Here is a 144,179-nt window from a genome sequence, read left to right on the forward strand (position 1 = left end):
TGTGGAGGGGGGAAAACTGAAGTGAAGGGTATATCCCACTGCTATCATGCTTAGCACCCAGTGGTCTGTTGTAATTTGGGCCCACGCCTGATAGAAATGGGATACACAGTCTGCAAATATTGGGGAAGTTAGATCCAGTTTCCATCCTTGTACATTGTCCCCAAGTGTCTCATCAAAAGGCCTGCTTGGACATACCAGGGTGTCTGTGGGAAGCAGGCATGGACATGGATGAAGGTTAGGAAGGAGGTCTTCTCCTAAATCCCCTGCTTCTCTTCCTGTGATTGTCCTGCCAGGCAGGTGATGGAAAGAATTGAGAGGCCAGTTTAGGCTTATAACGTTTCCTTGTAGGTGCTGGTGTATAAAGTCCTACGGACTTCAAGGTAGCCCTGGAATCCTTTAGACCAATAGTTCTCAACCAGAGGTACGGGACACTCTGGGGTGGGTGGGCCTCAAGCAGGTTTCAGGGGGGCTGCCAAGCAGGGCTGGCATTAGACTTGCTGGGATCCAGGGCAGAAAGCCGAAACCACACCGCATAGGGTTGAAGCGCAGGGCCCCGAACCCCACTACCCAGGGCTGAAGCCGAAGCCTGAGCAATTTAACTTCGTGGGGCCCCCCGTGATGTGGTCTTAATGCTGCCTCCATTAGGATAAATTTCAGTCTGGTGTCTATCTTTTTGGTGCAGGCCTCAAGTCCTTACAGATCTTATAGCACTCCTGCAGGTGAGCTTCTCCCAGGCACTTCAGGTGTTGCTCACAGGCTTGTAGCATGAGACACAAGGTTTAAAACCTGGAGACACAGGCATGCCCTGGCAACGGGCAGAGAATAACGCTGCTAAACAGAGTTCCGCTAACCTATCGTAGAATCATAGAATATCAGGGTTGGAAGGGACCTCAGGAGATCATCTAGTCCAACCCCCTGCTCAAAGCAGGACCAATCCCCAATTAAATCATCCCAGCCAGGGCTTTGTCAAGCCTGACCTTAAAAACTTCTAAGGAAGGAGATTCTACCATCTCCCTAGGTAACGCATTCCAGTGTTTCACCACCCTCCTAGTGAAAATTTTTTTCCTAATATCCAACCTAAACCTCCCCCACTGCAACTTGAGACCATTACTCCTTGTCCTGTCATCTTCTACCACTGAGAATAGTCTAGAACCATCCTCTTTGGAACCACCTCTCAGATAGTTGAAAGCAGCTATCAAATCCCCCCTCGTTCTTCTCTTACCTATCTATCTATTAACAATAACTTTACTACTATGAACAAGAGGTAACTATATATAATAAAGAGAAAAGTCCACTGAGAGTGTATTTGCAGATTGCAAGGACAAAGTAGTTCCAGTAGGTGTCAGCGACCGTCACGGGCAGTAAGAAGGAACTGAGGTGGCTGTGGGTCAGCAAGGCCCTTTATATTGGCACTATGATCACGTGACTCTAGGGAGTACAGAGCCTACCCGATGGATACCATTGAGGGACAATTTTCCAGTGGCTGTATTCCTCTATATGGTGACTGGCAGGAGTCAGGATTGCAAATTGACATTTCTGTTGACTCTGAATAGCCTCGGTTTTCCATAAAGCTTCCCATTTTATCACTTGGATAGCGGGGAACTGATCTGTCTGAGTGTCTGATCCCAAGGACCAAAGCCCCATACACCAGCATGAAATAGATTTGAATCTTATTTTCTTTTCTCCTCTCTTTCCATGGAGAATCCCTTAGAATCGATTTTTAAGTTGAGAGGGACCATACTTGAAATACTGTTCACCCATGTTAGCGTTGCTTGTGAAAGCACACGTGGCACGTGGGGTGCCAGATGACAGTTTGTATTTATTTTTGTTGGCCTGATACCATCTGAGAGTTTTCATGCCCAAAGGAGGGGGCTGAGACTACACCTGCTGAGTGCTGGCTGCTTCTGAAGGCCTGTCCAGGACATCACTCTTTACAGATGAAAATCTCCCTCGGTTAAAAACACCAAGGCCCTGACCACTGAGGAAAATAGACTCAATCTTCTGTGTGTACCACTCAATATTTAAATCTGGTATCAGTACAAGGGACACTTCTAGCCTTATAAAATGGAAACCAAAAAAGAAAGAAAGGAAGAAATATTGTGTTGAGGCCCTTGATTATAGGCTGATTCTTCCCATATCTGGGCTGCTGTCCCTCTCACAACTCCATAGCTATCTGCTGAGGGTAGGAAGCGGTGAGGCATGGCACCATGCCACAAAAGGTAGAAACAACAATCTGGACCTTAGGGCAGGGTATGGTGACTTTCAGCAGCAGCTGGGAACATCAGCCCAGTATTGTCTCTGAAGTATAAAAATATCATTAGGAAGGCCAAAAAAGAATTTGAAGAACAGCTAGACAAAGACTCAAAAAGTAATAGCGATTTTTTTTAAAAAGTACATTAGAACCAGGAAGCCTGTTATAGATAGAAGTGGCACCTGAGGGTGCACGTTAGGCCTGAATACCCTTCCTGCATTGGCAGCATCCATACGGTGTCATCCATGATCCACAGCGAAATGGAGGAGGGAGGCAGTTGAGTTCCAGTCAGAAAAGTAGCTGCTGGAGTAAGTTATAGGGAACCCAGGTGCAATCCTCTACATGGTGCATTGCCCTTCTGGCTTCACTCCCTTCATGAAGATGGGAAAGGACAAGTGACTTGCCCTGGAGCCTATTCTTGTCCAATCCCGACTGCCTCCTCTCCTGATTGGGGAGTGTGTTTGTGTGTGTGTGTGGGATGGGGGCAGCAAGGCAACCCCAGTCAGTCTGAACTGTGAGGGAAACTGCACTCTGCCCAGCAGAGCTCCCCCATGGGACAGTAGGGGAAGGAAAGAGAGGACAGGACAAAGAGATCCATCCTTTTGTCTCTCCACATCGCTCTCTCCCTGAAGCCAACAGGGGCTCCAGCCACTGCAAAGGCCTCAAAAGGGGAAGCAGAGTTGAGAGGACAAATTCCCACAAATTTAAATTCAGCCTGGGACTGCTAGGAAGCAGACATTACTAAACTGAATTGTTAGTCTAAAACTTTGGAATTTCCCTCGGAAAAAGCTCTGCAGCAGGGAGGTCTGGGCGAGCTGCCAGCTGCTGTGGGGCAGAAAAAACCGAGGGAACTTCAGGAAGTGTGGCACGCTGCCAGGACCAACCAGCCTGGTTCCAGCTCCAAAGTGCAAGCAGGTTGAAGTACCCATTGTAATGGAGCTGTGAATCTTAGCATTCAGAGTCCTCTCCTGCACCCACCTGACTTGAAAAATGAACAAAGGGCCATCAGAAGAAACCAAGTACCACCACACACAAACCTCTGGGTTTTGGCTGAGAGAGGGGATTCTCCACCACTGAGCTTAGGAAACAGGAAATGAGAAGGGTCTCAAAGGCATTTGAGGGGAGATTTAGAATAGAGCAGGCCTGAACCAGGAATTTCCAGTTCACAGGAAATGTAAAAACAAAACCAATTTCTTTTAAAGTGTCTGTGAATTGGAAATTCCAGAAAGTGTTTGTTTTGGAAACTCTGACTCATTACATGGAGCTGGGCTCCTACATTTAGTGCCCTGGCTGGAGCTGGGGCTGCCAGGCTGCGGGCTCAGCAGGAGGGCAGTTCGCATGAGTAGGCTGCCCTGTTCCAGGATTCCCAGCAACTTTAGGAAACTAGGCAAGTTTCTGTTGGAACCCTGCTTGTGATTTGATGAGTTTGCTGAACCTGAGGTGTTTCTGTGAACATTTTTGGCATTTTCTGGAGTTTATGTTCATTGACACTCCAATCAAGGTGGATAAAAATGGATATTTAAAAAAAAAATTGGACTTTTAAAGATTAAATACATTTAAAAAGCTTTAATATTAAATTTGAAATTGACAACCTGTTAAAGCCTAAAGTTACTGTAATCTACTAAATATCATTTAAATAAAAAAAAGTGCTACCTCAAGGAGCTATCCTCAAATTATGAGTTAAAGGGTGCTGCTTTTTAAATTATATACAGAATCAGGGTGTAAACATCTTTATCTTTTGAGATAAACTCAAGCTTTATCAATGGGACACAAAGCTTGTGTCCCCTCTTCCAGTGTATGAATAAGAACCAGGTGGGAAAGGATAGGATCTATATCTAAAAACTTGAAGAATGGGAGGCCTGATTCTCAAACATTTAAGTGCCTAAACATGCAGATAGATGCCCAGTGGGATTTTCAAAAGTACCCAAACAGGTTAGGTGCCTAACTTCCATTTCAATGTACACGCGTTGGGGTTTTTTGTATTTATTTATTTGGTGAGGGAGGAGTCTGAAATTGCTTTTGATTCATTAAAAAAACCAACCCTTTCCTTCACCACTCTCACCTATCGTAGTGTGCAGCAATAATCCGTCAAAGACAACAAAACACAGTTTTATTTGGATCTCAGCAACGCTGCTCTTTCAGAGAGGCTTGTTAATGAGTAATGTGCTAACTCTCCAAAAGGCAGAACGCACTGAACTCACAGTGCTTCAATTTCTGCTTCAGTGGGTTGCCACCTGGCTGGTCTTTGACAAGCCTGGCTGGTTTTAATACTACCTTGCTGGTTGCCTGTCAGAAGTAAGGTGCTGGTTATTTTGCTGAGTGGACAGCCAGCCAACCGTGCCTGGCACACTCTTAACTACCAGCTATGCTTGTGACAGCTGGGAGTGGGCTGAGGCCACCAAGTACCCATGTCCTGTTCCGTGTGGGCAGCTTGCCTGGGGCAGATACCAGCCAATGGGAGAATTGGCACCCTAGTCCTACCCCCAAATATTAATTAGCTTTCCACGAACTCAATCCCTCCCCATGATTTCCCCCAGGCCCAGGACCTAGCCCCACCCACAGAGCAGCTGGTTTTTCTATGCCTCAGAGTTGGCAACCCTAGGTTCACACTAACATTAGGACTACCACACGATCAACAAAAATTAATTGTGATTAAGCATGCAATAAAAACATTCATTGCGATTAATTGTGCTGTTAATCGCACTGTTAAAAGAATATTTAAATAAGTGTCATTTTTGGATGTTTTCTACATTTTCAAATATATTGATTTCAATTACAACAAAATACGAAGTGTCAAGTGCTCACTTTATATTTATTTTTGATGACATATTTGCACTGTAAAAAACAGAATAGTATTTTTCAGTTCACCTAATACAAGTACTGCAGTGCAATCTCTATCATGAAAGTTGAACTTACAAATGTTGAATTATGTACAAAAAAACCCTTGCATTCAAAAATAAAACAATATAAAACTGGACAAACAAGTTTGTTTACATTTGCAGAACATAATGCTGCCTGCTTCTTATTTACAATGTCACCTGAAAATGAGAACAAGTGTTTGCTTGGCACTGGTGTAGCCGGCATCGCAAAATATTTACATGCCAGATGCGCTAAAGATTTGTATGTCCCTTCATGCTTCAACCACCATTCCAGAGGACATGCGTCCATGCTGGTGACGGGTTCTGATCAATAACAATCCAAAGCAGTGCAGACCATGCCTGTTCATTTTCATCATGTGAGTCAGATGCCACCAGCAGAAGGCTGATTTTCTTTTTTGGTGGTTTGGGTTCTGTAGTTTCTGCATCAGAGTGCTGCTCTTTTAAGACTTCTGAAAGCATGCTCCACACCTCGTCCCTCTCAGATTTTGGAAGGCACTTCAGATTCTTAAATCTTGGGTCAAGTGCTATAGCTATCTTTAGAAATCTCACATTGGTATCTTCTTTGCATTTTGTCAAATTTGCAGTGAAAGAGTTCTTAAAATGAACATGTGCTGGGTCATCATCTGAGACTGCTATAACACGAAATATATGGCAGAATGCAGGTAAAACAGAGCAGGAGATATACAATTCTCCCTGCAAGGAAGTTCAGTCACAAATTTAATTAACGCATTATTATTTTAACAAGTGTCATCAGCTTGGAAGCATGTCCTCTGGAATGGTGGCCGAAGCATGAAGTGGCATAAGTCTCTTCAGCACATCTGGCATATAAATATCTTGCAACGCCAGCTACAACATTGTCATCTGAACACCTTTTCTCACTTTCTGGTGACACTAATTAAGGAGTGGGCAGCATTATCTCCTGTAAATGTAAAAAACCTTGGTTCTCTTAGCGATTGACTGAACAAGAAGTAGGACTGAGTGGACTTGTAGGCTCTAAAGTTTTACATAAGTTTTACATTGTTTTTGAGTGCAGTTATGTCACAAAAAAAAAAAAATCTACATTTGTAAGTTGCCCTTTCATGATAAAGAGATTGCACTACAGTACTTGTATGAAGTGAATTGAAAAATACTATTTCATCAATTTTATAGTGCAAATATTTGTAATAAAAATATAAAGTGATCACTGTACACTTTGTATTCTGTGTTGTAACTGAAATAGATATATTTGAAAATGTAGAAAAACTTCCAAAAATATTTAATAAATTTCAATTAGTATTCCATTGTTTAACAATGCAATTAATAGGGATTAATTTTTTTGAGTTAATCGTGTGAGTTAACTGCGATTAATTAACAGTCCTAACATATATTGATACTTATATGTATTTACGAATTACCCATGCAGCACCTTTGTCCATTTCCCTCTGCCTCCGACAGGAGTGCATCTCTCTGCTACTTCCAGAAACACTTCCTCAGCAGACACCGGGTGAAACTAAAGATATTTCCAACAAGAGGGCAAGAAAATAGGATTCGCTGCCAAATTTACACCTATTTACACCTATGTGATACAATAATTGCAATTACAATTATGTGCATCAATAGTGTGTGTGTTTAAACACTCCATTCTCAGCACCTCTCTCAAGGTTCCCGCTGTATCTACCCCCTTCCACAGACTGGCTGCCACATACAGGATTAGAATCCGTAACTGTGAAACATTGCAGATGCCACACAACTGCATTTTCTTGGAAGGAAGTGCTGTTCAGAAATGCTTAAGGAACTATTGTGTTGATATATCCTCCAAAAGCAGTTTAACAGACCACCAGAATATCAGACAATCCTGAGGAAATGCTGGATGGTGTTTGGATAAGGCTGTGAATTATAGCACTTTTTTAAAAATCATATACAGAGTGACAATTTTAAACTAATCATGGTGATCTTTTCAGGTTGCTCAGTTTTAAAAGCTTGAGGAAAATTGTTATGACTAAAGATTCTCCTTAATTTTTTTCCACAAGATGACTGCTAAAGAAGGGGAACTTCCATTTTCAGAGATGTCCTTATAAAATGGGAAAGAAACTTGTTTGCATTATAAATACAAAGCAGCTTTATAATTTTGTATCATTAAGAAATGGAAAACAATTTTTATTAACAGGTTTTACATGTACAGTCTTTTATTAGCTAATCAACATCAACATGCAAAAATAAGCGCTAAATACAAACCTCTACAATATGGTTTTGTTTAAACTACAATGGTTTATTCTCTTGAAAAGTCATAAGGGTGTGTTCTGTAGTAATTAAAACTGAACTATTAGTTTCAGTAATGAATACTATTTAGACCCTAAAATTATGTAATCATCCTGCAAGGCATCTTCCAAAACTTTGCCCAACACTTAAGGATACCAGCTGATTTTCATGTGAGTACATTCTCAAAGCAAGAAATAAGGCAGTAGCACTAATGATTTGATATTGAACCCTATGCACATAACTAATAACTTTAGAAGGACTTTAACACTATGGTAAACTGGAAAAAGAACATCCAAACAAGCAGTGTATTTTGCCTGAAATGTTCTCAGTTCCTCTTGATATTTATGCAACCTCCTTAAAAAATTTGGTTTTGGGGGAAAAAAAAAGATTTCATACTCCTTCAAACCAGTCTCTCATTGATCCTCCAGTGAAGCCAGTCTTGTGTCAATGACATCAGTATCTTCCCATGGAACTAATTATAACGACCCATTTCAGGATTATTACTTCACAAGAGGATCAGAAAAGAAGGCAAAGAGCAGCTTAAAGGAGAACACACTCGTATTAACTGAAATCTTCGATAATTAACAAAAGGGCCTTGGACAATTGTGAAAAACGGAGGGAAGGAAAATGGATTTAGTTTCAAATCTATTGTAATGTTTCCCCCAGTGCAAATGTCCATCTTTAAAGAAAATTCTCCTTTGAAAGATGAAAGTATTTTTGAGATGAGTCCAATTTTTGACCTTATGTTACAAAACGCTAACAATCAAAATTTGTTTTATTTTCAAGTACAAACTTAAGTCATGTTTCCTCTCTTTTTAAGAGTGTGTACTGTTGCTCATTGATCTTTGGTCGCAAGAAACAATAATGCCACCGACAGGACTGATCCCCAAGGTGGCAGATTTTGCTTCTTTGCCACACATAAGGCCCCCCTTCTCCAGGGCATGCCAATAAATCCTGTGTCAAAATTCCAGCGGCATTTCATCATGTATTTTATGGACCTACATGATATAGACTTTCTCAGCTTGTGAGAAGTTGAAGACTTCTTTGGTTCTTGGGCAAATTACTTTGTCATCTTGACGAATAGAAAGCAGGGACTGAAAAAAGAGCCATGAAAAGTGATCAGATTTTGAACAATAAACATAACTGGTCAATACATTAACTTTCAACAGTTAATGAACAAAATGTATGCTGTTTGTAGTAGCTACTTTATAATGTAAAGATCTTTCACAAAAACCTTGCTCAGTAACTTTTCGTGTTTAAGAGTTAAAGATTCATCCCAACCCCATTTGGTTTCAGATTTAAATTCATATTTAATAATTTCCTGATCAAATAATAAAAATAAAGTCTCTTAAAACAATGTTGTGGAACCAATAGTTCACCCCATCCTTTAAACATACAAGATGCCTCAGGTTTGCCTTCCGACAAATTCAAGAGCTCTCATATGCTACAGGATGTACACCCACCAGCCGCTCAGACTTCCAGGAGTCCCTACACAAAACACTTACATTGTATCCATAGACATATCCATTTGGCAACATCATGGGAGGATTATTTTCATTCATTACATCCCCTGAAATCTTGCAGACTAGTCGGGAGTTGGCACAATGTGCCATAGGCAGAGGCTGAGCCAGCTTGTTCAGAGATTTGCTACACACAGGGCAGTCTGGGTTTTTTGAACTGCCATCCTCTTTATAACACTGTCTGTATAACAGCACGTCAAAGAACAATAGTCATCGAATGAGTCAAGAGTTAATTTGTTAGGGCACTGAGTGAAAATGGCTGATAAGTTATTTGCTGTGTACACGACGTATGTATTCTTATGCAATTTACAGAACTTCAGTGACCCATGAGTTTCTTTGTTTCAACTTCACAATCATATAAAGGGTAACTGATTTTGTACATTTCAGAACAAAAACAAAACAAAAAAACAAGAGTAAGCAGCAAAGGGGTGAAGCTTCTGATGTGGGAGAGGGATCTGCAAGAATCTTGTCTATTGCAAGTATGAAGGCCATGGTCAGAATTCCTATTTTAAATGTTCTGAGGGAGGGACTGGTTAAGAAATTCAAAGATTTAGCACACTTCCTTGTATATTCACATACTCTTTACCCTAGCGCATTGTATTTTATGATAATAAAAGGAATTCTTTTTAAATTCTGATTCTAATCAACATCTACTGCAAATGTATTATTCCTAGGTCAAACTAGACCGCCAGCCAACTATAACGTGTATACACTGTATGTAGCATCTGTTGTATTTTGGGGATTTTTTTTGCATTTTGTTTTTAATTGCCTCCATCTGTTTTTACTAAAGTTTTTGTTTTAGCAGAGATATGCCCATTTGTACTCATATTTTACAAATGAAAAGTGAAAGTATTCAAATTTCACATATATTCCTCAAAAAGTTTGTCTACAAGGGATTTTTTTTAATGCTTTTCACATTGGTATTCTGCATTAAAGGATACGGTGTTTTTATAGCTGAAAGGCCTGCCTGGAGTGTTATAGTAAAAACAGAATTGTTCCCCAGCTGATGTAGTCTGTAATTATCATATCTAAACTGCTGAATCAGCATTCTCCATCGTGCAGGGTCCAAGAGATCCTGTTCGAAAAAGCACAGCTGTAAGTATTTTCAATATAGTTCTTGCAGAAAACTGTTTTAAAGTAGCAAATTACATACCACTCCCCCATGACTGAAATTAACATAAAATAAAGAGATAGCACCTTATAGCACTGGTGTATTAGGAAAAAATAAAAAATGTTCTTACAAAAAAAGTCTCAGCTTTAAAACACGCTTTCCACTTTATACATGTAAATGCAATTGTATAAATATAACACCTTGGCTCAAAGAAAATGCTATAGTTTATATGGGACACACAACAGAATCAATTTATAGAACAGGTTTGAGAAAATGATTGTTCTCAAAGATGCTTTGTATATGTGCAACAGTACATACACTCATCCTTGCCCCCACCAAAAACAATGATCTGTGGGTGGTTCTAGATATGTTTGACTCCTTTTCTATTAAAGGAGATTATACAAACTCTTTAATGCCCGCTACCATTGTTAGTATTTAATTTTCTGGAATGTTGGCCCATTTATTAAACAAAATTAATGCTCTGGAATGTCTATTTTAAAGCCAGAAAACAAATGTCTGTTGAAAAGGCATGAACTTTTCCATGTCAAGTCAGGCTAACCCTGCTGATGCTTGTTTGCAAGACAGGACTACATGGATGGTAACAAACAGTCTAATGCAGGCCATACAGCTCAATCTTTTTTTAAGCATTAAAATTCAACAGGAAGGTTGTTTAGTTTCAGAGAAAAGCCTTTGTTAATTTGAAAGCTTAGCATAACTTTGGTTTAGAGAAAACGTATGGTATGAGTTTGTTTCTGTTTAAGAATTCCCCTCCTCCCCCCGCATCCTTACAAGTACATTGTAACCCTGTGGAGTGCATATATAAAAAAAACCCAGTAATTACAAAGCAGTTCATTTTCATGAAAATAAGACAGGGACGTTACACTTCATAACGGGAGTTCTTTGAGAAGCGTGGTCCCTATCTGTATTCCACATGTGCTCCATGTGCCTGAGACCAGAGAATTCTAGCAAAGAGTGTCTGTTGGCGTGACCCTTGCTCTCCTCATGCTCCATTCTGAGGGTATATAAAGGAGCAGTGCGGACCGATGCCTCTCCATTTCTTCCTTACCACAAATCAGAGACTATCTGAAGCAGAGGGGAAGGAGGGCAGGTAGTGGAATACAGATAAGGCCCACGCATCCTGAAGAACTCCAGTTACAAAGGTAAGTAACTTCATTTTCTTCTTTGAATGCTGGTCCTTGTGTGTGTTCCACTGTGAGTGAATGACAAGCATTACCCAGTGGGGGAGGTGTGAGGCTACAGGTGGTACAGAATCCTAGAAATACAGGGCTGGAAGGAACCTCAAGAGGTCAAGTCCAGCCCCCTGTGCTGAGACATGACCGAGTAAACCTAGACCATCCCTTTCAGGTGTTTGTCCAACTTCTTCTTTAAAAAACTCCAATGAGGGGATTCCACACTTGGAAGTCTGTTCCAGAGTTTAACTTCCTTTGTAGTTAGAGATTTATGCGCATCCCAGTTTCCTCGGTCATGCAAGTGCTCTGCGCAGTGTGACTGTCCATGTGAGCCCCCCACCCTATCACACAGGCATCTGAGACACCCTGTTGGATATGGGCAGGTGGGAAAGGAACGCCCACGCACAATTTTGCTAGATCCTTCCACGGGGTCAAAGGGGCCCTTACCATGGTGGGGATTGTCACTACAGTGTTCACGCTGTGTATGCTCGGTAAAAATACTGTTAGAAGCCAATCCTACTTGCAGCAGAGGTGCAATCTGACGAAGGGTGTTATATAAGTACATCATGCCATGTAATCCAGGAGAGAGAGAGAAATCTGGTCTGATGTTTGAAAATTGTGCATGATCTCATCCATCAGTCTGCCCATGTCTTGGAATCGGTCGATGAGATAAGCCCTTGCTTTTACTGTGTCTAAGGTAGTTCCTAAGAAATGCAGAGACTGGGCTGGAGTCAGGGTAGACTTGTCCATGTTCATTGAGATTCTCAGAGACGTTAGGAGATGGAGCAGTGATGATAGTGAAGCTACAGCTTCTGGACGTGTTCTGCCTGTAAGCAGCCAGTCATCTAGATATGGGAAGATGGTGGAGCTGCCCTGTATGAGTTGTGCTGCTACTACAGAAAACACTTTGTGAAGTGGATGCAGTTGCTAAACAGGAAGGGAATACCCTATATTGATAGCGGTTGAGACCCATCACAAATCTAAGGAATCTTCTGTCAGCAGGGTGAATATTGACATTCAGGGAAGGGTGGGAAGATAAGAACTCTGCTCCCTTAGCTGGGACAAAGTACTGCTTTTCTACCCTCTTTGGGTAGGGACGCAGGTAGCTGGTATTTGCCATATAGTTCTTACCAGTTCCTGTATGGCCTCATTGACTGGGAGTGCCGTTCAGGCAGATTTCATGGCTATAGGATGTCCAGGAGCTTGTGTTGTGAGCCCTGGACCACCTCTAAAGGAATATGGAGCTCTTGTGCCACACTCTGAAGTGGTGCTTGGAACTGTTTGTGGCTGTCCTGAGGAGATGGCTGCATCTCATTGTCTGTTGCCGCTGGAGTCAGTGTAAAGGGACTCTTAATAATCAGTAGTTCTTTATGGGGCTCTGATGGTATTGCTGGTGAAGGAGCTTCTGACCACGTGGTCAGCATCGGACAATTCAGTCCTTCAGTGCCCAGTACTGTGTCTTAGTTGGTGCCATGGTCGGTGTTTGATGACGATGCAGCAAATGGTATTGAAGGAGCTTTCATTCTATATGCCTTCGATCACAGCCAGACGGCTTAGGAGGACTTAACTCCTTGTGTCCCATGTGCGAGGACTTGCCCGACCTGGATGAGGTTGGGAAGTGATCCCTTCTCTTAGTAAATCTAGGAGGGGGATCTGTTTTTATGATTAGGAGAGTGCCCCATACTCACATGACAAGTGACCCAGACAAAGGGTCCTTCACTCTAGTCATTCCCACTCCTCAGTCAGACACCAAGCTAAGAGGCGCACTTCTCTGTCACAGACTGACGTACAGGGAGGTCTATCCAGCCTGGAGCCTCATGGCACGTTCCATTAGGTGCTTCTGAAGCCAGAGTTCTCCTGCCTGCCATGTTTGACTGGGAAAGAAGTGTCAGATACTGCACTTAGCAGAGATATAAGTTTCTCTGAGGCAGCAGAGGCAGTACTGGTGATCACCGCTGACTGAAAATATGCAGGGGCAGGAGACACAAAGATTATGCCCAGGCTTTAAGAAAAGTCCCATGCTGGATTTCCCAAAGCAGGAATTCTAACTAATTACTAACCAAACTTACAAAAAACTATAAAAACCTTGATAATTTTTTTATGCAAATATTTCAAAGTGTCAGTTCTGAACACTGGAGTTTCCAAGCCAGGCCATACAGCGGAAAGAAGGAACTAGAGAGGTATTGGTCCACAGCGCCCCTTGTACCCTTGGCACAGAGCACAAGGAAAGCAAGAGTACAGGTGCAAACCAAGGGACACTACTTACTAGAATTCTCCATTCTCAGGTGCATGAAGTGCATATGTAACCATAGTAGAATACACAGAATGACCAGCATTTGCAGAACTGTACATTACTCACAAAAATAAAGTTTATTTTGTACTCGAAGATTCTGCCTAGAAATGTTCTGCAGCAAAATGAAAACATATTGCTTATTAGTTTCTCTCAACGAGTTTATTTATGTCACACAAAGCTAAGGAATTCATCTTTTTTTAAACATGCCTTCTCTCTCTTTGTATGTATAACCTACAGTTGCTGCCACATGAAGTCTCTTCTACAGTAGTCACATTTTAGAAATAAACTAAGCACATAGTGTATACAGGTGCGATATTCTACACATCATTTAGAAATGAAGAAATTTGGTATCAATGGAAATGGAATGAAGAAATAAACCACTATAAGGTAAGGATGACATCACCAGCTAGAAGACACTGCCACTAGTTTAAGTTTATTGCTTAAGAAATAGATTGTGACTACCTCACCATTTTAATAGTTATACAAAAAACTTCTCATTAAAGATTTTTAGCTCCATTACTGGGAGAAAAGGCAAAAAATGATCTGTCCCCAACTTTAGAAAATGGTCTCTGAACATGTTTTGCTATATGCAACTTTAAGGATATGTGATCATAACTGCTGGGCAATAATGCTTATATATCAAAAACTGCTTCCTTTGTCTTATAGCCAGCTGTATATTATATGTACAGTTCTATAGTTTTTCTGCCAAGAACAGAGACTCAGGAGGATACTGGAAGCAGATGAAATACACAGTACTCTGCCAAATAATTTAGCAGACTTTTGATAATCTAGTTTGGGCATCAACTTGTAGATCTCCCTTGAAATTGGGAAAGCTGTGGAAGGCTACAGTTTGCTGCCAAAGTAAGGACAAGGAAGGATTGCAGGTAGAGGCTTGCCCTTTACTTATGTTGTACCCAGATATCCTTTTGTATTGCCTGAATACAGAATTCCACAGCTAAACTAGAAGATGCTCTTGGGAGCTCTTTAGCCTAGTGATAAAATTCTGTCATCTTATTGCAGGAATGGTTGGGCTGAGTTCTCTACTTCTGATAACTTTATCCCCTCTGGAAATTCCTAAAATCATCTCTCCAAGAGATTACTTGTTTCTGGGGCTCACAAATATACCTCTGAAGAGTTAAAAAAAAAAAATTGTTTTTCGAAGGTACATGAGATTGTGTTGGGCATTTAGTATTTTAAAAAAATCCTAATTTCTGTACCAAATTGATGACTGTGCTACAAAGCAACAGAGGGGGATTTTCAAAGTTAGTGGGAGCCTAACTTCTCTTTGTGCCTATGAAAATCTCCCCTACATATATTTAGGCAGTAAGGTCAAACATTTCCAGCAAACTGCATGCCCAGTGATTTTGTCCTCTTCCTGGGTTATTGCTATGAGAAATCATTTTTGTTTAAATAGCTTTCCCCAGCTCCTCCTTCTCTGAGAGTACATGAACCCTGGCACATGGCTTATTACTGGTTAAAAAGGAAGAAATAGTTCTCTGTACCCCTTGTTAACATAGTCAACAAATCACTGGAGAAGACTTGAGGCTTCTGATACGTTGTTACTAGGAAGCTGTGAAGCTTTTCTGTGGTTGGCACTGTCACCTCTAAACAATGTTTGAAACCATTTCCAAAGCAATCTGCTACTTATGGAAAACAAGTAATATATAAAAATGGTCTCCTACCCCCTCTCCCAATTTGATGTCCCTTGCCCCACTTTATATTTAATGATTGATATACATTTTGATAGTGGATTCAGTAAGGGTGCACAGATTTTCTAGTGTCTTTAAATATCCTTTATAGTCTGCATCAATGTGACTATAATCTAGAAAAGTATTTTAAGATGTCAAAGAGGCTAAAGAAAAAAAAATCCTACTGAGTTAAAAGATGATCTGAATATTATTTCTTGGATACAAGTCAAATTCCAAAGATGTCTAATTAGGATTAATTCTAGGCACTTATAAAGTCAACAACAATGAAAAACCATCAAAATAGGCCCCAGAGTTGGGAGCAGGCACTGACATCTATACCAAAAGCAAAAAACACCACCCGCCCCCAAACATTCTTGTCAACATCCTTGTGGTGTGGTGGCTGCCCCACACAGATTGATGGAGGGTTAAAGCAGCCCTCAGGGAGGCTGTGCAAAACCCAACCAATAAGAGGAGGGCTTGTAGAGAGCCAATCAGGAGAAGGTTTGTTGGAACAGCCAATCAGGGCTAGGGAGGGCCATATAAGAAGGGTTGCTCAACAGAGCAGAGGCGGTCTCTCCCTGAAGTGGAAGGGAGAAGGACTGGCTGTCTTAGAGAAGTACCCTGGACAGGGCAGTGCTGGGCAGGGTCAGGGGACCAATAGGGAACTCGAGTCTGAGGACTGCTATACTGAGTCCCCTGATACAAATGGCCGGGAAGGGGCTAGGGCTACGCAGAAGTAGCCCAGGGAAATAGGTAGTGGGAACTGGAGGACCAGCTATGGGGTCTCTGGGTTGGGGCCCGGAGTAGTGGGCGGTCCTGGACCCCTCTGCCTTTTTCCCCCCTCACTTGCCAAGGGGGAGTGGCCAGTATTCAGACTGAAGTTTACACCTTGAGGTGCAGGGCTAGATCGAAGGCTGCAGTAGGCCACAGTGGCAAGCTGATGGATTACAGACAGCTGGTTCCCCCAGAAGGGAGGGGAAAGCAGAGTGGAGCACAGCTGCAGGGCCGTGCCCAGAAGAGGACACCGCAGTCTGGGGAGTGACGTAGGTTTTAGAGGTGGAACAGAAGTGATGGCAGTGAGACACAACTAGAGGAAGGTGCACTGGCAACCAAGAGTTAATTCCCAGCACAGCCAGCAGGAGGTGCCGAGGTGGTGAGTCCCGCGCCATCACAATCTTTATGTAGATTTTTATATAAAAATAATCCTTGAAGTAGTATTTGTTCAGTACAACAATCTGGCTGAACAAACACTAGAGCATCTCTTACATAAATCAGGAATGTAACCACTGGTTAGAGTCAGTGTGGACAAAAGCAGATTTAAATTTTTTTGGATTTTTATTTTTCGCTTTTTAAAAATAAATCTATTTAAAATTAAATTTGAAATAATGACAACCTATGTTAAGCCCGAAACATATTATAATTATTAATTATTTAAATTCAATACAAATAATATTAAGCACTATATGGTTGCTGTCAAGTTTCAAAGAAAGTCAAACAACTGAAGTGGTAGATTCACTGGCTAAGCACCTAGAACCACAGTTTGTTAAAGTGCTAAACCAACTTTTGACAGCAGTAGCCTCTTCTGCAGAGTATTTTCACCAGGTCAGTTTATTCAACCAGTTCAAGTCAGTCACTAATTCACTTGAAGTTGAGAAACTAGGAGTTGATTTTCAGTTTCCGTCCAAATGCAGCTCAACTCAGATTACAAGTAAAAAGTGAATTTAGTACATAAGAAATGTCATTCACCATTTTCTAATTAAAAATGTAAAACTTAAGCATGTATGTTAATCTATATAATTGCTTGAATATGTATTGATATTGCCTATCCTCATGGTTAGCAAAAAGCAGCACCAAATTTAGTGTAAAGGTTATATTTAGTTGCAAATCAAATGTGTTTTAATGATCACCAACCAATGAGTACCAACTTTTCTTTAGAAAAATGAAGTATAAAAGCCAAACAAGATTAAAATCCATGATTGAAAACTAGGTTTCTGACTTAATGATTAAAATTGGTGAGTTAAATCATGTAAATCACTTTGAGTTAAAAACAATCCACTCTGGGATTAGAGTATTTCTATAATGCCCGCAAGATATTAGAAAGCAAGTTGAGATTTGGCTAATAAGTGCACGTCTGCTCTTCCTGACTCTCAATTTATGAAAATGATCATTAACGAATTAGCACATAAAACCCTTTTTTTAAAAACTAATTTCCAGAAAAAAGCCTGCATCATAACATTTGCAGTGTCCTTTGTTCTGAGATATTTATTTATAGGGTCATAGTATAATATCATAGGAGTTTCTTTTCTTGTACCATCACATTCAAATTCTGCATTTCTCCAAACTGAGATTTGCAGCAAAAACACAGGCTCCACGAAGGTCTAAACTCTCTGCTTGTTCAGCTAAGCAGAGTTTCATGAAGATGCACATGCATTCTCCTTCTGGTAAATAAAAATGTCATCTTAAAAAATAAGTGCTTTACACTTTCTACCCAGTGGTATGGTTCAAGAGAGACTTCTGGAAGATGATCCAATCTGTTTTCTCTCAGGCCTTTGAAATTAACAAGGTTTTTTTTAAAATACTGTTACCAACACAGTAAGTTTTATTACTTATTTAAAGCATTTATTTACTAACTAAAATATTACTGAGTGTTTTGCTTTGTCTGTTCAGCTAAGATTTATACAAATGGCCAACAGCACAGCTATGTTCACTTATGTAAAATGAATTGTTTTATCATTTTCTATTTTCTTGTCTCGAATGTTGAGAAATACTATTTAGCAGGTTTTCCTTTTTGGCATGCAAAGGAGATAATCAAAACTTCTTTATAAATAGGAATGTAATGTAAAAGGTAATTAGGATTTGCAGGAAGTTTGTTGGTCATTGTTAACTCAAGTCTGGGTGTGGTTACTACCAGTAATTACTATATCTGTACACCTAGTTTTAATACTAGACAAATATTGTGTGTTTAGACACTTCCTGTTATCTCTCCACTCACAAAGTAATAGATTTAAAAATGCAATTAATAAAATGAACCTAGTTGGATTAATTTTTATCAGCAAAAATTATTAAAATTTAGGACTATAGTGGATATTTAATGGATATTTTACGATGGAGACTAAGCAGTGAAAATTAAACACAAGAATATTTCACATACAATTTATCAATATATTGTCCCAATGCTTACCTTGCAATTTTCAACCTGTTATAGATAGAAAAATTACCTTATAGGGGGAAATATGAGTGTCTGAAGGAAAGGCCAACATTCCCATCACTTGTCGGACCTCATCCAGCTGACTTCCTTCAGCCTGACTGAAATGCTTTCTTGCATGTCTGAAATATTGAATTTAGAACACTTGAATAAATATAAACTCATTTGAATGGATTTCTTATTGAAAGATAAATGCATTTACGTAATCTGTACAATGGATCTCCACAAAAAACAAAGAGGGTTTAACTGTAGATTATGCACTCTGTACACAAAATCCAAAGATGACAATGTGTTTAAAGTGCTTGAAAATACATCCCGCAGATTTGAATGCAAGAATGATTTTAATCTCAAAGAATTTATCCCATAACTTTCTAGGCTCCCCATGAATATTTCTCATCACAGCATGTATTCTATTACGGTAATACTTATGACACTCTATAAATATCAGTTACACAAACTCAGGAATTCCTTATATTCCTCTTGATTCTATCAGAGAGTCTAGATGTGTAATACTTTGTACACACAGTATGCATGAGAGGAATGAGGGGAGAAAAGAAGTATGAACCAAGCATTTCAAGTTATAATGTGTTTTCAAAAAAACAAATTTGTAATATCAGCATGTGGCTTGCTGGGACAAGACCATTACAAAAGCCATCCAGAAAACAAATCACCCATAACATGAGAGCATTTATTTAGTTTTGAACTACAGTGTCTTCAGAAAAAAAATCACTTCCAATGAGGACTATTACAAATCACATGTTAATATATAATAGTGTAAAATTAGTAAACCTTCAATAGGAACAGTTGTTCCATGCAGACATATGCAAGTAAACATTTAAAATATAGAACTTCATACAGGAAATTAATTACACACACGCACCCTGCTAAGTGTTTGAGTATTTAGAGGAGCAAGACAAAGTCTGAGCTACTGTATGCCTAAACAAAATTATGTTTGCAGTGTTGCTGTAGCCATGCTGGTCTCAGAATAAGACAGAGTGAAGCAGTATCTTTTATGAGACCAACCTCTCCTGGTGAAAAAGTTTTCGAGCTACACAGAATCTTCTTTCAGTTTGGGAAAGGTAATCAGAACATTATCAATTCGGACAAACATTAAGTGATGCCCTGCGTGACCAAATTTGTCTTTGGATTACACAATGACCAGATTGGGAAAAAGTTACTGATTGTATCAGTGTTTACATTCAAGAAGGCTGTTGAAGTAGCTATTATCATGGAAACCACATGGAAGAATCCTCTAATAATTTAGTGTGAACCGCAAAGACTACCACCTGAATAGGAAAGACTGAATAAAGTAAGGAATTTCTGTGTGGTCACTGTGCACAAACTATGCATTCGAGAAGGATTGCTGGGCACACTAGGTCATTTGCAGGAAGTGCAAGGAAGAAATGACACATTGCCATGACCTGTTGCACAGTTCAATGATCACCTAGCAACTGTCCATCCAAGAAGACACCTATGATGACTGAACCTAAGAATGAACGAAAGTTGGAGATTCATAATATGGAAAAAGGCAAAAGCCCTAGTGAAACTGACTAAGACCTAGCACTGCATGTGTTATCAGAAGTTGGCATAAGGATCACACCCTCGATTGAGGGAGTTCCTACAAGGATGGAGCTTGATATGGAAGCTACTGTTTCATTGACTTCTGCATCTACCTATCACCAGACTTTGTCACAAGTTCCTTTGGAAGAAACCTCCACTTATACCGTAGAAAAGTTAGTCCCAAAATGGATACTCCAGGTGAAAGTTCAACTAGATCAGTTGTTTTACCTTGGTATGTGGTTGAAAAGTATCCACCATTATTTAGCAGAGCTTGGCCTGAGAAGCACAAGGTGAACTGGACCAAGATCAAGGTGATCACAAAAACACCTCAAAACCTTCAAGAAACACTGGACAGACATGCCAAAAATTTTCAAAAAGAACTTGGACAGATGTGCAATGTGGCCATGAAGATCATTATGTCACGTCTGAGAGCCAGCCAAAGTATTTGCAAATTACTGCAATATTGCTGAATCCATTGGACATGTAACTGATGCCATGGGCTTAAGGAAATCGCCAGAGAAAGAAGGGATTCTTCAAGTTCTCTGGTGGTAGTGCATGTCACAGTTATATTCATTCTTAGGACTGATTAACTAACTACTCCAGTAAACTTCTGACTAATTCGGCGACAGTATTGGCACTTTTACATGAATTGTTACATGCCAAAAAAAAGGGAAAAGGGATTAAAGAACGTGAATGTGCATTTAAGAAAGCAAAGGAACTGACATCAGCCAATGTTCTTATGCACTTTGATGCCTCGCTACCATTGCAATTAGCTTGTGATGCTTCACCATATGATATGGGTGCAGTTTTTTCTAACATTTTTCCTAATGGCAAAGAGAAAGTAATTGCCTTCCTTTCACAAAGACTCACCGCACTTGAAGAACTATACACAAATGCAGCAAGAACTGTCCATCCATAATGCTCTCGGCATTATCTTCAAAATTTGGAAGTTCCATACCTATCTGTATGGCAGACATTTGACCTTGCTGACAGATCACAGCTCATTAACTTCAACATGGAATTCTGTCATTAGCTGCTACTTGTATGCAATGCTGGGCATTGCTATTTTTAGCTCATTCCTAGACTATTCAATTCCATAAAAAGAAAAGGAGTACTTGTGGCACCTTAGAGACTAACCTTTTCTTTTTGCAAATACAGACTAACATGGCTGTTACTTCAATTCCATAAAGGGATTCAACACAGCAATGCTGATGGGCTGTTGCACCTACTACGTCCAAGCTTCTGTCAACCCAAAGAAACCTCAGATAAACTGTTTTATCTCAGTGTGATTTCTTCTATGAAAGAAATGGTACGACAGGGTACACTGTCGATCATAAAAATCCCCAGTTTACACAATTCACAGCGTCATGTGAATTATCTGTGATTCATGGTTGCATTTACAGGGCCTGAGAGTGATCATTCCAAAATCACTTATGTATGGATGAAAGCCAAAGCCCGGAATCATGTGGCCAGAGATTGACAGAGACATTGAGAAGAAGGCAAAGTGCTGTATTATGTGTCAACAAATTCAGCATGATCCTGGCTCAGCTTGTCTACACCTTTGGTTGTGGCCTGAGACTCCTTGATCACATATTCAGGTGGACTTTGCTGGACCATTCGAAGCTTGTATGTTCATAGTGGATACCTATTTACTGCAGCTACCAAGATCACTGCACATCTTTGTATCTTGTTTAGCCTATCTGGTCTACTGTTACAGTTGGTGACTTCAATTCTGTTCAGAAGAATTTCATTCAAATGGAATTCAGCACATTGTACTGCTCCAAACCATTCTGCTATACAAAGACTAGTGGAACACTTTGTCTAGACACTTAAGCATGCCTTAAAAACCGAGTCTATTTTGAATCATCAGCAGAGATTGACAATGTCCTGCTGGTCTACAGGAACACACCACATGTTCTACACGGGAATCTGCAACTCTTTTTTGAAGCAATCTTTGTGTACCTGTTTGGACTTGAAAATCCTGATGTTACCTTTACATGTTGCCAGATACCAAGCTATGCAAACTGATTGATGATATGAGACTTGCCATTGTTCTTTTCAAGTTGGAGACTTAATGTGGACTCACAACTATGGTTGTGGAGTGAAATGGATACCTGCAGAATAGGTACAGGACAGGTAAAGGACATTTGTTGTCTGTGGTAAAACTATCCAATGGTACTTCAAAGAAAACTACATATGGGCTAGTTGCAGCCTTGACAAGTATCAGAGTCCAGGGGTGTTCCAGCAGGATTTTCTGTTCCTGAAATTGAATCTTCTCCTGTTACAACTTCTAATGTCAATGACTTGTTGGAAGAAACTCTGGTACCAGAGCCAGTTGATTCCTTACCACCGACTGTTCCTTTTGTACAGAACAATACCATACCACCACCACATCATCAAGAGAGTGTGAAAATCAGTGATGTGCCTGAATTTATAACCTGTTTAGCAAGTGAACTGCAAGCCCAGGGCAGATTAATCCCTTACAACTTGAAAGTTTGTGGTAGTCCACCCACAACTTTTAGTTAGGTTATACAGTGTTTTATGTTAGCCACATAAATGACAATGTATATATAGTTGGGAAGTATTTTTTAAAAATAGGGTGGAGGAATGTCATGCCCTGCCCTTTTAAATGCTTAGGCACTCTGTACTCAGAGCAGAGCTTCACTTTTGTTTCTTGCCAGACAATAGTCACCGCAGCAGATAGCAGTGTTTAAATCCGCTTCCCCCGTGTCTGTCTTCTTCACTGCTGGGTCCAAATATAACAATTGCGTCACCCGCCTTGTGTCTCAAATAAATTTTGTCTATAAAGACTAGAAAGCGAACCAAAATAACTTATTCAAAGCAAAACTAAAAGTGATTTTAAAAAAAATTTGAATGGATTAACATTTAAAAACTCCTTGAGAAACATGAAGTTACTAGGGCTTGAAGATACTTTAGGATCGCTCTCAGGAGCCTCTATACAGCACACTTAAAGTAGTCCTCTTACGAATGCCCAGTTTTTTCAAGAGCTGACATTTTAAAAACAATCAATTAAGAAACAAAGCAGTATATTTGTGAGTGAGTTTACAATAGTATCTGCTAACCTTTAACAGAGCTAGTTCAACGCTTCCACTATAAACCCCCTATTTTCAGTAGGGTGCTGATTGGTCTAGTGGACTGATGACCATGTGACAGAGTCAGGAGATCTGTGGTTAAGGGGCGACCTGATTACAGTCTATAAGTACCTATGTGAGGAATAAATATTTAATAATGGGCTCCTGAATCTTGGAGAGAAAGGCATAACATGATCCAATGGCTACAAGCTGAATCTAAACAAATTCAGACTGGAAATAAGGTGTAAATTTTTAACAGTGAGGGTAATTAATTATTGGAACAATTTACCATGTGTCATAGTGGATTCTCCATTGCAGACAATTTTTAAATAGAGACTGGATGTTTTTTCAAAAGATATGCTCTAGAAATTATTTCGGGTAAGTTTAATGGTCTGTGTTCTATAGGAGGTGAAACTAGATGATCACAATGGCTCTTTCTGGCCTTGGAATCTATTCCTGTCATCTCACTTTGACTATGGGCAAGCCACTTCTGTGCCTTGGTTTCCCCATCTGTAACATGGAGAGGATAATTAAACATCTTTGTAAACTGTTTTGAGGCCTTTTGCTCAGAAATGTTATGTTATGTTAGTGCAAGGTATTATGTTTGCTCTAGGCTGTAATAATTCTGTCCATTTTATACTTCTGGGGAAATTCTGCACCACTGCGGCACAGCAGAAAAATCGGAAAGCAAAGAGAAGCTGCACCAGTGCTCGCTCACCCCTCCCTGGCAGCTGGGGGACAGGTAAATCACTGGAGGGATGCGGGTCTGGGATGTTAGTCCCAGATGGGTGGGCAGAGAAGGAGGACGGAGATTGAGTTCCCCCTCCCGTGCACAGAGCAGCCGGGGCCAGGTCAGATCAACCCCCAGAAACTTCCCCTGGCTACAGGAAGCTCTGCACCATGGGATGGGGCTTGGTGGTGGGGGTGGGGTCTGGGTGTGTGGGGGAGTGAGACTCGGGGTTAGGGTTCTCTGTGTGTGTGTGGGGGGGGTGAGGCTCAGCAGGAATGGGGGTAGAGGGGGTTCGGCTGTATAGGGGTTGGATGGACAGGGGAAGCAGCTCCCTATGCAGTGACCCCTTCCCCCACCCATGCGCCTGGAACCCCCCTCACATCAGGAGCTCCCCCCCACCCACCGAGTCCCCCAATCCTCCACCTTGCCAAGTCTCACTCCCTGCCACACCCAGACCTCCATCCCACTGAGCCCCAACCAGCTGTACCCTGACCCCCCACCCCACCAAGCCCCACTCCTCCAGCCCCTACCCCCTGAGCTCTAATCACCTTCATCTGGACTCCCCTGCAGAGTCCCATTCCTCCTGCACCGAGCCCCTGTGCCTTCCAATTCCCCCCTGCACCCAGACCTGCGACCGAGCTGCCTGCAACCAGAACCCTGGTACTCGAGGGAATTCTGTGCCAAAAAATTTTAATTCTGCAAATTAAATTTAAATTCTGCAAAGTTATGAATATTTTAATTGTCAAAATAACACAATATAATCACACCATTTTCAGTTATTTTGGTAATTTATTTCAAAATACTTGTCAGGAAATAATTGAAAATGGTGTAATTATATTGTGTTATTTTGACTAATAAAATATGCAGAATTTTGCAGAAGTGTAAAATATTGTATACAGAATTTTTAATTTTTGGCGCAGAATTCCCTCAGGAGTACATTTTTAAAAATGCAAAAAGGAAAAAGCTAACCAGTTTCAAAATACTATTATAAATTCACAGCATTCTGCCGCTGCCCATCTTTTGGCTGAATTCAAACTGAGATTTGGAAAGTTATGTTCAAAAAGAATTTTATAAGACTCTACATTACCCTAGTTTTGGCCAGGTCATCAATACCATGAGAACACTCGTTAGTGATATTTCAGTGTACCCACTTCCTCTTCTGGCCCAAACCACATCATCATAGAAATCATATAGGACAGACTGTTTCTACACAGTTCCCTATTTTGGGTAAGTAATTTCAAGACGGCAAAAATTGTTCTCCGAGTCCTGACTGTATTATAGTAGCAGCAGTCTTACTTTGATAACTTGGAAAAGGGGACCAGCCTCAATGTATTAAAAGAAAACTAGGAGGCCAAGACCCTCATCTGTATTCCACAGTGGGTACACATGCACTCCATGTGGCTGAGCACAGAAGATTCTTGCCACTATTGTTCACTGGTCCACCCCTCTGCTCTCATTCTCCTCATGCTCTGATCAGAGAATATAACAGATGGTGCAGACTGATAGTTGGCTATATAGAATTGGAGACTGGTAGACATGAATGCTTTCCTCCCTAGGAGGTCCAAGCATTTGGCTTCCTGGTCTATAGGGACAGATGGTTTTCTACTTTTCTCTGTATCAGCCTGAATCACCAGGGAGTTTTGGTCAGGATGAGTCAAGAGAAATTCTGGTCCCATGGGAGAAAAAGTATCTCTCCTCTGCCCTATTAAAAGTGGGTGCACATATTGCTGGGGTGTCCCATGGCTCTTTGGCTGGGTCTAGGATAGCCTTGTTGATTGGGAGTGCAAACCTAGTACATTCTATAATTTGCAAAATGTCCATGAATTTGTGGGATGACTGACTTCTTCCAAGGAGATCTGGAGGACATCACCAATCCTTCCTTGTGATTGTCTGGTGAAGACAGTGATGCTGGAGTAAGGAGGAAAAGGATGCTGTCAGGAGAGGAAGACTATATAGCTGACTATAACACTGAGTCCGGTTCTTCTTCCTCCTCCATGGGTTCTGGGGATAGTTCAAGCTGGTTACTCAGAGGAGAGGGATGTGATGTTCTTTGTGGGACCAGACGGATTCAGAATAATGCATCTACAGGTTCCGCAGTCCCTAGTAGGGCCAGGGAGAGGGATCTATCATGGGTGGGAGTGGACCCAAAGGCATTAGGTACCACAAGTCCCGGGGGGTGGGGGGCAATCCCATCTTATGTGATCATGACGGGCCCCCAGAGATTTTGGAGCCTCCATTCAGGCTCACGTCCCTTGGAGGTGGTGTTGAGAGTTTCTCTCATATGCCAGATTCACCCAATGAAGAAATTGTGGGCTCCATCTCCAAGGCCATTGCTGTCAGAACTGTTTGAGGAATGATACCAGCTGGTAGAGGAAATAGAAGACCAGTCTCTTCCATAATATTTTGTGGCTAGATGGTGTCAGAATCTCCCTTGGAAGGATCAGTTCAGATAAGAGGGGAGGATTCCAGATCTGGCAGAATGGTGACGTCCTGCGAAGTGATGCATTTGTCAACATGATAAATTGTGTCTCTGTGAACCTTTAGAATTGGCACCAATGATGTATGGGGTAAACATTTGTCCACCAGTACCAAAGACTGTACTGACTGATGCTCATACCTCTCTTTACTCTGTACCAACGGTCCTGAGTCCTGTTCCTACTGGTGCCGCTGAAGAGAGAAGTTTAATCACTGAAGCCTGTCATTTGGAACACCTCAGCCCGCTACACAGATGAGTCTGCACAGCTCAGATATGACTAAGGCCTGATAGCCTGCTCCATAAGTTGCTTCCTGAATTCCCACACTTGATGGGTTTGGGAAGGAGTGGTGGACACTACACTTAGTGGAGATATGAGCTTCTCTAATACAGCAGAGGCACCTCAGGTGGTCATCACTGACTGGGAAAGATCAGGGGCAGGAGACATGAATCCCGGGCCTAATCAGTGTATCATGCCAGGAAGGAGGAGGGGGTGTACTCCCCCAAAATCTAACTAAGAAGAGTTTACAATATTTACAGTTTAATATTTACAGGAATGACGCTGAAGGGTTAGACCATAGGACACTGGAGTGTTCTGTCTCAGACCATGTGGTGGTAAGAAGGAAATGAAGAGGTGGAATCAGTCCATACCATGTCTTATACCCTTGGATCAGAGAACAAGGTTTTCTGGTCTCAGGCACATGGAGTGCATATACGCCCAGTGGTATGCACATGGGGACCAACACTCAAAGAAGAGCTGAGAATTATTGTTATTAGTTATGGAGCCAAAGGGCAAATGTCACCTCAGTTCAGCAGCAGTCTATAAAACTAGCCATTATGACTTTTTCTTCTTGACCATTCACTTTTAGTGGGAGCATTCCAATCAAATATCACTCACTATTACACGTGCCAGGCAAACTGATAGGGATATCAAGTCCGGTCCCAAGTTCACTGCACATGCAAAACCAAGCCAGAATTAATGCTGAGCATGCAGGGTCTTTTTCAGGGAATCATGAACCAAGCAGTGTTCCCATTTCAGTTCATTTGAAAGCTTATATGTTTCTATTTATCTACTTAAATGTGACTACTCCATATTGCAGAAGACTGGAGCAAATAAACAGAAGCCAACACAAAAATCTCAAACATTTCCCCACAGTAGGTTAAGATGAAGGTTGTCCTGTTTCTGTTGTTGCCAGCTGGTAAGTTTCTTCTCCAATTCCCCACTCCCACCTTTTTAATCTTTCCTCTCCTAGAGCCTCCTCTCCTAGAGCCCCCCCCCACCTCCAATTAAAGGCTGAATTCATTACTCAGGCAGGCAAAAGGGAGGCTAGAAATAGATGCAAAGTAACACTTGAGAAAAGGGAGGTGAGTTTGCTGCCCAAAGCCCCTTCTGTGAAGTAAGGGACAGTTCTCCCACACAAGGATATAAGACCATTAGATGGCCTGCGGGCTGTTTATCTCCTCCATCCCTCTGTGTCAACTTTGTCTATCCTCTTCCATTGGTGTCTTACTTTGTCTCGTATGCTCCCATACATACCATGCCGTGAAACGATAAAGCATGAGATTTGATTGACTGAATTTCAGCAACTGTTATTGGAGCAGATGACAGAGTCTCATACAGAGATAATTTAATAGTGTGGATGGTGGAAGGGTTTTGTACAATACTTGAACTTCTATCCAAAAGAAAGTAATTTTAGTTAGTCAGGTCTATTCTCAGCAGCCTGACCAAGTACCATCAATAATTACCACTCAAGGAAAGGCCGTATCCTATCACACCATACCGACAACAATTCTTTCAGCTACAGGAGACAACTAAAGTCAGCAAGTGAAATTCTGGCCTTACTGAAGTCAGTGGGAGTTTTGCCACTGATTTCAATGAGACCAGAGCTTCACCCAGCATCTATATGATTAAAATAAAACCCCCAAAGATTATATACCGGCTATTCCTTTAAATTCTTAATTGACACTGCAGGCAGATAAGAAGAATACTGAACTAACTGATCACATGAAAGCTCAGATTCCTAACTGAACCTCGCCAAGTGAAACTCCCCTTCCCAAGAACTCAGTGAAGACATCATCTTGAAATGTTTAGAGTATCTCTTAGGGCTATCCTGTTGAGTTCAAATTTTTAAAAGGGCTTCTACAGTCAAGAAAGTAACTGTAAAAATGGCACATCAGTGTGGCTTGAACACCACATTCGCTTACTCTTCTGATGGACCAAGTTTTTACTATCATTAACACAGGTGAATCAATACAACTATGACAGAATGCGCTATAAATGTATTCTGCCCAATACATCACCAAAATTGGTAGCTAAATTCTCACTGCAGATCATGGTGTAATAGGCAGAAAGAGCAGTTTGCTCAAATCCTGGGATGAGTTTGTCAACTTTGGGGCAAGGACCTAGGTTTTTTGTTAGATTTGTTTGTGAAGTTGACATACCTATCATGGGAGAGAAGTGATTATATAAAATAACTTCAATGCCATCATTGTGTGTGTGCGTGCGCAATTTGACACAAAACCAGAAACCAGAGCAAATCTGACTGAGAAAATCAAAGAGAAAATGAAAACACTCACGTTTCACTCACTACTCCAACTACAGCTGCAGTACACTCAGTTACAAGATATACAAGGCACATGGATCTCTACGCACGATATGACTGAATATATATATTAATCAGGCAGTGGCAATAACTGAACACAGAATGTAAACCGTTATGAGGGAGGACATGTTCTTTATTCTGCTCAATGGACCACGTTAGAACAGCTTTCTTATCTCGAACCCCTTTACTTGCAGTCAAATAAGTTTGTACTGAAAAAGCACCATGAAGTTATTCCACTTATCCACCTGTTCAGAAAACAAAAATAGAATGAGGAAAACCAAGACTCTGGCCAACCCTAGACTTATTGCAAAAATGGATCTGAAATGAGTTGAGTATTTCCCTTTTCTCCTTGTGTACACAACACTATTTCCCCCTGCCCCCAGCTAAGATCTAGTTGAGTACAAAATCAGCATCTGAATAAAGCCTCTCATGATTACCGACCACTAGTGACTACATTATATATCTTTTGCATCCCAACAGTGCTGAAAATCCCTGGAATGTAATAAAATATACAAAATTTCAGCATAGGTGTAAAAGTCTGACAACAGCCAGAAAGAATGAAGTTAGCATCAATATATCCCTAACATTTTTTGTAAAAGGTGTTGCCTTTGGTTTTTTTTGTTTTTTTTTTTTTTAAAAGGCTGCATGAATTAAGCACAGAGTATTAACCTGAACTTTGAATTTTCTACCATCATGTCATAGCCTTAGCATTAAACAGTTTTTGTATATTCTTGAAACTTGCTCTTTCAAGAGCACTCTGATGAACAACCTTAGAGCAACTCAGTGTGCACACATTATATTCTAAAAAGCTTCAGAAATTCAAACATTGTTATTAAATAAGATATATATTTTTAAAGCTCACATCAATTGTACCCTAAAAGCAATGTGTCACTTTAGAGGTTCTCAGCAGGCAGTAAGCAAAGCTTTCAAACTTATTTAAACATCAGCTGCTTTCAACAAAATGTCAGCTCTCTGAGTTCCACTCATACAGGAAACTACTTGGTAAACAGCCTCTTTCTCTGCTTTCTAATGGATGCCTGACCTATTTATTGCATCATGGACACAATACTGAAAGAATCCTACTGCAGGCACTTAACAGAAGCAAGCTAATAAAAACAGAAGTGGTAGTGGTTTGCTAAAAGCAATCAGAATTTTTATACTACACCTTCCAAAATAAGTTAGTTTTCAAATTCTTTGTTATTCATGAAAATATGTGTTTTAAAGTTAACAAACCAGATGGATATTTTGAACATTTTCTGCTAGTTAACAGTATTTTCTAAAGCAAGTTTCTTTAGAACTTGCAGTGAGATGTTGAACACAGAATGCACAGTGCTAGGAGCGAATTAGTGCTATCAAAAGCATTGAATTAGACAAAGACATTCTGCAGTTCCCCTTTTTTTTATGTCGGAATAAAAAAAACGAAATAATTCAGACAGAAGTATTACAACTGGAAAAGTTTTAATTGCCAGCTGCATCTGTTGCGGTTCAGAACCAACTAAATATCTTTATACAGAATACATATATTCTTTGCCCTTAAAAATCGAATATAATGATTTAAATATGCACTTGCAGTACAAGTTAAGGTGATAACTCGATTTATGGACTTACTATACAACTAGGAAATATTAATTCAAATGCAAACCTCAAATAAAGGGACAGAACCTCTTCCCACCCCACACAAGTAGTATTTCAAATAAGTGACAATTCATATACTGATTTTGTAGTGTAGGTGTGGGCAACTGTTGGCCAATTCGGAAAAAAAAAGGAACAATTTCCTTTACCATACTGGACATTTCCTTTTACAATATAGGACATTGTTCTGAAAATCTAGTGAAAATATTATGTAATCATTGTAAGGCAGGTAGACATCTAAATAGCTCTCTGATATGTAAATGAAGTTGTTTTAATTATTAGATACTATTCATGCTGGTGTGGTGCCCACAGTATGCGGTGTGCTGTGCGCACACACACAGTTTGTATCCTTTCTTTTCTTGATTGCAAGCTCTTTGTGGCAGGGCACAAAATGAGGAAAAAGGGAAAAAGGACACAATAGACAAGCAAAAGCTCTGATCCTTTAAATTATTCCATGTCTGCTCGGAATCTGAATGAAGAACGGAGCACATTGCAGATCAGGGCCCAGAATGATAACAACTGGCAAGTGTCTTATTAGTTCTATGGAAGAAGGAAGGTTTGTTATACAATTCCTTGCCATTACCAATTTGCCACTATACACCGTTATTGTTTCGAGCCTTAGCAGTTTAGTTGTACACTCATGGTCATTTGCCTTTGACAGCTTGCTTTCTGTAACCTTTAGCTTTTATTTTCTTTTACTTATTTTATCTAATTTCCCCCACCCTAACACTCTCTTCTCTTATTTTCCATATGTTTAGAATTTTTTTGGGGGGGGGAGGGGCTATTTTTAAGGTTTTCCATGTATGTTCTAATCATTTAGATTTATTTTATAGGAGTTTTACAAAAGGGCACTGTTACAAATGCTTTAGGCTCCCTCAATATAGCTTAATAATACAACTACAGAAATTTCAAGATAACTCACCCCAAATATTTTTTGCGCACTTACAGTATGTACTCCTATATAGTCTTAGGGTATTGTATTTTTATTGAATTGTTTCATTATAATCAGTTCCTGTTTCACTTCATTTTCCCCTGACCAATTACTACCACCCTCCCCACCGTCACAAACAATCAAGACCCCTTTAGCAAGAGAGGCCCAAAGAACAGTTTGTGATGTCAATGTGGTTCCCTGCTGTCACTCTTCTCCTTCCAGAGAGACGCAACACGGGCCTTTCATAGGTCACTACCTAAAGATGTATGGGTGGGCGATTTTGCACACCCTTGTGGCTAGGTTGACCCAGCACACCTAAACTTTCTCTCTGCTGGGAAGTGTGGGAAGGGACTCACCAGCAAGTTACACAGAATTTTAGCCTTTGGTACTAACATTTATTTTCTTTGTTCTACACAACAGTATGCACAAACAGTGAGTTTTTAGAACAGGTCTAGCCCTAACCTCCATGAAATATTCTGCTGAAATTGCAACCAAATCAAAGCCAACTTAATGCAAATCATGAATTACGGGCTTGTGTACACTTAAAATGCTACAGCAGCACAGCTGGACGGCTGTAGCGCTTCAGTGTAGACACTACCTACACCAACAGAAGGGATTCTCCCATCAGTGCCAGTAATCCACCACCTCCAGAAGCAGTAACTAGGTTAGAGGAACAATTTGTCTGTCAACCTAGCGCTGTCTACATGGGGACTTCGGTCAGCTTAATACCGCTCACGGGTGTGGATTTTTTTTTTTCCCCACTCTCCTAGCCAATGTAGTTAAACCAACCTAATTTTCTAGTGCACACCGGGCCTAGGTTATTTAGTGTTGACAATATACTGTGCTGTCACGCAAGAGATCAGCTTATGTTCCAAGCTTGCACCTTTGCTCTGATAATGACAGAGAATATATCTGGTCTCTCAAGCAACCTCCTTCCACCAACCCTGGAGTAACCTTAAGAAGATTTTCTAAGGGCTGGTCTACACTAAAGCTGTAAGTAGACCCAAGTTACATAACTGAAGTTGATGTAACTTAGGTCAACTTTCATCAGTGTTTACACAACGCTGTGTCAGCGGGAGACACTCTCCCTCCGACTTACCTTCCATCTTTCGGGGAGATGGAGTACAGATGTTGATGGGAGAGCACTCTGCCATCGACTTAGTTTATCCTCACCAGATCCTCTATATTGACACCACTACATCGATCGCAGCAGTGCCAATTTAGCCGTGAATACAAGTCCTAATGCCGTGCCAGGAAGAAGAAATTTTCACAGACCCACAATAAAAACACTGAGCCACCTTCTCCACTTTGCCCCCGTTCTGGGCCCATCATCACTTCATCTATGCTTACACCATTGCCATGTCTGGTTTCTGACTAACATAAAGAAGCTGCACTCCCAACAATGAAAATAGTGCTTTTAGAGCATGACTACCCGTTGTCAGGATGCAGGACAGCCAGCTTGGCATAGAAGCAATTCAGAAGTAGGCAATAAAGCCATACAGCACCACTGTACTCAACAGATCTGGAGGGCATGTGCTTCAGAAAAAAAGATCAAGACTATCTGAGAGGCTTTCACGCTTCCCCACAAAGGTTGTACATTATATTTTTTACATTTGAGAGATATATCAAAGCACCTTGTAGGAGCCTAAATGACAGCCCATGGAGTATTCATGCTTGTAAAGACTGGCATCATTTTCTAAAAAAACCAAAAACCAAAACAAAAAAACTACAACTGTTTAAAAAGAAAAACATTTTGCAAATTACATAAAGCTGCTTCTTAGGAAGCTGAGCAGTGATATTGGGTTGGGTTGCGCGGAAACAAGAGAGATGAAGATTTGGGCAGAGATAGGACTGAGCACGAAAGAAATGATGTGGAAGTTTAAAGTAAGCAGCATATTTGAATGGAGTTGAAACTAGGCCTGGGAAACATAAGAACAGAGCTTTAATACTGAAGTTTACCTCAAAGAGATTTTCATTGAGAAGAGACCTCCCAATACTGCAGTAATTTTTACATACCCATACAGTGCTATTTTCTTTCATAGGCTCCCCTTCATTATGTCCAACTGTAACTTACAAAGTCTGTCTAAACTGCTGCAGGCCTTTGATTTCTGCACAGCTTTGTTATACTCATGTAGCAGATAGAATGACTTCGGTCCCGTTGAAAACAACCTGAAACTAGATTAGCTTCACACATCTCTAAAAGAATTAAACCAATCTCTCTCACCCACACTGTATGACATATGGGTGGGTGAAGGGGAGCTTCTACCTGCCTTCCATCACAAGATCTTGCATTGGACACCTGGAACGAAGCAGGTATCTACTTGCAATCTCAAGTCCACATTGCTTCTTTACCCAAGATCTCTTCCTTCATCTTTGCCGCACTCTAGGGCTCTTCAAGTCCCAGTACAGACCAACTTTCCTCTCCCCAATGGGCCCTTCCTACTTGTTGCCCAATTCCTTATAAGGCTTCTTTTGCAGTCCTTTGGTGGAGCAGCTCTTTCTCCCTCCAGGTCTCAGCTTTATAAAAGGGATGACACCGTCTATATACTCCTAATTCTCTGCGATAAAGTTTGCAGCTCTCATACACCCTGGCAACTAGCCACCTACTGTGCCTGGCTAAAAACAGAAGGTAGACAGGACTTAAAGAGGCCAACACAAACTTACTAAGGGCTACTTTAACTTTTTCTTGCATTCTTCACATGTAAGTTACAACAGCAGACACACTTACTTGTCAGTAGAGTGGTTGTGAGTAGATCTATGGAAAGTCTAAGTCACACTACATCACACACAACTTTTGAATTTGAAACCCTATCTCCAGAGCTCCATAAAAGTCTCTAAGAAAATGTAATTCTAGTCAGGTCCTAATTAAGTCACAAACACCTTAGGCTCATCATCCCTAGAGCTCCAGCTCCTAGAGTCATGTGCTTATATTAGAACCTCAGCTTTTATTATATAGAGGGAGAGAGCACGCGCGCACGCTAGCTAGGCACTCTTTGGAAATCCCAATCTAAGGGAATTAAGTGCTCACCCCATTCAGTCATTTTTGAAAGATCTACACCCCTAGCCCTGAAAGATGTAAAAGTGACTCAAACATAAGTGATGGCTTGTCTACACAGAGAAATTTAGGGGCGTAATTATACTGGTAAATTTCCCTACATAGACAAGCCCTGAAGCAGTGATGTCTGATTGAGAGTGCAGATAGCTTGAAACAAGAACTCAAAGATGTCAAGTGCCTCACGCATCTCAACGGGGTATTGACTCACCAATTGCTGCAGGGGCCCTACCAACACCATCACAGAGTGATGAGTGTGTGGCAGGAGAAAAATGTAGCAGCTATGGCTTATCTACAAAAGTAGATACCCCAAATGCTGAAGACAACACTGGACCCCTGAACTCCCATCCCTCCCGGGTGGTGAAGGAGAGGGAAAGGAGACCCATGACCTTCCCCCTTCACGCAGGGGTCCACTCTAACCATAACTCCAGTGACAGGCCATTGTTGGAGAGCCCCAGATTGTCTCAATAGGCCCCCCAATTCTTGTAAAAGTCTCAAAGCTGCCATCTCAAAGAGATGGTGACCAGCAGCGTTGCCAACTGTCACTAGTTTATCACGAGTCTGATTTTATTTGGTATGTTTCATTTTGGTTTGTTTGTTTTTTAAGGCCCACATCCTGGAATCCAGTGATTTTTTTGGAGAATTTTAGTTTTCATGAAAAGAAAAAAAATGTTTAGCCACAAAGCTGTGGAGAAATACTTGAAAGCATGACCCAATTATAACCAAAGGCTTAAACACCAAAACAATGTTTATTTTTTAAAAATATGCATGATTTTTGAACATTTGGGGTTTGCAATACTAAACAAGTGAAAGCACAGCAAGAACTAGAGGACAAGGCATGCTGAGAAATACTCTGAGCTCAGTGCACATATGCTGTTCTCTCCAGTACACACAGCTGTAGATGAACAGCTATGATGATATTCATATGGTATATTTCACTGGAATACTGCTATGGTATTCTTAATAAAACACATTCCAAAATCCTTTTGTTTACTCTCTTCCAGTGCTTGCTGCACACTGATACAGGAAGCTGGCAGTTATGCAAAAAGCAAATTGACTATGCAACAACTAGCTAATGCAGAAAGCATAATTTGTCACATTTCAGACATGTGAACACGAGACAATAGCAATAACAGCGTCACAATATTACAGTAGGGCATCAGTCTAGAATATCACAGTGAGACACAGGTAGCCCAGAATTAAGAATCCACCTTTCTTTTTCCTCCCTTCTGAAGATAATTCAGTATTCCATTTGAATCTAATAAAAAAAAGTGTTCTGTACCTAAAAATTGAGGTCCTGATTAAAAACGCTGAGAATTTTTATTTGTTTCTGTGATGCACCATGTGTATGGTATGACGGTGCACTATCCCTGCCATAAAAAGCTTCATGACAGTAAATGATGCAAGTATCCTACAAATATCCTGTTAGTTTCAACAAGATTTTATAAAGCAACACTAGGTAACAAAATGTAGTAGAAGCGGTCATGTAATTATAACTATACCACTCTAAACTCATCAGAATCACCTTCTCTTATTGTGCAGTAACTTGGTAATAGAATACTACAAAATATTATCACATATTATCTGCATACCACGAGGTCCCAGCACAGGCATCCCATTGATTTTAACCGAATCAGTTTCCTGTTCTGAAACATTATTCGAACACCTTAGATTGAGACCACTGACTCAGAAGCTTATTCATTTTAAATTACTTCTTGACTCAATAAAATAAGAAGTATTTACCCAGAGACAAGAAAGTTGTCTTGTGGTTAGAATAGAGGACAATGAGTCATGAATTCTTGGTTTTATTTCCAGCTCGGTCACTGACTCTAAGACCTTGGGCAAGCATGAACTGTCTTTTCCTACAGAAAATAGGTATAACATTTATATATCTCACAGAAGAGAGGAGTGTCTTATTTTTTGTAACATAATAGAGACCCTCAGATAATAGGTACTGTAGAGCTGCAAAGTATTAATATAATCCATTTAATAAGGAACTAAAATACTTCAAATAAATCCTAAAGTTTAATGGGGTTTAATAAAGATTGCATAATGAAAAACGCTTCAGAGCTGAAACAGTCTATATCTAGTTTTAGACATTTATGGTCAAAATGTTCAAGTTAAATCAGATTCCGACCAGTCCACATAAAAAGAGAAACTTCTTTTCTTGAGACACAGGAAGTTTGGCTGTGCGAGCCAATCCCATCTACCCTCTTTTAGTTTGTACTCGAGATTACTATAGTAATTGCAAACTGAACTGTGTATTAAAAGAAGCATTTGTCTACACCAAGAGACCAACAATGTAAAAAGTATATTTTTGATGACTATTTCTGAATTTTGAAGTTTTGCAAAGCCAGAAAGTTTTATTTTCAGTAACCACTTTAAAGTTTTTAATTATGTATCTCGAATGATAGCCTGTGCTTAAAATTCCAAATAATTCAATATGAACCTTAGTCTATTAAATCCCAAGAGAGTGTTTGATAATAACAATGCTGAGAAGACCATTTGTTGCAGTGGAGCTTCTGGGTGTGCAATAATAGTCACATGTTTCTTATGAAGTATAATATGTTCTTATTAAGAAAACGGTTTGGTAAGCATCCTAATTTCATACCTCACAGCATCCAGTCTCTTGTTCTGTCGAATGAGTTCAATGAACTCCTGAATCCTTAGGCTGAACTCCAGACAGCTCTGAGATTAAAGACAAGACAAGGTCTTAGATGGGGCCAAAGCAGCATTGCACAATGTGTCTTATGTGCTCAAAGTACTCAGTATGCCACAAAATAGTGTTAATGACATGCAACTTTGCTTGCTTTTAGGTATTTATGCAGATAAAATAGTTTAATGCTGGCATAAAATTCCCTAAAAGCAAACAAAAAGCCTCCTACTCCTCACCCTCCTCCAAAAGGAATTGTCGTAACAGGGACCAATTGTGTCCTGATGACTAAAGGATGCCATAATTCTCATGGGTGTCAATGGACCAGCAGTGTTGCTTTGTACTACATTCCAACTGTAAGACAGCAGATACTGTTGAAATTTCTGAGACAAAGCAATAATTAAGGCAGAGGAACCCTCTTAGTTATGAGACACAATGGAATTGTGCAGGATTGTTGGGGCAAAAGGTCTCTAAATGCTTACCTGAATGTTCATGTTAGCAAGAAAGTAGCACATTATTTTAGTTCACTGAGGGCCCTTTTTCCCCTGCCGCCAAAGAACCCAGAACAGTTATAAACGCCATACTAAAGACAATCTCATTCACACAAAAACCAAGTTGCATTTACCTGCTTTTGGAAAAGGTAAGTAAACTGACAGCGTCCCTTTAAATCAAATTTAGCACTGGTTCACAAAGATCTATAGGAAAACTTTGAACATGTAGAATTTAAAAAAGTTTTTCTCTCTGAAAAAAGAGCAATTCACCATGCTTTGTTATAGGGACAGAGTCAACTACTTTATTATCTTTAAAAAAACCCCCACACATACACCCTCTGAAGATTGAAAATAAATATGTATTCCTCAAATTTGTCTGCTCCATTCAGCGAACATTTTCCTCCCCCATGTTTCTAGTGAATGGCTGCCTTTTGTTTATTGTTTATCTGCACAGTAATATCGAAATTCCTCAATGACATCAGCAGGAATTTGAACGGCTCCAAATTTGGGTCAGTTAACTGTTTGTGGTGCAGCACACATTTATGACAGCCATTTTTTTTTTTTTTTTTTTTAACAATTAGAAACTTGTAAAGAATTTAAACTCAAACATCGTATTGATGGAATATACAGTTTTAAAGTGTAACTGTTTGAAAATAGGTTCTTTTTAACTCCCAAGCCTGACTGTCCAGAGAGAAGCAAGGATTCCACAAGATTTGAAGAGCTACATTGTCCTGTACTCTTAACTTTTGCTAAAGACAAAACTCTTGAAATTTGAATCGGCAGACAAAACAGAGGAACTGACTTTCAGATGTTTTGTTTTAAAATACCCAGTTACTTAACTCTGCACATCATCACTCATTTGGGATTTTAGATTAGTTTATTTTTTGTATCTTTTAAAAAAGATCCACTCTTTAGTAATCATCCCCCTACAGATAATATATTCTAGACATATACTTTCTCCCTTTAAGATACATGGAAAAAAAAAAGGTCTTCAGAAGTGTAGATGTCCTCCAGTGAACTGCAAGCCAATAGCTAAATTGGATTTTATAGACTGTCAGAACTTAAAAAACCTTGTGTAGTCAGTAAATTTCAGATTCATTACAATATAGCACAAATTTTGGTACAGTCTTACAGCCCTACTCACAAGAGTGGTAACTCAATGGGACTGCAGGACTTCTTCCCCGCCCCAACCCTTTCTTCTCCAGTTTAGCTTTTGGTTAGACTTGCAGGAAGGTGGGCAAGGAGTTAACACTAATAAGCAGCTAAGCTGCCTTACACTGAACAGAAATTTATTCCTGTGTGTTTCAAAAAGCAGCATAGTGATTTCCTCCAACTCTGATCTCTCACAGCCTTAGCTTTTATGTAAAGTAGGGCTTGCAGAAATAGATTTTTGGGGGGATGTGGAAGTTGTTTTATTCCCAGTTTTTATTTTTACATTGAATATTGCTGATGAAAAAAATTGAGGGTACTTCGGATTTAATTTCTTAAGTTACTTAACATATTAACATCACACAAGGTTTTCTTGAGCAGTATAATTATGCAACAGTGTTTACATACCAATTCTGGTTTTCCTTTAATGGTTTCCATAACAAGATCATCATTTTCTTTAGAGTAATCACAGGCCGATTTACTTTTGCGTCCCATCTTCGGTTCGTTCTCATTTTGGCGCCCCTGAGTGACAGAGAATGTCACTCTTTGCTTGTCATTAAGTGCACTCAGACATTTTTGGTTAAAGAAAGCGCTTAGTTTAAAAAAAAAAACAAAGAAGACACAAAACACCTTTCTGAGGGAGGCAGGGGTTTTGGTTAATATCAGTTAAAACAGATTTCTGCAAGCCCTATAAAAGATTACAGCATACTTTAAAAAGCAACTTTAAAGACAAGGGAATTTAAACTAACTATATATGGATAAACACAGAGTGACTCCTTATCTTCTGTTCATGGTGTACAAGGGCTGGAAAGAAATGTACTTTGCTTGTTACTAGATTACATGCAGCTTTTTTGAGAAAACTACATTCTAACTTAACATTATTGCATCTTATATTTCAAGTTAGCTCTCTTTTCTTTAAGTCATCATAGCTGGATAAAACTTTTTTAAGAAGGTAAATTTCTCCCACTGTGTTAAGCATGAGACTATATGTTTAGCATTTCAATTGCTCTCCACACTTGTTAAAGACAACTTCATATGCACCCTGTGAAGTATGTTCTCAGCAGGATGCAAAGGAGTTATGCACATAAGTCCTCATGCATCGAGACGAGACTATACCCCTTTGCATTTAAGTGTCTGTAAATCACATTAAAAAGCAAGGTCATATTGTTATGTTATTTCACTGTAATTTGTCAAGGAAAAATCGTGCATCTAAAGGACCTAGGTTCAGGGTCAAGTTTAACCTTGGTGTAAGTGGGTACAACTGCTCCGATTTAGGCATATTAAAGGGATTTATTTTGTACTTAGGATTTTTAGTTTAGTACATGCTAAGTCATCATTCAGACCCAACATTTAAATTCAACTGGCTAAATCAAATATTCAAGGAGTTCATACAACCATGACAAAGTACATTAAGTTAAAGCTTTGTGCATTATAACTTCCATACCTTCATTTTCCTGAGCCTGGATTTGTTATCATGACACCAAGCCAAGCAAGTCATAGTTTCTTGCCTTTCCAAAGATTCTTCCACTTCTTTAGCCGTCAAGAACATCTCGATATTTACCAAGTCCTTAAGGAAAAAGAGAGAGCAAGACCGTTTGAGCTTTGTTTACAAAACGAGGTTTCTCCACAAAATCTCATTCTTCATACCTAAAGCTAGGAGCTAATTTGTGAGATGCATGTTAAAATGTACATAATTTTAAAAACATCTTGCCCTTTAAAGCTTTTTCCTCTACAAATAAAGTAGTTACAGTGTCTTCTCAAAAACTGTGATTCCCTATTTATTGATGTTGTCAAAGTAGAGAGCAAATTTTAAAACTGACTTAAGTTTGTTTGATGCCTTCCTGCTCTGTAAACAGTGTTAATACTTCTTATAGATTAACACGTTTGCCAACAATCCTTCTCTCCCGCCATTTCTTTTCATATACCTTCATATACTCTACCTGCATCCTTTTCTACACCGACTCCTGAGAGCATCCAGCAAACACTCCTTTTTCCTTCTGACCTTCATCCTTCTCCATTAACTCTCCTTTTGCCTCAGTCTCAGAGTTCTCCCTTCTTTTATGACCAGTCTCTTTTGTCTGATTCAGAGAAAGTAAAAGCCACCCCAAGCAGATCTACTAGGCCTAACAGAAAGAATGGAAAAATACGATGGGCCTAAACTCATCTGGTGGAGGGAAGAGAGGGAGTTCAGTTTCAGAATTTAAGCCAGTGTTGAATTTTATAGCAAACCCCTCATAACTCTGGGGCTAAGGCCTGTCTCTGGAACTAACAAGGTTAGAGCCACATTGCACACCTCCTTAAGGAGGAGGCATGTACGTACGTACGCACTTACATGCACAAAACCACCACAGAAAGCTAGGAGGCAAAAGGTCTCTGACACTCTTTAGGTATAAGAAAGAAACAGGTGAGAATAGAATAGCAGCAAAATGTAACCCTTTAAAATTATTTTCTACACAATCCTCAACAAATCTATAGCAGACAGAAGCTTTCAGCCTTTACACTTAAGTCAGCCTTATTTTCCAGTTAGCTATTTTTTAAACTTAAGCTTTACTTAAGCTGAGAACTGTCAGGAAAAGCTTCCTTAAAACCCATGGTGGGGAAGGCAGGGGGGTGCAGAGGGGAAGAGAAAAGGGAAAAGATGGTCTCAAATTCATATTTCAACCAATGTTTAGCAGTATGTGTGATACAAGTTTGGTGGATACAGACTATTTTCCACTGATGCCCATATCTGAAGAACTAGCATCACAACTGGCTCCCATTTTGGCAGCCTCAGTGAAGCTGTCAGTGGGGCAGTGTGAGATGGGATGTTTGTAATGAAGTTTCAGTATTTGTACCTGTTTTGCGGACAGAGGTCTGCAGATTTCAGTGTTATTAAACCATCACTTTTTGTAAGCATTAAATTCACTTTTTTTTTTTAAGTCATTCCAACCTTCCACGGATATACACTTGGTAATTCTAGTTTAAGGATTCGCTTTCTATAAACCATCCATGTACTTACAAAGAGCAGGGAGTTTTCAGGTTGCAGACATAGCAAATGCACAAAAATCTAGAACAGAACATGCTGCAGGAAGTGACACTACAGTTTTGCTGAATAAAAGACCCTGCTGATAAGAAATAGAGTTAATCCATAGTACAGTGTTAGGACTTCTAGGAGTATTCCTCTTCCTTCAGTTAATTTTTCAAAATATTAAGTTGCTCAGTTGTATACAATCACATTTAATGTGATTCAGCTTTGCAATGTGTCATTAAAGTGATCTGTGAACAATTATAACAGATGCTTGTATTAATATTCTCTCGTCTGATTTCCACTCTTTAATGAGCAGAATTACATATAAGGAAGAAACTCTGGGCCTTTCTAGTTCCTACCAGCTACTTGCAACTAGTGGCATTTCCATCAGTAGCATGTAAAGTTCTGACACTTCCATATGCCTCCTTTTAGTTCCATAACATTTAGAAACTTTGCCTTCCAATTGCATTGGCACTATAATTATTCAGGCTGCAACATCCTATTGATCCCAGTGACTAAACAAGAAGTACGAGTTACAGTATTAAAATTCCGTTTTGTTGAGTGACAGACACTTCACAGGAAGTGGGAAGAAAGAAAAAAAAAAAACTGCTTGTGGTAAGTACAACCTATTAACAACCTGCATAGGGCAGACATTTAACTGTTCCTGTACAGCTTCATAGTTCACTAGCAGCTTTATACATTCAAACAGACCTAATCAAATGCAACTGAATGTGTGTATTTTTTTAAAGACATATGCTATTAAAGGATTCCTTCATGCATCTGTGGTGAAAGGGTTTAGGAAGTTGTTTTCAAACTAGGATGAACTGGGTACATTTTGAATTGGCATTCTCGGAGATTATTCAGAGATGCATAAATATGTCATGCTGTGACAGCTCACACTTAGAGGAAGACAACACTCTGCAGGGAACTGTACAATTCTGTGTATTACTAACACAATAATTCAGTGCTAAGAATGTCTGTATTAACATAAAAATGAACTTGTTCCACCAAATTTAAGTATATGTACTTTCCAAAGCAATGTGCTGTAAACCATACAATTGAAATATGCTGAATATGACAGATATTCAGAATAGCTCAAGTGAATAAAGACACTGTTAGACTAGACGATGGTATTTTCACCTGTTAAAACACCACAGATGAGAAAGTATGTGGGCTAGTTTGTTCCTGCTCGGAACATTCTGAGATTTTATACAAACGACACAGCTACCTGGCTTGTGTTTACATCCTGTATTTCATTTATCATGTAGGTTTTTTCCTTGTAAAATTATGATCCCTTAAATACAGACACTACCTAAGAAAAAAAGAACCAGAACTGCAGTGGAGGTTGTCATGGCCACAGGCCTGTTTACACAGTTGCATATAATTTGCTTAGAAATAGTAAGTATAGCCTTTTTCTAAAATTTTCCCCACTCCTGCAAAATGTCTATAAATTAAGCCAAGACTTGGTAAAATGTCCACAGAGAAAGTTTTCAATACAACTACATAATTTAAAATTTCAACCATCATTTATCAAATTAATTACAGTATAATGGAATAAATTAAATGTCCCAATTCTTCTCCCACACTAGTTCACCCCCATGTGATGTCCGTGGACATATAGGAGTTATTCGTGATTTAAACCAGGGTGAAATCAGAATCAGGTGTAGCATAGGAGACTTTTATGGACCACTCCCCCCATATAAAACAAAATTATCCCCTTTGCCACTACACTGATGAAAGCTGAAGTGATGCCAAGTTAGGGTGTCACTGAAGACGACTACTACTATTCATGAGATGAAGTTTTGTAGGTGTGATCAGCATCCCTGCCGGTAATTCAACGTGACCTTGACAGAGGCCTCAAAAAGAACTGCATGTACGATACTCCTCTGAATGGAAGTAAGGTGACCTAATGGCAGACCCTTATGTTACCCCAGTACTCTGTTAAGATTGGGAAAAACTGACTGGCCCATAATAACAGCAGACTCATGATCTTATGTTCAAAGTATTTTTCCATATAAATCAACAATGAGTTCCATCAAGGGAAATCTATTCACTTCATAATGTTGTAACCAAGACCACCCCCTGTATTCAAACTCTACACATTATTGTAATAATCTCTGTGAAACAGACGCCTTGTGAGGCAGCTGCGTAGCCAGGCGGAGGGAACAGGGGGAGCGATCCAAAACAAAGGTGCCACGCACTGCGGCGCTTTTACTCACCCTGCGGCACTCCGGCGGCCGGCCCTCGCTTGCTCCGGGTGTCTTCGGTGGCACGGAAGGTCCCGCCGCCGAGGTGCCGCCGAAGACCCGGAGCACCGCCGGGTGAGTAAAAGCGCCACAGCGGGTGGTGCCTTTTTTTTGGGATCACTCCCCGTTCCCTCAACAGGGGAAAATTTGAAAGGCGCCAAGACATTCACAAAGCGCCACTTGTGCTCAGTGGGGGAGCGGCCACTGCCCCGCTTTTCCCCCCCCCCCAGCTACACGACTGTTGTGAGGTATCATTAAAAAACTAACGCAACACAAATCAATATTCTTGTGTAATGTCTGTATGAAATGTGTATTAAAGTTATGAACATAAGCTGAAATTATTACTATAATGTGTATACCAGACAAGTCTGGAAAATGAATAAACCAGTTTCTCAAAGACAAAGGACAAGCTGATATCTCTAGACAGATGTCATCAAAGTTGACTGCCAATCACCCCTCAAGTGGCCATTCTTTGGTAATGAAGGGGGACAGGAACAGATTGATCTACATTTTAACAAACAAAAACAGGGAACCTCTTTCACCATGAGACTCCATGTCTCTGTCCTTACAGCTGGAATGAACATTATCTAGGAGTAACCCTCAGGCAAATGCATTTCAAAGGGTGACTGGACTATAAAAGTGAGGGGCAAAAAATTCCTAAGCTCTGTCTCCAGATCTCTCTCTTTCAGCTGAGACAACAAAGGAACCAGCCCTTGGATCTTGGAGGGAATCCTGTCCTGAGAATTTGGGCTGCAATGTCGCTAGGAACATGTGGTAAGGATTTTACCTTGAACCAAATCTAACTTAAGTTTTCACTACTAGAAAGCATTTTCTCATAACCATTTCTGATTTTAATACCTTGTACTTGTACTCACTTAAAATCTCTCTTTGTAGTTAAATACACTTGTTTTATTTTTTACTATAAACTGAACTGCTTGGTAACTCCATTTAAAGTAGCAAACTGTTGAATATTGACCCCTTATGGGGCAATGGATCTCTATTATCTGAACTGCCCAGGAAAGGGCTGGACAATGAAGAACACACTTTTGGGGAAAATTTTGGACTGGGAGTGTGTTGGGGGTCACTCTGCAAGTAGTAACCAAGGCTGCTGGAAGGCAGAGTGTGACTGAAGCGTTGCTGACAGGCTGCTGGGGTCAAAACAGTAGCTACACACATAAATTCAGGGAGTGACCTGCATACTTCTGGCTGTTTGTGAGCAGCTCAGGTTGGGAGTTACAACAGCAAAGCATTGTGAGGACCCAAGATTGCAGGGCAGGTGGTGACAACCTCTTACTGGTCTGGATTGCACCCCGGAATGTGACAGTTGCCATCAGCATTCAGCAATAAATGTAATGTGTGCGCATAACTGGATTATAAATTAATCGGGTGACAAATTTTCCTTTTGATTTCTGTTATGATTGTATCTGTACTTTTACTAATGCTCAGTAAACATGTCAGATTGAAAATGTATGATGATTCATTACAGGACACTATACATATTTGTACTGATTATGTTTATTCCATACATATTATAAAAGCAATAAATATTCAACAGCCAAAGAGATCCTAGTCAACAATTACTGAATTGTAGTTTCAGTGTTATCCAGTGTTACCATTATAACCACCCCCTGCAACTTAGATACCATAACTGTCCTTTTCTCTTAGCCAATAACTAGCAAAGTGGAACCAATGATGTTTGGACACAGATCACCGTTAAGCAAGAAATAGCCAATGAATGTAGAAATAAAACTGGCTTATTGTGCTATGAGGTTTTGCCATCGGTCATCATATTACAAAACAGCTAAAAAAATGGCAGACATGGTAGGTCTTAAAATATGTAATGATGACATTGTAATGATGACATGGTTCAAACATGCTTGCTATTTTCTTAATGTTCACCATTTGCTCTCTGTACAGTACAAACAGTAGCTTCTTTCTCTGTACGTTTAAAGAGCTCTGTGGTATGCTAAGCAGAAAAGAAAAGACTTTTTGTTTTATCTTGTCCTTCAACTTGTTATAGTCAATAATTAAGCCTCAGCATAAAATTAAGTTAGGCTTCCTTAAAGTAGCATAAGATTAGTGTTCGAGATTTAAATTGCTTTGCTGATGAAAGAATATTTTGTATTATATGTATTTATCAGAAAGAAAAGGAGTACTTGTGGCACCTTAGAGATTAACCAATTTATTTGAGCATAAGCTTTCGTGAGCTACAGCTCACTTCATCGGATGCATACTGTGGAAAGTGTAGAAGATCTTTTTATACACACAAAGCATGAAAAAATACCTCCCCCCACCCCACTCTCCCGCTGGTAATAGCTTATCTAAAGTGATCACTCTCCTTACAATGTGTATGATAATCAAGGTGGGCCATTTCCAGCACAAATCCAGGGTTTAACGAGAACGTCGGGGGGGGGGGGAGGGGTAGGAAAAAACAAGGGGAAATAGGTTACCTTGCATAATGACTTAGCCACTCCCAGTCTCTATTCAAGCCTAAGTTAATTGTATCCAATTTGCAAATGAATTCCAATTCAGCAGTCTCTCGCTGGAGTCTGGATTTGAAGTTTTTTTGTTGTAATATCGCAACTTTCATGTCTGTAATCACGTGACCAGAGAGATTGAAGTATTCTCTGCTATTACCAGCAGGAGAGTGGGGGGGGGGGGGGAAAGGTATTTTTTCATGCTTTGTGTGTATAAAAAGATCTTCTACACTTTTCACAGTGTGCATCCGATGAAGTGAGCTGTAGCTCACGAAAGCTTATGCTCAAATAAATTGGTTAGTCTCTAAGGTGCCACAAGTACTCTTTTTCTTTTTGCGAATACAGACTAACACGGCTGTTACTCTGAAACCTGTATTTATCAGGAAAGCAGTAGTTTAGCAGACTTCTTCAACTGCTATCGAACATGATTATAGCTGCCTTTTATTAAGCCTTTTTTACTTATTTTACACAGAAAATGGCACAACCAGTGTTGAAAGTTACCTGCAGGCACCACAAGCAGAAAAGATATTGTTCATGTTAGTTCTGCAACTGTTCCCTGTTATTACTGTCCTAGAGTTTTCTTCCAAAGAAATGGTCTCTTCTCAAGTTAAGAGTGGTGACCATTGTCCATGGAAGAATTTGCAGATAAGGCTCTTTGTTTACCCAGGTGGAATACATATATATCCCCCATATGTAAAACTAAAATAAAGTAGTGTCAGGCCAAAGTATCTCAATTTTAAAATTTCTAAAAGAAGCTAATAGGCTGGCTTTTGGTGACATGACAGCAAAGCTTCACTATAGCTTATCCACCCAGTTAGAATGAAGTATATGTGCATTTATAAATTGCATTAGATTGTATACTTAAATACTAAAAAAAATTAACAAATGCTTACTTGAATTACTGTTAAGAATGCAGAAGCCAATCTTCAATTTCAAAGCATTGAATTCTTTTTCCTCTCTTTAAAAAATGTGAAAAATGAGTTTCATGCCTGCAGCTGCTCTACCTGATTGGGTAGTTTGGTTCACTGCTTTTCCAGACAAAAGGGCCCTCACAAAATCAGAAGCTGTTCCAACACTTACAACAGATCTTACCACAGTTTGGGGCCTGCTTGATCTCCACACCCACATTCCCCCATCTGTATGAAATACAGAGTATTTATGTCAGTTTTGAAACACATCTCAAACCTGTAGCACTCTCCAATTTATACACCACCATGGATGAATTTCAAGTTGAGATGGCATTACAAAAAAAGATTCAGTTTCCCAAACATTTTATTCCTAATTGTAACAAGTCGTTGATTTTCAAAAAGTGGTCATTCACTATCATCAATGTGGCTTAAAGTTCCATGGGCATGGACCATAGTAAATTGTGTCTATTCTCTTTTAAAAAAAAAAATACAACCAAAAAAACCCCCCACACCCTAAAAAATGTCAGGGCGTAAAAGGAGTTGCAGACACAGAATGTGTAAGGTTTCATTTTTCAAAAGCTCATTTAACCAAAAATAAATTTAAAGTTAGACTCAGCAACAACCTCTGTGTTTACACTTCAGTTTACATGAATCAAAGTATTACATACAAACACTATGGTCTTGTCGAAAAGTACATTTCCAGAAAGAGGCTCATAATAAGCACATAATTTTAAAACATTTTCCAATGTATTTATTTTGCCATTTTAGAAATTAAGTGTTTCTCATATTGAACATGGTCTTTTAAAGGAAAAAAGATTTCATAAATTTTTGCCTTCTTTTTGCACAAGTATCAGCAACCTCCATGAGAGGAAACACATCCAGGACTGAACTGGCATCTAATTAAACAGGATTTCTTTCAGAACATGCAATTTAAATGTTATTTAATTTTATCAATAAATATAAGTCTGGCTTGCTCAATGACTGGGTAAAATGCTATGGAACAAGATATTACAGCAGTAAAAGGTCAATTTCCAAAGGAAAGAACTGTACAATTACTGCACTAGATGTCATGCAAATTAAATTACTAGGTAAAACTTCTAAATTATAGGAGAACAATAAGAAGACAAATAATTAAGTAGTAAACCATAAGAAAATATGCATTTCTGAATCTCTGGTGGACATCTTGGGCATATGCTAAGGATAAAACCTACAACAGATTATTTACTTTGATCACCCTATGTCAATAGATAGAAAATAATACCAGCTATCTTTAATATATTTCTGCTTACAATATAGTAGGGAAGCAGTATCCCCATTTTACAGATGGGGAACTGAAGCAGAGAGAGATTAAATGATTTACCCACAGTCACGGTGTTGTGGCGGGGATTTGAACACAGCTCTCCCAAGTCCTAGACTAGTGCCCAACCCATTGGCTACCCTTCCTCAGCACAAGCGGATATTGCTTCATGTCAGATACACTGCAAAATTTTTAAGGGAGGAGGGCAGGAACAGGAGGAGTTCAGAGGATCAAAGAGAATGATTAGTTTATGTACCACTATGGAATAAAGAAATTTGTGTTTATTTGTATTCCGTTTTTATATAGTGAAGAAATCATCCCAGAATACCTGAAGTTGCTAGAAACTCCATGAAAAAAAAAAAAATCAAACGAGAACATTCACATTAAGGCACTGGTCCTGCAAGTGTATGCATGTATTTAATTTATGCATAGAAGTAGACCTGTTGGTTGGGGAAGATGTGCAAACATTGTTTTGGGTAAGTAGTGCCCAAATCCACATAAAACTGATGCTCCTCCTAGGGTGACCAGATGTCCTGATTTTATAGGGACAGCCCCAATTTTTGGTTCTTTTTCTTATATAGGCTCCTATTACCCTTCACCCCCGTCCTGATTTCTCACACTTGCTGTCTGGTCACGCTAGCTACTCCTGGGGGAATTTTGCACCACTGGGCATGCACGCAAAATTCATGTCAAGCGCAGGTTTCTTTGCTTCCTTGCAGAAAAATGACTTTCCGATGGGGAAGCAAAGGGAAGCTCTAAGAGTGGTCATGAGCCCCCTCCACAGCAGCAGGGGCGCATTGTTGCTGGCGCCCAGAGCAGCCAACAGAGGGATAAATCAGACCCACCCCAAGTCTGCCCAACCCCTGTGCATCTGGACCCCTCCCATACCCACACTCTCCAGACAAGCCTCACCCCCTGCACACAGAACACCCCAATAAGCCCCCTGCACCCAAACCCTCACCTGATCCAGCCTCACTGCCTGCCTCCAGAGGGCCCTGCCCCTCAGTCATCCCCACCAAGCCCCACCTCCTGCCCACCCTAGTAGTGGCTCCTACCCCGGCGCCGGGCTCACTACTAGTCCCGGCTGGGCCTGCATTTCCCCTGACCAAGACCATCCCCCGCTGACCCCTCTGCATTCCAATCCTCACTCTGATGAGCCCCACCCCCTATGCAACTGGACCATCCCATGAGCCCCTGCACCTGGACCCCCACCCCACCAAGCCACACCCCCCAGCAGCCAGCCCATCCCACTGAGCCACTCAGACTCCCCTACCGAGCCCCAACCCCCTCTCCCCCCAGATCACCCCTACTGAGTCCCATCCACCTTCAGAGTCCCATTACCCCTGCAACTGGAACCCCCCCCCAATCCCTGTGCATCCAGATCCCACCCCACACCAGGACCCCCCCCTCATTGCCCCACACAGAGTCCTCTCACCCCACACCTAGATTCCCCCAACACTAAGTCCCTCCACACTTGGATCCTGCTGGGCTGAGCCGGCTTGCCCACACCTGGTGCATATGGGGCGGGGCTGGTAACCCTGGTGAGTTGCTTCACCTGCTACTCCTGAGGGAATTCTGAACCAAAAAAAAAATTCTGCACACACAATTTAAAGTTCTGCAAATCTTATTGGTCAGTAAATAAATGTGGTGGCTCCAGCATGGCAGCGGTAAGCACAGGCCACTGGCTGCAGGGAGGTAGGAGATCACCCTGCAGCCCTCCCTCCCCGGGACATGGACTCTGGGCCCGGCCTGCCCCTTGCACTGTGTCAGGGTTGAGTGCATCCTCTCCTCTGAGTCCTGGTGCGTGTGGGGGTGTGCATGTGCAAGGTCATCACCCACTTCCACGCAGCAAGTCGCCTGTGCTTGCCCACCGCCATGTTGGAGCTTCATCATTTATTTTATTGGCTGATTTAGAAGACTATTTTTTATTACCAATTCCACAGAAGCTGAAAAGCAAAGTTACTTGGCAAGGTAAAGTGGTCTTTTCTCCAAATATGCAACATTTTGTTTCTATCTGATATGACATTGGGTGCAAATATTTTCTGGTTTACATGCTCTATAATGGTGGTATGCTCCAGGCGCTATACTGTGAACCTAAATCCCCTCATTCCACTCTTGAAAGTGCAATTATGGTTAGAAAAGAGGCTATATAATCATGACCAATCTGCTCTCATTGTTTATGAATCATACTCTAATCATGAAAAATAATTTACTACCTTTTACTCCAATTCAGATGACAGAACTAAGATCAACTGCAGAACTATTCCTGATGACACAACAACAAAACTGTTAAATCCCAATGGTGGGTCAAATCTGTTTTCGGATACACTCATGGAACCTCACTGAAAACTGCTCCAGCAGGTCCAAGTGGAGGTGGAGGGCAGAATCTGGCCAGTAAAAGTATTACTGGCAAGGTGCTCACAAACTGAAAAAGGAACACAGCTTGACTTTCAGCTTCCAGGCTGAATTTGCAGGTCTGGCAGTTTGAAATGCTGTCTTTTTACATGCAAGCCAAACGAACTTGATCTGAGAATTTGTAACACACAGCCATGGAACCCCATGATCACATTTTAAAGTCACCTTTTGGAGTGGAGCTTCATTTTAAAAAGACCTAATGAAATACAGCTGAACTGATCGTGTTTTGAGGCTATTTTCACATCTCAAGTACAGTGTGTGTCAAATGTAATATGCATTAACATACAATGTAATGATCAGACTTAACCCATTTACAAATTTCCTTTCATTTCTCCATCCTTGTGTTTTTATTAAAAAACAGATACCCTACCAAACTATTCAAGAGAGGCTGGACATCCAGGCCTGAAACTCCTTGTTTCTCCAAACACACAATCATCATAACGTGCAGACATATTATTAAAAAGTGTTTGTAGTTTGCATTGTATTTTTTATTTTAGGGCTAAGAACAAGAAGAGAGAGAAGGCATCTTCCCTAGTACCATTCTACAACTCCATGAAGTAGATGACTGTGTCCCTAACAACAGGATTGCATTTTATAAACCAAAGGAGCTACTGGCCAACTATGCTATGAAATTAACAGGACCTCTAGATGAGTCCCCACATGAGGAAAAGGTGCATGCTTACCACAGTTGTCTTCACTAGAATTTTATCGCATCTGAATTACTATATTAACTAACTCATAGAAAGAATACTAGGATAAAAAGGTATAAAGACCAGGCCAATGTTTCTGTCTTGAGGGGCAAAAATTGTGTAGTTTTCCAATTGCGTTTAAGCTAACCCAACTGAAAGACAACTCTCCTCGCCGCCTTTTGCCTGGAAGTAATCTGCCTTCAACCAGATCTGAGAGCTCCCAGTTAATCCTGCCCCTTACCTCCCCTATCATGAATATTCATTTACCAGCTGTTAAAACCCTACCTCACACACACACTTCCATGATATTTTTCAAAACCATCCCATATTATTCTTCCTCATATCTCATTCAGAGCTGTCCCGACTGCTCCATTTTCAGGAATTTTTGTTTGTTTTGGTTTTTTTAGTCCCTAAAGTGAACAGATTTTCAAACAAACTGATAGGATTAAAAGGACAACATTTTACCTAATCAAGAATATAAATTAAAAAGACACTGAAAACATTTACAAGTTCATTTGTCCATCACATTAACTTTATATTTTACGTAGAAAACAAATGCAAGCTTACACACTGGGGCCAGCTCCACATTAGAAACTTTTGCCTGTATAGGTTTTCTTTTTTTTTTAAACAACATTTCTAAGCTAAGACTCCTTCAAAATCTGTGTGTCATTTGCAAACCTTATCAGTAATGCTTTTATATTTTCTTCCGAGTCATTGATTAAAAAAACCAGTAAAACACATGTTAAATAGGGCAGGGCCACAAACCAATCCCCAGGGGACACCACTACAAACTTACCCAATTGATGATGATTCCCTATTTCCAAATGCATTTTGCAACCTGCCAGCTCATTTTTAATCCATTTAGTGTTTGCCACTTTAATTTTGTATTGTTCTAATTTATCTAGTTTTTTAAAATCAAAATATTGCAAGGTAACAAGCCATATACCTTAAAGAAGTACATTACACCAATACTATTACCTTTATCACCCAGACTAATTATAAAAAAAAATTAAATTAGTTTGGCAAGAGCTATTTTCCATAAAATTGTGTTGATTGGTATTAATTATATCACCTCCTTTAATTCTTTACTAATTAAGTCCCTATATCAGCTGTTCCATAATTTGGATCAACGTCAGGCTGTAAGCCTATAGTTACCCAAGTAGTCCCATTTAGCCTTTTCAAATATTAGCACAACATTAGCTTTCTTCCAGAACTTCCCCCGTGTTCCAAGAGTTATGGAAGATCAACATGAATGCCCAGCAAGCTTCTCAGCCAGCTTTTTAAAAATTTCTGGATGCAATTTATCCAAACCTGTTGATTTAAGAATGTCTAACTTTAGTAACTGCTGTTTAACATACTCTTGAGTTACAATTAGAATGGAAAGTGATTCATCACCATATAAAAGATTACCATATATGTTTTTCCCCAAACAAAGAATAGAAATATTTATTGACTACTTCTGCCTTGTCTACGCTATTATTGACAGTTTTATCATTTCCATCTACTAATGGTCTAATATAGTTAGGATTCTTTTTGTTCCCAATATATTTTTAAAACTTTCTTATCCTTAACTCTGATGGCCATAAATTTTCCCTTTTGCTTTCCTTGTCACTCTCTCTTTTCTTAAAGAATTCCTAGCTTATATTTTATATTCCCCAATTTCCCCTTTCATTAATTAAGCAGAACTAAATGGGGAATCTGCTCAAGATCTTAGATGTCTATACACAAATGCAAGGAGTTTGGGGAATAAATAGGAAGAACTAGAAGTACTATTACTTAAGCAAAATTATGACTTAATTGGCATCACAGAGACTTGGATGGATAAGAATCATGACTGGAATATTGGTATAAAGGGGTATTGCTTGTTTAGGAAGGAAAGCCAAGGTAAAAGGGAGGTGTTGCATTATACATCAAGAATATATACACTTGTTCTGAGGCCCACAAGGAGGTAAGAGGCAGACCAATTGAGAGTCTCTGGGTAAAGATAAAAAGGGTAAAAATAGGGATGATGTCAGGATAGGGGTCTGCTATACACCACCAAATCAGGAAGAAGAGATGGATGAGGCATTTTTAAAACAAACAGAAAAATCCAAACACAAGCCCTGGTACTAATGGGAGACTAACTATACAGACATCCGTTAGAAAAGTAATGGGGCAAAACACAAAATCTCCATTAAGTTCCTGGAATTTACTGGAGACTTTTTGTTCCAGAAAGTGGAGGAAGTAACCAAGGAGACAGCCTTTTTGGACTTGATTTTGACTAGCAGGGAGGAATTGGTAGCGAATCTGAAGACTGAAGGCAATTTGGGTGAAAGCGATAGTGAAAACGATAGATTTAATTATATGAAGGAGTTAGAGCAGCAGAATAAGGACAATGGACTTCAAAAAAAGCAGACTTTAATAGACTCAGAAAAATGGTAAGTAAAGTCCCATGCGAAGAAAATCTAAGGGAAAAAGGAGTTCAGGAAAGCTGGCGGTTTCTCAAGAAGACAATACTAAAGGCACAACCACAAACATTCCTGATGCAAAGGAAAGATAGGAAGAGGCCACCATAGTTCCATCAGAAGCTCTTTAGTGACCTGAAAAATCAAAAAGGAATCCTACAAAAAGGGGAAACATGGATCAATTGCTAAGGGGGAGTACAAGAGATATCAGAGGCATGTAGGGACAAAAATCAGAAAGGAAAGGCACAAAATGAGTTACATCTAGCAAGGGACATAAAAGGCAATAAGATGTTCTATAAACTATATTAGGAACCAGAGAAAGATGCAGAGAAGTCTAGGTCCCCTCTTAATGGGGAAGGAGAGTGAATAAATTGATAATATTAAGAAGGCTGAGGTGTCACATGCCTATTTTGCTTCAGACTTTACTGAAAAGATTAATGGCCAGCAGCTACTTGACACAATTAACATTAAATAACAAGGGGAAAGAACGTAAGCCAAAATAGGGAAAGAACAGGTTAAAGCAGGAGTTCTCAAGGTGGTTACACGGGGTCGCGAGCGGTCAGCTCTGTGGGGCTGACAGCCCCGAGTTCCCATTAAATTAAATTGCCTCCCCCCCATTTTTAATTTATAAGGGGGGGGGTGTCAGACTCAGAGGCTCGCTTTGTGAAAAACTGCTTTGTGAAAGGGGTCATCATTACAAAAAGTTTGAAAACCACTGGGTTAAAGAATATTTAGATAAATTAGCTGTATTCAAATCTGCAGGGCCTGATGAAATTCATCCTAAAGTACATAAGGAACTAACTGAAGCAATCTCAGAACCATTAGCAATTATCTTTGAGAACTCATGGAGGATGGGTGAGGCCCCAGAGGGCTGGAGAAGGATAATCATAGTACCTATCTTTAAACAATCAGTTTGTAAGCACCTGTAGGATAATAGGGTTATATGGAATAGCCAGCATAGATTTGTCAAGAACAAATAATGTCAAACAAACCTAATTTCCTTTTTTGACAGGGTTATTGGCCTAGTGGAGGGGGAAGCAGTAGATATGCTATATTTTGATTTAATAAGGGTTTTTGGACATTGTATTACATGACATACGCAAACTACAGAAATCTGGTCTATATGAAATTACTGTAAGGCATATGCACATCTGGTTGAAAAACCATACTCAGAGTAGCTTTCAATTGTGTGCTGTTAAACTGGGTGGGGGGACATATCTAATGGGGTCCTGCAGGAGTCAGTCCTGGGTCTGGTGTGATTCAGTATTTTCATTAGTAGTTTGGATAATGGAGTGGAGAGTATGCTTATAAAATCTGCAGATGACACCAAGCTGGGAGGGGTAGCAAGCACTTTGGGGGACAGGATTAGAATTCAAAAGGAGCTTGACAAATTTGAGAATGAGAGTGTTGATATCAACAAAATGAAGTTCAATAAAGACAAGTGCAAAGTACTTCACTTAGGAAAGAAAAAAAATCAAATGCACAACTACAAAATGGGGAACTACTGCTTAAGTGACAGTACTGCTGAAACGGGTCTGGGCATTATAGTAGATCACCATATTGAATATGAGTCAACAATGTGATGCAGCTGCAAAAAAGGCTAATGTCATTCTGGGGTGTATTAACATGATCATCATATGCAGTGGCTCTCAACCTATTTATCATTGTGGGCTGCATGTGCAGCTTTCTGTGTGTTATGTGGGCTGCATCCAAACAAAATTAATTATATATATATATATATTATATATATATATACATACACACACACACACACACATATACACACACATGCCACCTGTATGGCCCTGAGGATGTCACATGGACCGCAGCTGTGTCCTGACTGCACCGCAAGCGGCCTGCAGGTTGTGGGTTGAGAACCACTGATCATATGTAAGACACGGGAGGTAATTGTCCAGCTCTAGTTGGCACTGGCAAGGCGTCAGCTGGAGTATTATGTCCAATTCTGGGTGTCACACATTAGCAAAGTACTGCTTATTGTATTTTTCACTCCTTACATCTAATGAAGTGGGTTTTAGCCCACGAAAGCTTATGCCCAAATAAATTGGTTAGTCTCTAAGGTGCCACAAGGACTCCTCGTTGTTTTTGCTGATACAGATGAACATGACTACCATTCTGAAACTAAAGGTGAAATGCTTTTCCGCATTATTATAGAAATGTAGGGCTGGAAGGGACCTTGAAAAATCATGTCCAGCTCCCTGCACTGAGGCAGGACCAAGTGAACCTAGACCATTCCTGACCAGTGTTTGTCCAACCAGTTTTCAAAAATTTCCAATAATGCACACAATCAGCGGTCATATATCCAACCAAAAGTACTTTTATTTATAGGTGTCTTTTGCCCTGAAGTTTCTTAAATGTGCTTTACACTATATTTCACGAGATATGAAGTATTTCCACTTCACCTGCTAATGAGATGCAGCCTCTTTGTAGGGTAAGACAGCAGTTTAACATAACTCAATAACATTACGCAAGAGATCTCAGTTTTAGGTTCCTATGGTTTTTGCCCTTAAATAATTTGTATTTAAAAAGCTGTCTTTTTAGTATGACAGTATCATCAATACGACTGTGATTCACTCTAGGGGTTCTCACTCTGGTATTTATTGATAGAAATTTAACATGAGTGTATCTTGTACTTTTCATTTTATTTTGGAATTTCAGCTAGTTTGTCATAAAAAAAAAAAAAAGATTGTCTCTAGTGTGAAACTACCTGTCAAGCAAGTTGGTCGAGCAAATTAATGCTTTCAGCATTAACTGTGAACTGCAATATAATTACAATAATAAGGTAGCACACAAAATATGCCAACATATACAGGAAGATTCTGCCCTTGTCCTGAAGCACTTACAATCCTTAAAAAGCCGCCACCACTAAGAAACCCCAATATTGACTAAATGGCTCACTCTTAAATCAAGTAACTTTAAAACAAAAATGTTCTTCTGGCTCTACGGTGTCATTGTCTGCAACAAGTAGTCATGTTTTGGTGACTAAAGAGGATTACTGTGATCCTGAGTTATTAATATAAAAATTATTTTGTAATTTTAGGCCTAGTAAAAGCCCTTTGAATTGGCCAGTAAATTAGGCATTTCTGATTAAAGATGAACACTGTCAGCCAATCTTTTAAATACTAAATGCCTTTTTATGGCAAGATCCTATATGTGATTAATTATGCCTAAAATAGGACACACACTACTTGGATAAAACAGGGACAGTGTGTTCAGAATGACCCAAAATGGTTTTAGACTACTCTAACAAGTGGAAGATGTATTTCCTCCATAAGAGAAAGCAAGAATAGACATTTGATTTTTGGTTTTTGTAGGGCCCACGTGGATTAAGAGTTTTTAGTTTAAAACTAAAGGAAATAGAGAGATTTAATCTGAGATGTATTTTAAGAGTTGGAGTGATAGGGTCAAATATCTCCCCAAAATACTCTGCTTCAACCAGACTACATTTCCTTCATACAAAGTTTTGAAAAAGCCAGGAAAAACCCTTATGCTGAAAAATCCTAAAATGATTTGCCTAAGTATTTACATGGAAGAGACAAGACTCAGTATATATTTTGTATTTCAAGTACTAATCTTTATGGAGGATCTTATAACCAAATTCAATTTTATTGAACACATGTTTATTTTACAGGCAACATTTACTTTGATATGTTCTGTTTAATTGGTGGTTTGTATGATTACTTGTAACAGTGCAGCTCCTGTGCCATGGCCTTTCATAAAACAAGATGCTTCATCTCAAAAGATCGTGCAAAATTGAAAAGTTTTTCACAGCAAAACAAAGCTGTAATATGCAGTTCAAATAGAAAGAGATAACAGATTTTGTAAACAGATAACCAAGAGACTACTGACCAGTTTATAAAATAACTTTTTACAGAAGAGACCCGCTAATTTGTTGTGAAACACCTCATTTGTGACATTTTAGCATATTCAGAAAGGATTAAGAGTTCCATTTATCAAAATTCTACTTACATAGCAATTTATGTTATTGTGACTCTTTAATATATTAAGCATGTAGCACAGTAAGCATGGATTGCTGGCACTACAAAAGTGCTGAAAATATACCAGTAAACACTGAGTTGCATGCAGTAAATCACCAGGAGTGTGAATTTCAAGTCTGATTATATTTAACATGCATACAAGTTATATATGTAAATGTACCATGGTACCATATGTACTGTCGGTTTAAAAAAAACAAAAACTAAAAACCAATCCCAAAAAACCCAAAACTCAAGAAGAGTAGAAATGCTTTTCCGGTGCTCTTCAAATAAGGACCAAAAATCAAGTGTTCACCTATCCCTAGCTAATATACACAGTATGTATACAATATAGGAGTCTAATACCATGTTGTGATATCATAACAGTTTAAATCAAAGATAAAGGACTTCTTACTACACATATTTTAGAGCTTATTTTTAAGCTTTAAGTCACCAGCCACATTCTATACAACTGCTTTTTAATTAGCAACCCAGCAGCATGAGGTGCAATTTGGGGGATGAGGCAGCAAACTACAAAGTTAGGCTAAGTTTGTCATTGACCTCTGCTTGTAAAATGTTTGCTATTATTACTCTTCTACACTTAAACATATCACAAATTAAGTTTATGGTGTACTTTTCACATGGGAACTTCAAGGACTATCTAGCATACCCTGACTAATGTTACACTACTACAAGTTGCTACATGTTGTAGGAGGGAAATGGATGAAAGGAGCCAGAAGACAGACAGGCGAGTCATATACATTCCCACATGGAGGGAAACAATAAAATGGAATTGGCCAGCAGAGGCAGGAAAAAAAAAACATGTGCCAAAGAAGTATTGCCCAGGGGGATAGGGCTGGAAGAAAGAAGAGGGGTAGAGAAAGAAGAATGTCATCACAGAGGGGAAGGCAGACATTTCAACGGGAGCGCCTATGCCTACTGACCCAACTGAGAGGAGTGGATAGAATCCTGCTGGTAAAAAAGAATCACTCCGTTGAGTTAGTTTCATAGTGTTCATAAAGAACAACGAGCATAATTCATCTCAACATAGTTTGAGTGTAGGGGAAGTACAAGGTACCAAGAGAACTGTGGCAAAAGAAGAGGTCACAGTAGAAGCCGAAATGGTTGGGGAACATCAAGGTAAGATTGGGCCACACAGAGAAGGATAGTCAAAACAAAGCACAAATTAAACAACAGATGGCCTCCCTTCTCTCTCAATCATTCACTTTATGCTCATGAAACAATGGTGTTCAGAAAGCTATTACACTGCATATTAAAAGGACTATAGAGAAAAATATAAACTCAATGAATGTCCTGCTGCAAAGCCATTTGCACAGTAAGTTATTGAAAACTAACATATAGAATAGCCAAACCACAGACTGATGATCAAAGAGATCAGAACAGCTTTTGTTTAAAATTCTGCAGTACTACGGAGTGTATACATCGGCACTTTTGTACATAGAAGGTATAGATTTGCCTGTCAGCAAATAATCTTGCTGAAAAATTAAAACGTTTGCTTGATGCCCTAATAATTTACAAGTGAGTAATCATTTAAATTTTTTGCCTCTGTTTAAATTGCAAATACACACAGAAAATTCATATTTTTAGGATAAAATAATTTTCAAATAGATTATGCATACTATTAGTTTTGGCCTGTGCAATTATTTGTTCATTAGCAAATTATTAATACATGAGATTCATACATTTTTAAAGCCAGAATTATCTTGTCTGACCTCTAGCAGGACACAGGCCATTAAATGTCACTCAGTTACCACTGTATTGAGCCTAATAACTTGAGTCTGACTAAAGCAAGTCTTCCAGAGAAGAATGTAGTCTTTATTTGAAGACATCCAGAGATGGAGAATCCACCACTTCCCCTGGTAGTTTGTTCCAATGGTTAAACTCACTCTCACTGTAGAAAATGTGTGACTTATTTCTCACTTGAATTTGTCTGGTGACAGCTTCCAGGCATTGGATCTTGTTATGCATTTTTCCCACTAGACTGAAGAACCCTTCATAGTACATAGTACTTTCACAGGGAGAAAATACCAACAGTAATCAAGTCACATCTTAATCTTCTTTTTGCTGAACTAAGAGATTGAGGTATTTAAGTCCCACTGGAAGGCATTTTTCTCCAGACCTTGAATTATTTTCTGGCTCTTTTCTGCATCCTCTCCAATTTTGCAATATTCTTTATAAAATGCAGATACCAGAATTGCATCCAGTATTCATCTCATCAATGCCATATACGCTACTCTTACTTCTATTTATATGTTCAAAGATTGCATTAGCCTTTTTTTTTTTTTTTGCCAGCCTTGCTCACGGAACTCGTGGTGAACCTAGACATTAGCACGTTGTCTTATCAAAATTGCCCTCCTCCTGATTCAGCCACTTCTACAGATCAGTAACTGGCCACACCCCACACAGTAGTATGTAACATGTAGACACACAAAAGCAAACAGCTAACTGTCAAGCAAGCACAATGTGATGAAGCCTCCAGGGCTCATAAGAGGGCTTCAGGAGGTGGAAATAAGCTTATTCCTATTTTCCAGTTTTCAGCTTCCCCCTCTCACCTCTGCATTGGATGCTTTCTTTAGTGGTCTTCTCCCTGCTACCACAGGAAGATATGCCCCGGCTGGCTGGGCAGGAGCTCAGCAACCAGGACCACCTTCTTTCACCACCTTCGCCAGCTGCTTGCTAAGGTTGTGCTAACGAAAACTACTCCCTGACAGTAGAATGACTAACCAGGCTAGGGCGAAAAGTTGGAAAAAACGGCTGATAGAGAAGACATTAATATATTTAGACTTTAAGGTCTTTGGGGCCTGGGGCATCTTGTTATCATTAATTAACTAACTTATTTTACAGTGCTTAGAACAACAGGGCCTCTAGTAACAACAAATTTAACTGCCAGACCATTTATTGCAGCCAATCAAGTCCAACTCATCTACCCCACTGTGAGGCAAGTCTGATGAGGACAAGAGGGAAAAACAGCAAGATTCTTATGAAGTGGTGTGTGGATAAAGACAAAAACCTCACAGAAGCATAACTGAAAACTTCTCAGTCAAACTTGTAGGCCAGGTGTTTTACTATACAGATACCTTTATCATTATTTGCAATGCTCTTGTTTCCCCACTTCCAGAATTGCATTCAAACCACACATCCTGTTCAATATCTGGATATTTCCTCATTTTAAAAACAACAAACATCCAAATGACAAGATCTACCAAAAATACAATATTTCTAGCAAGTGTTCCTGACCTACTCCTCTAGCTCTCATTTTAACACTGACAGTATTACTTACGGCCCCTTTCCCTCTTATTATTCCTGAAGAAAAAGACAAATTCTAAGCCAAGCTGATTCACTAGGGCTTGATTGGAAGCAGAGAGAATATGTTCAGTCAGGAACTGCTGCAATCAAAATTATTAACTAGTTTGAAAGTTTTGTGCACCCTCTGCTATTGTATACCACTCACAGTCAGGTGACCCATTTTGTCTCCCCAAGTTATTTAATAAATAAGAATGAAGCTAACCGGTCCAGTGCCAAAATATGGCTTTACATTCTGCTAATAGCTACACAAAATGGATAGTTTGGTAAAACTGAGTTCTGTATAAATCTTGACTATTTCACTTATCTACTGTACAGCTTCTAGTCAGTCATTGCACAAGAAGCTGCAACACAGATTCATAGATATTTAGGTCACAAGGGACCATTATGATCATCTAGTCTGACCTCCTGCACAACGCAGGCCACAGAATTTCACCCACCACTCCTGCAAAAAACCTCACACCTATATCTGTATTATTGAAGTCCTCAAATTGTAGTTTAAAGACTTCAAGGAGCAGAGAATCCTCCAGCAAGTGCCCCATGCTACAGAGCAAGGCGAAAAACCTCCAGGGCCTCTTCCAATCTGCCCTGGAGGAAAATTCCTTCCCGACCCCAAATATGGCGATCAGCTAAACCCTGAGATGCTGGTAAGGACAGCAAAACACAAGATCAACAATCATTTTTCTTTCAGTTAATCAAAAAGTCCGGCTTTCTTGCCCCCACAAAAGACATTTTTCAGAGAAGCTGTTACTGTAATGTCAGACACAGAAAGAGAGCAAAATAAAGAAAATCAATCTCAATAAATTGACACCACTTGGCTTGTGTAGCGTCCTAACCTATTTCCACATTTTGCCTCTTAGAACTTTTCCCCTTTTTACAAAAATTAGAATGATTCCCTCATGCTAGGCAGTCATCTCTCATGACAGTTTATCTGAAGACAGACAAAATCAGCCTGCCCACCCCTTATCACTGGATGAGGGAAGAAGCTTACTGACTAAAATGGGACGTTCATAAAAAATAAAAATACTGAATTAGTAGACTACACGTAACTACTACTGATGCCAGACTGGTCCTCTCTTGTACATCAGCCTTTGTGAAAGGACATCCCATTTCAAGGTTTCTGCTTAGCCTCTCTCTTGGTTTCTATTTAATATGTTGGCAAAAGTGTACTTTTGAGTCTTGTGACACTTAAATTATCTTCTATATTCAGTAGACATTATTGCTCACATCCCACAGAGCTATTCAGCAAGAGATCAGTGGTGGTTTCCTACAGAGAACAGAATTGTGGGTGGAGTCTTCATTAAGTTAAGAATAATACACATAATACTGTAATTTTGTAAAGGGGTTCTAAAGACAAAAAACCTCACAAAGGCAATGCTAAAATCTTAATTTCTGCATGTTATTGGAAAGAATGCAATACAGTTCTGCAGAATATATATAAAATAGGCTTCATGAAAAGTGTCAGCACTGAATATCTGAACTTCTCACCTGTCTTCATGTACATTTAATACATTACCTTTTGTTTAATAAATTATACCTGTGTGTTTACAAGTTATTCTGTGTGAAAGAGACATTAAGAGTTGGTACACCTTCATATCTAAGTTTGTGTATGTATATATCCACACAAAATATTTACACATATATATTTCTGAATGTTACATGTTTGTAACACTTTTTTCCCCCCACCATTGAAATGTGAGGTATTTTTCTGAGTTTTTACTTAGGTAACTTTGCTTCAGTCAGATATAAGTATAGAATAATTAGGAAATAATTTAATATGAGTTTTACATCTAGCCATGTATTACAGTACCTTCCTTCTTCACAGGATACTATTCCTGATTCCCCAGAGGGGCCCCGCCCCCACATCCTGTTGTGTGACTGCAGATTATTTTAAAATTCATTCAACTCAAAGATTAAAATACCTGATTCACTTTAGGCATGCAGAGTAAGCATGAATTGCCAGTTTTGCCTTTGTGCGAGGAGATTTAGCAGACCTAATAGTGCTCAAACTTGGGGCACATGTATGTTTCTGGGACATGCCGATACTGCTACCGATCTGTTACGGATGAGCAGAGTGCCACTATAATGTCGTATACCATTTAGCAGAGAAAGATGCCAAAATAGAAGACGACAGCCTTTAGAAAACAGAAGTGACCCCTTATCTGGAAGATCCTCCTGCTGGCAAACAATAGCAAATTAAGGTCACATGGTTCATTACAAGAGATCACATCTGCTGGCAACTATAAGCATTAAGCCATCAGCGAATGCCTTTATCCTGAATATAGTTTCTAATGTGCCTCAATACTGTGAACTATGTATTTACAGAGAAAATTTACCTTCAGCTCAGCCAGTGGGGAAACCCAGAAGAATCCATTAGGTTCATTAAATGCTGAGCTGTTCTTAAAAGAAACCAGAGATCAATTTTATGAATGATACAAACCTGGGAAGTTTCATCAATACCATACTTTGAAGGACAGGATAAATACTGTTCAGTCTTGATTAACTCAAGAAATCAGCTGGGCATTCAGGAGTGGCTTTACTGTCTCAACTGGGAAGGAAAAGTCAACTTCAAGACCTGTCTCGAGTCTCCAGTTTGGGAGGAAATCCACAAGAAGATTGGGGCAAGGCAACTCAGGCAAAGGCGAACTTTCAAAAGTGGTGAACACAATAAGGGTCTTACATGTGATTCCTGCAAAGTGACTATTTTCTATGACTATGACTATCTTCTCCCTTTTGTCTTCAATTGAAAGCCTGCCTTCAGTTTTGGGGAACCATATTTAATAAGAAAGAATAAAGGAGCTTAGAACAAGGAAACAAGTAGGGTAATGTATGGAAAAAATAAAATATGACAAGTTGATCACAAGAACGTTCCCTCTAAAGAAAGAAAGTGGTCTAGGAAAGACCTGACAATTGACCAAAAGTAGGTAAAATTAAGTTAAGACAAATCAACAGCAAGTAAAGAGTTAAAATAGTTGAATGAAAATTTAATTAAAATTAGACAATGGGATACACTGTCACAAGAGTTTCCAGAAGGTATCTTTTGAGATATTCAAGGCTAGGCCACTGTATACTTTTCCATTAGGAATGGTTTCTGAATAATGGAATCAATACTGTCATGATGCAACAGGGAAGGGGGACAAGATGGACTAGATGGGCGACTTCAAACCTTTTCATGCAACAACTCCCATTTTCAACCACTTACTACTTCAGCTTCTCATATTAGTTCCCATGGTGCTTCGAAAGGTATCCATTCTGAAAGTATTTCAACCGGAGACACAATCTTGTGCAATGGTTTAAGAAGGGGGAAGGCAAGGCAAGGAGGAGTAGAATCAGTAAGGTGCACCGAAATGGATTTGAGTAGAGCCCTGTGCGGATACAAAATTTGCATCCACATCTGATCCACAGATATAGAGTGGATATCCGCGGATTTGCAGGGCTCTAGATTTGAGCCTAACTTTAGGTTCCTATTTTTGGCGAACAAATCCCACCTATTGTACATTTTACATAGTAAGGGCATTAGGGGAAAAACATTTATTCTCACTTCACAGGAGATGAAACCAGAATAAAAAGTATGATCAGCAGAATAGGATGAAAAATTTGAGTGCCTCTAGAATCTTAACACATAATGAAAGATGAAACACCAACAGAAATATGGTCAACACCCACAGAAATCTCATTGTTGAATAGGGACCGTACGTTACATATTGCACATTTGTACTCACTAGTCTCGTAAATCCAAAAATAAGGGACCATTTAAAAATTCGTGACATGTTGTACAAATATTTTATTTAAAACAAAAGATGAAGGATCAAATTTCTCTGAAAATGACTGCTACTGATTGTTCTACAGATTACTTACTAGAAGACTTTCACTAAAATTGGATTTTACTGTTGATGAATGACAAAAATGTAATTATAATATGTAATGTTGCAGAACATGGAAATACAATGCCTAAATTAACAGATCACCTCTGCCAGCAAGTTGAATCTGTATATGAATTTGCAAATAAAACTATGCATTTCTGATGTTGGCTTTGCAGTTCAAGGTCATAACAGAATCACAATAAGATTATTTATTACTCAGTCCAACAAACTAATACTGATGAGCTTCATTTATATGCCATTATATAAAAAAAGTTTTTAACAATCTAGCTTTTATTCCTCCACCCGATTTATCAGCTCATTAAGGAGTCAGAAAAAAAATAAAAAAAAACCAACTATCTATATAAAATGAACAAATGTGAGCAGCCCAGATTTTTCCATAAGCATTATTTGGAGAGACAGACATTTTTAGTCCTCGATTATATTTTGGTATCACTTGGGAAAGTCAAATAATGGTTTTTATTTTTTTTAAAAAGGGAAAGGAATCTAGTTACTACACATTAAATGTTCAGTGTTATTTTATTTCCCATTTTCAAGATAACCTGTATTTAAAGATTTTGCATGCCATAAGAATTTTATTATTTTTATTTTTTCCCCTTAATTTGAGCTTCTGCATAGCTCTGAAGCCTTTAAGGTTTTCTAGGTTCTTTACATCCAGCACCCTTCTCCACACAACAGTTAGGGTTGCCAACTTTCTGACTGCAGAAAACTGAACACCCTTGTCCTGTCTCTTCCCCGAGGCCCTGCCCTTTCTGAGGCCCCACCCCTGCTCACTCTTTCCCCTCTCCCTCCATCACTCACTCTCCCCCACCCTCGCTCATTTTCACCGAGCTGGAGCAAGAGGTTGGAGTGTGGGAGGGGGTGAGGGCTCTGGGCTGGGGCCAAAAAATGAGGGATTCAGGGTGTGGGAGGGGGTTCCAGGAGCAGAGGATTGGGGCATGCGGGGGGGATGCAGGCTCCAGCTTGGGGTGCTGACTGTGGTGTGGGGCTAGGGATGAGGGGTTTGGGGTGCAGGAGGTGGCTCCGGGCTGGGGCCAAGGGGTTCAGAGTGTGGGAGGGGGTGCAGGCTCTGGGAGTGAGTTTGTGTGCAGGAGGGGGCTCAGGGCTGGGGTGCAGGAGGGTGTGCATGCTCTGGGAGGGAGTTTAGGTGTAGAAGAGGGCTCAGGGGGCTGGGGTGCAGGATGGGGTTCAGGATGTGGGATCCTGGCAGTGCTTACCTCAGGTGGCTCTTGGAAGCATCTGGCATTTCCTTCTGGTTCCTAGGTGGAGCCGTGGCCAGGCAGCTCTATGCGCTGTCCCCGGCTGCAGGCACCGCCCCCGCAGCTCCTGTGGCCATGCCACCGCATAGGAGCCAGAGGAAAATGCCGGCCGCTTCCAAGAGCCACGCAGAGCCAGAGTAGGCAGGGAGTCTGCCTTAGCCCCGCTGACTGGACTTTTTAAAGTAGAGAGCAGGAATTGTTTGCTCAAGACTGGTCTAACTCCTTCTAAAAGATGCATAAACATGGAATTCACAAACTGCGTCCTAATACAGAGTCAGGCATCCAGAGAAGTTAAGAGAGATAGGGAATAGGCAAAAGGGATATGGGACTCTCACATTTCTGACAGGTAGCTTACAGGAGAAAGCTACCTTTGCAAGACTCCCCCAGACACTAGAGTCTGGGGGAAAAAAAAAGACCTGAATGTGTCCTCTCCCATCTGGATTCATCACAGAGGTAGAGTTAAGAAAGCAGATTAAGGAGAGGTTGAGTTGGAGAAAAATACAGTTCTTATTTGCCAAAGTTTTGTAAACCCTTCTCCAGGTCTTTGCTTTAGCCCAGGGGACTCCTACAGTGGTCAAACTGCCTGCTCAGTGAGTGTGCCTCTTGTATTGAGGCTGTGGACATGTGGACAAGCCTAGGAGGAAAAAAACCTGTGAATAATCCTGGTGGGAGGCAAGCTAGTTGTAGCCTACTACAGAATTAACCATGCCTATCCCACAGCAGCTGCCTCTTGAAGATTACAGCAATGTGGTAGTGGCTAAGACACTTAACGTAGCCTAGGAGATAGAATAGGGCTGCTTTGGAGAGAAGAGAGACAAGGTAGGTGAGGTAATATCTTTTATTGGACCAACTTCTATTGGTGAGAGAGACAAGCTTTCGAGCCACAGAGCTCTTCTTCAGATCTGGGAAAGGTACTTCCAGCATCACAGCTAAATGGAAGGTGGAACAGAGTATTTAGCACTAGTAGTTAGTACATACTGAAAGGGACCATTCAAGGTAGAGTCTGCAGTCATAGGACAAAAAAAGAGGGGGTCACTGGAAAGAAGGAATTCACAAAATCTAGCAACTATTTTCTACTTGTTACTGTAACTAGACAATGGGGGATATGTCCACATTAGTGGGCTCTCTAGCAGAAAGGAAAACACCATGAGGTGGAAACACGTTTAGCTTCCAAAGGTTTGTTAGGGAAAGTAGGCCAAAGCAGCAGGCAGCACAAGTCAAATACATTATATTCATGCCTTACAATTAAAGACATGCTTAAGTATTGTTTCTAGGAAAGGGCTGGGGCTGTGGGGGGTGTGTGGGGAAAGGGGGTTACTAAGTCCTGTATCAACTGTATCTACAAAATTCCAAATAAAGTGTTGATTCCCACCCCCCACATCCAATGCTTTAGGTATGTCATCAGGATTTCCCCAAGATTTTAAGAAGGGTAAGAGCAAGCTATCAAAAGTAGTCCATGTGTAGGAAGCTTGGAAAGTTAATGTACGAGTTTATCTAGCCTTTCAGCTTATTTTAAAAGCGTAAAGGGAAACTTTTAGAGAAAAGAATACGTGGTAGGGTCTGCCATTAAATAAGGCTTTATTGAAAACCCTGCTACTGTTGAATCTAGCTTTGAAATCTTATTCTTCACAAGTTCACTACTATAGTCTAGTGATCACTGGAGTTATTCGAATACATTTCATTTGTGAAGGGTTTAATAATCTATCCATTAAAATCTACTCCACTGATTTTTGGTATGATTGCGGGGGGTAGAGGGGGAGAGAGAGAAATGTATCTATCTATCTCTGCAGGGTCAAGGAAGTCCATCTGCCTGCTCTTTGGCAGGTGAATACTACTTATTTAAATTTACAGTTCAGGGGAATTTTACTGAAAGTAGTTAACCTATTTGGTTCAAACTAGCTCAGTCTTCTCTTGCCTTTGTACTATTTCCCCCTCCCCCCAAAATCTTCAGCTAGAATCCCAGGAGGATCACTTCTATGGAACCATGCATCACCTCGTTCTGTGAGCCAGTAGCCTCTATTCTGCTAGAGAAAATAAAAACTATCTGCTTGGTAAATCAGGAAATTCTGAGCAACAACTGAATATTAACATTCCCTAAGTCTGCACCACAACATGAAAGATCTCAATAAATGGTTTCAGAGTGTTTCTGCTGAGCAACAGTTTGCTTTGATTATAATTAAATTCTAATTCACTTAAAGAAGTCCGTTTGTTCAAAACTCTTAAAATTATAAACAGTAGTAGATCTACTTCAAAAGAGTCAGATGTGACAGACACTCTTTGCATTAGTGTTTTCACTTTCCTCTAATGAGAGGTTGTCTACATTGGAAACTTGGCCCCATTTTGTCAAAATTTAGATTCCATGCAATTCAGTCTTAACTTTTAACATATAAAGTCTGGCCAGACAAAAACCAATAAAAAGGTCTGTGCAATGCTTCTTGAAGGTATTCAGGACCGAATCTCCTTGTTAGTCACCGGACTCCTAGAAAGAGACTTGCTGGTGCTAAACTGAACGTCAGCTCCCTGTCACGGCATCTGTTAGCCACCCAAACAATCTCCTCAGAAGCTCTGCCGGCCTTTACTGGGGATTACAGGTAAACTAAGTGCACGCAATCCTTGAGCCTCCTTGAAGAACATTCCCCTATAATATCCAGCCCATCATAGGACACTCACAGACATTAACAACTTCACTATCTCCAAAAGGGACAATGTACACAACAACCTGTTTGGTGGAGCTGAGGATTCATATTTAATATTACAGCACTGAGATGAATTTATAATAAAACCACGAATAAATGTATTAATAAAGAACAGAGGATTTACGTGCTACTGAGAAAGGACAGTAGAAAGAGAATTGGTTACAAATAAAACAAAAGTATAACATGCTTCTAAGACTAAACATAAGAAACAGTTACCTACTGTAAATTTAGTTATTTGAGATGTGACAGAGATATGTATTCACTCGGTGTGCGTGCACCCAGCTCATTGGAGCCAGAGAAATTTGCCTAGCAGTACCCTTAGAGGGGCAGTACTCATGCCTTGTGACAGTAGCCCTTCCCCTGGCTACAGGAGGCGGCGCTGCCCCAACCCTCCCCAAGTGCCTTTGGACTGAATGCCTGGAAATCGGACTCTAATGCAGAGAGGACAGAGGGTGGGTCATGGACTACAGGTCTGCATCACATCTCAGAGAACTACCATTACAGAAAGTAACCATTTCTTCTTCAGTCATGCATTCCACTTAAATGACTCACAAGCAGTACCTCCTCCCACCAAGAAGACAGGGCTTGGAATCCACCTAAACGAGGACTGCAGGACCGCTCTACCAAAGCTTGCATCTGCTCTGGAAGATGCTGTTAAGGTGTAATGGTTTGTGAGCATATGTACTGATGTCCACATAAGCAGCTCTACAAATGTCCAATATGGAAATTGGAATGAGAAATGCTATGGACATTGCTTGCGCTCATATAGAATGAACATGCTCACACTGAGGGGGCATAGCCAAGGCTATTTTGTATGCAGCCTTGATGCAGGATGTTACCCATTTGGAGATTGTCTGTGAAGAGCCCGCCTGACCCTTCATGTAGGCTGCATGTACCTGCACAACCAAACAAGACAATGCACGAAACGGTTTAGTCCTGTCCAAATAAAAGGCTAGACATCCTCTGACTTCTAAGGTATGGAGAGGCTGATCCTACAGAGGAGGATGCGGCTCAGGAAAAAGCACAAGTAAATATACCACCTGGTTCAAATGAAACAGAGACCACTTCAGACACAAATTTTGGGTGGATCATAGAGTTACCTTGTCTTTGGAGAACTGTGTATAAGGATGCTCTCCCATCAGAACCTGCACTCTAACACTTTCCTTGCAGATGTTATCACTACCAGGAAAGCAGTTTTCTGACAAGAGCGGAAAGGGACAAGATGCTAGACTCTCGAACAAAGAATCTTGTTACCATAGGCTAGAATGATCTTCTTTGAAGAGGGGGAATGAAATGCCAATAGTGCTGCACTTTCAATTAACTAAGTGCAAGCCTTAACAACTGAAGGTGTAGCAGGTACTCCAAAATGTGCTGGCTTCTATCCAGGATTGGTTGGATTCTGAAGGCTAATGACAACACAGAAAACCACTTCCATTTCACTGAATAGGCTATTCTGGTACAGGACTTTCTAATGTTGAGCAGGACTTGTTGAACACTGCTCTTCCTCCTCATTCAACCATGCAGCAGCCACGTCGTAAAATGCAGGGAGCTGAGCCTGGGATGCAAGATGTGGCCGTGATTCTGAGTGAGTAGGTTGGAATGGAGAGGAAACAGGATGGGAACCTAAACTGACAGCGCAAGAAGGTCGAAGAACCAACACTGTCTCAGCCATGAGAATGAACTTGGCTTGATCTGCCTTGATCTTTAGAATGACCGGGAACGGAGGAAAGGCATACAGGAAAGCGGACTGCCAGCTGAGGTAGAAAGCATCAAACAAGAAGCCAGCACTGAGGCCCCACTGAGAACAGGACAGACAACACTTCTTGTTGGCTGTTGTAATGGGGTTGCCCCAAGAAGTGAAGATGACCCAGAGGACACTTGTCTTCAGGGACCATTTGTGACTTGTGGAAAATAACTGCTGAAATGGTCTGCAAGATGATTCTGAACCCCGGGCAAGTGAATGGCTACTGGAGCAATGTTCTCCTCAATGCAGAACTACCACACCCTGATCTCCTCTAAACAGAGCAACGTGGTGTGGGCTTCCCCTTGTTTGTTCACATAATACATCGCAGTGGTATTGTCGGTAAGTACGTGAACCACTGAGTCACTGATATGGTGTTGAAAAGCATGATGTGCATTGTAGATGGCCTAAAGCTCCAGCAAGTCGATATGGTGTGAAGACTCCCACTCTGAGCACAGTCCCAGTACTTTCAGCAACCCCAGGCATGACCCCCAACCCATCTGTGAGGCATCAGTAACAAATGCCTTGGTTGGCGAGGGCCGGACAAAAGGGAACGCACTGGCAAATGTTCTCTGGATGCATCCACCACTGTGAGTAGTTCAGGACCAGTGGAGGGAGATGAACAAATCTAGAGAATGACAAGCAGGACAGTAGACCATCCTGAGCCACATCTGAAGTGGGCAAAGGCGCAACCTTGAAAATTGGATTACCTGCATGCAAGTGGACATGTGACGCAAGAGCCTCAGATGCCTGAACAGTCGTGGAATGCTGAGACTGCAGAGAGAGGCAAAAGCGGCGAATTGTCTAAAACAGTCATCGGCAGAAATGTTCTCAATATTGTGGAATCTAACAAAGCCCCAATGAACTCGATTTTTTGAGTGGGAGCCAAGGTTGACTTTGCGATGTTTAGGATGAGACCCAGATGGTCAAGCAAGCACAGCGTTGCCCTGACATGAGCAAGAACTTCCTTTCTGGATCTGTCCTTCAGTAACCAGTTATCCAGATACAGGAAAATATGAATTCCCTCCTTTCTGAGATGCATGGTCATTGTTCTGGTGTACTTGATAAAAACCTAGAGGGCAGAGGAGAGGCCAAAGGGAAGCACTGTGTATTGAAAGTGGCGTTCTGCCATGTTGAACCAAAGGAACTTTCAGGTGGCGATTTTGCCAAGCCACAGAAAGTAAGCATCCTGAAGGCCCAAAGCAGCAAACCAGTCTTCTGAGACAGAGTGACCATTCAGAACCTCACGTTCCTGATATATTTGTAGAGTCCGCTAAGGTTAAGGATGGCTCTTACCCCTCCCTTGGATTTGGGTACCAAGACGTATCGGAGTAGAAGCTGTGACCCTGGTGTTCCTGCGGAATCTCCACCACTGCTTTCAAAGCAGAAAATATACCAGCTTGAGTAGCAATATCTCATTAGAGGGGCAGGGAGGGAATATGGGGAGTTGGTGTGGAGAGGAACATAACTGGACTTGATGGCGCTTAGGACCCAGCCATTGGTGGTGATTGACCCCAAGCACTGTGAAAGCGGGCCAACCTGTCCCAGGGGGGAGGGAAGAAGAGACTATGAGGAGGGAGGAGCAATGATAGAACAGTGCTCTGGACCAAGGAGTCAAAATGGGCACTTGGAGGACACTGGGACAGGAAGTGTGGAATGATCAAACCCTGAGCCCATCTACTTTCTCTCTCTGGGATGCTGCTTCCGGTGAAGGTTCTAAGCTACTTGAGTCTGTTTCTTAAATGATCTGCAGTTTGCACAATGCTCCTTGATGTGGGCCTCACCAAGACAGAGCAAGCACTGTAAGTGGGGATTGCTGTTGGGGATCACTCCCCCACACGGACAACGTTTAAACCTTGGTGAGGGCACCACCAAGGGAAACACATTACTACAACTGACACTACTCTAACACCAAGGTTACTAACAACTATATACAAGAGAAAAACTAAACTAGTTGAGAGGTTGAGAACACACAGAGCTCCCACTCCAGTTATGGGTGGTGGGAGGGTCAGGGTGCACTCTTATGTAGTCAGGGAAGAACAGCAGAAGGGGAGGGAGGGGGGAGGGAGGGAGACTATAGGTAGGGGAGGGGCTATAGCCATGATACACAAGAGCTGCCTTTCTACGGGTACTGCTAGGCAAATTTCTCTGGCTCTGATCTGCTGGGTGCGCACACCCAAAAATGGAATGCATGGCTGCATCTACTTGAGGAAGAACTTTAGCAGTCTACACTCCTTTGCCTAAAATGGTTTCTCATCCTCAAAGACTTTCTGCAAAGCCTGCAGATTTTCAGTCAAAGCATGATCCAGATTTTTCCATGAGTCATCCCCATCTGCCAAGGGTGTTCCTCCGTGAAGCAGATAACAAAAAGTCCTTTTGCTTTTACTTATATTTTCTCCAAACTCATTGTTTTGATCCTAGACACAAGACAACTCACCCTGTGGTTTTAGTCTCCAGTGTCTTCCCAGGCTGATTTCACATCACTGTCAACCAGGCTTTTCCTGTTGACTTACATGAAAATGCAGCTCCCATTGTGTTTTAGATTTTTCAAAGCTCAATTTACATCAGAGACCTAGACAGACAGGTAAATCAACATTCCTTTGTCTAGGACAAAACTTGTTTATCAACCCTGCCTTGTTATAGGATTTAAAACATATTTTTAGTATATGCATACAACTTAATTATCACCCACACACATATCAAAGAACATTTACAATAACCAGTGAAATATATGCTATCTTTTGACACCTCACATGACCTTCTTTACAGACAAATACTACAACAGCAATATGTTAGGTGTATGTTAGGTCTGACAGGAGTTGCTGTTGAAGGCAGTAACCCTTTGCCAGTTGGCATTGGGAGAGTCTTAAGGTCAGACTTTCTTTGTTCACTCTACTCCAACTACTAAGTTTTTCTTCAATAGTTAAATGATTCAGACGTTAGGCAATTAAAAGTGTTTAGAACTGAAGGCAGCAGTCAGGTGCTGATGAACTCAAACATTTTAATCCAAAAATAGTTTTCACGTTTGCTAATAGTTATCTATGCAGCAGATGGAAGTGGAAAGTCATGAGGCGTCACAAAAAAGTATTCTGCTCACTCCTGCAATGCATTAGACAACAGTCCCACTCTAGCCATGCTCACGTCAAAACCAATGTTATGCCTTTTCAGTTTAATTAATGCTCAACAGGAGCTGCTACATAGGGGAGATAATCTCCTTAACCTCTTTATTGCTGTGTAGCTATAGCTGATACATACAGAGGCATGATGATTCAGCAGAAGATTTACAGCTCCTGTTCCAGTGGAGGAAAACCTCCTTTCTGTCAGCAGAGGACCAACAGGATTTCAGATCATGCAGTTCCAGCTACATGATACAAGAACAATAGTACTTTATTTTTTAGGATTCTTCTTGTTACATGGCCCTTCTTTACCAAGGACAATGACCTCATGAGCAAAGAGATGCCTATGAACATGATTTGATGTTCTCCTCTTAGATAAGATTATTCTACTCATTTTTCACTTCCTTATTTCCCTTCCTCCCCCGTTTCATTTTCACATTTATTGAAGACATTGCTGGCCAAACAAGATCAGATTGGTTGAAACAGCCATGGAACTAAGAAATAGGTTGGAGTTAGAAGCAAACAAACAATTACATTAATGCTGTAGCTTTTGGTATGGCTAGCAACTAAGTTCCCCCTTTCTGAACTGTGTCCAATTTAAAAATATTCCCTCCCCTCAAAAATTAAAACAAAACCAGAAAACCATACATGCTGATAAAACTACCACCACCACCTTCTTCCTCCTCAAAAATATGTTTTTAACAGTAACAGTCATGGTCTTTCTAGTGTCAGAAGTGCTAAGACAGCTTACAGTACTGAGCCGGGGCACTTCTGAGTCCCAATGACACTTACCCCCACAGCTCAGCAAGACAAAAATAAGCCAGTTTCCAAGGAGAAAGACTCCAAATTCTCATAGGAACCAGCTTCTTCCTAAAACATTAATTTCATTTTCCTCTGAGTTGCAGTTGCTGGTGGAGCACAAAAGCCTTTCAGGATCCAGTATGGGTCAGCATCTTGCATACATAATCCATGCAAAGGAACATGAAGCGTATAAGCCCTGAAGTGTTGTTCGGCAACATGATTCAGCAACTTTACGGAAACTTGTAAGTAGGAGGAAGGCAACACATAAAATAAAGTGAAAGATGACCAGAGGATGTAAATAAAATGCACAAAATTGCTGCTTTGGAGCAAAACCATAAATGGAAGGGGAAGGAAGACACTCTGGCTACAAAACCTTGACAACTATTAAATGAATTACTCCAAAGTATTTTATAATTCAAAGTGCCCCTAAAGATGTTTAATAGTAGTATAATAATACAACAGAACTCTAGATAGCTTATATGTTACTGTGATCGGCCTGATTACCTCAAGAATTGTGAAAGTATGGCTGGACAGATGGGAAGCTCCACTAACTGCTTAATCAACAGTCTGACATTCTTTAATAAAAATGTAACAGTACATTTGAGGAACCGGGGGGTGGGCTGGGGGGAGGGAGTGTTGGTCTAGGAATTAATTTAACTTTATAACTTCAACACTACGATTCCAATTCTAATTTCTATTTAACACACAAACATGCAAACCTATACTGAGAGAACAGACTCTAGAGAATTGGTTTAGAGACTAATTTAAATGAAATATTAAGAATTCAGGCATACTCTAGTACACAAAATAGCTAGCATATTACTGATCAACAGCTGTGTTTCCACTAATCTCTCTTTAATACAAACTGACGCTCAGATACCATAATGATTAGCACAGTATAAGAATCTATATAGAACAGAAGTCGGTACCAACCTCAATACCACTCTGCCTGGCTAGTTTTACAGCTGTATTGTAGTAGCCACAGCGCAAGAGATGTTCCACCATCATGCGATCCATACGTTTTTTCTTCCACATGTTGGCAGCAGCTGGCTGGTCACTGCTATGTTCTTTAAGGTGCTCAATCCTGCGTTTACAAAGTTTTGCGCTCTCATCTTCAGCCTGGATTGATTCAACTGCCTAAATTTAAGAAAGAATTATCCAATTAATAAATAAAGCAATTTCAGCTGCAGGGAATAATGACTTTTAAAGCAATATATAACCTTTATTGTACAATATGTAGAATGTGTACCAATCCAACAAACAAGATTACACATTGCCCAGAACAAAACAAAACAAAATCCATATAGTAGCCTATGAGTTACAAAAGGTTATTTCACTAAGATAAGTGGAAAAATACAACTAAACTGGTAAAATTATGTACAGGAAATTTCAAAATCGAGCTCGGCCTCATTGAAATTTCTGGGTGCTACTGTAGTATAAATCTTTCTCAATTGTTGACCTGAATTTATAGGGCTAATTTATTATGTCTTGCCAATGATCCGACCAGAAGATACTTCGGTTCTTGTCCTAAATTCAGGCTACAGAATCAGAGAACATAGGAAGTTCAATGTCTTTTACGGACCCTCGGGATGCATGGCAAGGACACACACACTGATAACAAAACCAAATTTTCAATATCTTTATTAAAATAAATGGGAGAGTAATCAAAGCTATAAGCCACAAAGAAGTAACACAGTTCTATAGTCCCTGGTGGTAAAATCCCTTTTCTAAAAGGCTACTTAAACTAGCACACTCATATCCTTCCTTGGAGACCTGATAGTGGGAGACAGAGGATGAGCCTCATCTCTAGCATGCCTAATGAGTTTGATGGTCCAGGCTCCTCAATCCCACGCTGGTAGAGGTCAAGATCGAGTGTTGAGTAGCTAAGCTATATTGCAGAAGCTGAACAGATAGCTTAACAGAAGGTAACTGAAAGAAGGAGCAACCCCTCTGCATGGCAGTTTGCCCTTTTATAGAGTCCTAGCACTGTCCTGAATATTTATATTAATGCTCAACCCTCCATGCCCAAATCTTATTTCCTCACCCACTTAAATCTTCGGGTACACTTACTCTACAGGCTAGCATATCCTGACATGTTAATATCATATTCATACATATTAATATTGATGATCTCATCCTCAAAACCATTACCTTTGGCCTACATCATTACTTCCATGTTCTGCAGTCTACCTTGTAGTTACTGGTGTGTTCCAGAATTTTGCTAAACACATTCAGTTCTCCATTCAGTTTCCCAAAGTCAAAAGGGATAACCGGTAGGCCAGCGGTTCTCAAACTGTGAGTCGGGACCCCAAAGTGGGTCCAGACCCCATTTTAATGGGGTCGCCAGGGCTGACTTACACTTGCAGGGGCTCGGGGCTGAGGCCCAAGCCTGAGGGAGTCAGCCCTGGGCAGCGGGGCTCAGGTTACAGGCCCCCTGACAGGGGCTGAAGCCTTTGGACTTCAGCTTTGATCAATTGGGCAGTGGGACTCGGGCTTTGGCTTCCCCACCCAGGGCAGTGGCACTTGGGCAGGCTCAGGCTTCGATCCCTGCTCCTGGTGTTGTGCAGTAATTTTTGTTGTCAGAAGGGGGTTGCAGTGCAATGAAGTTTGAGAACCCCTACGTTAGCCCATTTATCTATGCCAAAGGTTACAAACTAACACTTACGCTACTTTGCTCTAGCTAATTATACAGGATACAGGCCTGTAGGTTCCTTGCATTACAGCCAAGTATAATGAAGTAATGTGTACTGGAATTATTCAATACAAAACATAAACCAAGAAAATAATATAATCAAACCAATAAAGAAAACAGATTGTATAACATAGCAATTGTATAATATAGCCCCATGGGCTACAAAATAGAAGAAATGTAAATGTGACCACTTTAGTAGCAGCTGCCACCATGCCTTACTATTCATATCCCACCATAAGTTCCATACAAGTTTGTTGCCAATGGATCTCAACAGTTGAAACCCACTGGTCTTGCACCTATGGTCTGCCCTCATTTCACCCTCCCCATGCCGCTATGCTGCTCTTCAGGGGACTATTGCAGAGCAACCTGTACGGCCTCTCCACTTTTGCTTTCTTTTGTCCTCTTACAGCAGTAGAGCCATGTACTGGGACTTGCACTAATGGACTGAGAGAGAGGATTTGGCCCTCACAACATCTTTCAATCAAGGATCTCAAATCAGTTTGCAGTCAAGTCTCAGTATCCTTGTTAAATCTGTAGGAATTATCTTTATTCTGCAACACTCGTTAAGGACTTCTGCAGACTGTGTCCTACCTCCAGTGCTCCTGGCAACATGGGTCTACTGCTAGAATCTTTTACCTACTAGTTTTACCTTAAGCAAGCCGGGATGACGAGTTTTTCCCAGCCACTCTTACAGAATGCCTAGCTCAGAGAGTCAGCACAATGAAAGCCTCTTTCCACAACAATACTATTTTTACCACATAATCACACTCTTCTCTCCCCCTATCCTATCGCAATTAGATGGCTGATTAATCATGCTGCATGTTTCACTTAGCAATTAATTACAACCACATTTGCAACTTGAGGCTAGGTACTTATGACTGCTGCACATTACACCAGTAGCCAATTCAGATCCCACAAAATAAGTCAATGTGCATAACCTACTGACAGCAGTCAACAGCAGTTTTATTTGCTATTATATGTTATAATGAAATATCTCATTACTAAGAATGGGAAAGCAGCGGATAGAAGATGCACTGGTTTAAACTGTCTAGTCTCCTCTCACCCAGTTAAAGAGAGGAGTTTCATGCTCTCAAGTGGAAATCCACGAGAATTCAGAGTATTCATGGGAAGGTCAGTTTTGGAATGCCTGGTCATGGGCCCCAATTGCAGTGCATTAACAGAGCCACTAAGAAAACTTCCCTAGTTCTTGTCCACACTAAGCCTGGCTCTAGTTCAACCTGTTATATTAATCCAAACTTTACAAATCCTCATCACTCCTTAAAAGAAAAATGGTTCACTGTAACTGAGGTAACTCCAACTCACGAGGGTGTTTCATTTTTACTACAGAATTTTTCAGTGTAGGGTCCAAGACAATTTAAAGAACAAAAAACCCAAACAGACTCTTGGTAAGTAAGTTGTGAGCACTTCCTATTTAGCAAAAGAGGATGTTTGTCATAAAAAAAGAATTTTGGCTTGACATTAAATTTCTGAAGAGGAAATGGGTCTGAAAAGACAAGATTATTTTGAGGCAAACATGAAGGCTGAACTCTATACAACTCACCTGAAAAGATGCATGCATCTCCTTGGTTGAATTTACCTTGGAACCAGAGCTGCTGCCATTTTGATCCCCTTGTCAGGACTGTTAGGAGAGGGGACACATACTTTCCTGGGCCTCTCTGCTGCAATTTTGTGGATGAGGTAAATTCAGGGAGTCACTGATGGGAAGTGTGGTCAGCTGGTTAAAAGGGTAGGCATGAGAGAAATGCATGACTCTGGCTTTCCCAACAGAACCAGTGACATGAATACCAGAGACGTCCCCATAGAGAAATCGAAAATGTGGACTGTTGAGAGCTAAGGAAATCAGCCTAAAGAGTCCCTTACCAACATCTCAATAGTTTACTGGGTCCTTGCCTGAACATGTTCTTCGTCCATGGCCTTGCATTTAAAGACCAAAAGGAGCCACTGTTGGAAATGCAAGTAGCAACAAGTGACAGCCTTGGCTGTTTACCTTGGATGAATGTCCCTCAGACTACTGCTTGCCTTGACCTTCACCATGAGTAAGTGTAGGGAGAAAAGATGGAAGGTACCATTTGTCAGTTCTCTGCTAGTGCTCCCTAGCTCTACATGGGTTTCTGCTAACCAGAACAAAGGAAGTCTAGCTAGCCCTTCTCCAAGCTGGTCTGAAGTGTGAGAGAGGGCTTCCCCCACCACAAAAATATAACAGAACACGTGATCCAGGAAGCAGTGCAGGTTTTCCCCTATATGCTTTGTCTGTCACACTGGGATCAAGCAAGGGATGCAAGAGGACATGTCTGGCTGTAGTGCAGGTAGCCAGGAATTAAGTGGATTAGCCCAAAAACATGCTCAAAAGTTGGACATAGATCAAGCTTAACATCCAATTGCACCAGAAAGTTAACTTTCATGGTTTCAGTTTTTAAGAGTTTTATATCCAAGGATCTGCAGCTCTAAGGTATCTAAAGAGGCAGAACCAAACTGGCAGGCTCTTAAGCAAGCATTATGTATCCTTGAGCTAATGATTGATATCTGAGTTCTGCCTGCAAAATAAATACCAAGTTCTCATCCATAGACATCAAAGCACATTATGAAGAAATTAACTATCATTACTGCCATTTTGCAAAAGATGAACAGAGCCACAGGAGGTGAAGTGAAAGCTGCGAACCAGCTGAAGATCCATTTTAGGATCTGAGAACCTTTCTTCAAAGAAGAAAGAAGAGTTTACCTGTATGCACACATCCCTAGACCCTGTTCCAAGGCTCAGCCCTTAAGACTGTGGGGAGTGAGTTCAGGGAGCACATGACGTGGATCATGTGACTGCAGGTTGCAAGGAGCGCCTGACACAAATAGCAGCTGCAGTGTCTAAGCAGTAAGACCACCATGAAAGGACCCAGGAAGAAGCTCTTGACAGTAGTCAGAAAGTGCTGTGTTATCCCCCTTCCTAGATGTGGAAAGTACAAATAATACAGCCCTGTTAAGTGTTCTGTATTATTTTGAACCTTTCACGTATTCTCTTAATAAACCTGCCCTGAGGATGTGCAATGTCTAGAGCCCTTTGGTATTAGTCAGACTGTCCTGCCCACCAATTTATAGCAGCCTTTAACCCACCTCAAAAAAAGAAAAGGAGTACCTTTGTGGCACCTTAGAGACTAACCAATTTATTTGAGCATAAGCATTCGTGAGCTACAGCTCACTTCATCGGATGCATACTGTGGAAAATATAGAAGATGTTTTTATACACACAGACCATGAAAAAATGGGTGTTTATCACTACAAAAGGTTCTCTCTCCCCCCATCCCACTCTCCTGCTGGTAATAGCTTATCTAAAGTGATCACTCTCCTTACAATGTGTATGATAATCAAGGTGGGCCACTTCCAGAACAAATCCAGGGTTTAACAAGAACGTCTGAGGAACAGTGTGTGTGTGGGGGGGGGGAATAAACAAGGGGAAATAGGTTTGAATAGAGACTGGGAATGGTGGATTCATTATAAAAAGTAACCTAAGTTAATTGTATCCAATTTGCAAATGAATTCCAATTCAGCAGTCTCTCGTTGGAGTCTGTTTTCGAAGTTTTTTTGTTGAAGGATAGTCACTTTGAGATCAGAAATCGAGTGACCAGAGAGATTGAAGTGTTCTCCGACTGGTTTATGAATGTTATAATTCTTGACATCTGATTTGTGTCCATTTATTCTTTTACGTAGAGACTGTCCAGTTTGACCAATGTACATGGCAGAGGGGCATTGCTGGCACATGATGGCATATAGCACATTGGTAGATGTGCAGGTGAACGAGCCTCTGATCGTGTGGCTGATGTGATTAGGCCCTGTGATGGTGTCCCCTGAATAGATATGTGGGCACAGTTGGCAACGCGCTTTGTTGCAAGGATAGGTTCCTGGGTTAGTGGTTCTGTTGTGTGGTATGTGGTTGCTGGTGAGTATTTGCTTCAGGTGGTGGGGCTGTCTGTAGGCAAAGACTGGCCTGTCTCTCAAGATCTGTGAGAGTGATGGGTCGTCCTTCACGATAGGTTGTAGATCCTTGATAATGCATTGGAGGGGTTTTAGTTGGGGGCTGAAGATGACGGCTAGTGGCGTTCTGTTATTTTCTTTGTTAGGCCTGTCCTGTAGTATACAGACTAATACTAATTGCGAATACAGACCAACATGGCTGTTACTCTGAAACCACCTCAAAAAGAAGTTTCGGACCTACACACAAGAGTTGAAGCCAGCAGTGCTATTGTTACTGAAGATTGTCAATGCTTACACAGTCTTTGGGCCAGATCCTCAGCTGCTGTAAATTTACATAGGTCTATTAGAGCTGATGGAGTTACACTAGTTTACACCAGCTGAGAATCTGGCCCTTTGTGTCCAAGTTATGCCACAGTTTGTTGGCGGTTTTTGTTCAGGACAAAGTGACAGACTAAATCCTGTCAGACCTTGAGTCAAGGTCTGAAGTTTGAGATGGTTTTCATTTGACTATCAGTATAAAGTACGGACAGTTCCCACTACTGGAATAAGCAAGGCCAGGAAAGAAGATCTTCAGTATCAAGCAGAGGTTTGAGGACAGCTCTATACGTAAAATGCTGCACCGGTGCAGCTGCATCGCTGTGGTGCTTCAGTGAAGATACTACTAAGCCAATGGGGGAGCGTCTCCCGTCAGTGTAGTTAATCCACCTCCGCAAGAAGGTCAAATTTGACCAAAGAACTTGTAGAGACTAGCTCAAGGGGCTGCTGCGGATGATACCCTGGCAGCACCCCCTTTTCTTTTATGAGGAAACTGCAGCATTTCTGTTGGCTGCAGCGGTGACAGAATGACAGGAAGAGAAAGGTGATGTCTCAGAAAGGTGTGTCCCAAGATACATGTTGCTATTCTTCAGTGAAACTCCAGCCTGGCTACTGTCTATCATATAGAAGAGAATAGTGGTCATGCTGTGATTCTTTGTAGCAGGAGATACTGGGCTCTTGTCTAATCTTGCTACTTATTCAAATTACATTCCAGATTCTTGTGTCTATTTTGTAATTAGATTTTTGGGGAAGAATGTGCTCTAAAGTTATCAGAATAAATGTACAGACTGAAAAGGACATCTCTTTTCCTTTTGCTTTAGTCAAAGATAAAGTGTGTTCTTTTTGCAGTCTCTACTACAGCTTCATCGATAGATACATAGATTCCAAGACCAGAAAGGACCATTATAATTCTCAAACTTCATCACACCATGACCCCACTTCTGACACACACACACACACACACACACAAAAAAAAGACTACATAACCCCAAGAGGGGAGACCAAAGCCTGAGCCAACCTGCCCAAACCCTACTGCCCCACACGGAAGGGAGGCGGCAGGGAGGAAGGTGGTGAAACCCTTGCTCTTCAGCCCTGGACATTGGGGCTCGGGCTTTGGTCCCAAGCAAGTCTAACAGCAGCCCTGGTGACCCCATTAAAATGGGGTCACAACCCACTTTGGGGTCCTGACCCACAGTTTGAGAACCGCTGAAATAGTAGGACTTCCTGCATAATACAGGCCATAGAGCTCCCCATACTAATTCCTAGAGCATGTCAGTTATAAAAATATCCAGTCTTGATTTTAAAATTGCCAGTGCACCACTTGCAAACTGAAAAATGGATGCGCAGCTGGCGCTGATGGTATCTTGCTGGAGCTGCTAAAATGAACTTTTGGCCCTGTAGCGGAATCACTTGTGGCCATCTTTCACCTGATGTAGAGAATTGGAACCTTTCCAACCGCCTGGAAGGACAGTATTGTAATCTCACTTTATATGGGCAAGAGACTGTGCAGTGAACGTTAGAGAGAAAGAACAATCATTTTGTTGTCCATGCCAGGGAAGTTGTTTGTGCATATTCTGCTAGTACATTTAGAGCCCCTGCTACACTGGAAGCGTCACCTCCAACAGACAGGCTTTACAAGGAACGAGTTCACATTAGATGCCATTTTGGCCACCTGCTTGTTGTCACAGATACATCATGAGTTCAAGAAATATGTAGCGTATATTGATCTTAAGGCTGCATTTGATTCAGTTGACTGAGTCATGCTATGGAAGGCCTTAAAGGGCATAGGTGCCTCAACCACTCTACTGGACTTGATTAGTGAGCTGCATAATGGAACCACTGCCCGTGTACATCTGGGGAATCGGATGTCAGCACATTTTAAATCAGTATCTGGCGTCAGGCAGGGCTGAGTCTTGGCCCCTGAACTCTTTTGCTGGGCAATGTAACATTCTGTCAGATCCATAGATTCATAGATACTAAGGTCAGAAGGGACCATTATGATCATCTAGTCTGACCTCCTGCACAACGCAGGCCACAGAATCTCTCCCACCCACTCCTGAAAAACCTCACCTACATCTGAGCTATTGAAGTCCTCAAATCATGGTTTAAAGACTTCAAGGAGCAGAGAATCCTCCAGCAAGTGACCCGTGCCCCATGCTATAGAGGAAGGCGAAAAACCTCCAGGGCCTCTTCCAATCTGCCCTGGAGGAAAATTCCTTCCTGACCCCAAATATGGGGATCAGCTAAACCCTGCGCATATGGGCAAGGTTCACCAGCCAGATACCCAGGAAAGAATTTTCCATAGTAACTCAGATCCCACCCCATCTAACATCCCATCACAGGCCATTAGGCCTATTTACCATGAATATTTAAAGATCAATTAATTACCAAAATCATGTTATTCCATCATACCGTCTCCTCCATAAACTTATCGAGTTTAATCTTAAAGCCAGATAGATCTTTTGCCCCCACTGTTTCCCTTGGAAGGCTATTCCAGAACTTCACTCCTCTGATATTTAGAAACCTTCATCTAATTTCAAGTCTAAACTTCCTGGTGGCCAGTTTATATCCATTTGTTCTTGTGTCCACATTGGTACTGAGCTTAAATAATTCCTCTCCCTCTCTGGTATTTATCCCTCTGATATATTTAGAGAGAGCAATCATATCTCCCCTCAGCCTTCTTTTAGTTAGGCTAAACAAGCCAAGCTCTTTGAGTCTCCTTTCATAAGGCAAGTTTTCCATCCCTCCGATCATTCTTCAGCCCTTCTCTGTAACTGTTCCAGTTTGAATTCATCCTTCTTAAACATGGGAGACCAGAACTGCACACAGTATTCCAGGTGAGGTCTCACCAGTGCCTTGTATAATGGTACTAAAACCTCCTTATCCCTACTGGAAATACCTCTCCTGATGCATCCCAAGACCGCATTAGCTTTTTTCACAGCCATATCATATTGGCGGCTCATAGTCATCCTATGATCAACCAATACTCCAAGGTCCTTCTCCTCCTCCGTTACTTCTAATTGATGCGTCCCCAGCTTATAACTAAAATTCTTGTTATTAATCCCTAAATGCATAACCTTACACTTCTCACTATTAAATTTCATCCTATTACTATTACTCCAGTTTACAAGGTCATCCAAATCCTCTTGTATGATATCCCGGTCCTTCTCTAAATTGGCAATACCTCCCAGCTTTGTACCATCTGCAAACTTTATTAGCACACTCCCACTTTTTGTGCCGAGGTCAGTAATAAAAAGATTAAATAAGATTGGTCTCAAAACCGATCCTTGAGGAACTCCACTGGTAACCTCCCTCCAGCCTGACAGTTCACCTTTCAGTAGGACCTGTTGTAGTCTCCCCTTTAATTCCTTATCCACCTTTCAATTTTCATATTGATCCCCATCTTATCCAATTTAACTAATAATTCCCCACGTGGCACAGTATCAAACGCCTTACTGAAATCTAGGTAAATTAGCTCCACTGCATTTCCTTTGTCTAAATAATCTGTTACTTTCTCAAAGAAGGAGATCAGGTTGGTTTGGCACGATCTACCTTTTGTAAAACCATGTTGGGTATTTTGTCCCATTTACCAATGACTTCAATGTCCTTAACTACTTTCTCCTTCAAAATTTTTTCCAAGACCTTGCATACTACAGATGTCAACTACAGGCCTGCAGTTACCCGGATCACTTTTTTTCCCTTTCTTAAAAATAGGAACTATGTTAGCAATTCTCTAATCATACGGTACAACTCCTGAGTTTACAGATTCATTAAAAATTCTTGCTAATGGGCTTGCAATTTCGGGTGCCAATTCCTTTAATATTCTTGGATGAAGATTATCTGCGCCCCCCCCCATTTAGTCCCATTAAGCTGTTTGAGTTTTGCTTCTACCTCAGATATGGTACTATCTACCTCCATATCCTCATTCCCATTTGTCATGCTACCATTATCCCTAAGGTCCTCTTTAGCCTTATTAAAGGCTGAGGCAAAGTATATGTTTAGATATTGGGCCCTGCCTAGATTATCCTTAACCTCCACTCCATCCTCAGTCTTTAGCGGTCCCACTTCTTCTTTCTTTGTTTTCTTCTTATTTATATGGCTATAGAACCTTTTACTATTGGACTATTTTACTATTGAACTACTTTTACTTTACAAGGTCCAACTCACTTTATCCCTACATGTTCTGACCTCAATCAGGTAGCTTTCCTTGCTGATCCCTCCCATCTTCCACTCACTGTATGCTTTCTGCTTTTTCTTAATCACCTCTCTGAGTTGCTTGCTCATCCAGCTTGGTCTACAACTCCTACCTATGAATTTTTTCCCCTTTCTTGGGATGCAGGCTTCCGATAGCTTCTGCAGCTTTGATTTAAAGTAATTCCAAGCCTCCTCTACCTTTAGATCCATAAATTCTTCAGTCCAATCCACTTCCCTAACTAATTTCCTTAATTTTTGAAAGTCAGCCCTTTCGACATCAAAAACCCTAGTTGCAGATTTATTTTTGTTAATCCTTCCGTTCAGTTTGAACTGAATTAGCTCATGATCACTTGAACCAAGATTATCCCCTACAACCATTTCTTTTATGAGGTCCTCACTACTCACCAAAACCAAATCTAAAATGGCATCCCCTCCAGTCGGTTCAGCAACTACTTGATGAAGGAATCCAGCAGCTATCGCATCTAGGAAAATCCGAGCCCTATTATTATTACTAGCACTCGTTCTCCAGTCTATATCTGGAAAGTTAAAGTCTCCCATGATCACGCAGTTTCCATTAGTATTTACTTTATTAAAAACATTAAAAAGGGCTCTATCCATATCCAAATTAGATCCCGGCGGTCTATAGCACACCCCAAGCTCTATCCCACGGGAGGCTCTAATAGTTTTCTTCCCCAATGTAACTTTTGCCCAGACGGACTCTGATCCATTCCATCGCTTCTTATTTCTTTACATTCTACCTCATCATTGATATACAATGCTACTCCACCACCTTTACCTTTATTTCGGTCTTTCCTAAACAGCACATACCCTTCAATACCTGTAGTCCAGTCATGACTACTATTCTACCATGTTTCTGTTATCCCTATAATATCTGGTTTCACTTCCCGTAGTTCAGCACCAGTAGCTCTAGTTCCTCCATTTTGTTGCCTAGGCTCCTCGCATTGGTGTACAAACATCTTAATTATTGCTGTTTGGACTCGCTCACATTCTGTACCCTATTAGGCACGGTCATTCTACAGCCAGTATAACCTATTAGACTGGTATCCACACTGCCCTTCCTCCTTATATACATTCTCCTACCCACGGCTGTATCCTTTCTCACTTCGTTTTCTTTCCTCTCAATGCTAAAATCCAGCGTGGAGATTACCTGGACATCTCCCAACCATCTCCCCCAAATTCCTAGTTTAAAGCTCTCTTAATCAGTTGTGCCAGCCTCCATCATAGAAGTCTATTTTCTTCCCTATTCAGATGAAGTCCATCCCGAGAGATCTGTCCTCTGTCCATGAATGCCTCCCAGTGGCCATACATCCCAAAGCCCTCCTTATAGCACCATTGCCTAAGCCATAGGCATTAAGTTCGGTGATCTCTCGCTCTCAAACCTTGACTATGCAGATGATGATGTTCTTCTAGTACAGACCCCGAACAGGTTTTGCAAGGCACTCCAGCAAATAGAGGAGTTGGCCAAAGTTGACCTCCATGTTTCATGGTCAAAGACAAAGCTTCAAAAGCTAGGATCAGGTTCACCTGCGACTCCAATCTCTGAATAAGGAAACAGTCAAAGCAGTTTCCAGCTTTTGCTATTTGGGTTCTATACTCATCAGTTCCTCCAACTCTGACACAAAGGTTCTCCATTAGATTGGCACCACAGTGTCTGTCATGGGTCATTTATGAGAAATATAGACTCAACATCATCCCAGCACAACCACCAAGTTCAGGATCTATCCTCTCCATACTGCTGTACAGTTGTGAAACATGGACACTGTGTTGCTCAGATTAGGCAAAGATGGAGGCTTTCCACACAAAATACCAATGTTATATACTGGGCATTCATCACACAGACGTTTATGGTTGCTCTAGTTTACAGACTACCGGGGCTACTGTCCGCAGCTGGCATGTCGCCAGAATGCCACAAGACATTCCAGTGAACATAATTCTCTGAGTGGCTTGCACCAACCAAGACATGGAGGTGGCCCAGATCACCCCCCTACATGGGTGCATCAAGTCTATTCCGACATTGGATTTTCGGCCTGTCAAGCCCTTGCTGCTGCACAGAAACAGAGCAAAAGGCGAACGATCGCTAGAGCAGACTCACTGACTAAGAGAAAGATGAGAAGGAGAAAAAAAAAAGCGATGGAGAATCCACCATGATCTTTGGTAAATTGTTCCAACAGTTAATTACTTTCATGGCAAACAATTTACACCTTATTTTCAGTATGTGTTTGTCTAGCTTCAACTTCCACTATTTGGTCTTGTTATACCCTTTGTCTGCAAGACTGATGAGCCCATTATCAAATATTTGTTCCCCTGTAAGAAAAGGAGTACTTGTGGCATCTTAGAGACTAACAAATTTATTTGAGCATAAGCTTTCGTGAGCTACAGCTCACTTCATTGGATGTATGTAGTGGAAGATACAGTGGGGAGATTTTATATACACAGTTATAGACTAATCAAGTCATCCCTCAATATTCTCTGTGTTAAGTGAAATATAGCGATAGACTCAAAGAGCTTAATCCAAGATATGTTTTCTAATCCTTTAATCAGTCTCATAGTTTTTCTCTCAACTCTCTCCAACATTTATCGACATTCTTCTTGAACTGTGACTACCAGAATTTGACACAGTATTCCAGCAGTGAATGCGTGAGTGCCAAATACAGAGGAACATAGCCGGTCTACTCCTAATAGAGAGTCTCCTGTTTATGCATTAAAGGATTGCTTTAACTCTTTGGCTGCAGTTTTGTACCGGGAGCTCATGTTCAGCTGATTAGCCACCACTGTCCACCGAAGTTTTTTTCAGACTCACTGCTTCACAGGATGGAGTCCCCATCCTGGAGATATGATCTACATTTCCACCCTAGATGTATACATTTACATTTAGCTGTATTAAAAAACATTGTTTGCTTGCACCCAGTTTACCAAACAGTCCAGATTGTTCTGTATCAGTGACCTGTCCTCTTCATTACTTAACCCTCCCTCAATTTGTGTGTCATCTGTAAACTTTCAGTGATGATTTTGTTTTCTTTGAGTTCATTGATAAAAAAGTGTTCAATAGTGCAGGGCCAAGAACAGATTCCTGGGGGACCCCAATGGAAACACACTCATTCGACAATGATTCCCTATTTAATGTTACACTAAGAGCTGTGAGTTGGCTAGCTTTTAATCCAATTAGTGTGGGCCACGTTAATTTTATATTGTTCTAGTTTTTTCAAAATGTCATGTACTACCACATCAACCGCCTTATAGAAGTTTAAGTATATAATATCAACACTGTTACCTTTAATCTACCAAACTTGTAATCTCATCAAAAGGAATATCAAGTTAGTCTGACAGGATCTATTTTTCATAAACCCATATGTTACGGGATAGTCTGGCCCTTAAGGGGAGTCCTCCCAGCCACTTGGCATGGTTCTAAGAATTTTGGGTGGTCTGTACACAAAGCCTGAGGAGCTCTGGATATAGAGGAAAGGGATGTCAGGATCCCTTCTAAATGCCACTTCTTCCTGTTACTATATCTTTAAGGGCCTGGGACATGGAGCCTTTCAGACAAGTAGGACAAGGTTGCCCTCTTACCCAGCCAATGAAGAATGAACTGGGAGCATAAATGCTGCCTCCTCCTTCATAGCAGAGCAGAGTAAGGTGGCTCCTGCAAGGCTCTGAATTAACTAGCAGCAGACACCAAGGGATGGCTACCAGTCCACAAGTTCAGAGGGTTTAAGTAGGGATAGATGAATTAGATAAAGTATCACCAAGCTCCATGAGGAGAGCTGCGGTTCCTGCCATGAGAAGAGACTTAAAGACTAAGGCCTGGTCTACAATATAGTTAGGCTGACATAAGGCAGCTTAAGTTGACCTAACTCTGCAAGCATCTATACCCATGGTGCCCAACCTTATCACGTAGGAGGACCACATAAACTTAAGCACAACGTCAAGCACAACTTTGTGTGTGCGCCAAACAGATTCTACATATTTTAATAAGCTTTAAAGTTACCTGTATTGATTTATATTTTAACATTAGCTTGTTTCATAAGTATTTAGATAAAAACAACCTATGTGCAGTACTGTCTATTCACAACTTGTGTAAACTAAAATCACGTAAACATGATGACAAAATGCTAATGAATCAGCTGTTAGTATATTGCGTTGAAGCAGGCCGTGAGCCTTATGAAAAGCTGAAGTGGGCAGTGTATGGCCTGCACACTGGGCACCCCTGGTCTACACTAAAACGTAGCTCCCACTGATTTAACTCTCCCACTAAGCTGACTTAATTTCGCCTCCATGAGAGGTGTAGTTCTTAAGTCGATGTAGTTAGGTTGACACAGCATCAGTGTACACACTGAATTGCTTACATCAACTGTTGCTGCCTTTCCGAAACTGTCCCACACTGGCAGTTAAATTCATGCAAGTGCTCTTGGTGAGGACGTGCACTGCTGACACAAGGAGCGTAGCATGGACATGTAAAGCTAAATTCAATTACTCCGGTGACTGTATGTCAACATAACTTAGGTTGACTTAATTTTGTAGCACAGACTTGCCCTAGTAGAATGTTGTGGGAACTTGAAATAGAGCTTAGAGGGCAGGCTTCAGAGGAAAGCTGAAAGCCAGAAGTACCTTTTGTTTATTTGGGACTTTTTGCTCTGGCCTTTTTTGTAAGAGGTTTTGTAATAAACAAGCCCTAAGAAAGGTATTATTGAATCAAGAGTGACAGAAATGGAATTATTGGCTTCCTGAGAAGGGAAATTGAGGCAGGGAGTACTTGCAACTCCATATTAACGCCACAGAGGATGCTACAGGGCATGCACACCCTACAACACCATGTTGAGTGGGATTAATTATATTACCCTCCTTTAATTCTTTATTACTCGAGTCCCATATCAGCCTCTCCATTATCTTGCCTAAGGACAATATCTAATTACCAGAGTTATCTAGATTACTCTTTTTAAACACTGGCACAACATTAGCTTTCTTGCAGTCTTCTTGAGCATCTCCAGTGTTTCGAGTCTTATTGAAAATCAACTTTCAGAGCCCAGCCAGCTCCTCAGCCAGCTCTTTTAAAACTCTCGGATGCAAGTCATCCAGACCTGCTGATTTAAAAATCTCTAACTTTAGTAGCCACTGTTTAACATTCTCCAGAGACATTAATGGGATGAAAAGTGTGTTGTCATATATGACATTGTCTCCCAACTCAAATTTCCCTCTAAATAAGAGCAGAAATATTAAATACTTTTACTTTTCCTGAATTATTATTGATAATTCTACCATTTCCATCTAGTAATTGACTAGTGACATTGTTAGGATTGTTTTTGTTCCCCATATACTTAATAAAATCCACTATAACTCTTCATTGATTCACAGGCAAGTTTGTAATGCGAACTTTCAGGTGAAGAGGAGTATTCTTTGAGTGGCTATCAACATTCCATGGATGAAGCCAAAAGTAGTTCTGATCACCAAACTGAATGCCATAGATGTGAAAGCAAATGTCAGAAACTTTAATAAGATATCACATCACCCTTTTCCAGAGAGAGCCATAATCTCGAGTTGTCTAGCAATTCTAAGGTTTCCTTTTCAGAACAGATGGCTGAAAGAGGTGTGCTCCAAGAGATTCCCCCCAGTAAGCTTTCACTACCAACGTTATCCTCGTTCTTGGGAAATTTAAAACTAACCAAAAACAGAAAGGCTCTCGGGGCAGGAAATTTCTTTCTTTCGGTTTATACGGAACCCAGCACAAACCTAAACTGGGGCCTCTGGCTGCAACTGTAACAGAAAGAATGTAAAAAAAAAACCACACACACAACAACAAATTCCTCCACACTCCTTTTGGAACACTATCTTTTTGGATGAGAAGGAGAGGACTTCTCTAATTCCCAATCTTCTATTCTGATCTCTTCTTAAATAAAGGAACTGGAAATACTGATCTCATAAAGGAAACATTTGCTTGTATGACCATTTTGGGGGAGTCGACAATCCCTCTCACCTTCCCCATGCTTGGAGAATTTACTTTTAAGAGGACTTGCACAAGAAGCATAAAAAGAGAGCACAATATATGTTATGAAGACCAGAATAGGTGAAGGAGGCCAAATGTCCTTTTACCCATACTAAAAAAGGATGGGGGAATTTCTACATTAAATATCCATATAATTTCAAACTTGGAAAACTCGGTGGTGACTGAAGAATTATTAAGTCTGTAACATCACAAGAAGCTAACCAGGAAAGCTGGGGAAATTCTTTAGTCAAACTCCGGTATAAACAGACAAACCAATTTAACTTCAATGCTTAACCGCTTGGAAGAAAGGATATCTTATGAAGATTCAACACCTTTACGCCACTATCTATTCCATTCCAGTGCGAGACTTCATGATACATCTACCAAAGCCCTTCTGCCTCCACCAGAAATCTTCCTGCAAAACCAGGGAAGACAACATTTGACATTCCTGTTACTTATGAAAGTAAAGCACCGAGCAGAAATTTTTTAAAAAGCCACCACCCCCTATGTCCTCCTTTATACATCATACGTCAGGAACAGTTTGCCAACCCAAGAGTTAAAAGACCCTTTGCAGGTTACCTTTTAAATATACAGTTGGACCAAAAAATAAAATAAAATAAAAAATAGAGAACCAAAAAGCCACCTCCCATGACAATTTGTTCTTCTTAAATGGGCAATAACCCAAAAGAGGCAGAGGCTGAGACATTGCTGAACTATACCTTGACAGATTTTAAAACTGAACAGCTACAGCAAATAAAGTTTTTCTCACTATTTAGTGTTTTCTACCAGCACCATCCCAATCTATGAATTTAATACTCATGAGAAGTATGTAATTGACAGTTCTGGAAACTCAGCATTATCCTGTCAAAATGCTTCAGCTTTGACCTGCAAGAACCTCCTCTAGGGTTTAGAGGGTAGCTCAGCTTCTATGCTCTTCCCATCCTTAGCCTGTCCCCCAAAATGGTCAACAAATGTGCCAATTAATATAATTTTAGTGGTGATGTGATGCAGATACCTCTCTGCTGGGAAGTGGAGTGATGCAACCAACTCACTTAACTGCTGTTACCTCTTCTGTGGTAACTTCAGTCTCCAGGACTGTCTGATAGAGAAGCCTCATCTACTGGTTTAGATAGATAAAACAAGTCTCAGATGGCATGTAGCACTTCTGTGTTGGCTATTCAAGAAAGAGCCTATTTTTTAATATACATATTTCTACTTTAAGAGATTTAGTGATACTAAATCATGGGACACGAAGTCAAATTTCATAAGCACAATGAAGCAAGATACAATCACTTTCTGCTATTTGCTTTACAATATAGCTTTAAAGGCTCTCTCTAGTGCCGTTAATATTTATTTCTGGACCACAAGAATAAAAGTGTGGGGTAACTTAACACAGTGACAGAGGTAATCTTCTGAAATGAGAAATGAAGATATAACAAACAGTAGAAATACCAGTTACCTTTCTTTTCAGAACACTGAGCTTTTCAACTACTCCATCAAGGAGACTAACAACTGAATCCACAGCAGGACAGCTACTCAATGTCTTCTCCAGCTCTGCAACAACCATAGTAACGTGGCTCGTCTCTCGATCAATATTTTTCTGTGCAGCACGAAACCGTTTGTTCAGTGTTTCATAAGGTACCTAAAATAAAAATTGTTAAGTATTTAGCATTCATATACTTAAATAGACACCTCTGCTAGAGAATTTCTGTGAAATAGTGGGAAAGTTATTTGAGATAAAATAGTTAAAAAAAAAATTATTATATATACACCAATTGATGTGCGGTGCCTCCCTTTTTGTGCCCAAGCTGAGATACATTTGAGGGCCTATGTTTTCAGGAAGTGCTGAGCATCCACCCTCTGAAAACCAAACCCCTTTTAGCTGTCTCAGGATGCACACCCAAATTCACTAGTGAGTTTGAATATCTTGGGCTTGATCTCCCTATGTTTAGTTCCCATCCATACAATGGTAGTTACAGTTCCTTTCCCCCACCCTGTGTCTCTCTTTTGGTATAGCACATAAGCTTTTTGGAGCAAGGACTGCGTACATAGAGCACTTAGCACAATGCCACTCCCTGCACTTTCAACTGGTGTAGCCACTATACAAATTATAATGGAAGACTACTGGATATTTTTCAAATAATAGATAAAAGTGAGGAGAGATCTGTTTGTGAACTATCTAAGCAGAAAAGAAGCTAAATGTCAAATAAAAGTTATTATTTCACTCAGTACAGAAATTAGCACATACCAAGAGTAAATGGTTAGATTAAATGTAATAGTTAGATGGCTTTCCATATTTAAAAAAAAAAAAAAAAAAAAAAAAGCTACTGTTAATCTAAAACAACATTTCCTTCCCAAAGTTTCTCTGCAATTTTCTGTGCACACTAAGTGCTTGTTGTAGGGTTGGTATGGCACTTACTGGGGGCCAGAGAGGTGCCTCACAACTCTGGGTACTACCTGCCCTTAGCATGAGGGAGTCTTGTCTGTGCCTGATGTGAATCAGCTTCCTGATTCCACCAGCCTGTGGCAACACAGGTCCCTCAGATCTCGCTGTCCCTGTACAGTTAGTAATAGGCACACATCAACCCAAGTCCCCTGAGCATACACCGGGAAGGCCCACAGAACTCTCAGATCCTCTATTCCAGGGGTTCTCAAAATGTGGGTCAAGGTTGGCGTTGGACCTGGGCCCAGCAAGTCTGAAGCCCAAGCCCCACCACCCAGGGCTAAGGTTACATGCCCCCCTTTGGGCTTCAGCTTTGGGCCCCCGCCCCAGGGCTCAGTCTTCAATCCCCCATCCTGGGGTTGTGTACTAATTTTTGTTGTCAGAAGGGGATCATGATGCAATTAAGTTTGAGAACCGCTGCTCTATTCCCTAAGGAACAGTGCATAGATTCAATTGGGGATTACCACTCTGCTTAACACACAGCATTTAGATATATTTATAGTGAAAACAAAAATATGTTTATTATCAAAGAACAGAGATTCAAGTGATAGAAAGTAAGACTACCAGAAACAAATGGTTACATATAAAACAAAATTATAGAACAATAACAAAAAAAGTATGTTTTCTAGAGTCTAAATTTAAACTCATAAGACATTCTAATTTCCTACAGAACAACTTACCCCATTTCCCCGCCCCAACATTTTCAGTCAGGATGACTGAGACCCCTTTTTCATGAGATCACTTCCAGTGGCAGCTTTTCCTCACTAAGCGATACCAGTGGATCTCTCTGCACCCCCAGATATATCAGACCAGACCTTTTGATCTTCACCAGAAAACAAGATTCCCCCTCCACCCGCTGTTTACCTGTTCCTGTTAATTTCCATCTGAAGTTTCACATGCTCTTCATTAGCATTTGACTGAATACGCTAATAGACTTCTATTATGAGACACACAATACACAACGGTCCACCAGGGAAATAAATGTCTCCCACCTCTGGTCTGGAGAAGTTTGTTGCAAGGCATGTTACCTTTAGCTTTGAGTTACCCGCCTTTAAACTACAAAGCCTAGAGAACATAATTTTCAATATATATATACACACACACACACACACACGCAACGCTTTACATATTTTCCATACACACATTTTGCAATCAATAGGATAACCAGTGTCATACAGGGCTTCCTTAGAGACCTTACATAACCCTTTTGGGTGAACCCAGAGGATCCCTGTACCCCTATGTCCCCGCCAGTAGGCATCAAGAGGTTCTTGGGTCACAGTTCTCAATCCGTTTTTAGAAGAAATGACCATTTTAATGCATATTTATAAACTTCATCCATGCAGAGCCTTATAAGGACTTTGCAAATAAGGCTCTGATCCTTTAAATGCCTATGGGCACAAATCTCAACTACTCCAATGGAAGTTTCACATGTGGAGCACTTCTAGTTTGGATATTCTATGATTCAAGGGTGTGTGAGTCTGGACCAGGCGGAAAGTGTGCCAGATCTCGTGTCTGACATTCTTTAGATAGCATCCAGAAGAAATCAAGTTCCTGGCACTAGTTTTACTTTCTGTAAAGTATTTTAATAATTAAAAACTCAAAATAAAGTCCAAGTAATAATTAGGCAGTGAAGGAGTTAACTACAGTTATGGTAGTAAGTTTGACTCTTAACACAGAACAGTCACTGAGAAACTGCTGGAATGAGAACACAAAACAACAACAGCATATTGGACACACAGCACTACTGAGAAGACAGATGCTGTAATAAGCATTTAGAAGATTTGACGAGTGCCCTGAAATCCAGGGAAAATTAGAGAATCATTACAGTCTAAGATGGTGTCACACTGTGCTGTAAACAGACTTAAAGATGAAATAGTTGCACTTAAGTAGCTCCTGTTAAAGGTAGTTGCTATAGTGAACAGAGGGGTTGTTAGATCTTAGGAGTAGAGATGAGTTAAGAAATAAAACGTCAATGGAACAGGACAGTATGTTTATAACCTGAAAACACAAACATAAATACTTACACAAAACATAAAAAATAGCAGTTTGTTGACAAGAGAATTGTCAGTACAAAAGTAGGGGACATATTTTGCACCACAAAGCAGGCTTCAAGCCCATACAGCGAGTGGATCACTCCAATATAGGTAATGAAGGGCCAGAGAGGCAGTTTCCCTATACTACTCCAGCATAAATGGCACAAGTAAATCTAAAACAAATCACTATATTCTGTAGAATTTTTTTTTTAACTTGAATCATAGAATATCAGGTTGGAAGGGACCTCAGGAGGTCATCTAGTCCAACCCCTGTTCAAAGCAGGGCCAATACCCAACTAAATCATCCCAGCCAGGGCTTTGTCAAGCCTCACCTTAAAAACTTCTAAGGAAGGAGATTCTACCATCTCCCTAGGTAACGCATTCCAGTGTTTCACCACCCTCCTAGTGAAAAAGTTTTTCATAATATCCAACCTAAACCTCCCCCACTGCAACTTCAGACCATTACTCCTTGTTCTGTCATCTGCTACCACTGAGAATACTCTAGATCCATCCTCTTTGGAATCCCCTTTCAGGTAGTTGAAAGCAGCTATCAAATCCCCCCCTCATTCTTCTCTTCCGCAGACTAAACAATCCCAGTTCTGTTAGCCTCTCCTCATAAGTCACGTGTTCCAATCCCCTAATCATTTTTGTTGCCCTCCGCTGGACATTTTCCAATTTTTCCACATCCTCCTTGTAGTGTGGGGCCCAAAACTGGACACAGTACTCCAGATGAGGCCTCACCAATATCGAATAGAGGGGAATAATCACTTCCCTCAATCTGCTGGCAATGCCCCTACGTATACATCCCAAAATGCCATTGGCCTTCTTGGCAACAAGGGCACACTTTTGACTCATATCCAGCTTCTCGTCCACTGTAACCCGTAGGTCCTTTTCTGCAGAGCTGCTGCCTAGCCATTCGGTCCCTAGTCTGTAGCAGTGCATGGGATTCTTCCATCCTAAGTACAGGACTCTGCACTTGTCCTTCTTGAACCTCATCAGATTTCTTTTGGCCCAATCCTCCAATTTGTCTAGGTCCCTCTGGATCCTATCCCTACCCTCCAGCTTATCTACCTCTCCTCCCAGTTTAGTGTCATCTGCAAACTTGCTGAGGGTGCAATCCAAACCATACTCCAGATCATTTATGAAGATATTGAACAAAACCGGCCCCAGGACCAACCCTTGGGGCACTCCACTTGATACTGGCTGCCAGCTAGACATGGAGCCATTGATCACTACCCTTTGAGCCCGACAATCTAGCCAACTTTCTATTCACCTTATAGTCCATTCATCCAGCCCATACTTCTTTAACTTGCTGGCAAGAATACTGTGGGAGTCAAAAGCTTTGCTAAAGTCAAAGAACACCACGTCCACTGCTTTCCCCTCATTCACAGAGCCAGTTATCTTGTCATAGAAGGCAATTAGATTAGTCAGGCATGACTTGCCCTTGGTGAAGCCATGCTGACTGTTCCTGATCACTTTCCTCTCGTGTAAGTGCTTCAGAATTGATTCCTTGAGGACCTGCTCCGTGATTTTTCCAGGGACTAAGGTGAGGCTGACTGGCCTGTAGTTCCCAGGATCATCCTCCTTCCTTTTTTTAAAGATGGGCACTACATTAGCCTTTTTCTAGTCATCCGGGACTTCCCCCAATTGCCATGAGTTTTCAAAAATAATGACCAATGGCTCTGCAATCACAGCCGCCAACTCCTTTGATGTGCATTAAAATTAATGTGGTTTTTATATGGTACAGTTCATCTACAGGTAAGGAGGGTACAGCGTAACTTAGGGCAGGGATTCTCAATGGTTTTCTTGCGGAGGCCCGCCAGCAAACTCCAGGGCCCAGCAGGGGCGGGGCAGATTCAGGGCCGGGCGGGGGTTAGAAGAGATAGACGACCCCTTGGGCATAGGCATAGTTTGACTTCTATGGGGGGCGGGTCCAAGGGCTGCAGGGGCTTGGGCCAGCTCCGCAAAACGGGGTCCAGGAAGGTAGCACCACCTCCACCCCCTGACTCACCTCAGCAGGCTACCCAGCCTGTCTGGGTTGTGGAGGGATGCAACAAAAAAAATATAACTCCAAGAGTGGGACTCAGCTCAAAAAGTTTGCAAGGTGTCAGGGTGCAGGCAGGGGGCAGCTAGGGGCTGCGTACAGTGAGGAGTGTAGCTCAGGGTGCTGGCAGGGGGTAGCTAGGGGCTGTGCATAGGCAGTGGGGGTAGCTCAAGTTGCAGGGAGAAGGATAGCTAAGAGCTGTATGCCAGGCGGGCTCACCCTGCAGTGGCTGCTCCCCGAGGCTCTGCCAGACCTAGAGCTGGGTCCCCCCAACCTGGGTGACTGTTACCAGCTACATGAGCAGTCAAAGGGGGCCAGGAGCAGAGTAGTCGCCACCAGCAGCAGACAGGGGAATGTCATGGCTGCCCACTCCATGGCACCACCAGCCAAATAAGCAGCTGCCCTGCACTGCCTGGCTCTGGCTTCCCATCTACAACCTGGCCAGAGGGCTGAGCATCAGGGGGCTGGAGGAGAGGAGGAGCTGCCCCTGGACTGCCACACTCTGGGTAAGGCACTGCAGTTTGGGGGGGAAACACTCTTGTGCCCCCCAATTCTGCCTATGGGCTCAGGGCTTCTGCCCGCAGAGAGCTGGAGCTCCTGTCCCATGTAGCTCCCAGCCCCGTGCTGGGCTTCAGATGGGGGAGGGGGGGGAGCTTCAGGCTTAGTGCACCAGGTTACAGGAGTGGGGCCCCACGGTACCCCTGAAATGGCTCACGGACCCCTGGTTGAGAACCACTGACTTAGGGGACAGTGGAGGGGTGGTTGAAAAGGCAGCTACTTGCTCTGTGCTGGGGCAGGGAAGGTGTTGCCAGGTCCCAGAGCTTCCCAGGACACTGATTATGGTTTCAGCCCCTTAGGGCTGCTAGCAGCCTGTGCAAACTAATGCAGTCCTCAGGGTGCAGGGCTGGATCTGGATTGGGAGAGTGCGCTAAGCATCCTTTGCAAGGATCCCTCCCCCAATTCTACTCTAAGTCATGCTGTGCACTCAGCTGCAGCTGATCTATACGTACCACATCAAAAACCCATGTTATTTTTAAAAGTCCAAAACAATTCTGCAGAACTGTTTTTGATTTACTTGCACCCTGTCTGTACAAAATGCTGTTTTGGAGCTTTTTTGCAGCACAATCTTTTAGAAGCAAGTACTTTTGCCAAACCTAACCATTCAAAAATCATGAGTGACCTCAACAGAAAAAAACCCAGAACATCTTTCTAAAATAATAAATTGCAAGCTCTTTAGTTCCCTTCTGGTTTCTGAGCTATGGAGAACATGTCGGTCACATTTTCAAACTTTTCTCTGCAAATATGAGGGCTGGAACTTTCATTTTAAAAAAGCTGAGATTCTCACTTGACTCCAGGAATAATGCTTCAAGACGACATCAAATGTGAATTTTGAGATAAAATAATGAATCTGAATTTAAAAAAAACCACCACCATTTCTTTCGTAGCAATTTGTCCTGCTGGTTGACTTTTACAAATCTGCATCTTATTTCTTTTTCATTTCAAGAATATGGAAGGATATGAAGTTCAGAAGAAAAATGTTGCAGAACCTGTTAATGGGGCATGCAAGGTTATTAATTATTATTATTAACTGTGGAAACATCCTACCACCAGTAACAATAAGGAGAAATTCTACTTCTCTCTCTCTCTCATCACATTGAGGTCAGCACCTCCATACTTTAGATATTCAGTCTAGTTGAGAAATATATTTACAATTGAAAGTTATGTTGTTTTGAGCGTATTTGACAGTCCTTTAATTTCGAGAGCCACCCCTCAGACGCATTTGTATGAGTCCAATTCCAAAGCCCATTTTTCCTTTCTTTCTGATTTTTTCAAATACATCTATAGGCACCCAATTCACTGCTCTAGCATTTATCCCATAAATTAAAACACACACAAAATGAATCAAACAGAGACTGCCGGTAAATATAGCCACCTCAGCTCATGCTCTCCCCAGAAGCCTTGGACGAGGAAAAGAGATGGGCTTTACAACATGTCTTGGGAGATTAAAAATCAGAGTTCTAGTGGAGTATGACAGAGTGCTGGGAACCGACAGCTGAGCCACCACTCTGATCACTGAAACACCAATTAATTCCCCCCAGGGTGGGCCAGATAGGATTAGATTAGAATGGCCTGGTGGAGGACTAACAAGCAAATTGGCCCAGGTATAAGGAAGCACAGGAAGGAAGTGCAGGGAAGAGAGAGGCAGGCTAGCAGAGCAAGAACCAGGAAGGATCTCTATGTGGAGACCTACTCCCTCTCCTCAGCAGAGGACGGAGGTGAAACTGAAAGCCTAAATAATTATAGTGTATGGATCTGTAAGGTGGTGGGAAGAACAAATGTAAATAAATTGCACGGAGGTGTTTGACAACTGAAGGTCTTGGAGACTGCAGAGAGAGCAGAGGACAGGAATGGGATGTCACCCTGCCACACCTAGTAAGGAAACCAAGTTCCACAATCCAGTACACCCTCAAAGAGAGGACCATGCCAGCAGCTTCCTTATTTATAATGAGGAGAAATCTAGCTCAGATGCTTCTACTGATCTGCACTCTGGCAGTATGCTATAGGAGGGATGATCTCAAGGTCTAACCACATGGACAGCACATTACAACAATCTATTCTGGAGATGAGAAAGGCATGGATAATTGAGGTGAACCTTGCCAGAGAGAGAACGGTCACAACCATCTTGCCAGGCCTAAATGAAAAAAAGTGCTTGACCACAGCTGCTACCCAAGCACCGAGTAGGAGCCTAGGCCCTACCACCACCCTCAAGCAGTGCGTCTGTTTTACAAATGGCTCTCTTACACTCTGGCAGGCACGCATATATACACATCAGCCAAATCTTCCAGCTTCTTCCCCCACTCCTCCTGTCTGGATTGAGCCACAGCCTCAATTTCATCTAGGCACTGGGTGTAGCATTTCTCCACGCAATCCATCAGGGAAATTAACACACTGTAAATAGATGTCCTAGACAGCTCTTAAAAAAAAATCCCAAAAAATAAAAATACTAAAGCACTGTCCCCACCCCACCCCCCGCCATTTGTGAAACTGTCCTGGAACACTTAAGAGCTTAAAAATCCACTCACAAGTAGCAAGGAGAAAGTTTTTTGGTGTTGGTGGACTGGATGTGGACGGGAGAGTTGTGTCTGCAGCATTTAAACTTATTTTATTAGGTTTAATAAGTGCTACATTTCTAGCCCTTTATTGTTGAAGGCAGCATTCCAAATGTTAATTGATGCATTGTCATCTATCTGAAACGGCAGTTAAAACAATTTAGTGTCTCTGTTGTGGATCATAGCTTTCCCAGACAGCATAACAAAATTGACATCATGTAATTGTGTCCATTTCTCTCAAAACAACCCTTAGAGAAAGCTAGGAGCTGCAGTAGAGACATATCCCCACCCTCTCACAAACACACAACACAGATATGAAAATACATTTATACTAGTCCTCCAGTACAGTAGTTCCCAAACTGATCCTGTGGAGTACAAGTAGTCTGGGGTAAGCAGGCTGATCATACAAGACGGTGCTGGCTCTTCTTTTCCTACCGCTCATTAACTTCTACATTTGTAGAATCCCATTGTAGAAGAGAGGCTGGAGAATTGTAAACACAACTGGAAATAAAGAAAGAGTCAGCCTAACTTAGTCTACTCAGTAAGAGAAGAGGAAATAGGAGTCAGTGGGATGGGAGCTGCAGAGTGGAAGAATGTCCAGGGAAGCACAAGAAGGAGAGGAACAAAACAGGACCAGAAGGCAAAGCAGCATTTTTTTTTTTTGAGAGGTGGAGAAGACAAACAATAAACGGGGGAGGACAAGACATGGCAATTAAATAAGACTAATTCCTCGCTTAACGTTGTAGTTATGTTCCTGAAAAATGCTATTTTAAGTGAAACGATGTTAAGCAAATCCAATTTCCCCATAAGAATTAATGTAAATACACGGGGTTAGGTTCCAGGGAAAAAATTTTTGCTCGACAAAATACATCTCGTATATACACACACAGTATACGTTTTAAACAATTTAATACTGTTCACAGCAATGATGATCGTGAAGCTTGGTTGAGGTGGTGGAGTCAGAGGCTGGAGTATTTCTTAGGGAATCCCTCACTGCTAAATGATGAACTAGCACTCGGCTGAGCCCTCAAGGGTTATTAATGTAGCCTCACACGCTAAAAGGCAGCACGAATGGAGGGAGGGGAGACAGCAGGGCAGAGAGAGAGAGAGAGATGGAGATGCATATTGCCCCTTTAAGTATGTTGACCCCACTCTACGTACACTGCCTTTTTAAGTAGATCAGCAAGTTGAGACACCAGCTGCTGCAAGCAAGCTCCTTTCGTCCTGAGCCCTGTCATGTCCCACCCCACTCTGTGGAGATGAGGTGCAGGAGCGGGAGGCAGGAGTGTGGAGAGGCAGACACCCTGACATTAGCACCCCTCTTCTCCCCCTCCCGCCCCTGCACAGCAAGCAGGAGGCTCCCAGGAGCAGCTCCAAGGCAGAGGGCAGGAGCAGCAGATGGCAGTGGGTGGAGGGACAGCTGAACTGCTTGGCAATTGATTGCCTGCTGGGCAGCTGCCACACAGGGAACTTAGGGGAGCTGATGGTCCACCCTGGTTCCAACCCCCAACCAGCTAGATCTAACGGGCTGCTCTTTCTGCAAGCAGTGGACAAAGCAGGTGGCGGCCAAAAAACCTTATAAGGGAGCACTGCGCAACTTTAAACGAGCATGTTCCCTAATTGATCAGCAACGTAACAACAAAAAAACGTTAACCAGGACAACTTCACGTCTGTATAAGATGGACAGCTAAAAATTCAAAATGTTTACTTTTCTACATACATAAAAGAAGTTGTCATCACAGGACTGTTTTGCAGTTATAAAGCGAGGGAGCGTGCTCCATGCAATCACAAATCCGAGTACATGGAACAATCTCTCCATTATGATTAGTCCTTTTAACAGAACTTTTCAACTCTATCAAGTGTGTGCACGTGTGCATGTTTCAAATAATCTCTAGTTTTGGCCAACATCAAGACATGTAGTTGAAGCAACCACTCTTCACTTACATTTGTAGTTTTGTAAGAGATATCTGAACTTTCCCACCCTTGTTAGTAAAGCTGTTTGGCATGAGTTACTGATTCTGCACCTTCCAGCATGGCAATGTCAAAACCACAACAAAGTCTCAGGAGATTTTTTTCTTCTTTAAACAAAAATGTACCAGAATGAGTTCATACATGTGCAGTATCCAGCTTCTTGCCTTATGTTTTAGTATCTAGGGCAAGTCTGACGTGAACACAATACCTTTAATCATGGTGAGCATCACTTCTGCTGATGTCCCCATGTTCTCTCTTTCTTTAAAAATAATAGAGTTACTAATAAAAAACAGAAGAAGATTCTTGATATGAAAGACGTCCAAATGCTAACTAATATAAAAGTACCTGTGTACAGACAAGTGCATGTAAATAAGACATATACACATGGGTAAGTTTATGGGGCAGTTGCTTAACACACTATTAGCAAGGGAGAAGGATCTGGGGAGAAAATAGGAAAAATAGGTTAAAATACTTAGATAAGTTAGATTTACTCAAGAGAGCAGTGTCTGAAGAAACTTCCTAACATACTTAAGGAACTAGCCAACGCAATCTCTGAACCAGCAGTGATTATCTTTGAGAATTCATGGAGGATGGGTGGGATTTTAGAAGACTTGAGAAGAGCAAAAATAGTACCCATCTTCAAAAAAAAGGGATAAAGAAAGACACTGAGAATTAAACCAATCATCTTAACTTAAATACTCAAAGATACTGGAACAAATTATTAAACATTCCATTTGTATGCACCTAGCGGATAAAAGAGTGAGAAGTTATAGCCAACATGGATTTGACAAGAACAAGTTATGCCAAACCAAACCAACAACCTTCTTTGAGAGGGTTACTGGCTTAGTGGAAAGGGAGAAATTTGTAGACATGATGTATCTGGATGTAACTAAGGCTTTTGACACTGTCCTACATGACATTCTCATAAGCGAACTACAGAAATACGGTCTATATGAAATATTAGATGTATGCAAAACTGATGTAAAGATCATACTCAAAGTGTAATTATCAAAATTTGCTGCCAAACTGGGAGAGCATATGTAGTAGGGTCCACAAGAGTCTGTCTTGGCTCTGTACTAGCCAATATTTTCCTTAATAACCTGAATAAAAGGGGGGGAAAGTGTGTTTGTAAAAACTTGCAGATGACACCAATCTGGGTGGAGTTGCAAGCACTCTGATGGACAAGATTAGAATTCAAAAGTGATCTTAATAATTTGGAGAACTGGTCTGAAATCATAAAGATGAAGTGCTACAATTAGGAAGGGAAAAAAATCCAATGCACAGTGCACAGAGCGGGGAATAACTGGCTAGACAGCAGTACTGCAGAGGAGGATCTGGGGAGATTATAATGGATGACAAATTGAATATGAGTTAACAGTGTGATGTTCTGCAAATCCACCACGGGCAGGAAAAGAAGCAAGCAGCTTACTTTGCAGCAAGGGAGATTCAGGGTAGAAATTAGTTTTTTCCTAACAATAAAGGATAGTTAAGCACTTGAACAGGCTGCCTAAGAAGGTTATGGAATCCCCATCTTGGTGATCTTTAAGGACAGGTTACACTAACACCTGTCAGGGATGATCTAGGCCTCTAGGTATACTTACTCGTGCCTCTGCACAGGGATGACGGCCTAGATTACCTCTTTTAGTCCCTTCCAGCCCTACATGTCTATGATTCTATGACTGTTGGACAAAATGTAGAGAGAAACAAAAATTGGACTGGTAGGTTTCAGTTTCACATGCTCCCTTACTAAATGTGGGTCAGAGCAGATTAGCCCGACCAGCTTATCCAGTGATTAAAGAATTAGCATAAAAAGGATCCTAGATACATTTTAATTTCTTTGAGCCAGGCATCATGCCTGCTTGTGCTTCCTAACAAAAAAGTTCTTGATCCCAGTTCAGGCCTTTGCGTGCTAGTGCAGTACAAACACTATTTTTATTAGAAGTAGTATTAAAGTTAAGAGAATCCACAAACTGTGACCACTGCAGTCACATGATCACAAACCAGTCTAGTGGTGAACAGAAAGGGGATTTAAAAAAAAAAAAAAAAGAGAGCGAGAGAGACACCCCTAAAATATTGCATCTAAGGCCCTGTTTTGACAGGAAAAAACAAAGGTTTTTTTTCCAATGACGTATTCTTAACACAAATTAAAAGCACTGTAAACACACAGGCTAACGTGCCTGTAGCTGTGTTACCTGGCCATGTTCTGGCCTGCATCTTTACAGGCTTTTCATTCAAGATAAGCTAAATTCAAAAACAAAACCAAACGAACAAAGGAGCCACACACAAGGCCACATCCTTTTTGATCTATTAAGACAGGGGTTAAATTTTCTTGGGTAACTAAGAGAGAAAAACAAAGTCAAATGGTGGCAGTAATGAGACAATCCCCAACAGCAGAAATGTACAAGAGTGAACTAGGACTGTTGTACGCAAGAGGAAAGGTGCAGTAGCAGGGAAGCAGAGGCAGAATGCAATGCTGCCTAAATACTTGAAATTGTAAACAAGGGGAAAAAAAAAAATCCCTAAATCAAAATGGAGGTCAACCCATCCAGAACATACCTCTGAGCAGCAAGCTCTCTCTTTTTATACCGAATAAGATCCACACACTTGGACAGGATATGTAAAATAGACGAGGAGTGCAGTACTATCATTCTTCAGATAGAATAACTTATTCTGCACATGAGACTAGATTCCTTTGTGGACCAGCAATAGGTATAGCATTTTTGTGTAGGAGTAATGCAATAAACTTATCACTTGTATTCTGTAGCTCTCCATCTGTCGATCTCAGCATATTTCACAGAGTTGAGCTAGCATTATCTCTATTTTACATATGGGTGAGAAAAGTAATTTACATTGCCACTAATTTGAAGAACCATTAACAGAACCCAATTCTTCTGATTCCAAGCCCTGTTATCAGCCCACTAAATCATGACCCACTATTTTCCTCTGCAGCGGTAATAATTTTTCCTGGAGTTGCTGGCCTACCTTTAACCAAAGGCTACTAAATAAATAAAATAGATAAGAGACCTAGAGGACCAGTGGCAGGGTTTAAATTTTTATTTCTTACAAGTGTTCATATCAAGAATTAAGAGCCGAAGTTCAAAGGTAGAATAAGTTTTTCTGTGCAGTAATGTTAATTTTCTAAGTCTGTGTGGTAGGTGTGAGATTTTCCAAAAATTATGACGCTTAGCAAAATTTAGGAACATTAGATTTGCATTTTTCAGTGGGGGAAAAAAAATGTGCAAAACATGAACTTCCCTCAATTACAAACATATCAGTTTCATAATATTAGAAAGATAATACTATTTCACTTTAATATCATTTGTATTCAAGGGTTTTTAGCTGCTCTAAACTGGACACTGAAAGATATCTATCTATATACAAAACATAAAAGATCACCATTCAATACTGCTCAGAATTTTGTCTGCTATTTCAACACTTCAAGAGAATGAACGGATAGTGTCTAGGATAACAAATTGACACAGTTCAACTAACATACACACTTGTACAAAAGCAGCAAATCAAATATAGATGGGGGGGGGGGATATTAAGCTTTTCCATAGGCACAATTATACAAGAAAATGTAATTAATCTCCTTTAGTCACCTGTGTAGTTCCGTACAAGTTTCTCATTTACAAAATTCAGCCAACATCTTGCTAGATCATTTTGCTGTTGTACAATGATCTTTTGCGTCTTTATGTAAGCCAACTGATATCCATCTTAGGGTTTGTGTAGTGGCATACGTTAGAAATGTGGTGGAAACTGTCACTCCCACCACACTTTTTTGTAGCCACCATCTTTGACTCCCCTTCCAAAAGCAAAATTCCATTAGACACTTTTTAAAGCTTTGTCCTCCCTTTAAGCAAAGTATCTGAACACAGAAGTAATGTCAAAGATATCTCGCTGTCAAGAGTCAGCCTGGCTCTAACACAGTCTTCCTGTGTGACCTTAAGCAAGTCACAGAATCATAGAAAAGTAGGGCTCGAAGGAACTTCAAAAAGTCATCAAGTCCAGTCCCTTGCACTGAGGCAAGACCAAGTATATCTACACCATCCTGGACAGGTTTTTGTCTAAACTGGTTCTCAAAAACCTGCAGTGAAGAGGATTCCACAACCTCCCCTGGTAGCCCATTCCTGTCCTTAACTATCTTTATAGTAGGAAAGGGTTTTCCAAATATTTAAACCTAAAATCTCCTTTGCTGCAGGTTAAGCTGATCACTTCTTATCCTATCTTCAGTGGACAAGGAAAACAATTGATCAGCCCTTAACACATTTGAAGACTGATGGGTGACCTGATAACACTCCTCTTTTCTCAAGATTAAACACGCCCACTTTAAAAAAAAACAACTTTCCTGATGAATAAAGTTTTCTAAACAGTTTATCAATTTTGTTGCTCTCCTCTGGACTCTGTCTGATTTGTCCACATCTTTCCTAAAGCATGGTGCCCAGAATTAGACACAATATTCCAAGTGAGGCCTCAATAGTGCTGAACAGAAGACAATAATTACCTCTTGGGTCTTACACCTTGGAATAACAGCCTTTTTAGCAACTGCTTCACATTGTTAACTCATATTCAATTTGTGAACCACTATAACCTCCAGATCCTTTTCTGCAGTACTACTGCCTAGCCAGTTATTCTCATTTTGCAGCTGTGCATTGGATTTCTCCTTGCTAAGTATAGTATTTTGCACTCTTCTTTCATTGAATTTCATCTTGTTGATTTCAGACCAATTCTCCAACTTGTCACCCTTGTTTAACATTCTAATCCTATCTTTCAAAGTGCTCACAACCACTTGCTCTTGATGTTATCCATAATTTTAAAAAGTATCTCTCTCAACTCCATTATCCAAGTCATTAATGAAAACATTGAATAATATTGGGCCCAGGACTGACCCCTGCAGGATCCTACTACTTAGGCCCTCCTAATTTGACAGCAAATCATTGATAACTACTCTGAGTATGGTCTTTCATCCAGTTCTGTGCACCCACCTTACGGTAGTTTCAGCTAGATAATATTTCCCTAGTTTGCTTATGAGAATGTCACATGGGACTGTCAAAAACCTTACTCAAAAAAATTAAAATCTATCACATCTACTGCTGTCCTCCTAGCCACTAGACAAATGCCCCATGTCAAAGAAAGATAGTAGGTTGGTTTGGTATGATTTGTTTTTGACAAATCCATGTTAGCTATAAAAGATCACCCTACTATCCGACCTAGGTGCTTACAAATTATTTATTTAATTATCCAGTATCTTTCCAGGTGTCAAGATAGGACTGACTGGTCTAATTCCCAGGGTCCTCTTTGTTCCCCTTTTTAAAGATAGGTACTATGTTTGCTCTTCTCCAGTCCTTAGGGACCTCACCAATCCCCCATGAGTTCTTAAAGAGAATTGCTAACTGTTCAGAGATTGCATCCTTAAATACTCTAGGATGAATTTCATCAGGCCCTGCAGCAACTTGAATACACATAAATTATCTAAATATTTCTAGCCAATTTTCCCCCCTATTCTGGCTTATGCTCCTTCCCCCTTGTTAATATTTATTATGCTAATCAGTGGATCATAATTAACCTTTTTAGTGAAGACAAACAAAACAAGCAAACATGTCAGACTTCTTGGTGTCATCCATTATTAGCTCTCTTTCCCTGCGAGGGAGGTAGACCTAGACTTTTCTTTGTCTCTCTCTTGATCTTAATATATATATATTCTTATTGCCTTTAATTCCCTTGCCAGATGTAACTCATTTGGTGCATTATCCATTCAGATTTTCTCCCTACATGCTTGAACTGATTATTTATACTCATCCTTAGCAATTTGGCCATGCTTTCACTTTTTATGATTTGTGGTGGGCAGGAGGTTCTTAAACAGCTCCTGATACAGTGATATTGGCCTCTTACTATTCTTCTTATTTTTCCTTCAACCAGAATAGTTTGCTGTTTTGCATAGACAACATTGAAGGCATAACTGCCAGCTCTCCACAACTCTTTTTTTCCTTAGATTTTCTTCCAAAGGGGACCTTACCTACCAGTTTCTGTGTTTGTTAAAGTCTGCTTTTTTCCAGGTCCATTCTCCTCATTCTGCTACTTTCACTTCTTTTCCATAGAATCACAAAATCACTTTCTCCCAAATTACCTTCAGTCTTCTGATGTACAAAAAGTTACTCCCTGTTGGTCAGAATCAAGGCTAAAATGGCTGTCTCTGTTACTTCCTCCACTTTCTGGGGGGGAAAAAAAGAGTTGTGCCCAGTACATTCCACGACCATATTGGAGATTTTGTGTTTTGCTGTATAAATTTTCTAGCAGATGTCCAAGTATTTAAAGTCCCCCCACCACCCCCATTATTACCAGGTCTTGTCTTGTGTTTTGGATATTCCGGTTATTTGTTCCAGAAATGCCTCCTCCTCCTGATTTGGTGGTCTAGAGGAGACATTTACCATAATACCCCGTTTTCCCCCTTTTCCTTTCACCCAGAGACTTTCAACTGATGTCTCACCTAAGAACACGTGTATATATTCTTGATGTATAATGCAACACTTTCCCTTTTTGCTGAACAAGCTATACCCCTCTATACCAATATTCCATCCACGACATTTATCCCATCAGTTCTCAGTGATGCCAATTCCACAGGATCTGTACTATGCCCCATCTTTTAAACAATTCCTTGGAGGGACCCCTTCAGTATGTCAGACCCCCAAGGGTCCCACTCCCTTAAAGGTGGGTCACACGGCCTCAACATCTCCTAGATTGAGCCTCTAGCACTTCAGTTTCACAAAGTAAGCTCTGCCCAGTTAGTCCAACTGAGATAGACTCCCACTCAGACTTTTTGCATTTTTGAGGAATCAGATCTCCACATCTACTTTCAGTGACACTAGGTAGCCTTTTCAAAACAAAGTAGGGTTTATTAGTCAACTGGAATACAGAGCCTGGAAGTCCTTAGGTAAGCAAAGAGAAGCAAAGGTGAAGAAAGAGTTCAGGCTGACCAACGTCAGCACTTTACCCAGTCACGCGGCTGCAACACCCATTTAGTCTCTGCCTCTCTCTCTCTCGCTCTCTCTGTGAGCCCAGGCGACAGCTGCTATGTCTCTCAAAGGCCAACTCTTGTCCTAGCCTCCGATCGCCTTGTGGTCCATTACGTTCCTCCTCCACACCCAGGCTGAGTTCACATATTCAATGACACCTACCTGTGGGAAACTTAGGCAGGCAGCTCAGTCCTTGAGGTTCCTATTGTCTTTCCAAATCCTCTATTGATATTGACCAGTTTCAGCCAATCATTAATGACCCATTCAGAGCACCCCAGACACTTACTTGACATGAACATCTTCAATGCCACAAGGGCATTATAATGCTTCTGCACGCACTAGTTAACAACCTCAATCAAGTAAGTCACTGCCATACACATAATCCATAAAAATATTACAGAAAGTTCCTACTTTATCACATCAAGTCATAATTTAGCTCATGTACTAATTAGGACTGTTGATTAATCACAAGAGTTAACTCATGCTATTACCTCAAAAAAATTAATTGCGATTTTAATTGTCTGTTTTTAATCGCAGTTTTAATTGCACTGTTAAACAACAGAATACCAATTGAAATGTATTAAATATTTTGGATGTTTTTCTACATTTTTAAATATATCGATTTCAATTACAAAGAATACAAAATCTGGAGTGCTAACTTTATATTATTTTTATTACAAGTGTTTGCATTGTAAAAGTGACAAAAATGGTATGAGATGAATTGAAAAATACAAGTACTGTCGTGCAATCTCTTTATCATGGAAGTACAACTTACAAATGTAGGGGTTTGTGTTACATAACTGCACTCAAAAACAAAACAATGTAAAACTTTAGAGCCTACAAGTTCACTCAGTCCTACTTCTTGTTCAGTCAATCGCTAAGACAAACAAATTTGTTTACATTTACGGGCAATATTGCTGCCCACTTCTTAATTACAATGTCACGTGAAAGTGAGAACAGATATTCGCATAGCACTGTTGTAGCTGGTGTTGCAAGTTATTTACATGCCAGATATGACTCTTTAGCACATGCCTCTTTATGCTTCGGCCTTCACTCCAGATGACATGCTTCCATGTTGATGACGCTAGATAAAAAATATGTTAGGGTAGAATTGGGGTAGAATTGTATGTCCCTGCTCTGTTTTACCTGCATTCTGCCATATATTTCATGTTATAGCCGTCTCAGATGATGACCCAGCACATGTTGTTCGTTTTAAGAACGCTTTCACTGCAAATTTTGCAAAATGCAAAGAAGATACCAATATGAAATTTCTAAAGATAGCTAAAGCACTCCACCCAAGATTTAAGAATCTGAAGTGCCTTTCAAAATCTGAGAGGGATGAGGTGTGGAGCATGCTTTCAGAAGTCTTAAAAGAGCAACACTAATGCGGAAACTACAGAACCAGAACCACCAAAAAAGAAAAATTAACCTTCTGCTGGTGGAATCTGACTCAGATAATGAAAATGAACATGCGTCAATCCGCTCTTCTTTGGATAGTTATCGAACAGAACCTGTCATCAGTGCGGACGTACATCCTCTGGAATGGTGGTTGAAGCATGAAGGGACATATGAATCTTTAGCGCATCTGACATGTGAATATCGTCTGATGCCAGCTACAACAGTGCCATGCAAACGTGTGTTCTCACTTTCAGGTGACATTGTAAGCAAGAAGCAGGAAGCATTATCTTCTTCAAATGTAAACAAACTTGTTTCTCTTACTGATTGACTGAACAAGAAAAAGGACCGATTGGACTTGTAGGCTCTAAAATTTTACATGGTTTTATTTTTGAAGGCAGGGTTTTTTTGGTACATAATTCTACATTTGTAAGTTCAACTTTCATGATAAAGAAATAGCACTACAGTACTTGTATTAGGTGAACTGAAAAATAGTATTTCTTTTGTTTTTTACAGTGCAAATATTTGTAATCAAACATAAATACAGTGAGCACTGCACACTTTGTATTGTGTTGTAATTGAAATCAATAAATTTGAAAATGTAGAAAACATCCAAAATATTTAAATAAATGGTATTCTATTGTTTAACAGCATGATTAATCGCAATTAATTTTTTTAGTTGCTTGACAGCCCTAGTACTAATAGTTCCAGTTCTTCCTCTTTATTTGCCATACCCCTTATATTTGTGTGCAAACATCTAAGATGATGTATAAATTCCCCCACTGTTCTCCCTCTTGTTATTCCTATGACCCAACTGTAATTTTCCATTTCCCACCCTCCCGCAAGATCTAATTTTAAAATTGCCTTTAAAAAACAAACAAACAAACTACCCGTGGGCTTTTGTCACTTGCCCCCTTTTTACCTAGTTTAAAGCTCTCCTCATTAGGTTGGCGAGTGTATCCAAAGATGGTCTACTCCTTCTTGGTCATATGGACCCCATCTATTCCTAGCAGTCCTCCTTCCTGGAGCAGCATCCCATGGTGGAGAAAGCCAAAGTCGCCTCATCGGTTTCTCTGTTCCCCCTCCAATCTTTTGTCTGTCTTGTATAGCTTGATTACAAACTACTCAGGGAAAGAGACAGTCTTCAATGCGTGTTTGGACAGTGCCTAACACAATGGAGTCAGTCTTGGTTAGGGCCTCATAGGTACTACTGTAACACAAATAAATAATGCCACAACTCCTACTGGATCCTATAATATCCTTCAGCTCTATCATAGTTCAAGTGACAGCACTTCACACAAGATGTTTATACTTGTTTGTGAAGGAAATTTGTATTGGGATATGTGAAAAACCAAAGTTACACTGTATAAATGAGCTATGTTTATGAAAGTTAAGAAGATAATTAAAGTAGAGAGGTTATGCAGCAGTTAACTCATGGGGTTTGGGCCAGTTAAAGCCATCTGGCCTCAGAGTGGCACTTAGGTGTTGTAGCATCCGCCTGCATCTTACTTTATTTAAGCAAAAAGGCATGACAATTTCACAATTTGTGAAACATGCTACACTAATGTATATGTAAAGTCTTGCGTATGAGCATACAGTATTTCTACATAGTATATTTTCAGGCCCTGGGCTACGAAAGGCCAAGTATATCATGAAGGTAACATCTTATGTTTACAGGTACTGAATGATTTTGCGGTCATGCCCTGCCAGCAAATATATGGCTGCCAAAACAGTTGTTTGCTAAATGTATAGGCCTAGAGATAAGGTGCCACACTGATTAATACATGGACTACTACAGCAAAGAATAGTGGGGAGGGGTTTAAAAGAAAGTGAGATACACTGAGGAAGCAAGAGCTGATTAGAGAATGTAGGACAAAGAAATCTTGCATTTATTTTTATACTATGTTTCATGACACTTAAGCTCTGAAATGCTCTTCATTCATGATTTAGCAAAAATGAAGAGAATTTGATAAGTTTCCTTTACTTCTATTTTCTAGCAGCTTTCACTAATTCAGATAATTTTACAATTATATAATAGTATTACAGTAGTGCCCAGAGACCCCAAATATGTTAGGTATTGTACAAACATAGGAAGCCAATGCCAGAGAGTTAATAATCTGGAAACAAAAGTGATACAAAGCATTGTTGAGGAGAGATGAGGGCTACAAGCAAATATACTACAAGTATAACTTAATTATTAGTAAAAAGAAAAGGAGTACTTGTGGCACCTGAGAGACTAACAAATTTATGTGAGCATAAGCTTTTGTGAGCTACAGCTCACTTCATCGAATACATCCAATGAAGTGAGCTGTAGCTCACGAAAGCTTATGCTCACATAAATTTGTTAGTCTCTAAGGTGCCACAAGTACTTTTCTTTTTGCGAATACAGACTAACACGGTGCTACTCTGAAACCCTTAATTATTAGCGTCCTGTCTTTGAAGCAAATGCTAATAAGATCCCCCCTCCTCAAAGTATCAGGAAATTCCATGCTTAAAATGATTTTCTGCAGGTGCAACAACTTACTGGAAGTCAGAAAATGAAATCTACAGCCTACAGCTACTCTAATACCTGTTTATAAAATTATGCACGTCTCTGCTCATAAGTACATTTCCTTACTTTGGTTGTACTAAACAAATATACTTTATTGCCAGGGCAAAGGAGTGAGTCCCATTAGATTCAAAGCCTGATGGTTCTTCAACATCAAAGTTACTTCAAAGGGTTGCTATAGGAGAATTTAGAGAATGCTTGCACAGAGCCCAACAGCAGAAAAACAGCAGTAGTATGTCAGACTATCCTCTTCTCAGCACATATTTTATTTAGTAAAATGGATGGGGTTGCTTGCAGGTAACAGCAAGATCATACTCCTATTCCGTAAATCCTCTTTTTTTTTGTACCATCTATGCTGTATCAAAAACATGTTAAAGAGTATGAAGTCTTGCCTCTTCTGTTCTCCTTCTCTTCTCTCCAAATCACACCCACTGAAATAATAATGCAGCTATTCCCTCAAAAGTTTCTGATGATATTGTAAGTCAATTGAATATTGCTCTTGGACATTTCAGCAAATCCAAGACCCAATTAGAACCTTAATTTATTTACAGGATTTTGTTTGACAGTCAAAGTTGGCCTGAGCACAGGATGGGAACAACATATACTATATCTATTCATGTTCTCCCACTGTCCCACTTAAGGTGTACTGGTAAACTGCTCTGCACAGCTCAGAAGAACTCGGTACCTTCCATCAGAGAATGCTACACTGAGTCCAGCTTCACTACTTTAAGAACAGAAGAATGGCCATACTGGGTCAGACCAATGGTCCATCTAGCCAGGTATCCTGCCTTCCAACATTGGACAATGCCAGATGCTTCAGAGGGAATGAACAGAACAGGTAATCAAGTGATCCATCCCCCGTTGCCCATTCCCAGCTTCCTGCAAACAGAGCCTAGGAACACTTCAGAGCATGATTTTACATCCATGTCCACCCTAGCTAATCGCCATTGATGGACCAATCCTCTATGAATGTATCTAATTCTTTTTTGAACCTTGTTATAGTCTTGGCCTTCACAACATCCTCTGGCAAAGAGTTCCACAGGTTGACTGTGCATTGTGTGAAGAATTACTTCCTTTTGTCTGTTTTAAACCTGCTGTCTATTAATTACATTTAGTGACACCTAATTCTAGCATTATGAGGAGTAAATAACAACACTTCCTTATTCACTTTTTCCGCACTGGTCAAGATTTTATAGACCTCTAAGATATCCCCCCTAAGTCATCTCTTTTCCAAGCTGAAAAGTCCCAATCTCATTAACTTCTCCTCACACAGAAGGTGTTCCATATCCTTAATCATTTTTGTTGCCCTCTCTGTACCTTTTCCAATTCCAATATATCTTTTTTGAGATGGGATGACCAGATCTGCACACAGTATTCAAGATGTGGGCATACCATGAATTTATATAGAGGCAATATGATATTTTCTGTATTATTGTCTACCTCTTTCCTAAAGATTCCCAACACTGTTTGCTTTTTTGACTGCCACTGCACACTGAGGGGATGTTTTCAGAGAAAAATCCACAATGACGCCAAAATCTCTTTCTTGAGTGATAACAGCTAATTTAGACCTTATCATTGTATATGTATAGGTGGGATAATGTTTTCCAATATAGATTACTTTGCATTTATCAATACTGAATTTCATCTTCCATTTTGTTGCCCAGTCACCCAGTTTTGTGAGATTCCTTTGTAATACTTCACAGTCTGCTTTGAACTTAACTATCTTGAGTAGTTTTGTATTATCTGCAATTTTTGCCACCAAAGTGTTTATCCCTTTTTCCAGATCATTTATGAATATGTTGAACAGGACTGGTCCCAGTACAGACTCCAGGGGGACACCACTATTTACCTCTCTCCATTCTGAGAACTGACTATTTATTCCTACTCTTTGTTAGCTATCTTTTAACCAGTTACTGATTCATGAGAGGCCCTCAGCCTATGACAGCTTACTTTGGTGAGGGACCTTGTCAAAGGCTTTCTGAAAATCTAAGTACACTATATCCACTGAATCCCGCTTGTCCACATGCTTGTTGACCCCCCCCAACAGCTTTTCAACAGCTGCTTATGCCAGAAGTTGACCAATGGCCTTCAAAAGGGGCTAAAGCCTCCGAACACTGCTCCCAGCTCCCCTTCAAATTAAGCAAAGCTACTTTCACTGATACTTGGCTAACAGCTGCAGCCCAGAGTCCCAACCTACCTTCACTGGAGCAGCCCAGGTAAAAATATTTTGACTTCTAGTCACACTTCTCTCTACCAGTTTCTGGTTCACTTCTCGTTCCATCCAGCTTGATAATTCAGCTTTTTCATAGTTATTTACATTTCCAAAGATACAAATGAATTACATTATTTTCTGATGTCACTTGTTTATTTGTACATCAGCTCTGAACTACGCTCAGAGCGTTGACACCCTTTAATTTCCTTTTGTCAGTGCATATTGGAGGCTTCATGTATTATGCTTTCAGATGAGCTGTAAACCAAAATTCCCTATCAGTGGGGTTTATTGGAGATTGATGCAACTTTTTTGGGAAAGATAGTAAGTAACCCTCATGTCCTGAGGAGGAAAACAGCATAAGTAGTTATATTCTGTACACTTAAATTACTCCCGCAGATTCAGCTGAGTAAGTCACTTCACTTTCCCTTGAAAAATAATACCGTACAGAATTGCTGAAGCAGAATGTTGCTGCACTTCCACTCCAGAAACTACCTCATTTTAGCACTAAGAGGGATTTTCCCTATAGAGAGTATCATAAGCACTCCTTCCCATGAAAGGCACTCTTATGGAACGTACTGTAACGTAGAGCTATTACACAACTGCTATTATTTAGTGACTTGGGCATGAGCAAGTTAAAGGGAGGAAACAGGAAGGATATAAATGTAGTTCTGACTTCCTTATAGTTTACTTACATCAATTAGAGAAAATTGCCAGTGTCCACAGATCGGTAACAAAGTATTATAGCTGCCACCACAGTGACCATAATAAGTTTATATGCATGTGTTTTATAGACTGTTTTAAGTTCTTAAGAACCAACTAGACATGAAAATTCACTCTGTCCTTTTCACCTCTACCAAAAAATTGTTTTCTCTAGCATGGATAATGGTTTGAAATCTCCACAGTCAAGGAAACTTAAGGGGATAAATGCAAGTTGTAACTAAACAGTGACTGCTTCAAGAGTTTTTTGGTAATAAGAACTAATATTAAACAGAAAGGAAGCTTCTGGAGCACTGACGGGTGGGGGAGAGACAAAACACAAAAAGAATTAAGTGCCATCTAAACATCACCCTTATGACATTAAACAGCCTTGTATTAACAGTGTTATTCAAACTAAATAGCTTGAGTTATTTCATGACAATAAAAGGAATATTTCATAATTAAAATGCTGCAAAAATCCCTCATCAAGAGTAAATAGCAGACTTGAAAAATGCCTTAAAACTAGTTTAAAATGACTGCCTTCTTCTTCAAATGGGGGACAGTAGATTGCCTTAAATGGTATAGAGAGAGAGAAAAAAAGCAAACCATTGTCTGTCACTAGATGTAAATACTGAGGAATATGACAGATTGTCTAAACACAATATGAATGTGTCAATAAATAAACCACTAAAACAGGCTTCTTTGTCGATGAATTTCTTAACTTTGTTGCTGGCTGTGGAAAGTACCAACAGTGCCTTTCTAAGGGGACTTAAAATTTAACCCAGATACTGTCAAGCTGTAACTACTTCAGGATGACAGGGAAAATAAATCTTCAGATATAAAATGGGAATCAAGACAGTCCCAAAGGTGAAGAGGAAATGAGGGGGTAGGACAGGAGGAGGAAGGGAAGAGCAAGAGACAGATGGGAAGAACATGGGCAGAAAACTGCAACACAAACAAACAAAAAAAACCAACCACACAACACTCTGTATATTAAAGTACAACATGACTTAAGCCCAAAAGTTTATTTTGTAAAACGTTTTTGGTACACACTATATGAAAAAATATATTCTAGTTAAATCAGACATAAGGGATGGAAAAGGCCTATTAAGCAGTCCAGCTCATCTCTCCTCACTCCCACTTAGCCAGCACAGGATTAGTTCCCTACAGTAAATTCAACTGCAGTTGAATTGGTTGATCTAATATATATTAAAAATATTCTAAATGATCAATTCACCACTTCCCCTAGGAGACTATTCCCCAGTTTAACAGATCTTATTGTCAGCAATATTTACCCTTAATGGTCACTTTAGATTTTTGTTTGCTCATTTTATGATGTCTGGCCAGCCTATGCAATTCACCTCCCACCTAGGGAGTTAACACCCTTCAGATACAGTCAGTTACTACATCAGCCACCCCAACCCTTTAGTAGTATCCAGCCAAGCTATGGATATTTAACTCTTTCTTCCTTATAAGCTCTCCAGTCCCTTTAATCATTTTTATCTCGACACACTGCAGTTCATCTCCATCTTTGGGAACCCAGATGCCAAGGAACCATATTTCCCCCCCCCACCACCACCACCTCTTAACAATGATACATTGCTCTAACTCCTTAAAAATTCCTTCTAAATAATCAGTGCTCACAGCCCCCTTAAATCATTTCCATTGCCCTGCACCCTCCAGTCTGTCCCAGTCACACCCCTCCCCACACAGCACCCTTCAGTCACATCTTTGCCATGGCATATTCAGCTCTTTCCTTCTCCTAAGTCAACCCCTCCAGTCCTTCAATCGTTTTCATTTTTGTTGTTGCTCAGGGGACTCCACCCCACCTACATCTTCAGGGTATGGAACTGCCCAGGGAAGGCAGCATATTCCAGGCACGTTCCTCAACATCAAAAGAAAGAAAATAACCCTTATTGGTATAGGGCAAGGCAGACGGAGGGGGGCACTGAAAGGGGTCCAGTGAACTGGGGTCTCCCCACATTACACACCTTGGGGCCCGAGGGGTTTATAATACAGGGCGTGGGGGACCACAGCTTATCAAGCCCCAAGCTCCCTTTAGCCCTGCCCAGCTGGGCCATGACCAACCTCGCCCAACCCCTGCCTGGCCCTCCCCTCCCCACAGGCACCCAGGATGCCTAGCACCCACCTTGAGAGTGGGATACTCCTGCACCTTCAAAGTCATTGAGAGCTGAGCAGCTGATTCCTGCACCGCCATCTTGGATTGGGCACCAACCTCCTCCCACCCCCTCCCCGCGCAGAGTCCAAAAGAGCTACCTACGGCGCGCGTTGCATGGTGGGCAATAAAGGACTTCCTCCTCATTCCTTTCCCCCGCCCCTCTCGTCCCTGATGGAGACGGGCTGAACCAACAGATTACCTCTTCCCCCTCCCAAAGCCGGGTGGTATGAGCCACAGGACAGTGGCAGTGGAAGAGAAAGGAAGAGAGTATCCATCCAATCATTGCATCCCTTTCGCATCGATCACTTCATAGGCTTTGTCCCGCCCTCTAATTTGTGAAAGCCTGTTTGATTGGATGATACATGAGAGTCAGCGAGAGCTACGCATTCCCGTAGGCGGGGATTACATCTAGGATTGACAGTTTTATTTTCCAATCAAACTATCCAGACTTCCATTCGGCCCAATCAGAATCTCCTTTCTGTTTGGGTGGGCGGGACGTAAAAAGTACATTTTTACGGTGAGTGAAAGAGGAGGTTTTAACTACCCGCCCTGAGGTGTCCGGAGGGGGGCACCGTAAGCGAAGCCGGGACGGGGAGCCTGCCGTGTACGTCTCGATTGGCAGGCAGAGGGGCCAATGCACGCAGCAGACACATCGACGGACACAGCGATGAGCGAATGGGAAGCGAGGGTGGCTGGGGCAAGCGGGTGGCAGCGAGCCGCCTGGATTGTTGCCGGAGTTTGTGCGCGGGGAGACGGGGAGGGGGTGATCCCTAGTAAGCCGCGTAGGGAGGAGCGGGAGTGAGGCGGCGGCGCCGGCGCCGGCGGCGGGAAGAGGTTTAAGTAGCGGAGACAGAGTGAGTCCTCTCCCCCTCAGCCCGGAGCGGGGACTCCCACCTTACCCGCCTCCCGGGGGACGCCACTCTCCTCTCCCCACAGCCCCGACCCGGCCCCTTCGGCGGGGCAGCCCCCGCCGTTGGCGGGCGTTTGTCCGGGGCGTGTGGGAGGTGCCAGCTGGCCTCAGCCAGGGCCAAGCGCTGGCCGGCCAGCTCCGTTCACCGGGCGCCTTCCGTCGACGGCCTGGCTGAGTCCTGTGCGCGGCCCGCGGAGCCCCCCGGCCGCCTGGCAGGGAGAGACGCACCCTTCCGAGCTGCCCGGAGCGCCAACCCCGGAGCGAGGGAGAGTCTGCCACCCTCCCCTCCTCTTGCCCCAGCTGTGCCTGGAAAGGGTGCTTGTTCCAGGCTTAGCCAATAAATAGTTCCCTGTCTCGCTGCACTCGGCGCCGGCCTGTTATTGGGTTGCCAGTTTTGGTTGGAGGTATTCCTGGAGGTTTCATCCCATGACATCATCTTTAATTAAAGATTAATCTTTAATTTCTGGAGCGTCCAGGACAATCCTGGAGGGTTGGCAACCCTAGTCTGTTACCATGTAAGAAGGGCCGGAGCCTGCAGTTTTTCTTATGGTTACTCCCGTTGATTTCCTGTGGCAGTAGACAGACGCATGGGAGTTTTTGCAGAATCAGGACCTGAACCAGCTGCTCTCCTGTAGTGATCTGGGGACTGGCAGAGAACCGTTCTTTATGGTCTGCAGAATGAAACGTTTTGAGGCTATCCTTTTTAGGATTGTGCATAACACTCATCACTGGTTTCTGAGCACTTTAGTGGGTTGGGATGGGAGATGCCCCATGAAAATCTTCTCTGAGGAATTAGCCTGCAGAATGAAAAAAAGATGGAAAACCACTGATCCAAAAGTTGGATGTGAAGGGAAAGGTCACAAGTTGTTTCTTACTCTGTTGACGTCTATGGCAGAACTATTGACTTCAGTGGTGCAGGAAGCAATCTTGTATGACCCTTATACTTTGAGAAGTGCACCTTATTGATGAACATGATGGTCCAAGGTTTAAAAGTGCACGTATATGAAATGTCCATGGGTAGTGACATTGACTTTGCTGCCCTTCCTGGTTAAAGTTTGGCTGCATTATTTCTGTTAATTTCTCAGAGTGCAGCCACCAATTCTTGCTGGTCGCTGTGACAAATTTTCCTAAAATACTTAACATTAGAAAAAACAAAAATATGTACATATACATGTCCAAATAATTGTAATTTATTTATATAGGGGTTTTTTTTGCTGCCCCCCCTTAGGGCTCCCCATCGCCCTCAGGGCCCTGTACTTCCCCCATTGCCCTGAGCTCCCTTCCACAGCCTTGCACCCCAGGCTCACCCCACTTCTTGCCTCTTGACCACGGCGCCCAGTAAGGCTGGCCCAGCTGAAAGCCCGCTGCCCTGGGTTGAAGCCTGTCCCCAGAGCCCATCAGCTGAATTGGTGGGGGAGGGAGGGAGGGAGGGCTGAAGCCTTCCCTTAGAGTCCAGTGGCTGAAGTGGGGGGTCGGCTGAAGCCCTCCCCTGGGCACTGCTGGGAGGGGCCAATACTTTTCCCTCTCCCCCATCTCTGTTGAGGAGGCTATCCTGGCCACAGGAAAACCCCTTGGTGGCCATATTTGCAAAATACTGGCCTCAGGGCTAGATCCTGCAACTGGATCTGCATGGATGGACCTTGATTGACTTTACTGAGGCTCCATGCAGATATAGGGGTTTCAGTGTGTCAAGCTGAACTATTGAAGCCTTAGGTAGATAGTGTGTACACACACATTTACAGAGCACTATCATGTTCTTCCTATTTTTTTCATGTAGATATGAAATACATACACATTTTTTAAAGATTCTTTAAACAGAAAGTTTTATTCTAGACTATGTGAGTTCAGTAGTTAATTAATTAGCACTAAGGACATGGAAAGAAAAATTAGCAAAGGGTGGATATTTTGTTGTAAATTATTAGGCTAATGTGTGAAATATGTAGCTACTGAACATTAGATATATATTTACATGTAATTTATTTTGCTTTGTATATTTAGTTACGTCTACTAATCTTAATTGTACCATATTTTCCATATGTAATTTTATGCTTAATGTTGAACTTCAACAATATGCAAAATGACCATATTTCACAAATATAAAGTGATCATAGGCATATGTGTGCAAAGTGAGTCAACCTTTGTCCTGTAGAACTATTGGTGAATGTTTGTCAGAAATTAGTAGTCAAAGTTGAAGAGGTTTGCTCAATGGAAACAGATGGCTGAGCCATCATCATGTCACAGGAAACAGCATGCATTCTTAGTTTAACACAAGAGGGAGCATGTCTAATCTTTAACCTTTAAATATTGCAGCTTCAGAGAGAGAGCTTTAATTGTTGAATGTCAACTAAGTTATGTTCTAGGTGGCATGGTTAAATATTTATACAGCCTATATGTGCATTATTGGCATGTTTTCAATTTAAAGTTGTTGCAACTATTAGTTCATGCAAGTAGTGGCATAGAGGGAGTGTGGACTAGAACTAAACTAATCATCTAATCTCTCAAATATTTAAATTTATGTTAAAGAAAATGGAGTGGTCAGTAACTTCCTGCTGAAATTAATCAATGAATTATATTGTTGTAAACATTCAAGTACAGAAATGGGCCTTTGATTTTAATGATAAAATAATAATCTTTGTTTTCAAGTTTCCGCTGATTACGCCCCCTCCTTCCAAAATTATGGAGCCCAAGTTTAATTTTAACGGAGTTGTGATTAATGCAAAACAAGTCTGTTTATACAATGGTTAGTTCTTAAGTACTATCTTTGTGTAATTCTTACAAAAGCCAAGAAGTGTAAATTTGGAGTATATTAAGAAGGATGTGTGTGGCCATAACTTGTTGCTTTCTCCCTGTCCTCTAGTGGGATGACATAAGAAGGAAATGTTAAATTAATTTTTTTATTTTGAATTTGTATTTCCAGGTTTTGATGATCATCCTTTTCAAATAGTTTATCAATAGGAATGAACATTGTAATTAATGACGCCACATCCAACTATTTAATCACTTTGGATAGTATACATTAAAAAATAGGGTTGTCATGCGATTAAAAAAAATTAATCACATGATTAATCGCACTGTTCAACAATAATAGAATACCATTTATTTAAATAGTTCTGGATATTTTCTACATTTTCAAATATATTTCAATTACAACACAATACAAAGTGTACAGTGCTTACTTTATATTTATTTTTGATTACAAATATTTGCACTGTAAAAAACAAAAGAAATAGTATTTTTCAATTCATCTAATACAACTACATCAGTGCAATCTCTTTATCATAAAAGTTGAACTTACAAGTGTAGAATTATGTACAAAAAATACTGTGTTCAAAAATAAAACAAGGTAAAATTTTAGCGCCTACAAGTCCACTCAGTCCTACTTCTTGTTCAGCCAGTCGCTCAGACAAACAAGTTTGTTTACATTTGCAGAAGATAATGCTGCCTGCTTCGTGTTTACAGTATCACCTGAAAGTGAGGACAGGCATTTTCATGGACAGTTGTAGCTGGTGTTGCAAGATATTTTTGTGCCAGATGCACTAGAGATTCATATGTCCCCTCATGCTTCAGCCACCACTCCAGAGGACATGCGTCCATGCTGATAATGGGTTCTGCTCGATAGCCATCCGAAGCAGTGCAGACCAACGCATGTTCATTTTCATCATGCAGAAGAGAAGAATGAGGGGGGATTTGATAGCTGCTTTCAACTACCTGAAAGGGGGTTCCAAAGAGGATGGATCTAGACTGTTCTCAGTGGTAGCAGATGACAGAACGAGGAGTAATGGTCTGAAGTTGCAGTGGGGGAGGTTTAGGTTGCATATTCGGAAAAACTTTTTCACTAGGAGGGTGGTGAAACACTGGAATGCGTTACCTAAGGAGGTGGTGGAATCTCCTTCCTTAGAAATTTTTAAGGTGAGGCTTGACAAAGCCCTGGCTGGGATGATTTAGTTGGGGATTGGTCCTGCTTTGAGCAGGGGGTTGGACTAGATGACCTCCTGAGGTCCCTTCCAACCCTGATATTCTGTGATCATCTGAATCAGATGCCACCGGCAGAAAGGCTGATTTTTATTTATTTTTTTTTTTTGGTGGTTCGGGTTCTGTAATTTCCACCGTCGGAGTGTTGCTCTTTTAAGACTTCTGAAAGCATGCTCTACACCTCATCCCTCTCAGATTTTGGAAGGCACTTCAGATTCTAAAACTTTCAGGACAGTGATGTAGCTATCTTTAGAAATCGCACATTAGTACCTTCTTTGTGTTTTGCCAGATCTGCTGTGAAAGTGTTCTTAAAATGAACAACATGTGCTAGGTCATCATCCGAGACTGCTATAATATGAAATATATGTCAGAATGCAGATAAAACAGAGTAGGAGACATACAATTCTCCCCCAAGGAGTTCAGTCACAAATTTAATTAATGCACTATTTTATTAACAAGCATTATCAGCATGGAAGCATGTCCTCTGGAATGGCCAAAGCATGAAGGGGCATATGAATGTTTAGCATAACTGGCATGCAAATACCTTGCAGTGCCGGCTACAAAAGTGCCATGCGAATGCCTGTTCTCACTTTCACGTGACATTGTAATTAAGAAGTGGGCAGCAATATCGCCCGTAAATGTAAACAAACTTGTTTGTCTTAGCAATTGACTGAACAAGAAGTAGGACTGAATGGACTTGTAGGCTCTAAAGTTTTACGTTGTTTTGTTTTTGAGTGCAGTTATGTGACAAAAAAAGGTACATTTGTGCCTCGTGTGCACTTACACGATAAAGAAATTGCACTACAGTACTTGTATGAGATGAACTGAAAAATACTATTTCTTTTGTTTGCCATTTTACAGTCCAAATATTTGTAATAAAAATTAATAATATAAAGTGAGCACTGTCAACTTTGTATATTGTGTTGTAATTAAAATCTATATATTTTAAAATGTAGAAAAACATCCAAAATATTTAATACATTTTAATTAGTATTCTATTGTTTAACAGTGCAATTACAACTGCGAATAATTGGTAGCCCTATTAAAAATCTTAACTACTCTACATACTACCTAGTAGACTAAAACAGAAACCTCACTATTACTCTGTTGACAAGTAACTAATTATATATTTAAAGTGTATATTTATGGCCATCCAGTTGGCTTAATCTGAGCTATATGGGAGGATGGGAGATCTAACTTTTTCTAGGGTGGAAATTGTTAACAAATAATATTTACAGTATGCACAATGTTATACATAACATGGAGACATGGTCCATACTAGAGTGACTTGCCATATACAATGATTTGGTAGTAAGAGAGTGTTTATATGTGGCAGAGAAGAGGCAGAATGGATCTGACATACTTCTTGGTTTATGTTCAAGCAACCATTATGTTTTTGGGAAGTTGGGAGGAATAGTATTTGGAGAAATAATAACCCACACTCCCCCTTGGACTGCTAACAGGGAGCGTTTGAGTAGATTTGAATTCAATAACTCTGCCTATTGATAGGAGAATATAGCCCCAAGGAATGGACTGTTATAGCTTTTAGCCACATATTTATTTCTGTAATATATCTTTTAATTTGAAGGGGATTTTAAAATGAAAAATAATGCTTCAGAATAAGGGACTGGGAGAAAGCAAAATTTGAATTTGAATGACTTAATAGTGATATTCTGAGGTTCTGCATTAGTGAGATGAGGGCTATATTGGCTTATATGCATTGTGTTGAACTGAGGGATAACTGAATGTACACTTTGGTTTCTTTGTCTGACATGTTTCTTTACTTTGACCTGTCAATCCATGTGTGTTTACATTTTACAAAAAAAAGTACTAGTATGTGAATAGAATGTAATGCTTGTATTGCAGTTGTGACAGTTGACTTGTAATTGTGAAATGACTGTTGTTCCTTGGTTATGTGTATATAGGATGAACAATCCTAGTAAAGATGTACATTAAAAGCAAAAGCTATAATGTTGCACTATGTCCTGGCTATTTAGTCATCTATATTAAATAAGTTGTCCATCTTAGTGCAGTTTCCATGGGTCAGTTATCCATGCCATAAAACCATCACCACTTCAGTCATTGACTCATTGACTTGGTCAAAGATTGAATAAGTGTACAGATTGGCTTGCCTTGTCACCCCGTCCAGCAGCATTGTAAAGTAGCCATTGCAGAGCAAACAAAAATTATGTTCAGCCACCTTACCATGATGATGAGGGCATTTTACTTGCCTGTCAGAAAAAGTATTTGCTTCCAGCAAGTGGTGTGAGTAGAATTTTACAAAGCTGCCTTAGAGGATTAGCGATGACACACATTGTCAAGAGCCACTGTCTGTGCTGACCAGTTCTTTGAATAGACAACTTAATATCTCCAGGACTATCCAATAAATGCACTTAAAAGTTATTTAAAAGTTACTGTGTATTCAGACTACCCTGTTTTCAAATATTAATAAATATTTATTAATGTGTTTTTATAAAAAGTAAAGCACCAGATTCACATTGTAGATCAAAGGGTCTGTGAAATTTTATTTTTAAAAAGGAATGTTTTATTTATATTGGAAAAGTGCAAATAAGGCTTCTAGAGCTGATAAAATGGGTGTACTTTTGTGTCCCTAAAACTTTTTGAATAGTCTAAATGGATATTTAAAAAATATTTTAAAAAATCACCTGTTTTAGCTAGGAGCAATTTTTTGCGGGCTTGAGTTATAACCCCCTGCAAATAGGGGTTTAGGATGGAAGTGCTGACACAGACTGAACTATAGAGCAGTGTCCGTCGTGCTGCTGTAATAATTGCCCGGACAGTGTTTTCTGCTTTCCCATTACTGTGTTCTGTTCCTCTCTAATTCACTATTTTTAAACTTTCTGAGAAGTTTGATATTATTTAGAGCACACAAAGTGCGTGGAATAACCTGAGGAGTAAAACTGTTCAGTAGCATGGACTTGTTAATCTCAGCCTGATCTTGTCAGTAACAGCAGAGCAGAGGGAGAGGGAGAAGGAGAGGAACTCCGGCTGGGGCAGCGCTCCAAAGGTTTGTCTGTTATTTTATGGATAAATTACGTCTCGGCACCAAACTATTAAGTATGCGGAGTGTTGTTTGTAATCTGTAGATTCCGCAGTTGCGAAAATGTGTGTGTTTAGCTGTATTGTTTGTTTGCAACGGGGAAGATTTGCCTGTGTGTGTATGGAAGAGAGCGAGTGTGTTACGATCTGGGAAACGCTGAAGAAGAAGAAACCCTGTTGGTTCTCCATGCAAATGACCGCTTTGGTTGTAACAAAAGCCTTGATGTTGGGCTTGGAAAAATGATCTGACAGTGTAACAACCCCAGGCCACTTTCGCCATGTTTTTGTTTATTCATGTTTCATTCCGTTTTCCGTAGCTATCTCACAGATGTTTCCAATTTCACTGTTTTTACACTGTCGAGCCTCCTTTTTTGGAGTTAGCAGTAAAATGTGTGAAAGAATGTTAACAAAACAGAGAGGTGTTGCAGATGTTTATACTTTAGTTCTTGCGTTGCGCTTGACGGTATTGGCAGAGGGATACAGTACATATGAAGGAACGTCAGAAGCATCTGTTTTAACTACGGAGCTTGTAATTTCTAAATGTGCCCATTGTAACTTGGATTTTAACATAAGCAGATGAAGTGAACACATTCCTGATACAATATGTCCAGTTAGTATCCTTTTTGGTTGTTACTATTTCTGGGGGGGAGATAAAAATAAGAGCGAGGAAAGGAATATATGTGACACAACATGTATGCTCCTAGATAAACTCCTGCCATCTCCTAGTGCCTTTAAATATTTGAACAGCTTCTGTTAAGTCAAATAAAATTGGTTACCATGAGAAACAAAAAAGTATAATAGAATAGTTTAAACAGACTAATGAAAACGTTAACAAGGAATTGCTTTAGAAATATTCCTAGAATGGTAGTAGTGGGAAAAATCGTTTAAACAGAATTAGTAGTAACACATTTAAACCTTTTAGCCACGGATGAACCTGGAAAATGCTCGCTCTCTTCCCCCCTCCCCGCCCCAGAAATAACCTGCAGAGATGAATGATGAATCTTAATGTCATATATATTGATATATTGAAATGTAATTTTGTCTATTAACCACATACAAACAGTTGGTTTATAAAATTGCATGCTTGTTGAACATATCAAGACATACACCTATAAAACCTTAAATCTTAAAGGACAAAATGATTCAATGTCCAGAGCTACTGTTTAAATCAAACGTATGGTGAGATGTAAAGTTACTTAAATCCTCGCTCACTATGCATATGTGGATCTCATAATCTCTCTTCATAGGCTGGAGATTAAAGAGAAAAGGATTACAGAATCTAGAGAATTTTTTAGCAGAAGACCTGTAGCCTTACTCTGGGAATTAACATTGAAGAGGCTTTTAAGGAGGGGCAGGATTGCGGTAAACATTTTGTTGTAGTGTATAATCGTAATAATTCTAGAAATGGATCTTTCTTGTTGGTTCTGAATGATCACCAGCCAATTGTATAAGTGTTCACATAAGTGAATGGAATCAATCTTTTATATGTTTCATAATAATAAAGAACCTTCCTGCCCCAACAAAAGCAAAACAAAAAACTTTGCATAGATTTTTATGTCACCAAGTAGCAATATGGGTAAAGCATGTCATTCTATGCATTGTATCCACTTGTTTTTTGTTTTTCTGAAATAAAGCGTTTTTCTTTCTTGTCTGAAAATAAAGCTTTGAACGGCTTCCCCATTTTAAAACATGAATATGATACTTGTGTGTGTATATATATTTGATTGCTTTCTAAAATTTGACAGTATCAAATGGAAAATGGCCTACGCGGAAAAAGAAGTTTAAATAAAACCAGAAATTTCATATTGTGGTCAGTCTTTATTGTGGTAATTAAGAACGGAGCCTAATAGACTTTGACCATGCTCCTACTCCTGCTTCAGCTGAGAAGAAGTTAAGGTGCTATGTTACACTTTTTGCAAAAGTGTTTCGGCTGATGAAGCAGACCATTTCATATGGACAGGAAAGCCATGCTTATTTATTTGGAGAAAAGTTGCTGATCATACTGACTCTTGAAGGAATGGGACAAAGAAGAGGCTAAGTGGAGATAGTGGTTACTGATTAATTGTGTGGAATATGGAAAGAATGTGAAAATTTTTCTTTTAATTGTTTATTGTGAAAAAGTTTTGGGAAAACATTATTATTACAAATAATATTTTTTGTAAAAAATATATATATACTTCTAATGTACTGGTGGAATATTTGACTTTTTAAAGTACACATTAGAACTAGTAGTTCAGCATAGTCCATCCTGGAATTTGTCAATAGCAAATCTTATAAGCATTTTAAATGTTTTATTGGGACTCTTTCTCAGCCTCCTGTGTCAGGACATAATCCCACTCTTTCTCCTCCCAACTCCTGGTATCTGTTATGAAACCTGTGGTTAGAAAGCCCTGAATTATCTTGATGAAACACCATTCAGTGAAAACACATGAAACTGAATTGCTTAGATTGGAAGATTGTTCAGATTAGTGTTCAGAATTATTAAAATATATTTGCAAATTAGTGTGAGTTATATTGCTGAAACTGTATTACAATACAAAAATAATATTTAACACAGTTATTGCAGTTCCACAAAAGCATTTAAGAAATACCATTAGTTGTGTTATGCTCTACATGCTTTATTCTTAGTGACCAGTGGCGGGGGGGGGGGGGGGAGAGGGAGAGGCAGCTGTATATGGGGGGTTTTGTTGTTGTTTTTTTTCTTTATTTGAGGAGTGGGAGTAAAAAAAAAAAAAACAGTAACCCCTCAGGTGATATAGTACAATAGCAATGATTAGTTATTTTTAGTTTGGTATCTTATTTATTTATTTTAGACATAAATGTTTATTTAAGTAAAAGTTGCTAGTTTTATGTAGAAATGGGTTATTTGTCCCAGGAGGTAAATTAATTTCAAATACATCTTGTACTCAAATGAGTTGACATACATAATCACTTGTACCTTCAATTCACGTTTCATTATGTTGCTTTGTTCAGAGTATACACTATCTTTTTTTTTTTTTAACAACACTGTATATATATTTGACATATGTCAAGAAAGGGATGCAGTATGGCCTAGTAAACAGAGCAATAGAATGGGATTCAGGAGACCAGAATTCTTTTCCTGGCTCTGTCATTGGCTTGTTGTGTGACTTGGGCAAATCTTGTCACTTATCTGTGCATCAGTTTTGGTTTCTGTAAAATAGGGACAGTGATGCTTTGTAATGTGTAAGAGCTAGGTATTATTATTTATTGACAAAATGGGATGGAAAGCTCTGATGGCTTCTCATTAGTATGCACTCATCATGGACGATGGGTGAACCACCCCCCCTTTGGGGAGGCTAGCCCCCCCCCCCCCCCCGGCCCTGCCCCTTCCACCCAAAGTCCTGCCTGCCAGAGCCTTGAGCCCCTCCAGCCCCATGGCAGGAGGAGCCCCAGCCAAACTGTCCCAACCCCTGGTCCAGTCTGAGCACCAGCCTGAGATCCAGCCTGATCCCTGGGTCAACCCGAGCCGCCCTGGACCGCCGGCCAGCCTGAGCACCAGCCCAGGCCACCAGCCGAGCCCCAAGCTCCAGGCCACCAGCCCAAGCTCAGACCACACCGGCTTAGAGGGAGAGGGGGAGCAAGGGTGGGATCTTGAGGTGGAGCATGGGAGGGGGCCACAGGCTAGGTTAGGGGAGGTTTAGTCTCCGCTGGCCTATTATACATGCCGCCTATGGAGCTCATGTGACTTCTTGGTGGTGGTTCATCTGAAGGTTTTTTATTTGCAACTGGGCTGGCATCCAAAATTTAAAATGTCCAGTCACTAGTGGTTTGATGACACACTAGCAAACAGCCCAGATAAAATGATGGTGTGTGTGCAATCAGGATTTTTAATCTTAATTTTGACACTTGGATTTAAGGGAGAAATTGTGAGAGTGGGATTTGGATGTTGGGGGGGGGGGGTTATCTCTAAAAATCCAATAAGTACTTTTAAAATGAAATAACAAATGGTGTATTTCCTCAACTCCAAATAGCTCTGTAATAACAAAGACTTATTTTGTTTTAAAATTTAAAACCCATGAATTTTTTAGTTGACTTGTTCAGATTGGCTGGCTGAGACTCTGTGCTAGAAAAGTAAATTTAACAATAAATTTGTTGTAGGCTAAAATATGTTTAAAAAAGAACAACAACAAAAAAAACCCCAACCCCTCATCCCCTTGCTCCTTCCCTCCCCCCCCCCTCCCCCCGCCTGCTCCACAACTTCTGGCCTTCTCAATTTCTGCTCGCTGACTATACTGGATTACTGAATCTTTTTGGTCTTGATTTTGCAAATAGTTATGCATGTATTTAATCTTAAATAGTCAACACTTTGAAGTCAATGTGTCTGCTCAAGTGCTTATAGTAAGAACGTGATAAAGTTTTGCAATCTTGTACTTCTTAGTGTCTTCTACTGTAACTTGATCATATGGAATGGATATGGCAGTCAAACTGAACTGACATTCTGAAGTGTTACAAGCTGTCCCTTAGGTTAGGTGCACTTTAAATATATGATCCAAGACAATTAGGAAAGAAGTAGGAATGGTGCTCATCCACATCTATTTGTACATCATAGAGTCTTGTGTAAATTGATCTTAGACTGGATATAAAAGTATGCAGGATAATTTTATTTTGAAGAAGTATGCACCAAACAGCTTAAAAAGCATTAGACTGATTTCTCAGCCTGTACAGTTCTAATCTAATATATGGTCATTTACCATAGTTTACAACAGTACTTGTTGTTTATGATTGCTTAGGACTGATCAGTCCTAATCAATATGCCCCTTTGCCAGATTGAAGCAGTTGAATGTCAAAACCGAATGGTAAAATGTTAGGAAATTATGGTTTGAAAGACTCCCTGCATTTTAAGAAGATTCCATAGTTTCCTTTTGTGTCGTTCTGCTTCAAATATCTGTCAAAACTGTCTTGATCTTTGTTGATAGAATCAGTCTTTGGTCCCTGGTTGAAACTGCTATTATTGCAACACTTAGTTTGCAACAACTGGAAATAATTTAAATGGAGACTCTAACTTGTTTTTATATATATATATATAAAAAACCCTTTTAAAAGTTTGAAAATAATTTTCTCCCATTAATTTTCCATTTAACAGACTTTTTTTCTTATGGTTTCTTTTTTCTCAAGCCAACACGGCTAAATTTTTTGTAAATTTCTTTGTACAACAATATTAGCCATGTCTGCACAACTCCTGGAATCTGAGTTCAGTAGTAATATGAAAAGCATTATTTATCCTATATAAATAGTGGCTGCTGTTTAGATTTCTCAGTAAGAAAGCAATGGAGTTCTTTTAGCTTTAAAAATTAGAATCCAGATCACACTTTGGACCTAGTAAATTATAACATTTGTTACATGGGTAAAACTCAGAGCCTAAATTACTTGACAATAACGTTTATCTTAATTTTCTTGCAAGTAGAGAATCCTTGCAACTTCTGCTGCATTCTTAATACATTTGTTTGCCTTTCTAAGATGGCCCTGTCTAGTGCCCTCTTGTCAAACAAGAAACCCATCTCCATTTTATTCTTCACTGAAGTAATGGAGTCATGATAAATCACTATGTTGTGTTTTGACTGTTGCTACTGCAGGCTGAAGTGTGTTCCTCCTTTTTGCTATTGTCAAAAGGTGGCAAAATAAATAACTTTTTTTGTAAAAAGAAAGCTAATGAGAGGGAGGATGCCCCTGAACAGCCCCTTCCTGATCCAGGGCAGCTGGTAAGCACTGAGGTATAGGAAAGGGGATTATACCTACCTCGCAAAGCAGTGGTGAATACTGGAATCCCAGAGCTGGAGTCCCAGAAGAGCTGTGGGAAGGAAAGAGTCCCCACGGAGTGCTTTTGCAACCAGTGCACCTGGACCTCTGCAAATGTCTGGGCTCCATGGTGTACTGCATATGCCCATGAAAACTTTGCTCGGTGCACTGGGCACTCGCAATGGGGCTGGGGCTAGCTGTGCACAGTGTGGACCTGCTGGCAGTGCCCATGGCTTGCTTGGGGGTCAAGCAGGGTTCACTTGGAGGCTGGGCACACCACATTCAGCCTTTCCTGAAAAGTTGGTAGAGTTGGGCAACTCAGGAGCAGTCAGGCACAGTGCTCCACAAAGCACCGGGGGCAGTAGAGGGCAGAGGCGGAGGCTCTAGGACTGTGCTCTGCTGCGGGCTGGTACCGTGCTCCTTTGCAACCTTAATATTCTTTTAATGTAGTTTTTTGTATATGTATATTGAAAAAAATCCAATTCATGAAGATAACTTTAAGAGTCAATGTCATTAGTCTACTGTTTTTCTTATTAACCTGACAAGGAAGGATTTGAGATATCTGTACTTTCAGCAATAGAGAATTTAGATACTATATTCATATTATGGCCATGTCTACACCACAGAGTTAAGTCAAATTAAGTTATATCAACTGTCATAAACTGTCGTAATTACGTCTCTTGTGCATGGTCACACAACACTCCTTTGTGTCAGCGGAGCATGTCCGCAGCTGTGCTCTAGCACCAATAGAACAGTGCACTGTGGGTCGCTATTCCACTATGCAAATCGCCACTTTCTCCTGCTAGGAATTCTGGGATTGGATCGCAGTGCCTAATGGAGCCGGATCACCTCCGTCATGGGGGCGTCTTTTCCGTCCCATAATTCCAAGGTCTTCCAACTGCATTTCATGGCGTTCTTTAACTGTCCCTGTAAACTTTGCACTTGCTATCTCTGCCTGAAAGCATAGATCTTGAACTACTCACCAGTCTTATGATAGGCGTTTTGAACACAGTGCAGCTGATCCTGCAGTATTTCATGAGCTGCGAATCTCAAAAGGAATCCATGGTGCCTGTCCTGCTGTGTGCCATGGAAAGAAACAATTCAAGTTTTATGTTGGCAAGTTTCATGGAGCAGCTGCACACGGTGGACCGTTGCTACTGGGCTCGGGAAACAAGCACCGAGTGGTGAGATTGGATTGTGATGCAGGTATGGAATGATGAGCAGTGGCTGCAGAACTTTCGTATGCCCAAAGTCACTTTCCTTGAACTGTGTGCAGAGGTTGCCCCCACCCTGCAGCGCGAGGACACGAAATAAGAGCTGCCATCACAGTGGAATAGCGAGTGGTGATTGCAGTGTGGAAACTGGCAACTCCAGACTGCTACCGGTCAATGGAAAATCAGTTTGGAGCTGGGAAGTCCACCCTGGGGGTTGCGGTGAGGCAAGTATGCAGGGCAATTAATCGCCTCCTGCTACAAAGGACTGTGACTCTGGGCAATGCAGGAAATAGTGGATGGCTTTGCAGCAATGGGATTCCTTAACTGTGGCAGGGTGATAGATGGCATGCATATCCCAATTTTGGCCCGAGACCATATTGCGACAGAGTACTTCAACAGAAAGAGCTACTTCTCTATGGAATTGCAGGTGCTGGTGGATCACTGGGGTCATTCACAGACATCAACTTGGAGTGGTTAAGAAGGTGCATGACACACGTATCTTCAGGAACACTGACCTATATAGAAAGCTGCATGTAGGGACTTTCTTTCCAGACCACAGGATTCCATTAGGGGATGTGGAAATGCCCATAATGATTCTGGGAGACCCAGCCTACCCATTACTCCCATGGCTCATGAAACCATACACCGGAAACCTTGACAGCAGCAAGGAGCACTTCAGCAACAGGCTCAGCAGGTGTCAAATGACTGTAGAATGTGCACTGGGAGATTAATGGGTCACTGGTGCTGCCTTTTGGGCATGTTAGACTTCATTGAGGAAAATATTTCCATGGTCATAGCAGCCTGCTCTGAATCACATTTGTGAAGTGAAGAGGGAAAAGTTTCCCCAGAGGTGGAGTGTTGAGATGCCACTGTGTTTGAATTTCTGTTGCAAACATCCTGTGTAGATCACAAATAAAGAATCACTGTCTTTGTAAGACTCAATTTTTATTCAACAGCAATACACAGATTAACACAGCTAGGAAGGGGAAGAGCATATTTGGATGCAGATTGGCTAACCTAGTGAGGAGGGCTTTAAACTAGGTTCAAAGGGGGCAGGTGACCAAAGTCCACAGGTAAGTCAAAAACATGGAGACCTGGGAGAAGGGTCAGAATTTCAGGGCGAGCATGGGCTGTTAGAGCAGCGATAAAGGAGAGACAAGACAGAACTGCTGGGGGTGGGTGGATCAAATCAGTATCTTAGAAGTCTGTATACTAATGCGAGAAGTATGGGGAATAAGCATGAAGATCTCGAAATGCTATAAATAAACACAACTATGACATAGCTGGCATCACAGAGACTTGGTGGGATAATATGCATGACTGGAATCTTGGTATAGAATGGTACAGCTACTCAGGAAGGCGGGCAGGGAAAAAAGGGGAGGGTGTGTTGCCTTATATATTAAAAATGTATATACTTGGACTGAGGTTGAGACGGAAATAGGAGACAGACCTGTTAAAGTCTCTGGGCAAGGATAAAAGGGGTAAAACACAAGGGTGATGTCATGGTAGTGACTACTACAGACCACCTAACCAGGAAAAAGAGGTGGATGAGACTTTCTTTGAACAACTAACAAAATCATCCAAAGCACAGGATTTAGTGGTGATGTTGGACTTCAGCTACTCAGACGTCTGTTGGGAAAATAACATAGCAAGGCACAGATTATCCAACAAGTTCTTGGAATGTATTGGAGACAATTTTTCATTTCAGAAGGTGGAGAAAGCTACTGGGGAGAGGCTGTTCTAGATTTGATTTTGACAAATCGGGAGAACCTGGTTGACAATTTGAAAGTGGAAGGCAGCTTGGGTGAAAGTGATCATGAAATGATAGAGTTCATGATTCTAAGGAATGGTAGGAGGGAGAACAGCAAAATAAAGACCGTGGATTTCAAGAAGGTGGACTTTAGTAAACTCAGGGAGTTGGTCGGTAAGATCCCATGGGAAGCAAGTCTTAGGGGAAAAACAATTGAAGACAGTTGGCAGTTTTTCAAAGAAACATTATTAAGGGCACGAGCAAACTATCCCATTGTGTAGGAAAGATAGGAAGCACGGCAAGAGACCACCTTGGCTTAACCAGGAGATCTTCAATGATCTAAAAATAAAAAGTCCTACAGAAAGTGTAAAGTAGGTCAAATTACAAAGGATGAATATAAACAAATAACACAAGTATGTAGTGACAAAATAAGAAAGGCCAAGGCACAAAACGAAATCAAACTAGCTAGAGACATAAAGGGTAACAAGAAAACATTCTACACATACATTAGAAGCAACAGGAAGTCCAAGGACAGCATAGGTCTGTTACTCAATGAGGGAGGAAAATAATAACAGAAGATGTGGAAATGGCAGAGGTGCTTAATGACTTCTTTGTTTCGGTTTTTACCAAGAAGGTTGATGGTGATTGGAGTCTAACGTAGTGAATGCCAGTGAAAATGTGGTAGGATCAGAGGCTAAAGTAGGAAAAGAACAACTTAAAAATTACTTAGACAAATTAGATATCTTCAAGTCACCAGAGCCTGATGAAGTGCATCCTAGAATACTCAAGGAGCTGACTGAGGAGAAATCTGAGCCATTAGCAATTGTCTTTGAAATGTCATGGAAGACGGGAGAGAATCCAGAAGACTGGATAACGGCAAATATAGTGCCAATCTATAAAAAGGGAAATAAGGACAACCAGGGGAATTACAGAGCAGTCAGCTTAACTTCTGTGTCCGGAAAATAATGGAGGAAATAATTAAGTAATCACTTTGCAAACATCTAGAAGATAATAAGGTGATAAGTAACAGCATGGAGTTGTCAAGAACAAATCGTGTCAAACCAACCTGATAGTTTTCTTTGACAGGGTAACAAGCCTTGTGGTTAGGTGGGAAGCAGTAAACGTGGTATATCTTGACTTAAGCAAAGCTTTTGATACTGTCTCACATAACCTTCTCATAAACAAACTAGGGAAATGCAACCTAGATGGAACTACTATAAGGTAGGTGCAACTGATTGGAAAACTGTTCCCAGGGAGTAGTTATTAACGGTTCACAGTCATGCTGGAAGAGCATAACGAGTGGGATCCCTCAGGGATCAGTTCTGGGTCTGGTTCTGTTCCATATCTTTATCAGTGATTTAGATAATGGCATAGAGAGTACACTTATAAAGTTTGCGGATGATACCAAGCTGGAAAGGGTTGCAAGTGCAGCCTTTGGAGGATAGGATTAAAATTCAAAATAATCTGGACAGACTGGAGAAGTGGTCTGAAATAAATAGAATGAAATTCAATAAGGATAAATGCAAAGTACTTCATTTAGGAAGGAACAATCAGTTGCACACATACAAAATGGGAAATGACTGCCTAGGAAAGACTACTGTAGAAAGGGATCTGGGGGTCATAGTGGACCACAAGCTTAATATAAGTTAACAGTGTAATACTGTTGCAAAAAAAAAGCAAACATCATTCTGGAATGTATTAGCCGGAGTGTTGTAAGCTGATTAGGCCTCAGCTGGAGTATTGTATCCAGTTCTGGGCCCCACATTTCAGGAAAGATGTGGACAAATTGGAGAAAGTCCAGAGAAGAGCAACAAAAATGATTAAAGGTCTAGAAAACATGACCTATGAGGGAAGATTGAGAAAATTGGGTTTGTTTAGTCTGGAAAAGAGAAGACTGAGAGGGGACATAACAGTTTTCAAGTACATAAAAGGTTGTCACGAGGAGGAGGGAGAAGAATTGTTCTCCTTAACTTCTGAGGAATGGACAAGAAGCAATGGGCTTAAATTGCAGCAAAGGAGGTTTAGGTTGGTCACTAGGAAAAATTCCTGACTGTTAGGGTGGTTAAGCACTGGAATAAATTGCCTAGGGAGGTTGTAGAATCTCTATCATTGGAGATTTTTAAGAGCAGGTTAGACATACACCTGTCAGGAATGGTCTAGATAATACTTAGTCCTGCCATGAGTGCATGGGACTGGACTAGATGACTTCTCGAGGTCCTTTCCAGTCCTGTGAGTCTATGATTTCTTACAAGGGATGTGACAGTGAGCAGCACTTGCTGAAGTGAGGATCTCACAGCTTCATGTAAGTCCAGCTGTCATAATGGAAAATATCCTTAGGGGTGGAGTGCAAGGGGTACCGCGACAGGCCAGGAATGTGAGAGGAATGTGTGTGGGGAGTTTGGGGAGGGCAAGGAATGCCATTCTGTATGGACTTCAGTGGGAGTCAAGCATGCATGTGTTCTGCCTACAGCTCAATCAGGGACCTCAGCATCTCTATTTGATCTTCCATAAACTTTATTATCTGCTCCTGACCCTGTCTCCTCTCTTGGCTGTCCATTTGTAGTTTCTCTTTTATTATCTCTCTCCACACTCTGTGCTCACTATTGGCCTGATCTGACGATTGGAGCAATTCCTGAGCCTTCTTACTCCTCTTCATTCTCCTCCTTGTCTGGTTGGGGCACTCCGCCAGTGTGTAGAAGCTGGCCCTCAAGGGCACAATCTGCAAAAGCAAAAGAAACAATACAGAGTATTTGGTGCACACGCACAGACTTGAATCACAAAAATTACATACACCTCTTTCTCACTTTCACTTGGCAAGCACGCAGCACGGCTTGAGTGCTAAACATGGTAAGTTCTGCCTGAGTTGGAGTAGGGGGTGTAAGATAAGACAGGGTCTGGGTGATTTCAGAAGGGGATCAGTACAGCACCTGAGGACAGTATTCTGAATACTGGCACCATTTTCCACGGGGGGGGGGAGGAGGGAGGGATTGAAGCTGAAATCACACTACTGAGGGTTACTGAAGATGCAAGTGTGCATTTCCTGCATGCGTGCAGCTTCAGACTGGATTTGTATGCTGCGTGCCTGTGCGCTGCTTAGTTTCCTGCAGAAGTAATTGCTGATTGGTTAAGCAAAGTTTCCTACAATGGGGCAAGAAACAAAGCAGCTCTGCCAAGGAACCTTTGGCAGAGGACTGCAGAGTATGTGCAAGAAAGTTTCCTAGAGATCTCTATAGAGGATTCCCAGGAGATCTCAGTGTGCATTAACAAACTTTTCTGCAGGGCCCCACTGCGTAGCTGCACTGGGTAATGTAAAGCGGATGCTAACAGTATCTAGTGTTGTTAATTTCTATCCCTTTTGCTACATGCACCATGTAACAAATAAAGGACACCTCTACCTCATGTAACCATGCACCATCAAAGAAAAAGTACTTACCTGAGTTCTCCTTTCCTGCTTCAGGCATGCCAGACCTGGACTGCTGAGACTGGCTAGACCCCATCAGAGTCCAAAAGAGGTCCTGGCTTCCCACACCATTGGATGAGCCTGTCCCACATCCTCTTCCAACTTGACCACCTTGTCTGCCACTTTGTCCTCGGAGTTGACCAAGCAACAGTTGGCCTCCTTTGCAGGGCTATCCTTAGGATTTATGGGGCCCTATGCAGTATTATTATACTGGTGCCCCTATGTCGGAGGGCAGCCCAGGCTTGCAGCCCCAGGGGTGGGGCGTTGGTGAGGGATGAGACAGCAAAGGATAGCCAGAAGCCCAGCCCACCTCACAGTGGTGGAGAGTCACAGTTCCCTGCAGAGATCCCCGTACCCTCTCCCTCACGCAGAATGGACATGCAGAAGGTACCTAATTAAAAGCACTAAACTTGGGAATAAAAAATGTCAGTCACAGGTTTTTTGAAATGCCCTGAAGTTTGTCAGAGATTTATTTGCAAAAACTTTGTCGTAAGGGCAAGTCAGCTGTCTTGCTGAATACAACATTAAATATTATGGAATATATGATACAGCTCTTCTCTCTTTTACAATTTCTTAATCAGTATTTCTAAGCTGATATTATATTTTAAATGTACTCTTAAATCTTCATAAAGTAATCATTCCAGATTACTACATATTTAACTCACTGAAACAAAGACATTATTTTAAATGAATCAGTCACAGAGGTTTAGTGTGTTCGTAACAATGTTCATTGCTTTTAGAAAAAGGGAACACTAATTTACTTTTTGTGATCTCCATAACAATAAACATGTTTATGAAATTTCACCAACTGTAAAAAATATGTTTCCAAAGATTTTAGGCATAACAAATTTCAGAGTAACAGCCATGTTAGTCTGTATTCGCAAAAAGAAAAGGAGTACTTGTGGCACCTTAGAGACTAACCAATTTATTTGAGCATAAGCTTTCGTGAGCTACAGCTCACTTCATCGGATGCATACTGTGGAAAGTGTAGAAGATCTTTTATACACACAAAGCATGAAAAAATACCTCCCCCACCCCACTCTCCTGCTGGCAATAGCTTGTCTAAAGTGATCACTCTCCTTACAATGTGAATGATAATCAAGTTGGGCCATTTCCAGCCCAAATCCAGGTTTTCTCCCCCCCCCTCCCCCACACAGACACACAAACCCACTCTCCTGCTGGTAATAGCTTATCTAAAGTGACCACTCTCCTTACAATGTGTATGATAATCAAGGTGGACCATTTCCAGCACAAATCCAGGGTTTAACAAGAACGTCGGAGGAGGGGGCGGGGGGGGGGTAGGAAAAAACAAAGGGAAATAGGTTACCTTGCATAATGACTTAGCCACTCCCAGTCTCTATTCAAGCCTAAATTAATTGTATCCAATTTGCAAATGAATTCCAATTCAGCAGTCTCTCGCTGGAGTCTGGATTTGAAGTTTTTTTGTTGTAATATCGCAACTTTCATGTCTGTAATCGCGTGGCCAGAGAGATTGAAGTGTTCTCCGACTGGTTTATGAATGTTATAATTCTTGACATCTGATTTGTGTCATTTATTCTTTTATGTAGAGACTGTCCAGTTTGACCAATGTACATGGCAGAGGGGCATTGCTGGCACATGATGGCATATATCACATTGGTGGATGTGCAGGTGAACGAGCCTCTGATAGTGTGGCTGATGTTATTAGGCCCTGTGATGGTGTCCCCTGAGTAGATATGTGGGCACAGTTGGCAGCGGGCTTTGTTGCAAGGATAGGTTCCTGGGTTAGTGGTTCTGTTGTGTGGTATGTGGTTGCTGGTGAGTATTTGCTTCAGGTTGGGGGGGCTGTCTGTAGGCAAGGACTGGCCTGTCTCCCAGGATTTGTGAGAGTGTTAGGTCATCCTTCAGGATAGGTTGTAGATCCTTAATAATGCGTTGGAGGGGTTTTAGTTGGGGGCTGAAGGTGACTGCTAGTGGCGTTCTGTTATTTTCTTTGTTAGGCCTGTCCTGTAGTAGGTGACTTATGGGAATTCTTCTGGCTCTATCAGTCTGTTTCTTCACTTCCGCAGGTGGGTATTGTAGTTGTAAGAATGCTTGATGGAGATCTTGTAGGTGTTTGTCTCTGTCTGAGGGGTTGGAGCAAATGCGGTTGTATCGCAGAGCTTGGCTGTAGACGATGGATCGTGTGGTGTGAGCAGGGTGAAAGCTGGAGGCATGTAGGTAGGAATAGCGGTCAGTAGGTTTCAGGTATAGGGTGGTGTTTATGTGACCATCGTTTATTAGCACTGTAGTGTCCAGGAAGTGGATCTCTTGTGTGGACTGGACCAGGCTGAGGTTGATGGTGGGATGGAAATTGTTGAAATCATGGTGGAATTCCTCAAGGGCTTCTTTTCCATGGGTCCAGACGATGACGATGTCATCAATATAGCGCAAGTAGAGTAGGGGCGTTAGGGGACGAGAGCTGAGGAAGCGTTGTTCTAAGTCAGCCTTAAAATTTTGGCATACTGTGGGGCCATGCGGGTACCCATAGCAGTGCCGCTGATCTGAAGGTATACATTGTCCCCAAATGTAAAAATCCTGGGTGCCCCATCATCTCAGGCATTGGCACCCTGACAGCAGGATTGTCTGGCTATGTAGGCTCCCTCCTCAGGCCCTACGCTACCAACACTCCCAGCTACCTTCGAGACACCACTGACTTCCTGAGGAAACTACAATCCATCGGTGATCTTCCTGATAACACCATCCTGGCCACTATGAATGTAGAAGCCCTCTACACCAACATTCCACACAAAGATGGACTACAAGCCGTCAGGAACAGTATCCCCAGTAATGTCACGGCTAACATGGTGGCTGAACTTTGTGACTTTGTCCTTACCCATAACTATTTTACATTTGGGGACAATGTATACCTTCAGATCAGCGGCACTGCTATGGGTACCCGCATGGAGCGTTGCACTGTGGGTAGCTATCCCACAGTTCCTGCAGTCTCCGCCGCCCATTTGAATTCTGGGTAGAAATCCCAGTGCCTGATGGGGCTAAAACATTGTCGCGGGTGGTTCTGGGTACATATCGTCAGGCCCCCATTCCCTCCCTCCCTCCGTGTCTGCCCTTGCTTTCAATCGTTTTGCGCCTTTTTTCTTGAGTTACCTGTGCAGACGCCATACCATGACAAGCATGGAGCCCGCTCAGCTAACCATCACCATATGTCTTCTAGGTGCTGGCAGACATGGTACTGCATTGCTACACAGCAGCAGTTTATTGCCTTTTGGCAGCAGACAGTGCAGTATGACTGGTAGCCGTCGTCGACGTAGTCCTGGGTGCTCTTTTAACCGGGCGCCCGGGCAAACATGGGAGTGACTCAGCCAGGTCATTTCCCTTGTTTCGTCTCATGGCGATTGAGTCCTACCGGCAGTGCACTGTCTTTTAATCTGCAACTAGCAGAAGATGATGGCCAGTAGTCATACTGCACCGTCTTCTGCCGAGCACCTAGGAGATGACGATGGCTAGCGGTCATACTGCACAGTCTGCTGCCAGCAAGATGTATAAAGACAGATGAAGTGGCTCAAAACAAGAAATAGACCAGATTTGTTTTGTATTCATTTTCTCCTCCCTCCCTCCCTCTGTGAAATCAATGGCATGTTAAACCCAGTTTTGAGTTCTATCCTTGAGGTTTTGAGTTTTATCCTAGAGAGGGCCATTCACTTTCTCGCAAAGCCACTCTCTTTGTTGATTTTAATTCCCTGTAAGCCAACCCTGTAAACCATGTCATCAGTCGCCCCTCCCTCCGTCAGGGCAATGGCAGACAATAGTTCCGCGCCTTTTTTCTGTGCAGACGCCATACCACAGCAAGCATGGAGCCCGCTCAGATCACTTTGGCAATTAGGAGCACATTAAACACCACACACGTTATCCAGAAGTATATGCAGCACCAGAACCTGGCAAAGCGAAACCGGGCGAGTAGGCGACGTCAGCACGGTGACGAGAGTGATGAGGACATGGACACAGACTTCTCTCAAAGCACGGGCCCTGGCAATGTGGGCATCATGATGCTAATGGGGCAGGCTCATGCGGTGGAATGCCGATTCTGGGCCTGGGAAACACACTGGTGGGACCGCACAGCACAGACTGGTGGGACCGCATAGTGTTGCAGGTCTGGGACAATTCCCAGTGGCTGCAAAACTTTCGCATGCGTAAGGGCACTTTCATGGAACTTTGTGAC

The 144,179-nt window shown here is 40.9% G+C and overlaps 1 protein-coding gene across 5 annotated transcripts; it reads right to left on the minus strand.

The window, feature by feature from the left end:
- Nucleotides 1–7,277: 7,277 nt before the first annotated feature.
- Nucleotides 7,278–120,176, minus strand: MAEA (macrophage erythroblast attacher, E3 ubiquitin ligase). 5 transcript variants are annotated; one of them, XM_077815956.1, is made up of 10 exons: nt 120,058–120,176; nt 93,674–93,856; nt 75,968–76,171; nt 40,186–40,308; nt 39,150–39,263; nt 37,060–37,136; nt 18,389–18,497; nt 9,830–9,963; nt 8,874–9,069; nt 7,278–8,462 (listed from the first exon to the last, which is right to left on the minus strand). In XM_077815956.1, the coding sequence occupies exons 1-10, from the start codon at nt 120,139–120,141 to the stop codon at nt 8,367–8,369; spliced, it is 1,320 nt and encodes a 439-aa protein (XP_077672082.1). In that variant the 5' UTR covers nt 120,142–120,176; the 3' UTR covers nt 7,278–8,366. The 5 variants fall into 5 exon arrangements, with proteins under 5 accessions (XP_077672082.1, XP_077672085.1, XP_077672083.1 ...); XM_077815959.1 differs by having other exon boundaries at nt 119,961–120,064; XM_077815957.1 differs by lacking the exon at nt 120,058–120,176 and adding an exon at nt 119,829–119,943.
- Nucleotides 120,177–144,179: the final 24,003 nt, after the last annotated feature.

The sequence above is a fragment of the Eretmochelys imbricata genome, chromosome 4 (genome assembly GCF_965152235.1).
Source record: "Eretmochelys imbricata isolate rEreImb1 chromosome 4, rEreImb1.hap1, whole genome shotgun sequence".
In the NCBI taxonomy this organism is placed as follows: Eukaryota; Metazoa; Chordata; order Testudines; family Cheloniidae; genus Eretmochelys; species Eretmochelys imbricata.

Coding starts and splice junctions, on each gene's coding strand:
- MAEA (XM_077815956.1), bottom strand. CDS start 120,141: ATGATTGGATGGATACTCTCTTCCTTTCTCTTCCACTGCCACTGTCCT. Junction 40,309..75,967: donor CCAGGCAGAGTGGTATTGAG/GTTGGTACCGAC, acceptor TTTTTCCTTAAG/GACTTGGTAAATATCGAGAT. Junction 8,463..8,873: donor GATATGTCTATGGATACAAT/GTAAGTGTTTTG, acceptor CTCTTTTTTCAG/TCCCTGCTTTCTATTCGTCA.